Source organism: Zalophus californianus, chromosome 11, assembly GCF_009762305.2.
Source record: "Zalophus californianus isolate mZalCal1 chromosome 11, mZalCal1.pri.v2, whole genome shotgun sequence".
Taxonomy (NCBI): domain Eukaryota; kingdom Metazoa; phylum Chordata; class Mammalia; order Carnivora; family Otariidae; genus Zalophus; species Zalophus californianus.
The window spans coordinates 54,288,873-54,410,768 of record NC_045605.1 but is presented as its reverse complement, the minus strand read 5'-3'; the positions used below and the strand labels follow the sequence as shown (position 1 = coordinate 54,410,768).

At 40.1% G+C, this 121,896-nt stretch overlaps 1 protein-coding gene and 1 non-coding gene across 4 annotated transcripts; both read right to left on the bottom strand.

The window, feature by feature from the left end:
- Positions 1-2,263: 2,263 nt before the first annotated feature.
- On the bottom strand, positions 2,264-119,342 carry INTS4 (integrator complex subunit 4). 3 transcript variants are annotated; one of them, XR_003517489.2, is made up of 23 exons: positions 119,101-119,340; positions 113,754-113,948; positions 91,214-91,331; positions 84,766-84,872; positions 66,393-66,578; positions 65,738-65,788; positions 62,206-62,294; positions 61,069-61,189; positions 53,280-53,351; positions 51,127-51,301; positions 44,424-44,629; positions 38,136-38,278; positions 34,929-35,044; positions 32,021-32,154; positions 30,796-30,953; positions 24,248-24,341; positions 21,700-21,780; positions 19,744-19,874; positions 13,793-13,852; positions 11,697-11,825; positions 11,348-11,491; positions 7,400-7,520; positions 2,264-3,195 (listed from the first exon to the last, which is right to left on the bottom strand). XR_003517489.2 is itself a non-coding variant. In XM_027579979.2 (23 exons), exons 1-23 carry the CDS (start codon positions 119,152-119,154, stop codon positions 3,017-3,019), a joined length of 2,895 nt encoding a protein of 964 aa, XP_027435780.1. In that variant the 5' UTR covers positions 119,155-119,337; the 3' UTR covers positions 2,267-3,016. The 3 variants fall into 3 exon arrangements, 2 of the variants coding, with proteins under 2 accessions (XP_027435780.1, XP_027435781.1); XM_027579979.2 differs by having other exon boundaries at positions 2,267-3,195; positions 11,697-11,856; positions 119,101-119,337; XM_027579980.2 differs by lacking the exons at positions 2,264-3,195; positions 7,400-7,520; positions 11,348-11,491; positions 11,697-11,825; positions 13,793-13,852 and adding an exon at positions 16,200-16,439 and having other exon boundaries at positions 119,101-119,342.
- TRNAK-CUU lies at positions 54,365-54,437 on the bottom strand. The gene has a single exon. It is a non-coding gene; the product is annotated as a tRNA-Lys (tRNA).
- Positions 119,343-121,896: the final 2,554 nt, after the last annotated feature.

The following is a 121,896-nucleotide window of genomic DNA, read 5'->3' as shown; positions in this document are numbered from 1 at the left end:
CTTCTGGAAGAACCAGAAGATCCGATACCACCAGGCCCACACTTAGAAACCACTGAGCAGAGCTGAATAGCAGATACCTTCTGACCCTGACTGAGAATGGAAGTCTCTCTTACCTTCCTGCAGTCCACCTCTTTTTCCTGCCTTTCTTTAAAAAAGGTTTCCATTTGTGAACCTGCAACAAATACTTAAATATGCTTCAAGAACATATAGGAGGCTGTCAGAACACGGAGGCAATGAGCCAAGCCCACCAGAGACACAAGATACGTTCCAGAATGAGGCTCAGTCCTGGAGAATGAAGAGCCATAGGAGACACTCTGAGGAACATATTCCAGGGCTCAGCAGGTCCAAAGGTCTGAGACAAGACAGCATGGTGAGCGTTGGGCACAACTACAGGATTTTCTCTTGCCAGAGAAGTACACAGAACGTGTGGCACACGCAGAACGAGGCTGGAGATGACAGAGGCATGAAGAGCCTTCAAGAATAGTACTTTAGACTATCCTGGAACCAGCAATGGGCCACGTCAAAGGGACTTCAGCAGGGGAATGGCAGGAGGAGATCTGGGTTTTAGAAAGATCACTCTGCTAGCTGTGTGAAGAATGGACTGAAGGTAGCAAGATCTGAGGCAAGATCTTTGGGAGGCTAATGCCACATTTTAGGAGGGATGATGGTAGTCTGCACTGGGATAGAAACCGAGTATGAGAAGAGGATGAGTCAAGAAACATTTAAGGAAGCAGAATCTAAAGGACCTGATGGCTATGTTTATCGGAGGGGTGCAGAAGGAGTCCAGTGTGACACACAGGTTTCTGGCTTTGACTGCTGGGCACATGGGAGACCACTTAGAACAACAGATCCATTATGGAAAACGTGTTGGACTAAGAATCAGGAGGCCTGGGTTCCAGCCTTGGCTTTACCATGAATTCAGTCCCATATTTCCTATAATCTGATCATTCAGGGTCAAAGGAATTTAAAAGGTTGAGTCCAATCTCTTAGAGGATACTTGAATTCCTTTGTAAGAAACTTGCCAGGGAGCTTGTTGAACCTCTGCTTAAACACATCCAACATGGACAATTTATCTCCTAATGCAGCTCAAAAAACTTATCTTGATACTAAGCCAAAATCTGCCCCTTACTGTGTCTCTACCTTTGGTGGAAAAAAATACTCTATTTTGGGTGTTAAGACCTAGGATAAAGTCCTGGCGTTGCCCCTTAGGAGAAAAACATTACCTCAAAACCTGTTTCCCCACCGATGAAATGGGGGATAACCTAGAAGGATTTTTATAGCAGGCGTACCATATCTGAAAAGGATGCAGCATAGCCTTCACCTAGAAGACTCTCGGTAGCTAGTGCACAAGGGGCTTGGCGGGCAGCCATGGGTCTCGATGTCTTCACGCTCCGACCCAGCCATCATCAAATGGTGCTTGGGTAAGAACGGTGGTAGGATTCAGCCTAGCCCCCAGCTTCATTTTATCACCAGGGCAGGCACTTTTGTCAGGGTATTAATTTGTCTTAATTTGTCAGGGTATCTTGTTGATACACAAGAGCCCACTGATGTTACATTCCTGAGATATACAAAACAAGCAAGCACACTAGAAAAGTAAGCTAGCTCCTTGAAGATCTTTCTAGCAGGGATGACGTTCTGGAGCCAGACTGCCTGGGTTGACACCCAAGCTCTGTCGTTTACTAGTTGTGTGACTGAGGCAAAATTATTTAATTCTCTAACTCTAACTGCCTTGCTTGTCACACAAAGATAACAGTACCTACTTCATAGGGTAGCTGTGAGGATTGAATGAGTTAATTTCATGGAAAAGGCTTACATCACTGCCGGGCACAAATCAAGGGCATTAAACCAAAAGCCAAACATGCTTGAATTCAAACTCCAGCACCACCTGAGTAATTCATAATCTTGCTATTATTTTTATAAGCTTTGCAGGTAGCACATAGGATCGAGACTGCCTGCAGATTCAGATTCTACCAAGCATTATTTGATTAAACCCATTCAACAACACTTAAGGTATAATTATCTCTATTTTATAGCTAAGAGGAAACCCAGGCAATAGAGAGCTTTAGATCTGAAGGCTTTTTCCATATACTTCCCCAGAGGTGGTAGAGCCCAGGCCTCAGGAACCATCTTAGATTTGAATGAAGACAGGTTTTACTACTTACTGTACAGGCTTCTTCCCAGACTTCTCACTCTGAAGTCTCTGGAAAGACTCAGTTGGCTGTAGCAAGGATTAAACGGCAGGTAAAGTAGCACGGGCCCTCACACAGTTAACGTCTCTGGAGCATTTACTGTTCCAGCATTGGAGTCATCAAAGATGTAGTGGGAAATGCCTTTATTTCTTACATTGGATCACTCTTTTCCATAATCCCTGTTTCTCCTAAAATATGGCCCTAATGTATTATTTTGGTTCTAAGGGTAATGACAGGCAAGATCAAGAATCTCCCTCAGGGATGAAAATGATTCATTCTCCAGCTATTCATCCAGTCCTTAGCCCAGCTACTGCCTGAGTTAGGGAAAGCACTTCTCGGCACGACAGCGAAGTCTAAGGCCGTTCAGGAACTATCGGTGGTGAGAAAGCACAGCTGTGAAAGGAGTGGGCCCTGGCAAACAGAATGTTGACTTAAAAAACAAGATTACGCTCCAGTAAGCCATTCTTTAGAGGTGGCTACAAAACTGGATCTTTGTTTCACACTGGAGGAATGTAACCATGTGATATAAATGTTGAACCTATAGCCACATAATTTTTTTAAGGACCAGGAACTGGAACAGCTAGGTGTTTTCTCAACTTTATTGGGGGCGGGGGGGGGGGGTTGTCAGGGAAGGAGGAGGTGTAGACTTGAAGGTTTTTGGTTTTTTAATGCAAAATAATTTATTTTGTGCTTGACACCAGATGAGACTATACGGGTCACGGTGCTCATGCCTACACGCCATCTCCAGGTGAGGTGCTCTAGCTTCTGGCTCATTCTGCTACCTAGGAAGGGCCTTCCAGGCCTCGGCTCTCCAGACTGCTGGTGACTCAGCGCCTTGCGGGTTTGGGCATTATGTAAACTTTCACAGACTTGCTGAAGGGGATGGTGCCCTCGATGCTGGTTTCCAACTGGGGTGACACCTCGCCACCCTCGATCCACGGGGATTTTGGAATGCGGGAATTGGAGTTGTAGGCCAGCAGCAGCCTGACTTCTACCTGGCATGGTTCTGGGAAAAAAAAGACAAAAGAAATCCTCTGTGACCGGGCCACTGCAAGGAATTGGAATGAAATGTCAAGTCAAAGCAACATCAAAGATGGAAGCAGGAGGGTTTACAAACTTTCTGCTGCAGAATGGTGTTTGATGAGATGCTCAGCCCGGCTCCTGCCACCCCCAACCCAGCTTTGCCCTGTCCATACACCCCTGCTACCCCAACTTCGCGCCTCACCCCTGGTCCCTTCAGTCCTGCCTGCTCCCACCAGCCTGCATCTTGTCCAGCGTTGACCCTTCTGTTTCAACAACCCCTTGGCTCACTGGCGAGGAGCAGGGCTGCTCTGTCCTGAGTCTGAGCTCGCAGTGGGAGTGGGAGCCCTGTTCCCACCCACGGTTTCAGGCTAAGGCTGCAGGGTGGGGAGCTCTAAAGCACACGACGTACATCTGTCTTCATCCCTTCCCCCTCACCAAACAAAGGCACGGCCCCAGCCTGAATCCTATGAGGTCTGGGCCTGCAGATGTGCTGCTTCCCCACCACCTCCTCCTCCCGTCCCCGTGGGCTCCCTGCAGCTCAGATCCGTGGCTGATCAGAGACGAGCTAAAAACTCTGCCTCAGAGGCCTTCTGGTCTCAAGAGAGGGCCATGGGGGCCTGCACAGGGCTACTGCTAGTGGCCAGATAACCATGCTCTTCCTGTGTGGCTGGGCTTGGGCATCGGGGCTGTGCATACCACAGACACTACCAACTTAGTGGACAAGCAGCCCTGATTAGGAAACAGTTCTAACCAAACATTCTCACCAGTGAACAGGAACCCATTTCAGGGACCTAAAATCATGTCACTAAACCTTTCTTTCTTTCAGCACGTGGCAGGTCCTAGTGAGCAAATTAGCCCTCAGGTTGCTGACCATTTGTTGGGGACAGAGACAGTTACAAATGGGGCACAGTGCTCTAAGAAGCATGAGAGGGAGCCCAGGAAGCCTATAGAATAGAATACCTGCTCTGTGCCAAGCATACAGCCCCGAGTTCTTACCCTGCCACACCATGAAAGACTGTCACAACTGCCCAAAAGTCCCAAGGCTCTGAGAGGTTCTAAGTGACTGTGGAAATCCACACCAGTGACAGAATGTAAACCCACTTTATAAACTGAAGCAATTAATCTTTCTGTTAACCACGTGGCTTCTACAAAGGAGGGGGAGAGAATTTCAGAAGAGCCTAAGGGCAAGTGCAAAGGACCAGGAACACAGTAAGCTTCGGATATCCTCTTAAATTTCATGTGACTGGAGCAAAATGTGCAAGTGTCAAAGATTAGCCCAATGCTAAGAAGTACAGAGGACAAGAATGAGAGCTGGATGGATCTAAATGAACAAGGGCAGAGGTCCCAGGACTTCTCAAGACCTCCCCAGACCTCTTCCTAGTCACTTCCAGACTTCTCTCTAGGGAGCAGGGCAGAGATTGCACTGCTGTCCTCCAGGGAGGGAAAAGCTCCCACGAAGCCAGAGCAACCTAGCCAGCCCAAGAGCAGCCTCAGCTCCACCATTTACCAGCCACGGGGTACGAACACAGCCATGTAATATGGGGTATATTTGTAATGAAATCAGTGCTGCTCTCATCAGACTCCAGTAACAGCTTTCCCACTATGCTCCTTTCTTTTGTCCCAGATGGCTGTTGCCAACCCCAACCACAACCCAGCCTCAACTCTCTCAGCACTTTCAGCCGAATCCTGGCAAGGTCAGAGGACTCAACCCCAACTGTTCATTATGCCCTCTCTGCATGTAGGAAGAATGGCAATTCAAACCACTGCCCTCAGAGGAAAGGAAAGGGAAGAGAAAACGAGGAGAGACAGTGGGAGAAAAAGATAAAAGACTATATGTGAGACAAATCATCATGCCTGGAAGAACAGCTCTCTTAGGAGGTATATATTCTTGCTTGCATCTTACAGATAAAGAAAATGAGACAGAGAGGTAAAATCACTTTCTCAGGATGACACAGCATGGGAGGCAGAATCTGGAATGGGGTCATTGTGACTCAAAGCTTCTGACCTGGCAGTCCCCTGCCTCTCAGAGGAGAGGCCCCTGGTAGGGAGCTGCTGAAGGACTACATGGAGGAAACACCCCTCACCACGAGGCCCCATCTCCTGGATTAGGACAAAGGCAGCACAGGGCATTCAGAATGAGAACACATTTCACTTTAGTGTCCCAGGTCAGAAGGGAACGTGCTATAATGAAAATGCAAGGGATATGGGAGTTAAGAAATCTGAGTGCCAGCCTCAAGGCCCCCATGATCAGCTATGTGGGCCTCCATTTATGTATCTATAAAATGGGGAGCAGAATACTAATTCCTACCTCCAACTTGGTCTGAGGATTAAATGAATTTTAATTGCACATTTAAAATCCTGTATTCAATTTTCATTATTTGTTGAGCGCTTACTACATTTCAGGCTCTAAGGACACATGATACAGAGGCACTGGAGATACAGAGGTAAAGATGATGAACAAGTACCCTGCTCTTGTGGAGCCTCCATTCTAATGGGAAAGTCAGTAAACAATTACATGAGAAAACTTCTGACACTAATAAAGTGCTATGCTGAGAATTAACAGAGAGATTTGTAATAGCAATCTCTCAGAGGAGGTAATCCTGAATGAATTAGAATTCTTCAGGCTCATGACAGCCTAGATAGTAGCCCTGGCCCAGGCAAGGACTTGCTGTATGACCATGGTAAGTCAGTAGGCCCTTCCAAAACTTTTGAGGCTCTTCTGAGATCTAACATGCTATGATGTTCCTCTCTGAGTCTTGGCCTCCCACAACAATGCTGTCCCACGGCATATCTTTCTAGCATATCATATCCATGTCTAGGATCCCTTTTATCAGAACAGATTAGAATAAGAAATTCTAGGGGCACCTGGGTGGCTCAGTCATTAAGCGTCTGCCTTCAGCTCAGGTCATGATCCCAGGGCCCTGGGATCGAGCCCCAGATTGGGCTCCCTGGTCGGCGGGAAGCCTGCTTCTCCCTCTCCCACTCCCCCTGCCTGTGTTCCCTCTCTCACTGTGTCTCTGTCAAATAAATAAAATCTTAAAAAAAAAAAAAAAAAAAAATTCTACCTTCCTGTGGTAGTGCAGAACATTCCGGGCAGCAAGGATATGAAACGAGGGATGCTCAGGGAGGAAGATCCTGGGTAAAAGCATTGCTGGATGCTCCCTCAATTGTGCCAGGCCCAGGGTCACTGATTAGATGCCCAAAGGGGCTGTCCTGATATTTAACAGCCTACTTCCTCTTTGTGAGAACCTTATTATGTCATTAATACCCACCTAACACCCCTGATAGAGGGAAACCATTAATAATGGCATTAGTTACTCATGTATTTAATAATTCAGTGAAAGAAAATTCTAGAAGGCATCCACCTATTTCTAAAATAAACCACATTTTGTGGCAATCATGCTTCTGAATCATCTTTAGTGACTGAGGAAATACCAGTGAGGCCAATTCTCCCCCACATTTTAGGTTCTGTAGACTGAGTCTCTTTTTCAAGTTTCTAAAGCAGCCTTACATGCTTGAAATGTCATGTCTCACGCACTTGTATTGTCCCATTTTATTCTTAAGAATTTTTAAAAATACTTAGGTAACTTCCCTATCTTTTCACAAATTATTAAAGTATCACGTTAAACCAGCCCATGTGGGAAGGCAGGGCAGTAATAGTTGTCATTTTACTTGTTTTAAGGGAATGAACTGAATGGTTCATATACAAAAACAGAACAATTTTAATTTGGGGGGTAAGAAACTAAAACTGCTTAATTTCCAGACAGAGCAAGCCTCAGAACTAACTCCTAGGTGGAGTACTATCATCTTCATTTCGAAGGTGAGGAAACAGTTTCAGAAGGGAGAGTAGCTTGTCCAAGGCTATGCAGGAAGTCAGTGGCAGAGTTAGGACAAGAAAATAGTGTGCTGGCATCCAGCCAAGGGCTCCTTTCATGAGATTCCATTCTGTTATAATCTCCTGTATATCTTCTGACAAAATCTTGTGCCTCAAGCAATCAAAGCAATGCAGCAAATGAGTCTAAATGCAGCCAGTATGGGTTTTTAAACTCCTTAAGAAATCAAGTATAGTCCTCAGCAGGCCTGACAGAACTGTGTATTTTGAAAAGTGCAAAAAATCGAATGCCTACAGGTAAGTGTGATCCCCAGGAACATATTTTCCTGTCCACCGTGGTCCACTGACCCCTTACCTGTCCAGGCAGTGTGGGAGAGGTACACCTGAGTGATAAGCCGGTGGCGGCCTGGGCCAGGATTCCGGAAGTCGGCTGGCTTAGGATGAATCATCTGAGCCTGGCCATCTGGATATGAGACCTAAGAGGTGAGAGAAATGAGAAAAAGGGACAGAAGAGCTATGAGTTTCAACAGAACTGTGCTGTCTTTTTTGAACCTCAAAAGAGGAGGAAAAAAAGACACTAGCCTTCATTAAAAACTGTGTCTGGGTGGGGGGGGGGCAACACTGTTGCCATCTCTGTATTCCCTGCCCCAGCACAAAGCAGTGTTTGGGAAATGTTCCCTGAATTCATGGTGAAGAAGTGATAGGAATAAAGTGCCTCTACTAAGTACAAGAATAGGTAAAAATACTAATCTTGATGTGAAAAGCCTTCCCAGGCACCCCCATCAGGATGACTTTCTCTCTCCTTGGCTCTCAATCATATCATGGGCCAGCATCCAACACCAACCACCAAGTTTTAAGAATAATTTTGTAACTGCATTCTCTCCGCTAGATTATAAGATGCTAAGATGCACATTCTACTGCTCTGTCAATGAAGGGTCTGCTCTGTTAAAAAACAAAACTCAACCAAGTAAATTTGAAGATCTAATTGGCTTTATTAAGAGTCTAGCAAGTAGAGAGATGTTCTGAAGAGCTGTACAAAATGGGAAGGACACATTCCTGGAATAGGTTGAAACAGTAATTAAGTCTTGGTTTCCTGTCGTGGGGGGCAAATGACTCCAATTTGGACTTGTTTTGTTGTTTTTTTTTTTAATAGCTGGCCAGTTCTCAAATGTCACACACGGCCAGAATACCTTCCTCACACCTCAGGAGAGCCTCACCGCTATCTGTGTGGACAGCCTCTTGCACTCCACAGTATACAAAGGAACTAAATCAACAAATGCAGCTTACCAGAGAACCCGAGGGCCCGGGATATGGAAATCTACTGAGAAGGACAAAGTAGGGAACCGCACAGGCCTTTCATCTTTGAAACTCTGGAGAGGCCTGTCTCAGCCCACGTGCCCCATAAGAAGATTTCAACTTCCTCCATGTTGATCTCAAACTTTCTAATTGTTTAAGTTCTTCTTTCCAGTTTATTTCTTAATTCAGGCAAAAGACCCAGAAGGCAAAACATCCTCTGATGGTAACCAAAACTACCCCTCAAGTAATAACAACTGCCCTGAGCCAACAAGATCCCCCGTGGTTAACTCCAAGACAATGAGCGACTTGAACTTCATTGCCCACCTGCAAGTACCCACTGACCTCTGTCCCACATTTTCCTCACAGAAACCTCTCTCAATCTTGTCAGCACTTGGGAGACCGTCTTGGAGACACTAGTCCGCTGTCCTCCCGGGTTGGCCTCACTGAAAGGAATTCTTGTCTTGTTTCACCACCACTCCTTTCTCTGTCTTCGGATTTGGTCAACGACAAGTGGCCAGGCGCCCTTGCACCCTGGTACCATGGCTACACTAATCACCTTCCACCTGCCCAGAACAGAAGTGCTGGTCTGGACAGCACCTTCCTACCATCAGAGCTGCCCCGCAAGGGGCAGTGAGTCCCCCACCTCCCCACCTGTAGAGGCGGCAGAACAGTCTGGCCATGCATGTGGTACAGTGGCCTTGGAGACTTTTCAGTAGAGTCTAGCTTGTGACCCTTAAATAATCTGCCTGCAATTTCATTTATGCTCAGTTGGTCACTGAACTTTTTCTCAGGGATAAATGTGAAACAGTAGTTCTCAACTCTAGCTGCACATTAGAATCACTTAACAGTTCTTAAGGAAAAAAAAAATACTGGTACTCATGGGCCCTACTCTCAGGATTCTGATTTAACTGGTGTAAGCTGAGGCCTGTGCATCATTACTTTTTAATGCTTCCTGACTAATTCTAAAGTGCAGGTAGGGTAGATAACCACTAAGGTGGGGGGAAAAAAAACCTGTAGTACAACTTCACAGCCAACTCAGAATTAGTTCTTTGTAGGTCTTATGATTTATAATAAAGAATTCCTTTAAAAAAGAAAAAAAAAAGGAATTCCTACTGGGAAGCCAGAGGTTTTTTTCCCTCTACTGTCACCATTGGCAAATCTTCAGGGCCCGACTCATTCTTTTTCTCTTCCAGGAAGCCTTCCCTGCCTGTTCCTGGCTATCTGTCTTCAGACTTACTGTCAATGCCTGCATCCCTACTTCTATTCATAGCCCTTCTGCCTAAATACCTCCGCTAGCCTTTAGCCTTTGTTCTTACTGATCCTTTCACACATACCTCCCCATGTACCGGTGTCTCCACAAAGCCCTTCTTTTCCTCAGCCTCCAACCACACTCTCCTAATTCTCTCCATTGTGTGTATGTATATTTTAAGTATATTACAGAATTTTTTATGGTAGCTCAAAACTGGAAATAAACCTGTAGGGGAGGAAAATTAATTTTCCCTCTGGCTAAGATCACTCCTATAATAAGACAGATAAATAGGAAAAAAACAAACACAAGTTTAATAAGTATACATTCTGTATACATGGGAAAGACCCAGGAAAACTGATTAACTCCCTGAAATGGCTCAAGTCATCACCTTAAATACCATCTTCCATTAAAGACAAAAGAAAGGCGTTGCGGTGGGAGGGAACCAGTTTTGGTTCAATGAACAAGCACAATAAAGAAAGGTAAGGTTGTTATAAAAAAAAAAATTTTTTTTTTTTAAAGTAATCTCTACACTCAACATGTTGCACGCTCCACCAACTGAACCGGCCAGAAGCCCCTGTTATGCAAATTTAAGTTGGTGCCTGCCCCACTGTTAAGAGTTTCTAGAGATTTAGTCATCCTTCTCTTCCTGGTACAGAGGGAGATACCTTTACAAATGGTGATCTCACTTATAAATGTAAATTTACCTCATAAAAGGGCAGCTTCTCTGTTTTCCAAGATTCTCCTGTGTCTTCAGCCTCTCAAAAATAATTATCCCCAAATAATCTTTATGCCAAAGAGCCATATCTGGGGTGGCATACTGTGCTCCCCTTCATCCTGCCTTTGAAACTTCCAAGTGGTTTCACACTCTGGAAGCTGAGTCAGTACACAGCTCCATTACTTCACTGAACCAGTCAGTGTCTTGTTCTTGAGAATAAGTCCGCTCCATTTCAAGAGCTGGGTCTTATTTCAGAAGGCAGTGTTGCACATGAGTTCCCAAAATTAGGCCTATAGTACGTGAGCAATCAGGTATTTAGTAAGAAACCACGGTATTCTGATCCTGTGCACATTTGAATGATGACTGAACTTTGGTTTTATAACTGCATGTCCATTTGTCTTTCACTGACACTGTGTGTCCTGAGGGCAGGAATTCTGACACCTCTGCAACCCTAGTGCTTATCATGTGCAACAGGGTAAGCATTGCTAAGTGGATGGATGGATAAGTGGGTGGATGGAGGAGTGAGCAGTAGTCTTTTTGCAGACTGTCTAAATTGATTAGTGTCTCTACTGCATTTGGCATGTGTCTCTAATATATCTAATTTAGGAAAAAATACTCCCTAGCGCTTGCTTTTTTCAACCCTTAAATTTTGTTCACCAAGCTGCCCCACCCACAGCCCGGAAAGGACTCGTTTATTATAGTCTGCTTGTAGCCCTGAAAATACCAAGTCTTCACCTCACGTTACAAAACTAGAAAGGCCCCTGTCATTCAGTAAACACTTACTGGGTATCAGGGGCTTTATATACTTCATCTCCTTTCAACGTCAGTTGTTCCTATTTGTTAGTTGTAGAACCTGAGCTTCAGAGTTTAAAGTACCTTGCTCCAAACCACAATCAGCAGAAGAGATGGAATTCACACTCAGACTCTCTCATAAAGACTCATCTCCCCCTCCTCCCCCCACTCTCTGTCCCTCAAGTAGAAATCACAGGGCTGCTGAAGTTACAGTCAGTGTGGAAGACCCATGGGGACAAACCCTGACAGACCTGGACCTTCACAGTGCTCTGAGGGTCCTGTACGTGTTCCAGGGTTGCATCAACATCCAGGGCCACAACCAACCCAGACGTAAACCGCAAAGGGTTGTCTGACTCGCCTGCTGGCTCAATGATGGTGGCCGAAGCTTTGTGGATCTGTAAGCAAGAAGAAAACACAGTGATTCTAAAGCCAGGTCATCCCTGGGCAACAAAGTATGATCCATGCACCCTTCTGTCTCTGGATTAGCAGGGGGACATAGGGGAGCCAATCAGCAGAAAGGCCCTCGCCCAGATGCTCAACTCGTCAAAGAAGATCCACCAAGGTGAACAATTCTGACTGTCTGAACAGACTTGGCCTGACCTGCTCTGGAAGGGGAAGGTGCAAGAAGGTACTCTGTCGCAGCATGGTCTGTAGAATTTTGACCACTTCTACAGGTTTGGACGTCATGAGTCGGGGCATAAGGTCGAGAAGTTTGTCCACAAAGCTGTCCTGTAGGTGGGGCAAATCAGTGATAAAACACCTGGAGGAACAAACAGAGGCAACTGACTAGGCATTCATTTACACTGGCTGAACCCCAAACATGCCAAATCCTGAGGGAGATGTGATGAACTGAAGGAGCTCACGGTTCCCCAATGAGAAAGCCAGGCACCCAGATAATTATGCCCTGGTGATATGATCATCCTAAGAGCCCTGTTTACTGAATACTCGTATGTGCCAGGCATACTCTGTGTTTTACTTCATCTTATTTAGTCCTCCCAGCAATCCTGTGCATTGTTGGAATTATTATTTTCATATTATAGATTCATTAAGTAATTTAAAAATACGTCTTTAAGACTTAGCAAGTGCCAAGTACTATCACAGGCACCAGGGACATAACAGTGAGCAAAAGAGAAGAAAATGCTTATCTTAATGAGGCTTATATTTGTTGATAGGAACACTGAGATTCAGAAAAAATGATGTTGCACTGAAGCTTTAAAAAGTTAAGTAACTCATCCCCCGGGCTGATTCCATAGTAATTCTGCCTTGTAAAAGGAGACAGTCAAAAAATATTTCACTGAGGAGGTGATAGTGCAGGGATTCAGGGGCTGAATGAAGTCCAACTCTAAACAACAGATGAGGAACTCTAAATGACTAGCTCTAAATGACAGATGAGGAATTTTGGCATACCAGAGTTATCACCTTCCCAAAAGTCTCCTCAACCCAACTGTGCAAAAACACTTTCCACCTTAAAGAACCTAAAACCAAAAGTAAGGCATGAACTTAGTTGAGATTTTTTTTTTTTAAGATTTTATTTATTTATTTGACAGAGAGAGACACAGAGAGAGAGGAAACACAAGCAGGGGGAGTGGGAGAGGGAGAAGCAGGCTTCCCACGGAGCAGGGAGCCCGATGCGGGGCTCGATCCCAGGACCCTGGGATCATGACCTGAGCCAAAGGCAGAGGCTTAACGACTGAGCCACCCAGGCGCCCCTTAGTTGAGATTTGAATCCAGGATCTTAAAGGGCTGAGCAGAGTGTATCATTTGCTAGAGAGCAACGCCTATTGGTGAAGTGTGGTATTGCAACTCAGCCCTACAGGAAGCTCTATCACCCGCCTACATGAAGGTTGACTATATGTATAGAGTCATATAAACTTCAGGTTTGGTGAAGTTCATGGGGGCGAAGATGAGGGGTGGAAGAATGAAATATCAGACTTAATATATGTTAGACTAGGGGGGCCTGAGTGGCTCAGTCCGTTAAGCATCGGCCTTCAGGTCAGGTCATGGTCTCAGGGTCCTGGGATCAAGCCCCGCACTGGGCTCCCTGCTCAGCGGGGAGCCTACTTCTCCCTCTGTCTGCCGCTCCCCCTGCTTGTGCTCTCTCTTTCTGACAAATAAATAAAATCTTAAAAAAAAATAAATGTTAAGACTATAAAATCTTATAAATGCCTTCCTCCTAGTATTATATTGCCAGCACAGCATGTGTCTGGTCACTAACTCAACTACCACTTCTTTGCCAAGGCTTCCACTCATCTACTGCATCTGTTTTAACCAATTTATTCCACACAGAATTCTGAGAAAACAGCTGTACTGAAGAACAAAAATTATTTACAGAATTATGGCACAATTTTTTGTAGATTATAGAAAAATATGGAAATTTAAGAACAGTGGTGAAAAGAAAAGAAAACAAGTTACAATTTTTCAACAAAAAAGTTTGTTTTACCACGTAGTTCTTGTCTTTTTAGTGGCCCAACTGAATGCTGAATCGAAATGATTCCTGATGTTTTCATTATACCACTGTACGTTTAGCTGAGTTTAAAGAAGCTTATATAGCACTAAAAAAAATACACAATTAGGGCACAGTGCCACAGAAAACAGGCTGGCTGCACTGGGTTCTGGCCTGTGACTGCTCTTGTTGCCCTGTATGTGCTGTCTGCACAACCAAGGTTTAACAAGCCAGAAGGTGATGAAACAATTACCTCTGAAAAAAGTCCACTTCCTGTAAAAACTTTTCACACATCCCAAATAAGGGGTCAACTCTGTAGAAAAAGAGAAAAACAAATAATACACATATTATGCTTATGTATTCTTCCAACTGAGGAATGAGGACCAAATTCCCAGAAACCTGAGTCTACATGAAAGGAGAATGAGTATAGTACACTATCAAAATTATCTCTAAGAGAAAGAGCAGACTCCTAATGGACCCAGGGAAAAATATCTGCCAGGATCCCAAGGCCTGATTCAGACCCTGCAGTGACTGTTGGGCTCAACGAAAGCTCAAAGTCAAGGGCTATCCTAGGCCACACCTGGCATCAGACTGACCGAGGATAAAGGACAGAAGCACTGCTTGCGGGCAGTGCAGCCTGATGCTACTCCTCTGCGGGAGTCTTCCCAGCCCTCCACTCAGTAGTCCATAGAGCCATCTGGGAGCTCTGATCTAGCCCAGGATGGACAGCTCGGGGGCAAGGATAGGACATCTACATCAGGTGAGTCTGGAGACTATCCTGGCTTAGAAGCCTCATGCTGCACAGGGGCTAACAACTCTTGAAACAAATCCATAGGGATACCTTCCAGGGTCCCCACAAGGGATATGCCTAGTTATAAGAATCACTGCACTCGATGGAGCCCAAAGCTATGGTGTCTGCATCAGGCAATCACAGTTCACTGATGGTTCCTTCTGGTCTATAGGCAATTTTCTCAGTGATCATTTTTACTATGGCAGTGTTACCTAGTAATACAGCTGATGCTACCAGGTCTCTAGGGAATAGACCTAGAAAGTTAACTGAAGGTCAGATTCTCATGACGAAAGGGAAAAGGTTTTGTTACTACTTTGCCCACAGACACAGACTATGTTCTTTCTTCACTAATTGGCTCTTTTTGTTTCCTGTAATTTCTGAATGAAACTTCCCATTTATTTTCATTAATATATTATTCATTAGAGGAGAAAAGTGCCAGTAAAGAAAAACAGACAAATACTCTTTCCTTCTATAAAAACATGGAAGAAAATGGTGTTAAGTTTCTTTTTTTAAAAAGATTTATTCATTTGAGAGAGAGCGCGTGCACATGAACAGGGAAGCAGGGGGAGGGGCATAGGAAGAGAGAATCCTGACACAGACTCCCCACTGAGTGCAGAGCCAACACAGGGCTCTATCCCATGACCCATGAGATCATAACCTGAGCCAAAACCAAGAGTCGGCTGCTTAACCAACTGAGCCACCCTGGGGCCCCACTGGTGTTAAGGTTCTTAATAACCTAGTTCAGTCTTTCTACTAAAATGTAAGCTCCATGAAAATAGGGATTTTGTATTAATCATTCTGATACATGATATACTTCCTGACACAAGGAGCTATTAAAATAAATATCTGTTGGGGCCCCTGGGTGGCTCAGTTGTTAAGCATCTGCCTTCTGCTCAGGTCATGATCCCAAGATCCCGGGATCAAGCCCCACATTGGGCTCCCGGCTCCACGGGAAGCCTGCTTCTCCCTCTCCCACTCCCCCTGCTTGTGTTCCCTCTCTCGCTGTGTCTCTCAAATAAATAATCTTAAAAAAAAAAAAAATCTGTTGAATGAACAAGTACATGAGAAATGACAAATGGAAACTTACTCTACAAGCAACATGCATTTGAATTATTTTCCTAAAAAGCAAGTAGCACTTGAAACTTCCTTAACTCTGATAAACAACCAGAAATGGAACTGAAATTTGATAGTGAGGTCCACCCGCCGAAGATCTCCAGGAGTGAGAGGGCTGGAGACCTCCAGTGAAGCAGGGGCTGAAAGGAAGGTAATTCAGCCAAGCAGTGTCAATGTAGGGCCTCCTTATCAAGAGTTATCTTGGAGAGCTTCCAGACAGTAAAATACAGATTGGGGAACCCTCCCTAAACCCTAAAACAGAGCAGGAAGCCTCACTCACCTGCATGCTAGGTGAAGTAGGCTTTACCACTAAGAATGCCCACTTTTTTCTTGGTGTGAGGAAAGAAAGCAGGGGAAAACTGAAGTCCACTGGGGAATCAAACACTGACCTATAGTCGACTTTTGTTTATAAGTATGCAAAGACAATGGGAAATTTTTAGATGTTAAAAAGATAATCAGGGCTATAAAGGAAACCAAGCAGACCTCAGTGAGATAAAGTCAAGGCATGAAAGCACAGAAAACTTATTAAAAATTCTAATAACTAATGTTAGTGAGATTAAAGAGGAGATCTGAAAGGACACTACACTGATAAAGCAAGAAACTGTTATTAAAGGGGTACATGGAAGAAAGCACACTCGGAAATAAACAGGAATAATGAAATCAACTCAACAGTAAAGGAATACTACATTGAAAAGTGATGAAAACTGAAGTAGACCTTAAAAGAGCATATTGAGGAATTTACGCAAAATACAGAGTAGAAAAACTAAGAAACTGAAATTATGAGAAAAAAGATGAGAGACAGGGCAAACAGATCCAGAGGACACAATGTCCAGTATGAGAGACTGGAGGGGATGGAAGGAGTGGTGAGGAGAAAAATACCCTAGCCAAAAGCAAAGCGTGTACGTCAGCGTCCCCCTGAAGGTCAATGAGAACACTGGAAAAGACAACAACAAAAACCCCCACATACCTACACATGTCCTGGTAGAGTTTCTGAATTCTAAAAAGAAAAAAAAAATTTACAGCTCTGAACCAAGAAAAATAAGCTCCCTACAAAGGAAAGAGAACCAGACAGACATCAGCCAGCCTAAATATAACACTAAATACTAAGCAGCAACACAGCAATATTGACAGAATTCTGAAAGAATTCCAGTTATGTAGAAGAGTGAAAAAAAGGCAGTTTCAGACATGCAGGGTCTCTTACATACTTATTCAGAAAAACAATCACTAGAATGCTAGAATGTGTTCCAGTTAAATAGTAAATTAGAACAAGGAATGTCAATCGCTTCTCGGCCTTTTGGCTAAGATCAAGTGTAGAACAAGGAATGTCAAAAAGCAACTGCAGTACCAAAAAAAAAAAAAAAAGTGGTGAGCAATTTGGAACTAATTTTGAAAAAATACTTATAAAGATTAATGCATACTTTAAGAACAGATTCTTAAAATAAGAGATACATTAAAAAAAAATAATAAGCTGATGGGCGCCTGGGTGGCTGAGTCGTTAATCGTCTGCCTTCAGCTCAGGTCATGATCCCAGGGTCCTGGGATCGAGCCCCTCATTGTGCTCCCTGCTCAGTGGGAAGCCTGCTTCTCCCTCTCCCACTCCCCTGCTTATGTTCCCTCTCTTGCTGTGTCTCTCTGTCAAATAAATAAAATCTTTAAAAATAATAATAATAATAAGGGGTGCCTGGGTGGCTGTCGTTAAGCGTCTGTCTTCGGCTCAGGTCATGATCCTGAGGTTGTGGGATCGAGCCCCACATCGGGCTCCCTGCTTGGCGGGAGGCCTGCTTCTCCCCCCCCCCCCCACTCCCCCTGCTTGTGTTCCCTCTCTTGCTGTCTCTCTCTCTCTCTCTCTCTGTCAAATAAATTAAAAAAAAAAAAATAATAATAATAATAAGCTGAAACTAAATTCCAAATTATTTAACAGCTATGAGATAATCAAATAAAAACACACTAAAACTTTCATCTTGATTTGAGGTGAACTTGATAGAGGTAATCATAAAGTCTATTTAACTTTTTATGCTGATAAATATAAGTGGAATACGTTTATTAAAAATATAAGTAAAAATACTATTTATACATAAACTAATGTGAGCTAACATTTATCAAGTGTTTACTCTGAATGAGTCAGGCAGTATTTTAAGAGCTTTATGATTAATAATTTGATAAACATTACAATAACCCTGTGAGGGTGAAGCAGATACTATTATTATCCCAGTTTAACTTAGCGGGAACAAACTGAGGCATAGTAAGTCTTAAGTAACTTGTCCAAGGTCACTAAGTTTGCAAATGGTGGGAGTCAAGATCTGAGTCTAAGCAACAAGGAACCAGAGCCCTCTTAACTGCTATGTTCTGCCTCTCACTTGAAAAGGTTAGACGTCGGGTCAGAACTTTCAAACCCTTGGAAAAAACAAAGAATACAACCAATCTAGCAAAAGTCAAGAAAGAAAGGAAAAAAAAAGGCAGGAACGCATACAAATGGGAAGTATAAACTACTACAGCATGAGTAAAGAACAAATATATTAGTCTTTGTATAATGACGTGGAAAAATGGAATATCACTGGATGAAATGAAAAGAGGCAGAACATAAAGTATATTATGATTCCATTTATATTAATACACACATTTATAATCTATATTTATCTGCCTTGGGAAGAGTCTATTGACAGTTGTTTCAGAAGGGGTAGATTGTCAGGGAACCTTCACTTAATCTGCAATATTTAAATTTTTTACAATAATCATACATAAACTGAAGAAGAGATATATATGTGTGTGTGTATATATATATATACATATATATATATTTTTTTTAATAAAAAAGTCAAAAAAAGTATAGATGCAAAAAGGACGCCTGGGTGGCTCAGTCGGTTAAGTGTCTGCTTTCAGCTCGGGTCATGATCCCAGGGTCCTGGGATCGAGCCCCATATCTGGCTCCCTGCTCAGCGGGGAGCCTACTTCTCCCTCTCCCTCTGACCCTCCCCTCCCAGCTTGTGTCCTCTCTCTCTCTCTGTCTCAAATAAATAAAATCTTAAAAAAACAAAACAAAACAAAAAAAACTAGGGGCGCCTGGGTGGCTCAGTTGGTTAAGCGACTGCCTTCGGCTCAGGTCATGATCCCAGGGTCCTGGGATCAAGCCCCACATTGAACTCCCTGCTCAGCGGGAAGCCTGCTTCTCCCTCTCCCACTCCCCCTGCTTGTGTTCCCTCTCTCGCTGTGTCTCTCTCTGTCAAATAAATAAAATCTTTAAAAAAAAAAAAAGCTAGATTCCAACACAAGCACCTTTCTTTGCTCAGCTGTGACTGGCAAACAGAGGGATTAAACATTTGTTAAATGAATGACGAGATGCTATCTCTAAGATTAAATCACCACCTGATTTTATCAGGTCACTATCAAGATAAGTAAAGAAATAAAATAACATTCAGAATGTCCTTTCTGACCTGGTATTTTTCAGCGCATAAACACTCGTATTTCTTTCTCTATGACACTTTTAGACCAACACAACCGCTAGACTGAGCATCAGCTGCGTCTTCCACCTGGGAATGAGCTATTACATTGTATCAAATCTACGATACCATCATTCTTAAGATGCACCTTTATTTTATGAAACACCAAGAAACAAAAAAACCCACTTTCAAAGTATGGCACACCATCAAAATACCTAATTTCAGAGAAGTTAAAATTTTAAATGTGCATTTTAGAATCAATTAAATATGGAAATGCTATTAGAAAGTCTGATAGTGAGCTCTTACTATGTACCATGTTAAGTGCTTCTACATGTATCATCCCATTTATTCTTCATGAAAACCCCATGAGACAGATGCTGTCATCATCCTCTTTTTACAGACAAGGAAACAAGGCACAGAGAGGCTAAAAAAACAGCATCCATAATCAAACAACTAGTAAGTGGAGAGGTCCGGGTTTGAACAAGGTAGGCTCACTGCACAGTACATTCTCTTCTTTTGTCTAACTGCCTGGGAGAGCTTACAAGTCCCTTCAGAAGAGAAAATATGGTTCTTGGCACTAAATTCTTAAAGAAATCTATCAAGGACCATAAAGAATATCCTTGTTGCCTATTGACCTACGTTGTGCTGTAGGTAATGGGAGAGCCACTGGATCTTTCCAGAGATCCAGTCTGACCCAAAGATAGAACCTGGAATATCTGAAAAAATGAAGAGTTTTTATACTGTTTAGCAAATTTTTCCTAAGTATCTTTTCACTTCCCATTAAACTTGGTGAGATCTCTGAATATATCTGGAAGAGTCCTTGAAAGGACTGTGCCACCCCTTTTGGCCAGCCACACATCTTACCCTCGAGTGGTCCGTGCTGTTACTATAAGTTGCAAGGCTTTGGCCTGCAGCCTCATGTGATGTATAATCACCACCTGCTTATTCTCCACACCACTGTACATGAACTCCATTTTGTAGGTCTCTTCCATGATCTATAAGGAAAGGTAATTAACGATCAGTAAAAATATCATAATGGTCTTGATAGCAGCACAAAATTCTAGGTGAAATTCTGACCTGAGTTTTTTTAATGCCCGTGCTTTAACACTGAACTGAGATTATTTAAGTACCTATGGTGAGAGAAATTAGGATAATTTGAGAGAAATTAATATGTGTTGAGAGAAATTAATATAGTATGTCTTACGAAAAGAGAATAAGTTGTTTTGTCAGTTAAAAAAAAAAAAAGACTTTCATCCAGTAATAAAGTCATCTTAGTTGATGATGTGAAGATCTGAATAGTTCAATCACTGATAAAACCTAAAGCACTGCTTACTGCCCTACACCAAAACTACTGTGCTGTGGGAACAAATGAATAAACACTGTGTAGGAGACCCAATCCTAGGAAAAGTCCTCAAAAATTTAGCATCAGGAACCATTAGCCATGTGTTAATCATCCAGACAGACTGTTCCATGGGCTCGGTCTGTTGATGGGAATTTGGAGAGGAGAACAAGTGCAGAAAACAATGTCTATGACCTCAGCTCGAGCCCAGTGCATTAAGCTCTTGCTCTATTCTATCCAAATGAGCTACTCCCATCCAAATGACGCTTCTTTCCCCATTCTGTGTTTCCCTTCCTTTGAGGGCTTTGGGGTCAGAGAAAGGACTCCAGGCTCTCCCACAACTGCCAGAAAGACAAGTTACCTAATTATATAGTGCCTCAGTTTCCCTATCTGGAAATAGGGAAGAAGTAGCCCCAAAGTCATAAAACTTAAAGGCTAAAATGGAGCATGGAAAGCACTTAGCACAGTATCCGGCACCCAGCAATGGTAACTCCTTTCCCCTTTCTCCTCCAGACTACTGCTCCCTGGTCCCATCTCTCCCATTCTGGGGCTCTAGTCATCAGGTTCTACTCCCCTACAAAAAGCCACACAGCAGGTCTGAGAGGAAGTCTAGATCAGAGGAGAGATCAAGCAGAGTAGTGGGAAGAAAACACAGTGTGTACCAGAGGATCTGGGCTCAATTCCCTAACTCTACTACCTATAGCTCTATAAATTTAACTTTGCTGAGCCTCAACTACTTCATCTATAAAGTGGACTTAATGTTTATTCCTACCTAATGGGATTACTGTGAGTGTTAATTAAAAACAGACTTGAAATCATTTAGTGAACTGTAATGTAACAATCATTAGCTTGCTATTGGGTCATAATCACTGGGTCATATATAGACCCACTACCTGGAAGACAGGACCAGAAGAGTTCACCAAATCCCAATACCTAAGAATGAAGGGTAACTGCTCAAAGCTAGAAAGAAACTCAAGGCAAATATAATTAAATGCTACTTAATGAACTGAGGAGTACATAAGGACCTTTCAACATTCAAAAGATGGTACAGGCTAAAAATATACACAACTTCAAAATGAGTTCAGCTACATTTTCAGATGAAGATTCATGACAGTATTTACTGGATTATAATATATCTGAAATACAAACTGTAAGAATTTACAACACTAAAGCACCTTAGAAATCATCCAGTTAAACTGCCGTATTTTAGAGAGAAGGAAAAATCCAGGGAGGTTAAACAACCTTGATATCACCCAACAAATTAGAGGCCGACCCGGGACTAGAACCCAGGTCCTCTGACTCCAAAGCCAGTGCTGTGTCCCCTAATTATGCTGCTTCTCACATCACTAACATCTGTCACAGGTTGGTACTGAGGAGGGCACAACAGAGGCGTGGAGCCATCTGGAAGTCTCTGGCTCCAACTTAGACAAGACAATTCCTGGACAGAGATCCATCTGAGAAGAAGGTCCCAATACGCTTACCTGTTTTGCTGCTGCGGAGGCCAAATCACTCTGCTTCAAATACAAAGGGGCAGCCACATTCCATAGTTTTTCTTGCAAGGCCTACACAGACATATCAGGAGAGAACAGAACACAGAGGTCACCAAGACTGGTATATCATTTGAAGCTTCTGTGTTTGTTTTGCTTTGGAAATCTCCTGGATCAGGACTTCCTCTCAATCTTATTCTTTTAAGCTAATAAGCCCTGCCTATTACAGAGAAAGAGGAAACCAAAGGCTTGAACTCCTCCTTATTCAATCCAATTCCTGGTCCAAAGGACTTATATCCAGATCAGACCAGTGCTTGCAAGCAGAGGGCAGGAGCCACGCAGGTCTCACTATAATGTGCAAGCAAGCCAGCCTCCACCGCTCTCGGCACTTTTTGTTCCCAGCGCCACTACACTACTCTGGCCGCCTAGACCCTTCCTCCGTGACTGTGGTTCTTTTACTCTGTTCACTACCCTTTGAAGAACCCCATCACCTTACTGACATACCCACACTAGAAATCAAGAAGCTTTCCTAGATTCCTCCCTCTCCCTCAATCTCTCTATGTTCAAAAGTATCACGAGGAGCCACAATTTTACCTCCCATCTCTCTCCTCTCAGCCATATGGCCCCATCTCTCATTTCTCTCTAAACCTCTGCCATAGTCCCTTATTTTCACAGTCCTTCTTAATTATAGATATAACCTAACAGTTTTACAGAAAACATAGACTAACAATGTCCAATAGAAATGTAACACACACCATATATATAATTTTACAAATCTAGTAGACACATTTTTAAAAGTAAAAAGAAACAGGTGAAATTAATTTTGACAATATAGTTTACTTAACCCAGTATATTTAAGATACAGTTTCACTATAAAATCAGTATTCTAAAAGTTAATAGTTAACATTGTTTTTTCATACTAAGTCCCAAAAATCACTGTGTATTTTGCATTTATAGCACATCTCAATTTGAACTAACATTTCAAGTACTCAGTAGTCACATATGCCTGGGTGACTATCCAGTTAGATAGTAGCAGATCTAAACTATAAATATAGAAATTTTTAAAGCACACAAATCATTCTACCCTTAACAGAGTTATTGTTTTTGAAAACTCACTTCCAATCATTTCTCATATATATGCTTTTTATATAGTTGTAGTCTAAAAGCAGAATTGTGTATGCTTTTTTTTGTACATAACATTACACTGGGGGCACTTGGGTGGTTCAGTTGGTTAAGCATCTGCCTTCGGCTCAGGTCATGATCCCAGGGTTCTGGGATCGAACCCCACATCAGGCTCCCTGATCAGCAGGGAGCCTTCTTCTCCCTCTCCCTCCCGCTCTCCCCCTGCTTGTGCTCCGCTCCACCACGCACCCCCCGTCAAATAAATAAATAAAATCTGAAAGAAAGAAAGAAAGAAAGAAAGAAAGAAAGAAAGAAAGAAAGAAAGAAAGAAAGAAAGAAAGAAAGAAAGAAAGAAAAGAAAGAAAGAAAGAAAAGAAAGAAATTCAGAAAGACCAACACTGACATGGCACGCACTATGTATCAGACACTAGGCAAAGGGCTCTCACATACCTTGCTTGTTACCAACCCTTACCTACGTAGAATTATTATCAGCCCTGTTTCATAGAAGCTTGGAAAGGCCAAACAACTCTGCAAAGGGGCACGGAGGAGCTTTGTGGGATAATGAAAATGTTCTATACCTTGACTATGGTGTTGGTTACACAGGTGTATACATTTGAAAAAAATCTATCTAGCCAACAAGAGCTGTTTAAATCCCAACCCATTTCAGTGTACACACCCACTTCCACGTATATACACATATCTGCAAAGCCCTAAGCTTACACATCTTACAGTGAGAAATAATTTCTAATGACTCCATTTATTCTGACTTTGGTCAAATATCATAATTACTAACAACACCTGGAACTAAAGCCAGGATAAAGACTTATCAAATGAGAAGGGGTCTCCAAAACCTAAGCCTAAATTTAGAGCAGAACTCTGCTGCAGAAGCTGAAAGCTACTGAACTAATTTAACACGTTTTCAACTCAGCAAACTAAAACAGCTTCTTGGCTACCAATTTTGTGTGTGTATATATACAACCTGACTACCTAATACAAAATGTCAGCAAGGTGGCCATTTTAAGAGCAGTGAAATCAACCTTTGCCTTGTAAGACGTGGGCAAAGTGAAATTGGCATTTTAAGAAAATAATATAAAAGTTGCATATGCTAATCAAATTATTAAAAAAAATGAAAAATCCTTAGGATTCTAATGAAAATGATTATCCAATCTGCTCTAATTATACAAGGATAAAAGAATTCTCCCAAATTAAAAAAATTTAAATTCCCACATGAGTTAACAATTCTTTAATTAGAGACTAATATAATTACACTGCAGAGTACATAATTTCTTCACTGCTAAGCAGCTGTATAAGACTACATTTTTCCACTTCTGGCCTCAAGAACTGCTGAGTCCATTAAAGTGTTTTCATATGCACTTTATGCACATAATCACAATCACAAACATAACGGATCCAAACCAACCTTGATGAGAAGAAGTTGACACCGAAGATAGGTAGCAGAGAAGTCAGCGACTCCTGCTAGTTCAGACTGAAGTTCTCCAAGTCTTTGCAGATCCCTGCAGTAAAGAAAACCCCAAGGCCAACAATGGACAGGGATAGTAACAGCCATATAAAGATCATGTCAAAAGCATTTTACCATTTTAGGGGCACCTGCGTGGCTCAGGTCATGATCCCAGGGTCTTGGGATCAAGCCCCGTGTCCCTCTCCCTGTTTGTGCTATCTCAAATAAATAAATAAAATCTTTTTAAAAAAGCATTTTACCATTTTATAACTAGTAAATTGGTCATAAATTTTTAAATGACAGCACCCAATGCTAGAGTGGTTATAATGAAACTGGTTCACTCATGCTTCGATAGCAGTTAAGCTGATAAAATTAAGTAAAACTGTACTGTTTTAAAAGTCATACATATGGTCAAATATTTTGATAAGTAGCTTTATGCTGAGAAGGAATTCTAAAAGAAATATCCAACAAAAATGAAATGCTTTATGCTCCACAATATTCCTCAATTATAGTGGAATATTCTACAGATGTTAAAATATGAAACAGTAATAAGGTATATGACCTTAACTACAGAAAAACTATATGTAGGAGAAAAATACAGCAAAGTGGTTTTCTGGATAGAGGTATGAGGGTGCTTTTTAGTGCCTTCTCCCAACTGTGCTTTATTTTCCAAGTGTTTTAACATAACAGATGAGTATCTTTTGTATCATCAGGAAAAATTTTTTTTAAGATACTGTAGTAGGCTTTGTTGGCTCCCTACCCAGTTAGCCATTCTTTATGTCTTCCTCACTAACTGAACCCTGATTTTGTTCAAGGGAAGGTATCCTCAAACCCATTCCCAGGTAGAGTCTGACTGAACTAAGCCAATTAGTATATGTCATCTCCTTGGTTATGTGACCTAATAAGTTGGCCTTCTCAGGCCTAATTCAAGGACTTGTATTCCATGCTTGGAGCAGGTCTGATAGTGGTCTGTCTCCATCTCTGTCACGCCCTAGACTGAACAAGAGCACTTACGGTCCTGATTGCCACGGGCAGCCGTACTATAACTCTAAAAGAAAAAAGCCTTGGGATAAAGCAAATGCTGAGGAAAAGAAAAATCCAAAGAGACAGAGAATTGGGTCTTTAATCATATAAATGAACTACTTGACCATACCATACTTAGAACTGCCTCAGATTTCTATTCATATGAGAAAATAAAAAGCCACTGTAAGCTAGTCTGAGATGAGGCTTCCCAGATACCTGAAGCCAAAAGCATCCTAGCTGGATACTGGTATAGACAAAGTGATTGCAAAAACATAAAACCCAGCTGCCTGGAGGCAAGAAAATAGAAAGTGGCACACACAAATCAAACAGTTGTGTGGGGGTTGGAATTACTGATTTAAAATTTTTAATTTTTTGAATAGATAATATATACCTAGGCATAGAATTAAACCAATAAGGTAACAGAATTCAAAAGATACTACAGGATATGCAACTAAATTAGTTCACTTTCCTATCTCAGGGTGCCACAAACCAGTACACCCTTCCCAGAGGCAACCACCATTACCAGTTTCTTGTCTTTCTTTCTTCTGGGGATATACGACACATCTACAAACAAAAAAAACTCCGTTGTTTTTCTTTCTTCTTTTTTGGGGAGAGGTTGTGTGTGTGTGTGTGTGTGTGTGTGTGTGTGTGTGTGTGTGTGTGTGTGTGTGTGTGTGTGTGTGTGTGTGTGTGTGCGCGTGCGTGTGTGTGCGCGCGCGCGCGCGTGCGCGCGCGCATTCATGGAAAGCTATCTTGTTTTTTAATGGCAACATCAAATTTTCATATGGAAATGATAGCTGTGGAAAATCTGATGATTTGGGTCACAAGGGAAGCAGAGCTGCAGGGTTGGCATAACATAAAAAGCTTCAAAATAGTGTAACATAAAGTTTTCACAATAGTTTTGTATACAAAACTGTCCATTTGACTAAGCGCCTCCTTCTAATCTCACGCTCTGTGTCCTCAATGCCTTCATGAAATTTTACTCAGTAGGCTTTCCGTGTTATGAATTGTAAACATAAAGAACTAATTTAATCCAAAAAAAAAATTTCTAATAGCTAACGCTGCGTCCTACAGACCTTAGTGTCAGGAAGGAGATGAAGGGACACAAAATGAATTATTCCCAAAGTGACTGAAGAAATTGGGGCCTGCAGCTTATGTATCATCTCTTGTGAGTTCTGGTGGCTTGAAAGGTTCCTGGAGAGCCTACTCATGTGTTGGAATCCAGCACAATGAAAGGCAAGACCATGTCCTAGTGAACCACACCTGTGAAACACTGCACAGGTAGCCAGCTGGTCTCTCTCTTTCACATCTCTGATGTCTCCCTTGCAAAGATAGCCCGAATCACTCTATTTCTGAACTGTTTCCTCTCTAGGAAGATTCTGCCTTCTGTTTCAATGACAGACAACACTGACCAGCTGACTATACATTAGCTGGCAGCCACCAGGTAGTAATCTATCCTACAGCCCCTGCACTGAAGCAACTGTTCTCAACTGCACAGAACAAGATGTAAGCCAACCAGCCATGGGAAATCTGAACTACTGTATGAGCAAAAAAAGAAACTTGCTAGTCCTGGACAAAATGCTGTTATCCTACTGTTTCCTCTCTGTACCTCTTTATGCCCACAATCCTCAGGAAGCCTAAGTTTAAACATCCCTCCAGAAACCATGAACTCTTAAATGAGAAAGGTACAAAGATCACCTTCTGTGTGCACTATGCTAGGTGTGCTAGGTGTTTCCTTACTTGAGCCCATTTAATCCTGACAATGTGAATTGCAATTAATTCTATTTCACTGAGAATGAAAGGGCAGATCAGAGTTTAAGTGGTTTGCCCAACGTCACAGGATTAATAAGTGGCAAAAACAGGCCTTGAACTCAGGTCTGGCTGAACTCCAAAAGTTTTTAAAAAAAACCAAAAGACTATCATATTATATTTCATTTATTTATTTGGTATTAAACTCTTTTCATTTATTTATGAACTACAGCAAATACAGATGACACCAAAACCGATTTAAAACCAGATGCATATTAAGCCACATTTCTACAAATGCGATTTGGGGGGGCAAAAGTGCCCCTCCCAGGAACACACACTTCAGCAATCCTTCATCCACATGATGGCAATAAGCATTTATAAAGTTTGGAGAGGTTTACTTACAAAATATTGAGAGCATGTGTACCGTGTCAAATGAGCCACAATTTAAATTTTATTACTTTTAATTTTTTTCACAATTTAAATTTAAAACAAAAATTTCATAAATGACTATTATCTACGTAACTGCTATTCTCAAAATACTTTCCACATGTCATGATAATGATCTTCACAATAGTCCTATGACCAGCTTCATAGTACCCTCAAATTACAGATGAGGGAGTTGAGGCCCAAGATCATGTACCTAGGAAATGATAAAAACTAAGGCTTGAACCAATTCCTTTGGATTTTAAATCTCATTATTTAAAGACGCTTTGTGTCATACAAACTGTTAACCAGAAACAGAGCAGTGTGACCAGACGGAAGGGCTAGTTAAACCTATGTTCTAGTCCAGGACCTTGCTATTTTTTGTCCTCGACAGTCTTCTCCCTTCTTCACTTGATGAACTTCTATTCATTCTTCTGGTAACTGCTTAGCCATCTAAGGAGGGGCTAAGGTGCCCCCTTTCTGTTTTCCTAGAGAACCCTGAACTTCCCATACTGCAGCATGAAAAGCACAATATTACATTTCTTGTTTACTTATTAGCTACTTCCCCAACCAGCTTGTATGATCCCTTGCAGCAAAGACTATTTTGTTTACTACCATGCCCCTTCTGCTTAGCATATGATGGATTTTCAAAAACCATATAACAAATGAATGACCCCCAGCTCTCTGACTCATTTTAAAAATGGGGTACTTTTCATAAAATTGTTTCCAAATTCAACTCATAAAGCACTTAGAAGAGTGGGTACGTATAAGCACTTTGAACAGACAGCAGCTCTTATTATGATCAAGGACAGCAGAGCCTTACAAACATCAAATCTACATGCATCTGGAGGTGTGATATGGCCAGAAGAAAATGTTATCTATAAAAAATCTTAAAAGTCTTCATTCCTGGTTAAGCCATCACAACGACAGTTTTCAACAAATATTTAATGAGCTCCTATATGGTACCCAAGGTACAATGGTGAAGACAAAGAGTTATGTCAAATTCTAGAAACAAACAAATCATCTCCTGGAGCCCTAACCAAAGCACACTTTCCTATAGGTGAGATCCCATTAGATTAAATAACTGCTAGGATTACAGCAAAGGGGATGGCTTGCATAGGACGGTGAAGTTTGTTTTAAACTAGTACCAACAAGTAAGTGATCAGAGTCCTAATCTGAGAAACTTCTGAATGAAATTCTAATATTTCACTTTTCCACATGTAGAACCCCAGGGGTCTCCTGATCTAACAGAAATCCCCTTCACCGCAACATGTCACAAAGCCTCAAATTTAGAGTCAAACAAAACCAGATTCAAAGCCTGATTTTGCTACTTTTTTTAGCAAATTGCTTCACCTCCCCAAACTGTCATTTCTTCTCTGTGAAATGGTAACAACTTCTAACTGCAATAATGTTTGTAAAACAGAGTAGGTCATCAATAACTACTCCACCATCTGCTTTCCTTTCTGGCTTTCACCACCCTGGCCACCCTCGTCAGAATGCACTCAAGTTAGAAACAGTACCCAGGACTGACCACAGCACTAGAACCAGTGGTCTCACCAGCCTGAAGCCCAGCAGGACTATCCCCAGAACATGCAGGCAAGTCAGACCAACAGGTGTTTACTGAGCACCCACTAAGAGCCAGCACTGTGGCTAAACCAAACTGGCTTGCTTTTGTGCATTTTGTACTTGCTTTAGTGCCAACAGGATAACAACTGTCAAGAACAAAACCTAAATGTTTATTTAGGTGGGGATGAGTCAGAAAGTGGAGCTTATTTTCCTGGGCTTGGGGCCAACAACTTCAGACACTGGCCTCTAAAACTAATTGCTTTGTTAAGGTAGCGGAAGAAAAAAATGTGATTGAGGCATCACTTCAGGGTCAGCACACTTCTTCTGTAAAGGGTCAGATAGTAAATATTTTAGGCTTTGTAGCCATACAGTGTCCATGGAGCTACTCAACTCTGCCACAAACCTTATTCACAAAAGCAGACAGATACTGCTTTTGTTAAAGGCAAATAGATTTCAATTCATTTCCTATCATTCAGGACATCCTAATAAGGTCTGGAAGAGTCCGCTGGTTGTTCCCCAATATCCCCCCCCTTCTTCCTATCAGAGCCACCAAGTATTAACTAAGCACTGGTCACCCAGAATAAAGACTGCATTCCTACCTCCTAGCAGCTAGATATGGCCATCTGACTTAAGTCCTAGTCAATGGGATGCAAAGAAAATTAGAACATGCAACTTTGGGGAAGTGTCTTTAAAAGAGGGTGAGCCCCCAATGTCCATAGCAGCAATGTCCACAATAGCCAAACTGTGGAAAGAGCCGAGATGCCCTTCAACAGACGAATGGATAAAGAAGATGTGGTTCATATATACAATGGAATATTACTCAGCCATCAGAAAGGATGAATACCCAACTTTTACATCAACATGGATGGGACTGGAGGAGATTATGCTAAGTGAAATAAGTCCAGCAGAGAAAGTCAATTATCATATGGTTTCACTTATTTGTGGAACATAAGGAACAGCATGGAGGACTTTAGGAGAAGGAAGGAAAAATGAAGGGGGGGATTCGGAAGGAGAGATGAACCATGAGAGACTATGGACTCTGAGAAACAAACTGAGGGTTCTAGAGGGGAGGGGGTTGGGGGGATGGGTTAGCCCGGTGATGGGTATTAAAGAGGGCACGTACTGCATGGAGCACTGGGTGTTGTATGAAAACAATGAATCGTGGATCACTGCATCGAGAACTGGTGATGTATGGTGACTAACATAACATAATAAAATAAAATTAATAAAAATAAAAGGGGGTGAGGGTAGAAATGATGCCCTTCCCCTGCTCTTGCTTTTTCCTGCGGTCTGGAAAACAGAGGGGATAGTTAGAGTTTGGATATTTAGGCAGAAACCACTTGATGCAGAAGATGGAGAAAGAATGGGCATAGGGCCTTGATAACCATCTTAGCTCTGCCCTCCCTGCAAGAAAGAATTAACCTTTCCTCCCAGATAAGCCACTGTTCCTTTACATTTTCTATCACCCATCCTAATTATACACAAGGAAAGAAAAATTAAAAATAGCTTTTTTTGTAACTCTTCAGTTTTCCACTCATCATCAAAGCAGTCATGAACACAAAGAGCTTTTTTTTGTAATATGCTCAAACTCCAATCTAATGCAAATATAAACAGGTCATAAAACTGTGTGAGTGCAGGCCAACAGACTCAGAAAAACTAGCCTGTAGCCAACACTACAAATCAAAACAGCTCAGCTGAGCATAACAAGTGTCCATAACTCTGTCAAAGCAAACGGACGGTCACCTTACCTGATGGTGAGTTCCAGCAGCTCCTGGGTTCCCTGAGGGTCCAGGTGCTGAAGACTGTACACTCTTTCAAGGCTCTGCTGCAGGAACTGATGGGAAGGGTCCTCATGAGGCATGATACTGGGGGAAACAGCCGATGACACTAGTTTTCTCCCTGGTAACTAAGCAAACATAGTAGGGTTACAGCACCGTCAACTTCTGTGGCTCGGCTTCTGGTAACACGAAGAAACCAGGAAAAAAAAATGTGAGTCAAACACACAGGAAAGGGAAACACAGGTGAAGTGATTCCATAAATAACCTTCCTCTTGCTCCCCAGCTTCAGTGGGAGAAAGGGAAAGAGAGAGAGAGAGAGAGAGAGAGTCGATATGGTCTACACAACATAACCCCAAGCTGCAAGGAGAAAAAGAAAAGAGAATGGAATAATATTATATTCTATTGCTAACTGAAGTAAATGAGCTAACCACAGAAATGGGACTAAAAATCAATCTGTTGTCACATTTATTTTAAACTTTATTTGATCTTTCACTTCATAGGGAAATGATGGCTTATTCCCAAATTTACATAGCATGCTATAAAAACATTTTATAGGATGATAATTATAATTCTTGTTCTTATTGCTAAAAGTGGTTACCTTTCAAGAAAGGGATGGACGAGAGCAAAGAGGATTGCACTTTTAATTTTGTAGCTTAGACAGTTTAGATTTTCTAACCATGTACATATATTATGTTAAATAAAGTCACTGAGAGTCACCTAAACAGGGATGAGTTAACGCAAATGAAGAGCTTAGAAAAGTGCCTGCACACAGTTAGCTTTCAGTGTTTGCCATTATTCTCGCAGTTCATTAAAAAGTTCTTTCTGTATCGCTAAGGTTTTTAAAAGTAACAAAGTTTTTACTATTAAAAAATGAACTTGTTGAGAATTTTGGCTTTATGTAATTGTTAAAATGTTGCACAATCTAATCCTTGGTCTAGAACATATTGTTCCAGATTCCTTTTTCTTGCCTAACATAACATAATCAATAACTCAGGGACATTTAGAATATGAATCTTCTTAAAAAGTAATGGATACAGAAGCAAAAGTACAAAACAGTGGGAGAGAGCCCAAGAGAGAAAGAGAATGAATGAATGTGTTTTCAGAGAAAATATAGTGTGCTTTCTGCTATTTAACAACCACAAAGAACCCAAAATCAAAACACCAAAAATAATGACAAAAATTGTTTTCAACATACCCTTAAGGCAGGAACAAGATGAGAAAGACTGTCTCGGAGGTAGGCATAGTGCCTGAAGGTATGATCTGAGAACAGTGCTGGCATTGTTGGACAGGTTTTTGCAGCATTAAAAATAAGAACCAAAACTGCAATGTCTGAGGGATGAGTGGGTTAAGTAAACCTGGAGGTTTAAAAGGTTGAGCTTGGCCAGAATCTGATGCCAATTCCCACCCTCAAAAGTCTTATTAAATGACAATCTTCTAACAAATAAATGCAAATTCAAACAAAGAGATACATTACCCCACTCACTGAAGGTTTTTTTAAAATAATGCCCAATCATGCAGAGAACAGTAACACACAGAAACTTCCGGTACATGGCTGACTAAAGTACATTCGGGCACAGGATCTTTGGACAATTTGGCACTAGACAGTAAAAGTCTTTTGAATGGTGAGTAATTCTACATCTCAGATTTTACTCTAGGTAAGTAATCATAGAGTACAGAATCATTTATAATAGCAAATAATCAAAAACAACCTAAATGTCTCAAACCAGGAGACTGACCATACACCTTTTGTTTCATCTACTTGATGGAGTATTATGCAATCATTAAAACTGCTACGTAGGAAGACTTTATAATACTGTATTACAAGCATCGTGTCTTAAGTGAAAACGCAGGCTCTAACATATACAGAGGGTACAATAGCAGCAATCTATTATCACGTATTTGACGATGAGATCAACGATGTTAAAAAAAAAAACAAAACAGCAAAATCCCGACTCCAGGCCTTAAAAAAGGACATACACTGAAATACTAGTGGTCCATTATTCTGACTAGTAGGACTTTGGACATTAAGTACAAAGTTTCTTCTTTCAATTTTTTGGACTTTCTATGTATTCTATAACAGAGGGAAAATCAGAAATTAAAAGATAAACATAGTTTCCAATCTTCTGTATGGATCCCTAAAGAAGAGACTGCTAGTTGCCTACCCAATATCCATTCTTCCTTTTTTCCTTGCTAACAGAATACTGATTTGACTACAAATATCCTCTAACTTTCTGCTGAGAACCTGGGCCTGATGATCAGAGCTCCGGCAGCAATGCTGGAAAAGTGAAAATGGCAGGAACAGGAAGACAGGAGCTTGGATCACCAAGAATAATGTAGAGCTGCTATACCAGCAGCAGACTGTGTACCTCCAGATTTCTTTTACCTTGGAGAAAAGTAAAAAATCTTAATTTGTTTAAGATACGTTTGGGGGCAATCTCTTTTACTTACAGCCAAAAATATTTCCCAAATAACATCACCTTCCAACTGCCCAGAAAAGTATCTTAATATAACAGGCTTCCAAAAGTGTTTAATGTTTTTTTTAAGATTTTATTTATTTGTCAGAGAGAGAGAGAGAGAGAGAGAGCACAAGCAGGGGGAGTGGCAGGCAGAGGGAGAGGGAGAAGCAGGCTCCCCGCTGAGCAGGCAACCCGATGTGGGGCTCGATCCCAGGACCCTGGGATCATGACCTGAGCCGGAGGCAGTCACTTGACCGACTGAGCCACCCAGGTGCCCAGTGTTTAATGTTTTTTTAATGTAAAAAGGGCCCTCAGATTTCTGAGCACTTCAATACATCGTGTGAGGTTTGTAATAACATCTAGCCCCTAAGCCCCTCTCTGATGAACTGAATTTCAAGCAGCTATAAGTACTGAACCTTTAGAGGTAAGGTCTGGGATATACCTTTCTCAAAGGTAAACACGAAGTTAGACATTGATTAGTGCATCAATTAAACAAACTGTTAAAAATTTCTCCAAACACAGTGTGGAAATAAACAGAATGAAGCAAGAATACAATGGTCATCCTATGACAGCCAGTTATTTGGCTGATCTCTGCATCTCAATAAATATCCCTTAAACCTCACCTTCCATTACTGGAAAACAATCCAATTGCAAGGCATGCTGCCTGTGGCTACCACAAACTCACTGAACTTGTATCAGAGGCAAAGTAATCCTGCAGCCAACCTCAACCCATCCCCTCTTCAGGCTGCAGATTAAGAAAGGTCTTAAGTTGGGGCCCCTTGGTGGCTCAGTCAGTTAAGCGTCCACCTCTTGGTTTTGGCTCAGGTCATGATCTCAGGGTCGTGAGATCGAGCCCCACGTCAGGTTCCAGGCTCAGCCCAGAGTTCGTTTGAGATTCTTTCCCTCTACCCCTCCCCCTGCTTGCTCCCATGCATGTGGTCTCTCTCTCTCTCAAATAAATAAATCTTTAAAAAAAGAAAGAGAGAGAGAGGAAGGAAGGAAGGTAGGTCGGTCGTTCATAGGCTTTGAAATCAAGGATGGGGGCGCCTGGGTGGCTCAGTCATTAAGCGTCTGCCTTCGGCTCAGGTCATGATCCCGGGGTCCTGGGATTGAGCCCCGCATTGGGCTCCCTGATCAGCGGGGAGCCTGCTTGTGCTCTCCCTCTCTCTGACAAATAAATAAATAAAATCTTACCAAAAAAAAACAGAAACAAAAACAAAAACAACAAAAAAAAAACAACGATGTCTGGCTTTGAATCCCACACGTACTGCTTGGAGAGTTACTTAGCCTCTCTAAGCCTCAGTCTCCTCATCTGTAAACTAGGAATAATACCTCCTTCCAGGGGTGTTTGGAAGATAGTGGTAAATGTATAAAGCATGAAACAGTGTGGAATATAATAAGTGCTCAAGAAAGGGCAAAAAAAAAACTACTACTAATAACGTTAGTATTAAATAGCAAATGTGAATTACTGTGAAAACAAGAATGAGAGTTAAGAATAATAACTATTAGGCTCCCTCAGGATATACCCTTAAGTAAAAGAAATGAAAAAAATTAAACTCAGGACCTCCCCCTCCAAGTTACACTGCAGAAAAAGATGCCAAAACACCCCACCAAATCAGTCCAGTCTGTCCTAAGCACAGAGGATACAAGCTGGATCATCCATGTCTGGTTCAGCTGTGTCAAAAAACGGATGGGTGCTCAGGAGCTCTGGCACCAAGGGAAGCACCAGGGTTGGATGCCGACTTCCCAGAAACTTCAAGCATCTGAAACAAACAAAATGAGAGCCCACCTTAGTAACTTAATAAACGCTTTAAAAAGTACTGGGGATTGGAATCAGAAAACCTGACTCAGAAATGCAAATTCCCAACCACCCATTTTTGCTACCTCTATGACCTCAAGTAAGTCATTCAACTATTCTGGAACTCAGTTCATCTAAAAAAATTGCTATTATGAAAATTAAAGAGCTGGTATGGCATAAGTTACTGCTGGTTATTTAACCAACAGCCATTTTCTCCAACTTCCTTGCCAAAAGAACCCTGATTTTACTCAGGTATTGGGTAGGTGCTCAAAGAAGGTAAGCTCAGCCCAAGGGTTCAACCACAATTGGTCTAAACCCATTATGGCAATCCCACTCCCATTTTCCCATTTCTCCCAAAGCGACTCCTTTGCAGGTAGTACAGTGACCCATTTCTGGTCAAAGGAGCAAAAAAGAAAGTTTGGTGGGGAGCTACTCAGAAATGTTCTCCTGGCGAAAAAGAGAAATGTGTGAGAGGGAATGCTCTTTCCTTCCTGCCTTAAGATACTGTCTTATGAGGCAGCCATCCTGCAACTATGAGAAAAAAAGCTAAGGGAATTGCAAAGAAACCACAGTGCTAACCCTGTTAAGCTGTTGAATGACCAATCCTAAAACTGACTTTCTGACTTGTTATGCCAAAAAATTAGACCTTATTGTTTAAACCACTTCTAATCAGATTTTCTATTACTTGTAGGCAAAAGCATTATAACTGATATCCTGGGTGAAGTTCTGAAATCAGAAGTGACCTGACCTGAAACATGAAAATCAGTAACTGTGTAGCCTTGGGCGGATATGCTTCTCACCTACAGAATGGGATTAAAAATCATTATCTCATACAGTTGCTATAAGGATTAAATGAGATAATGAATAAAAAGTACTCAGCAAAGAGTCTGTCACATAGTTAAGAACTCAATTAGGTATTATTAAGTAGCTATTATGACGACAAAAAAAAAACCCTTTATAAGCTATAAAGAACTATACATGCACTGGTAACTATGATTTTTATTATCTTTTGTTAAGTTCTGGTTTAGAAGGTGTGCTGAATTGGAAAGAAATATAAATCCTTATTTCTATTCTTCCGGAATTTATAATCCAGCTGGGGCAAAAATGACGAACACTACAAGTTAATGAACTGTCAAATGAATGATACTCTGCTTTCCACCTGTCAAAGGTAGAGGAGATGACCATGATCAGAGGTTTCAAAAAGGAGATGGGACTTCCCCAGGGACTGGAGAACAAACAGACTGGAAAGAGAGCAAAAACAAGCACCATGAACAAACTGATGGCTATACGCAGTATGATAGGTATCCCATTTAAAACACTTGATATTGGGGCGCCTGGGTGGCTCAGTCGTTAAGCGTCTGCCTTCGGCTCAGGTCATGGTCCCAGGGTCCTGGGATCGAGCCCCGCATCGGGCTCCCTGCTCGGCGGGAAGCCTGCTTCTCCCTCTCCCATTCCCCCTGCTCTTTCGCTGTGTCTCTGTCAAATAAACAAATCTTTAAAAAAGAAAAACCAAAAAACACCTGATATTGTTAGGAAAGTATATTCTTCCCCAGTTCTGCTTTTCCTTCTGTGTGAAAGAACTTAATGCACTAATTTTCTGAAGTCTCTCAGACCTTTTATTCACTGTGTTTCAGGGGACATTGTAAATCTTGTTGTTTGGCCTCCAGGTACCATTCCTTTATTTTATCTCCTATTCTATTCGGGTTGCCCGAGCATCTGGGCCTCTCTGAAACTGGACTTCAATTCTGACTTGTAATATCTTTTCTACTCATCTACCTCCCGACCCGTGTATTTCCTACTTCTCTCCCTCCCTGCTATTTGAAGGCTAGGCCTCTGAATTGAATCCATTTTTAACTCTCCACAACACCTAACACAGCGATTGGGTTATACAGCCAAGTGCTCCATAAGCATTTGTTGAATGAAAGCTATGTAAACAGAACAAACTACCTCCTTCAAAGCTTTCATGTATGTATCTTTAAAAATGCCTTAAAAACATGCCACTGTGACTATTCCTTCACTCTTTTATCACATCCTTTTTTGGTATTCCTAAGTAAAGCCACCCTTCATGGAAAGAGATGAAAAATCAAATGATAATTAGAATAGGTAATTTCAAAATCTTTTGGAGCACTATAAGATGAAGGAGCTTTCTGTCTACAATCACCCAGTAAAGACAGTCTTAAATAAATATTCTGGGTGAACCAAATAACCACATATCTTACTTTAAAGCGAGAAGAATGTTCTGTGAAACACAACCCCTTCCATCAAGCAGAATTAATCATTCCTTCTGTGTCACCCCAGAACTACAGATACCAATACAGGTGCTTCTCCCCACTACAGCCCCCACACCCCAAAGGACTGAGTGCTCCTTGAAGACTCCCCTGGTATTTTCAGTTTTTAATAGATCTTGCAAGTACCTGATCTGACCCACAGTTTTTCTACTTTTAGTAACAAATTTTTCCGAAAATCCAATCAACTATACCATTGGAATGATCTCATCACATAAGCTCACTTAAATATGTGGAGCACGATTACAAACATTTTATAATAAAGGTATGCAAGTAGTCCCTCAAATGGGAATTCATGAACAATGTTAAGTTTGACTCTAGTCAGTAAAGGGAGCAGTAAACAGGGAAAAAAATGATAGTGATTTTCCATCTGTAGACAAAGTGCCAGTCCTGCCTCTAATCTGTACAATGATAGCTGTGATCCTGTATACAATGCAAAACAAAGAAGTGATTAACAGTATAAAGGAGCAAAAGAATCTAATCAACTCATCTCCGTACCTGCAGCACTTACCACAGGGCTTGGCACATAGTGAGTGTACAGTAGCAAGCACATACTATCTGCCAGGAGGATGGATGGACAAATAAATAAGTAATCTAAAATGTGGTATTCAATTTAGGAATCAGACTCCTGAGTGTTAAGTTGAATCAGGTTTCTAAATTGAAGGCAAAATTGAGGGCCATACCATCAATCTATGAGGATCCACTGAATAATTCAATATACATTTACCACATTATTGGACTCAGTGAGCAAATGAGCAAAAAAGTCCTTACTTCCATATGGAGTCCCTATCAGTAGGGTACTTGGTTAAATTTTTCAGCAGCTCCACCAGGGCAAGATGAATCCCTTCTTTGGTTGAAACGTTAGTACAGCATAAAAGTTCATGGAGAGCCTCTCGAATATCTCTGGATGAATCCTTTAAAAAAAGGTAATAATAATAATAACAACAACAACAAAAGCAGTCACTGTGAATCAGCTATTACGGGAGAGTATACAAGTTACAATGGGACTATAGGGTAAAGAGCCTCTGAATTTTCTCGGAGGGGAGAGGCTAGGAGTTGAAAAGACCTCACACAAGAGGTAACGCATGAACTCAGATTTGAAGACTTCATTCATTGGCTCATTCATTCATATAAACTCAAAATTTATTGAACACTTATTGAACAGTCAAACATTTACCAAGCACCTACTATGTACCAAATGCTAGGGACATAGCATCAATTAAAATCAAATCTCAGCTTTCAGGAGCTTCATTCTAGTGAAAAGACAAAAGTATGTATTTATAGAGGTCAGATACTGGTGAGTGCGATGCAGACACTATAAAGCAGGTAGAGCTAAGACTACTGGGACACGTAGGATATTTTGCACAGGCTAAGGAAAGGGAGCAGCAAAAATAAAGGCCATGAAGAGGAAGCATGTTTGAAAAACAGCAAGGAAGCCCATATGGCTAGCGCAGAGTAAATAAAAAGACAGTGTTACAAGATGATGTTGGAGAAATGGCCCCTTCCCTTCCTGACACCTGCTCTACTTCACCAAAATGATTGGAAAAGGTCACAACAACTTCTTAATGCTAAAAGACATGGATGCGTATCAGTTCTATTCTTCTTGGCTATCTTTATAGCATTTGTTCTCAGTTCTTCAGAACTTTTTAATACAGACATTTTGAAACATATATAAAAGAAGAGATAATAAATCCCTCAGTTTCAACAATTAACTGATAGCCAATCACGTTTCATCTATACCTCTACCCACCCCTCCCAATTAGATTACCTTGAAGCCAGTCAGAGAAATCACAGCATTTCATTGGTAAATATTTCCATAAACATATTTTTTAAGATGATTCCTTATTTTAAAAAAAACCACAAAACCAGTATCACGCCTAAAAATGTAGTAACTGCTTAATATCAAATATCCAGTCAGTACTCAAACTTCTCCAACTGACTCAGAAAGTTTGTTTGTTCTAGTCAGGATCCAACTAAGGTCCACACATTGCAATTCAGCAGTATGCTCCTTAAGCATCTTTTAATATGTGAAAATCACTGTATATCTCACATTTCTCCCCCTGTAATTTCTTCCCTGTATATCCTGTGATGGTTGTTAGATTTAGAGGCTTGATTAGAGTCACGTTCAATTTTTTTTTTTTTTTGTAAGACCACTCCACAGGTGGTACGGTGTACTTCCCTCGGGAACTATATGATGTCTGTTTCTCTTTTGTGAGGTTAGTAACCACTGGTGATCACTGCCTAGATCTACCAACTCACTAAAGTTGTAAAACAGTGATGTATAAATCCTATCATTCTTCTTTAATTTATTAACTGGAATATTCCTATAAAAAGAAACTTCCCCTTATCAACTAGCTGGTTATCATGAAGTTCAGTTTGTATAGGAAAAAGAAGGTTTAATGCTTGATTCCTTAATTTACCAGTTTCCAAAATAAGAAGCTGATTACTAAGCATCTTCCAAAGATGACTAATGCAGTGTTTTAAGTATCATTATAAAATCATGAATTTAAACATATTTGCAGTTATAGTCCTTAATAATATATCTATAATGATGTGTTATGCCCCTTAATGATGTGTCTCCTGGGTCTTTCTGATTTGATCCTAGAGGTCTTTCAGAGCTAATAATTGCTTTCTGTATGACAAGGTGGTTATAAGCTCATCCTGTTACATTTCCCACACTAGACCTGGAATCAGCCATTTCTCTTAGGAATTTCGGTACCTTTTAGTGGAAATGAGATCTCCAAAGCATTGTTTTAAGTCAAGTTTACTGACACAGTTTTCATTCTGTAAAATTCATCCTTCTCCTTGAACACTTCCCCGACTTTAACAAATCTGTATAGTTACATAACCACCATCTTGATCAAGATATAAAACACCCCCATCACCAAACTCTTCCCTAGGGTCCCCTTGTAGTCTAGCCCTCACCCACAGTCTCTGGCAACCACTGATGTATTTTCTGCTACAGTTTCGTCTTTCCCAAAAGGTCATATAAATGGAATCATAGAGTATGCTCTATGATTGAGGCTGGCTACTTTCACCTAGCCTAATGTGTGTGAGATTCACCCATGTTGTTACATGTATCAGCAACTCGTTCCTTTTTATTACTGAGTACTACTGCATTGTATAGATATACTCAGTTTACTTACACACTCACCAACTCAAGGATTTGTGTTGTTTTAGTTTGGAAATACTGTAAGTAAAGCCACAATAAATATCTGCATATAGACTTTTGTGTGAACAAAAATTTTCAATTCTCTTTAGGAAATACTTCAGAGTGGGAATGCAGTATAAAATGGTAAATTTATGTTTAACTTTATAAAAACGTTCAAAGTGACTGTATCATTTTGCATTCCCATCAGCAGTGGCTGAGTTTGCCAGATGCTCCCTGTCCTCACAGAACTTGATATTGTCAGCATTTCTTTTGGGTTTTGGTTAGCCATTCTAATAGGTGTGGTGTTGTAATACCTTGCTGTAGTTTTAATCGGCATTTCCCTAATGACTAATGATGTTAAGCATGCTTCACATGCTTATTATTTGCCACTTTTATTTTCTTTCCTTAAGTACCGTTTAAATCTTTTGCTGATTGTTATCGGGTGATTTGTTTTCTTATTACTGAATTTTGAGAATTCTTTATATATTCTTTATCATCAGATATATGTTTTGCAAATATTTTCTCCCAGTCTGTGATATGTCCTTTCAAAACATGTTTTTTCCTTTGGCTTAGAAAAACAGAAATTTGGGGCTCCTGGGTGGCTCAGGTGGTTAAGCGTCTGCCTTCAGCTCAGGTCATATCTCAGTGGGATCGAGCCCCAGGTCAGGCTCCCCACTCACTGGGGAGTCTACTTCTCCTTCTCCCTCTGCCCCTCTGCACCATTCATGCTCTCTCTCTCTCAAATAAATAAAATCTAAAGAAGAAAGAAAAACAGAAATTTATTGTCTCCGTTCTGGAGGCCTGAGTCCAGAATCAAGGTATGAGCAGGGCTGGTTCCTTCTGAGGCTGTGGAGAATTGATGCCAGGCCTCTCCCAGCTTCTGGTAGCCCTGGCATTCCTTGGCTTGTAGATGGCATTCTCTCTGTGTCTTCACATCACCTTTCTTCTATGCGTGTTTCTGTATCCAAGTCCATCCCCCCCTTTTTTGTATAGTTTATACATTAAAGGCATTATATATGTTTGATTTGATCCTATTATTTCTCTTTATTGTGGTAAAATACACACAGATAAGATTTACCATCTTCAGTCAATGTACATTTTAAGTGTACAGTTCTATGGCATTAAATACACTTACACTGTTGTGCTGTCTTTATAATTACTTAAAAGTATCTTTTTGAAGAGCTTTTAAATTTTGATAAAGTCCAATTTATCTAGTTATTTCTCTTATGGATTAAGTTTTTGGTGGCGGATCTAAGAAACTTTGGTCTAATCCAAGGTCACAAATACTTTCTCCCAAAAGTTTTATAGTATTTAGTTTTACTTAATACATGAAAGAAATCCAACTAAAAATTTTAAAGGATGCATCTGCATCCACACAGCAAAATCTAAGAATCAGAGCCTCTTCTCCAAAGCTAGATTGGAGACATGCCTTATTTTCTGGGAACCCTCTTTCAGACTGCAGGTCTCTCAATTCTTCACTCTCTATAGTTACCGGCGCCCACGTCTGACCATATTGTTGTTCTGTTTAGGAACTTGTTTGGCTTACCCACACCTCTTGGACAAAGCTCAGGCTCCCCAGCATGGCATGCAAGGTCCTTCACAATCCGTTCTCCACTCATTTCTCCCTCAGAGCCATGCGAACTCAACATCCCTGTGCACACTATGCCACTTCCGCCCTCCCAGGCTTCATCTGTGGCCACACGCCAGCACTCTGGCTAGAATGTCATTCCGTCGCTTACTTACACACTACCTTATAATTCCTGGCTTATACTTCTGCCTTCTCTATGAAACTGTGCACAACTCAGAGGTAACAACTAGTACTGTCTACTTTCACATTCTTAGAACCTAGCACAGAACCTGGCTCTGCAAAAAAAAAAAAAAAAAAAATGGGTAACTGTTTCTTGAATGACTTTATCAATATTATGAACCACTACCATGCTAAGCATTTTACATGAATTCTCTCTCAATTCTTATAAGAAACATATGACTATGTGGAATCATCCTCACTTTATACATGAGAAAACCAATACGGTAAAGGGTACAACATGGTCACTCTCCTTAGGTAGCTCATATTCACATCAGGGAGAGGGAGCTGAGACAAAACCTGCCATTAACAATAAAATGTGAAACTACAGTTAAGAGATACATAAGCATGCTTGTGGCCCTGTGAACAATTCTATACATCAAAACATAGCTTGGAACAGAGTTCAGATATTTAGCAAACATTTCCTGAGCATCTACCTGTTTCAGACACTACAAGGCACTAGAAATAAAAAAAAGAAAGAAGAAAGAAGCCAGGACTCTGCAAAGCTCTCAGTCTTGTGAAATAAAGAATTAAATAATCAAAAAACATCCTGATATATGCTAGACGCAGGGTGACACAGGAAGACAGAGGAGTGCTACGTAATCCACTTGGGGTGGAGTTACTTAGGGAGTATGCTGCCTAATACAGATCTGAGCATAAGCAGAAATCAAGGAGGTGAAAGGTGGCAGTTTTTGGAGGCAGAGGGGAAAAAGAGAGTGAAAGAAAAATGGTGAGGAAAAGCATGATGATTAGGGGAGTGACGCCAGTATCAAGTTCAAGATGAGGAATGGTGGGAAAGAATGTGAAAAAGGAAAGGCAGGGCTAGGGTAGAGAGCCCACCCACGGAGAACAATGCACAGAATGCAAACTTATCTTCTAAGGAAAAAATAAATGAAAAATTATAAATACAGACTTATAATTCAGGAAAAATCTTACCAGAAGTGCTGAGCAGCTGAGAAAATTGATAGGGAACTTCAAAGTCAAAGCACTCAATCTGTTTTCTGAAGTATGGAGCAGAAATCTGTAACAAGTGCTAATGACTGAAACACCCAACAGCTATCCCTTTCACAATATCTGAAAAACCAAAACCAAACCGAAACAAGAAAGAAACCAGAGGCCAAATCTCATTTATTAATATTCTGAAAAACGTCGGGACTCACAAATAAAATCCAGACACTTTAGAAAAATAATTCAAGAACCACATCGAGTTGTACAGCCTGGGAGGCAAATCTGTGTTCACATCCTGGCAGAGCCACTTACCAGCAATGTGACCTCAAACAAATTACTTTCTTCTCTGTAAAACTCCAAGGTTGAATGAGTTGATTCCCTAAGATCTGTTCCGGCTGTAACAGCCTATGATTCACTAGAAGCATTAAATCAAATCAAAAGCTGAAAAGAATTCTTCTTTAGCCCCTGCCTTATCTGTAACCACTTCTCGTCCATCACTTCAGCTCTACACTGCTATTACAGTGAATGCCTTTTAACTCCTTAAATGCATCACACTCACTCTTACCTCTGGATCCATAGACACTGCTCCCTCTGGTGCCCTTCCACCCTACCATCAGCACCGTTCCTTCCTAAGAAAGGGCCTCACCAAGTCCTACTCCTCCTCCAAGTGTCCACTATAGCATTCCTTCCTGCTTCCCCATCTCCCAACCTTACCCCAGGGAACCCCGTCCTTTCCTGATCACAGCAATGCTAAGCTTTTTTTTTTGAGTTTCCTGTTGAACAGCGAGTCTCCTCCACCTCGGTGCAGCTGTATGATAAGGCAGAACTGTGCTGTCCAAACACTCCTGCATCACCAGTGCCTAGCACAGTGCCTGGTTTAAAGACTTATTTATTTAAGAGAGAGACAGAGAGAGAGAGAGCATGCTGGCGGGGAGGGGCAGAGGGAGAGAAAGAGTCTCAAGCAGACTCAGCACTGAGTGCAGAGCCCAACACGAGGCTCAATCCCACAACCCTGAGATCACGGCCTAAGCCGAAACCAAGAGTCAGACATCCAACTGACTGCGCCACTCAGGCGCCCCATAATGCCCGGTTTAAAAATAAAGTGGCTCTCAGTGGGTACTGATGAAGAAATGAGTAACAAACTGTGAAGACTCACCTCTAACACAGCCAGGACAGTGTCAAGCTGATCCTCTCGGAGAGTGATATTGTTAGAGATTTTTCTCATGGTGTGTATGGACTGCAGACGTACTTCCTCAATTTCATCGTTGAACATGTCAACCAGGAAATCAAGGCACTTCTCCGCAAAAGAGGGTGAAGACTGGGCCAGCATGCAGAGAGCCTCCACAGCAGCAATGCGGACCTCTAGACAAAAGGGGACAAATAAAACTGCACATTAGGTTAAGAGCCATGGGACAAATCCAAGGATTCCTTCTCAAAGGTTTGTCTTTTGCTCTCTACTCCTCTCCGTTAACAAACTCTCTCTGGGAGATCTCCTCCCTGCCCACAGATTCAGCTACCACCTTCACACTGACCTCAGAACAAGGACTTTGGCGTCACAAAGACTAATGTTTAGATCCTGACTCGCAGACATGTGATCAAGTCACACGTATGTCTCTATTAACTACACTTCTTGAAAATTAAGTTCTTATTTATCTCAGTACTCAAACCCCAGCTCTCCACTCAGTACTTTTTTTAAAAAGCAGATTTTAAATAATTAAGATTAAAACAGACTAGATATCATTTTCTCATCTTAGAGATAAGATTCAGCAAAGTGAATTAACTTGCCTTGAAGTGAGTAAGAGTGAAGATAAGACTAGTGCCCAGGTCTGCTGATTCTAGACTAGCATCATGTAGGGGTTAAGGACACATGCTTTGGAATGATAAAGGTCTCAGAGTAAATTGTGAAGAGCAATTCCTCCACTGACTTGAAGGGTGGTCCTGAATAAGTAACTCAACTTCCTAGCACCTCAATTTTTTCACCTTAAACAGCGATAATACTCATTTTCTTACGGAGTAGTTAGGAGGACTAAATGACATAATACAGGTACAGCATACGGCACAGTGCGTGGCATGTGCTGAAAGCTCAGGAGATGTTAGCTACATCACAGGTATGGATCTTACAAACACCTTGAAAACAGAGGCATGTCCTCCTCTACCTCCCTGTACGGACTGAACCTATAACAGTAAAGCCACTGATTCCAGGGAGCCCTTCATTCGCTCACTAGCAATGCTTCCTGAATGTGTACTACACACCAGGCCCTGTGCTTGATACAAAGATGAGAGGTGAGTAAGTACACACCACGCTCACAAGACTTCCATACATGCTTGTTTTGTTCCAGTGGTTCCCACATGGTTCTGCAACAAAATGTATAGTTTCAAAAGAGAAAGAAAAAACCCCACTCAAGTTGTGGTTAAAACTCACAAATATAATCTGGTTTTTTTTGTATAAGAAAGCTTTTATAGACACTTTAAAAGCAGAGTTACTACAGTAAAGGGAGATGACTCAGCTTTTTCTTGGTAGCGATGAATGCTTCCTTTCATCAGAAGGGAAGGATTTGCTATACTTCACGATAATGTAATTTAAACATGAAATTGCTAATAATTACAAAGAAAGCCATAGAAGGACCAAAATGTGTTAAATGCTGGCTCTTCTGCCTAGGGCTTTACCCATCACACCACACTAAGTCATGTGTAACTCTTGCAAGTCCACAAAGTGAATCACAGAGATACTTCTGATCAGCATGAGATAATCAATATGGACCTGAGCTGATGCAACTCTAAGCAGAAGCAAAAAAACCTTGGTGTTTCTCTTTGTATGTGTAGTCTGGTAAATTAACAATTTCTACTGGATTCTTGGAAAGTTGAAAATGTATTACAGTCTCTTTAAGGGTCCAGGGCAGAGAAAAGGAATCAGCTATGCCAAAGAAAATAATAAAGATCCTTTGGTGCCTTAACATGTGCAATCAGATCCTGGCTTTGCTACTTATTAGCTTTGTGCTTAGTACTGAAGACACAAAGATGAACAAGAAAGAGATAACCTCCCAGCGCCTACAGACAAGAATAGTTAATTGCATTACAAAGTGATGAGTGGAACAGTAAAAATCACAGGGAGTGTAAGAAAATGCAGAAGAGGTATGTAGCCCACTAAGTAGGATCAGAGGCAGCTTTCTGGAACAAATGACCTCTAAAACAATACCTAAGGGAGCTGCTAAGCCAAAAGAAAGGAAAAAGGCCTTTCTAAGCAGGGGAACCACATATACAAAGGTCCAAAACAGAGGGAGAACATGGAATAACTAGAGGACTAAAAGTATGTGTGATACTAGAGTCCACAGCTAATGAAATAAGGTGCTGTTTCATTCCCAGCAATGTGTCCCTAAATCACCCAGAATTTTAGAAATATGATAAAATTAGAAAGCTGTCATACATGATACTGGTTATGATCTACTTGCTTTCCAAAGTTAAGCTCCTTCAATTAAACCTTAGTGACAAACAGTTAAGTGTCTGACTTGGTTTTGGCTCATGTCATGATCTCAGGGTCGTGAGATCAAGCCCCACATTGGGCTCCATGCTCAGTGCAGTGTCTGCTTGAGATTCTCTTCCTCTCCCTTCTCCTCTGCCCCTCCCCCCATGCATGCACATGCTCTCTTGCTCTCTAAAATAAATAAATAAAATCTTAAAAAAAACCCCTTAGTGACAAACTTATGCAATCACATAAACATTAATTGTGATAAAATTCAATTGTAAAACTAAATAAAGCAAAAATGCTAGTAGAAACTAAATAAAATAGGTTCCAGTTACTTGTCTTAGGATGAAATGGGTAGTAATAACTGGACTTCCTTATTACAAAATACCATTTAAAGTATAATTCATGTATCAAGTTCACAGAGAACAAAAAGGCAGAGGTCGCTTTAACTAATTTCTTTATACAAGTTTCCCCCATTATCCAAAAGTAGAGTTAAACAATGAAACCTTTCATAAGCTGAAACAATGTAAAGCAGAGTATAAACGATGTAAAGCAGAGTATCCCCCACTTTCCAAACGTTCACTTCTGTCACCTCACTTTTAGAAAAGACTGACATGAGTATGCTAATTACTTTTTTCATAAAAATGAAACTCCTCTTTGGATTTCTTTTGGTTAACAAAAATAGGTCTTTCATAAAACTAAAGTGGCATGAAGTGAACTTTAAGAAAATGGGGAAGATACCTAGACACTGAAAGCCTTATAGCAAACTAGATAAGGTAACCCAATTCTTTTATCTTCTAACAGAAAACTGTCTTTCAAAAGTAATTCTTACCCTTCTAAGAAGTTCTATTCTGAGGTAATTTTTTTTTTTTACAGGCATTTAGAAGACCTGAGTTCTAATCCTCTGATATAAATTTACTATAAAATTTGGACAATCAACACTATCTCTCCTGCTCTGTTACAATTACTGAAAATGAGAAAGTTGTAGTCAATCATCTCAAAACAATGACATTCTTTATGTGAGATAGATAGCATCATATTATGGAAATTAAAAGAGCTTTGGAGAACTTCTTTCTGCAAGATTTATCTTTCTATCTGAAACAACTAAAAACAGAAATAAAAAACAGAAACAACAGTATTCAACACACTGGACATCAGACAATAAAGGGTAATGATCCCTGAGAGGCAGGAAATAAATGAGGTAGGCTCTAGAATTATACCAGTTTACTATCTGGAAAGCGTTTTCAAGTTCCAGGTCTCCCTGAGTTGAGAAGAAAGAGCTGGGAGTCTGGAAAGGCCAATATGAATAGAGTTCATAAGGCAAAGTACCAAAAAGGAGAGTACTACACAGAAAGCATTTTGGATAACTGCAGAGGGTCCTCCTCAAGTCATCAGCTGAGTTCTGATCTGTAAAGAAATTAAGGTCTGAGAAAGAACCACTAAGCAGGGCTTGAGGGAACAATCTCCAAATCTCATAAATGGTCTACAACTGTTTCTTCAGAAGAGTTTGAGTTGGGAGTAAAATAAGCCCCAGACTAAATGCTGCTTCAGTTCCCCTTAACAAAGCTTAAAAATAAGACCTAAAATAAAAGCAGCCCAGAACAAAGCTCAAAAATACAGGAATATAACAATGTTCATTACCCAACAAAGTAAAATTCACAATGGCTGGCATCCAACTGAAAATTGCTAGGCATGCAGAGAAGTAGGAAAATACCAATAATGAGAAAAATCAATCAATCAAAACCAACAGTGGGGCGCCTGGGTGGCTCAGTTGGTTAAGCGACTGCCTTCGGCTCAGGTCATGATCCTGGAGTCCCGGGATTGAGTCCCACATCGGGCTCCTTGCTCAGCATGGAGTCTGCTTCTCCCTCTGACCCTCTTCCCTCTTGTGCTCTCTATCTCTCATTCTCTCTCTCTCAAACAAATAAAATCTTAAAAAAAAAAAAATCAAAACCAACACAGAAATCACACAAACAAGAGACTTAATAGACAAAAACATTAGTATAGTTATTGTACATGTATTCTCTGTTGATAAAGTTAAAGATGAAGCAGATTAAGCAGATACATGGGAGATACTAAACAAACCCAAAGTCTAATTGAATTTGTATGAATGAAAACTATTATGTCTGAGACGAAAAATACACTGGATGGGATTAAAATCAGAATACACACGGCAGAGGAAAAGATTAGTGAACTCCAAGACAAAGCAATAAATATTCCAAAATGAAACAAGGAAAAAAACTAGAAAAAAATCAGGATGGAGGGGGAGCTGGATGGCTCAGTCGGTTAAGTATCTGACTCTTGATTTCAGCTCAGGTCATGATCTCAGGGTTGTGGGATCAAGCCCCACACTGGGCTCCACGCTGGGCATGGAGCCTGCTTAAGACTCTCTCTCAGGGCACCTGGGTGGCTCAGTTGTTAAGTTTCTGCCTTCGGCTCAGGTCACGATCCCAGGGTCCTGGGATCGAGCCCCACATCAGGCTCCCTGCTCAGTGGGAAGCCTGCTTCTCCCTCTCTCTCTGCCTGCCATTCCCCCTGCTTGTGCTCTCTGTCAAATAAATAAATAAAATCTTAAAAAAAAAGGAGGGGGGCACCTCGGTGGCGCAGTCGTTAAGCATCTGCCTTCTGCTCAGGTCATGATCCCAGGGTCCTGGGATGGAGCCCAGCATCAGGCTCCCTGCTCGGCGGGAAGCCTGCTTCTCCCTCTCCCACTCCCCCTGCTTGTGTTCCTTCTCTCGCTGTGTCTGTCAAATAAATAAATAAAATCTTGGAAAAAAAAAACAAAAAGATTCTCTTTGCTCCTCCCCCCACTCCTTCTCTTAAAAAAAGGGAGGGGGGGTGGAGCACCAGTGAGCTACAGGACAACGTCAATAGTCTAATATACGTGCGTTTGGAGTCACCAAAGGAACATGGGACCAGAGAGATTATGAAGAAATAACAGCCAAAGATTTTCCAATTTGATGAAAACTATAAACCCACAGATCTAAGAAGCAACAAACTTCAAGCATAAGAAACATGAAGAAATGAAACCAAGACACACTATAATTAAACTGCTTAAAACTGGTGACAAAGAGAAAAATCCTAAAAGCAAACAGAGATGGATAAAGAAGATGTGGTATACGCATACAATGGAATATTAGCCATCCATAAGAATGAAATCCTGCTATTTGCAACATCATGGATGGAACTAGAGGGTATTATGCTAAGCAAAATAAGTCAGTCAGAGAAAGACAAATATCATATGATTTCACTCATATGGGGACTTTAAGAAACAAAACTGATGAACACAGGGGAAAGGAAGGAAAAATAAAGTAAGATAAAAACAGAGAGGGAGGCAAACTATAAGAAACTCTTGACTACAGGGAACACACTGAGGGTTGCTGGAGTGGAGGTGGGGGGATGAGGTAACTGGGTGATGGACATTAAGGAGGGCACATGCTGTGATGAGCACTGGGTGTTACATACAACTGATGAATCACTAAACTGAAACTAATAATATACTATAAGTTAACTAACTTGAATTTAAATAAAAAAAGGCAACTAGAGAAAGACACATCATATAAAGAAGAACAAATATAAAAAACGGCAGACTTCTCAACAGAAACAATACAAACAGAAAAACTGTGGAACACTGAAAAAAAAAATAACAAAAACCCACCCTATTAAACTAGAATTCAATTTCCAGTGAAAATATCTTTCAAAAATGAAGGTGTGGGGCGCCTGGGTGGCTCAGTCAGTTGAGCATCAGACTCTTGACTTATCTCAGGTCATGCTCTCAGGGCTTTGAAACTGAGCCCCGCATTGGACTCCATGCTCAGCACAGAGTCTGCTTGAGATTCTCCCCCTTTCCCTATCCCTCCCTCTCTGTCCCTTTCCCTGCTCGCACACTTTCTCTCTAAAATAAATAAATAAAATTTTTTACAAAAGTGAAGGTGAAAGAAAATCTTCATCAGTCATAATAATAAAGGCTTTGAAGTCAGACATAATCTTGTTTCTGTCTCTTACTAGCTGGGTGACCAATAACAAGTTATTGTTATCGGTATAATATCAATTTTTACTACCAATTATTAAGTGCTTACTATAAATAGGTCATGTATTATGCCAAGTATTTTGTGTACATATAATCTAGTTTAATTCTCACAATTCAGAACACTTATTGTTAACCTTGTTTTATAGAAATGCTGGAACCTAGATTGACTGAAAAATCCATGCTCTTAACCACTGTATTATACCACTTAGGCCTCAATCTTCTGTTTTTAAAAATAAGTAACAGTAGCTACTTCATGGAGTGACTGTGAAGACTAAATGAGACACTACATGTATATTAACCAGTACAATGCCTGATATATCACAGGCATTCAGTAAATGGGCACTGTTATGATGCAGTCATACTTACCATACATCTCATCTTCTAATCCATGAACAAAGGCTCCACAAGCTCCTGACTCAATCAAGTTCACAGCTCCTGTATCTATTTCTTCCTTGGGAGCATCATCTCCCCACCTTCTTCCACTGGAAAACTCCCCTGAGCTGTAAAGTTCCTTGGCACGTTCATGTGCAGTGCGTTTTCTCTATATAAGACAAGGACAATTACCACTTGCAGAAGGTGCATGAGGGAACAGTAAGATGAATTCTGAGAACATGGGAAAGTAGGAAATAAGACTGCTCTCTGACAGTTATGTTTTCAAAAAAAAGTACTCAACTGATCAGAGCAAAGAAATGCAAATTCAACATAAAGAAAGACCAAAGGTTCACAGGTCTGTCACAGTGGATAGTAATCTTATTAAAGATTGCAAAAGAATGTGCTGATCAGACAAGTGGTTATGTTTGCCATTGCAACACAGGAAAGGGAGAACCAGAGGAGTAAATAATAGCTGTGTCCCTCTAGCACCATCCTGGGTAGAGAATAAACTGGCCCTAGAAAAGAATTTTTTTTAGTCCCAACAGAAGTTAAGTCTGAATTTGGTAACACTGTGCTCTATTTGAGCAACACTGCACTCACAATGCAACCTTCTGGTAAATTCACTTTCTTCATAGATTGCCTAAGAGGGAATATACTGGTCAGCTAAAGTAAATATCCAGTCCAACCAACAGTTATGGTTCTCATCATGAATAAATTGCCATTCTGCTTTATGTATCAGCCTCTTATGAACCTTCCTGGTGTGAGTCCACATCCTTATGGCTGATCATCTCAAAGGCACTGATGAAATATAGCACCTAAGCCTATAAGAATGTGGGTCAGATCCAGTAGTAAAGTTTGTACTCTGTATCTTAGTAACCCCTGCATTACCCATCCTTCACCATTCACCATGAGCATGCTATTTTTTACATTTCTACTCCAGTATACACAGAGAACACTTAATCAATCACCAACCTCAAATGAAGGCAACACCTTTCAGGAAATCCATATGGCAATGTTTCATTAAGCATAGAAACTCCTCAACCACTCTTAAGAATTTATCTTATGGAATGACTTAAAAGAAGAGAAGATCTAATATGCATGAAGATGATATTCCTTTATAATGGTGGAAAAATGGGAAAATCTAAATATATAAGATAGGGCTAAAAAATTATGTCACATCTAAAGATATTACACAGTCAGTAAAAATGCTAAGTATAAAGTTGACTATATGAAAAAAAAAGCATATGATGTAGTGATAAACATAAAAAGTAGACTACAAAGTTATCTGAATACAATGATTCAATGTTTAAAATATGCATAAGAGCTGGGGAGAAATATACCAAAATTACAGAAGTCATTGTCTTAGAGTAGCGAGAATATGGGTAAAATTGTTTCCCTTTCCTTCTATTTATCAAAGATTCTGAACTCTTTATTATCACTTTTATAATTTAAAGATTAAGATAACGACGGGTGCCTGGGTGCCTCAGTCAGTAAGCATCTGCCTTCGGCTCAGGTCATGATCCCGGGGTCCTGGGATCGAGCCCCGCATCAGGCTCCCTGCTCTGCGGGAAGCCTGCTTCTCCCTCTCCCACTCCCCCTGCTTGTGTTCCCTCTCTCACTGTGTCTCTCTCTGTCAAATAAATAAAATCTTTTAAAAAAAATAATAAAAATAAAAATAAATAAAGATTAAGATAATGACAATATTAACTCATATTTAGTCCTGACAATTATATCAGAGAACATGGTCAAGGCTTAAAGGCATTCCATAAGGGGCACTTTGTTACTGTTCAGAGGAAGAATTTACTCACTCTTCCATGGAAACTGCGGTAGAAAAGGAGTCCTAAGATGTCAGTCATACAGTCTCACAAAATAAGACCAGATTTTTATAGTTTCTAACAAACAGAAAGTTAATTTTACCTCTTTTTGTAAAACACAACCTGTGCAAAGTATTTCATTAAAATAATTTAAAATTTAATGAAGTAACTTGTAATTTGATTCAAGTTACTAAGATTTTAAACTAAAGTGTAATCTAGTCACCCAACATTTACTTAACAAATACATGGGCTGCAAAATTAAATCAACACAGCTTGGCAGATAGCTGCTTTGGTTACAGAAACCCAGTCTGAACAACAAAGAATTCAAGTTACCCGAAGATCGGACATGAGCTTCTTGTCCAGTGTCTGCTCCAAGAAATGAGAACTAACTTGTTCCATGGAGCCCTGCAAAAACAAAGAATCCGGAGCAAATTAAACAACTCTTAAGGCCTGAATATTATCTTCAAATTCAAAGTTTGCAGCCAACTTAAATGCATAAAGATAACATTTCTTGACAGTAAAGATGCTTATGGGTTCTGAATCATCAGCATAATAATAAAAACATTAGCAGCTAGCAGCTAAACAGAGCTTACTATATGTCATACACTATTTATACATATATTAACTAATTTAGTTCCCCTATGAAGTAAATACTATTATTAGTCCCATTTTATATATAGGGGGGAAAAAAGAAAGCTAAAAAAAAAAAAGAAGGCACAAAAAGGTTAAGTGATTCATTCAAAGTCACAAAGAGTATAATTTATAAACCCAGGTTCCAGAATCCTTTGCCTCAACTGCTACTCTCCATAGTCTCTGCATTTCTTTTCATTCTAGTCTTTCCATTCATTTGTTCATTCAGTCACTCATTCAATAAAACAGATATTTATTTAGCAACCATTCAACTATATGCCTATGGTTACCAGGAACAGCAATACAAAAGTAGACATCAATTCCACACTCAGTGACCTCACAGACTAGTGAGTGAAACTGACAAGTAAATAGATAATCGTATCATGGTATAAAATGTTATAATACACATATAAAGGGTACTATGGGAAACTCAGAGAACAAGCAGTATAAAGTGGAGGCAGGGGAACTAGTAATCACAAGTGCAAATGCATAAAGAGAGAATGCCATGCAGGAAACACCAAGTGGTTCTATGAATAAGACACAGGACAGAGGAGCCAAAAATGAAGCAGGATGGTTAGGGATCAGATCATAAAGGGCTTTTGTCATGACCCTTTGTCATGTTTGTTATGGAAGGAGTTTGCCATAATTCTGAATAACCAGATAATCTTTCCATAATAATGAGCTCAACAGTGTAAAAAGTATTTTACTTACACTTTAAAAATTTATTTCTAATAATCCCACGAAGAATGTAAATTATCCTTATTTATTTACTTTTTAGGTAATCTCTCTGCCCAACGTGGGGCTCAAACTCACAACCCTGAGATCAAGAGTCACATGCTCTACCAACTGAGCCAGCCAGGCACTCCAAATTATCCTCATTTTTTTAGATGAGAAATTGAGGCTGAGAGATTTGGTAACTTGCTCATTTCAAATAAGGGAGAAACATAGATTTACACCTCATAAACATCATCTTAGCAGCAATGTGGCTAATGGACCAGAAGGAATCAAAATGAAGCAGAGAGACAGGTTGGCAGGCTATTAGAGCAGGTCCTAGACATTCTCAAAGAATATACTGGCACCTTTCTCTAATTCCTAAGTTAGTAAATATGGAAATGCTTATAGAGGATCAGACTTCTCCAGTCACATTTTCCATAGAAACTTACATGTTCTATGGGAATATCCTTACCCATGTTTAATACCTTTCCTACAACTCCAGGAGAGCAACTGTTGTACTATTTTCACTTAAGTAGTTTCAAATCTACTTTTTCTTATTTCTACATGGTACAGTTGATGGGCCTTCTTTGTTACATAGATCTGAACCAATATCAAATCTAACATTCATGTTTTTAATTCAAACATCAATTTTATGAATAAGAACTCTAAATTTTTATTTTATTTTATTTTTAAGATTTTATTTATTTATTTGAGAGGGAGAGAATGAGAGACAGAGAGCACAAGAGGGAAGAGGGTCAGAGGGAGAAGCAGACTCCCTGCCGAGCAGGGAGCCCGATGCAGGACTCGATCCCGGGACTCCAGGATCATGACCTGAGCCGAAGGCAGTCGCTCAACCAACTGAGCCACCCAGGCGCCCAAGAACTCTAAATTTTTAAAACCTCCTCAACTTTCTCTTTAGTTTTACCACCAACATTACCAGTTGGCTTTTTAGGTGGCACTTTTTTTCTAATAAAGAATTAAGTTTGTTTTGTTTTATTTAATTAAGCTCTACGCCCCGCCTGGGGCTTGATCCCACGTGCTCTATCAACAGCCAGCCAGGTGCCCCAAGAATGAAGGTTTTTTTTGTTTTGTTTTGTTTTTAAAGATTTTATTTATTTATTTGACAGAGAGAGACACGGCGAGAGAGGGAACACAAGCAGGGAGAGTGGAAGAGGGAGAAGCAGGCTTCCCGTGGAGCAGGGAGCCCGATGTGGGGCTCGATCCCAGGGCCCTGGGATCATGACCTGAGCCGAAGGCAGACGCTTAACGACTGAGCCACCCAGGCGCCCCAAGAATGAAGTTTTAATGACTTCACAGTGAACTACTCTAAATCCCTAGTCTCAATGGCCCCCTCCAGTGCCTTTAGCTGAGCTCTCTCCCAACACAAGTAGCAAAGAGGAGGGGTACTATCCAAATTCAAGCCTCAAAAAACTATGTATCATTATTTGCAACAAATTTCCTGTGTTATCTGAGAATATATGAAGCTTTCCAGTTTAGTCCACAATTACCAAGAGCCCTATAACATAATAATCCACTTGAAAAATGTTGAGACCTAAACTAGTACACACCCAGTGGAAATAGAGAAGGGAGAGATTCAAGAGATGTCAAGAAGTTAGAACTGGTAAGAGCTGAGGATTCACTGGATATGGGACACAAAGAATTCCCAAATGCCTCTGGGTTTACAACTGTGTTATTGATGGCATCATTCATGAAAGTGCTGGAGGAGTAGATGTGGACCAAAAAGACGAATTCATCATAAAGCTCACCAATCAGAAAAACATCTACATTCTTGTCTACTTTAACCAAGACAAATACATTCCAATAAGATCTCTCCCACTACTATTTAACAACCTGTATTTGTACCACTAAGAAAACCAAGATATTTGACAAACAAGTGTGTCAAACCTGCTTTCAGAGCAAAAACTGCTCAATTATAGCTGCTCAATAACTTAAGTCTATGCACTAGCCTCTAGCTTCTAAGCAATTAGGTGATAAAGTAAACCCCATCCCCCCTCAAAAAAAGAACTACCATGTGAGACATAAAACTACCACTCACTAAGACATCTGCATGTGCCCTGGGAAAGACTAGCCCTTATGGCTATGGACATAACAACCTACAATCTATCTGTAAATATTATCGTTTTTAGGGTCAAACACTTCTGGGGTCGTATAAAAAAGGTTTAATCCTTACTGAACAGAAGAATTAAACATCTTAAGAAGAAATCACTGAACTAAGGACTATATTCTACATAGAACACCAATTACCGTGATTAATTTCACAGTAATGCTGTATTCTAAACTGTCCCATGAAACTGCATAGTTGGCCATCAACTTTCTTTGCCTCAGCAGGAAAGTTATGGATAACTGAAAACCAACCTTTCACATGGTTTTGAATTTTCTGAAACAGCCTACATCTGAAATTTTTCATCCTGCTAGAAGCCAAGGAGAATGGAGACTGTTCATTTTTTGAGCAAGATGGACTTAAATCTAAAGCCTTATCATTTCATTTAAGTTCCTGAAGAACCTGGTTCTGCTTTCCTCTTAAGCTTTATCTTGTTGCATATTCCCCACATTTAACATTATCCATCCCCAAACCAAAAAGTATTAACTTCTTGTACTTTAGTAGGATATTGTAGTTTAGTATACTAGCATGCATGATAATTGTACTCCTTCTGTATCTCTGCTTATATTTTCTCCTTCCCTACTTATCTAGCTAGCTAACTTATATTTATCCTTCAAAACTCAGTTCAGAAATCACCTCCTCCATGAAGCCTTCTTTTTTTCTTTAATTTTATTTTATTATGTTATGTTAGTCACCATACATCACCAGTTCTCGATGTAGTTTTCGTACAACACCCAGTGCTCCATGCAGTACATGCCCTCTTTAATACCCATCACCGGGGTAACCCATCTCCCCACCCCTCTCCCCACCCAAAACCCTCAGTTTGTTTCTCAGAGTCCATAGTCTCTTATGGTTCATCTCTCCCTCCGATTCCCCCCCCCTTCATTTTTCCCTTCCTTCTCCTAATGTCCTCCGTGCTATTCCTCATGTTCCACAAATAAGTGAAACCATATGATAATTGACTTTCTCTGCTTGACTTATTTCACTTAGCCTAATCCCCTCCAGTCCCATCCACGCTGATGTAAAAGTTGGGTATTCATCCTTTCTGATGGCTGAGTAATATGCCATTGTATAGGGGCACCTGGGTGGCTCAGTCGGTTAAACAGCTGCCTTTGGCTTGGGTCATAGTCCTGGGGTCCTGGGATTGAGCCCCATGTCCAACTCCCTGCTCAGTGGAGAGCCTGCTTCTCCCTCTCCCTCTGCCTGCCACTCTGCCTACTTGTGCTCTCTCTCTGTCAAATAAATAAATAAAATCTTTAAAAAATATATTCCATTGTATATATGGACCACATCATCTTTATCCATTCATCTGTTGAAGGGCATCTTGGCTCTTTCCACAGTTTGGCTATTGCGGACATTGCTGCTATGATCACTGGGGTGCATATGGCCCTTCTTTTCACTACATCTGTGTCTTTGGGGTAAATACCAAGTAGTGCAATTGCTGGGTCATAGGGTAGTTCTATTTTTAATTTTTTGAGGCACCTCCACACTGTTTTCCAAAGTGGCTGTACCAACTTGCAGTCCCACCAACAGTGTAAGAGGGTTCCCCTTTCTCCACAATCTCTCCAACATTTGTTTCTTGCCTTGTCAATTTTTGCCATTCTAACTGGTGTAAGGTGGTATCTCAATGTGGTTTTGATTTGAATTTCCCTGATGGCTAATGATGATGAACATTTTTTCATGTGTCATTAGCCATTTCTATGTCTTCTTTGGAGAAGTGTCTGTTCATGTCTTCTGCCCATTTTTTGACTTATTTGTTTTTTGGGTGTTGAGTTTGAGAAATTCTTTATAGATCTTGGATACCAGCCCTTTATCTGTAGTGTCATTTGCAAATATCTTCTCCCATTCTGTGGGTTGCCTCTTTGTTTTGTTGACTGTTTCCTTTGCTGTGCAGAAGCTTTTTATCTTGATGAAGACCCAAAAGTTCATTTTTGCTTTTGTTTCACTAGCCTTTGTTGTCCAGCAAGACTGTCATTCAGAATGGATAGAGAGATGCAGAGCTTCCAAGACCGGCAGAAACTGAAAGAATATGTGACCACTAAGCCGGCCCTGCAAGAAATATTAAGGGGGGTTCTATAAAAGGAGAAAGACCCCAAGGTGATATAGAAAAGAAATTTACAGAGACAATCTATAAAAACAAGGTCTTCACAGGCAACATGATGACAATAAATTCATATCTTTCAATAATCACTCCCAACGTGAACAGCCTAAATGCTCCCATAAAACAGCACAGGGTTGTAGACTGACTAAAAAGATAGGACCCATCCATATGCTGTCTACAAGAGACTCATTTTGAACCTAAAGATACAACCAGATTCAAAGCGAAGGGACGGAGATCCATCTTCCATGCCAACGGACCTCAAAAGAGAGCTGGGGTAGCAATTTTTTTTTTAAAGCATTTTTTTTTTTAAGATTTTATTTATTCACTTGAGAAACAGAGATACAGAGAGAGAGAGAGAGAGAGAGAGAGAGAGAGAGAGAGCATGAGGAGGGGGGTGGCAAAGGGAGAGGGAGAAGCAGGCTGCCTGCTGAGCCAGGAGCCCAATGTGGGGCTCGATCCCAGGACCCCGGGATCATGATCTGAGCCGAAGGCAGATGCCCAACCATCTGGGCCACCCAGGCGCCCCTGGGGTAGCAATTCTTCTAACAGACAAATTAGATTTTAAACTAAAGACTGTAGTTAGAGACACAGAAGGACACTATATCATTCTTAAAGGGTCTATCCAACAAGATGATCTAACAATTGTAAATGTCTACGCCCCCAACATGGGAGCAGCCATCTACGTAAGTCAACTATTAACCAAAATAAAGAGTCATATTGATAAAACCTCCTCCACGAAGCCTTCTTTCACTATGTTAGGTGCTCTTTTCTAGGAGTACCAGCCATTGTAATTAACTGATTGCTTATGTCAACTTACCAGACTACCAACTCTTTTGAAGACAGAGACTATGCTCAGTGTTTGTTGACTTGATAAATATGTGTCTGAAAACTATATGCAATTTACCTGATGACAGTTTTGTCTACTCAAGTGTTGGAGTGGGGGGAGTTTACCTCTTTTCTTACAAAGGGGAACTAGTAAATCAGCAGGGCATTAACTGTAAAACCACAGTTCTGAATGTGTAACTGGACCATCACTAGGAAGAGAATCCACATGGGTTTTAGATCATGAAGTGTCATTTACTATCTATGTAGCCTCTGATAAGTTATATCACTTTTCTAAACCTTATTTTGTTATTTATAAAATGAATACTAGAATACATACCTCCAAGAGTTTAAAAGAATTCAAAATTATTTGCAAAAACTGAATGTTTATGAGGGTATATATGTCTAAATATGTGCATATGACTAAAAGTGCCTAGCTTAGTAGGCTAGGGACTCTATCAATAGTAACAATGATTATTATAAGATTAGACTGTTATTATTTTTGAAGTACAAACCTAATTGCTTATATAATTTCGAGCTATTCGGATCTGAAATCACTGAATTTAAAACATAAAGCACCTGACTCAAGTTAGAGTCATTTAAGTGGAAACCCTTTCAATTCACCAGTGTAATTCATTATTCATATAGTTTACATAGATAATTTTTTAGATTTACATAAATTTCAGATCCTGTGAGGTTCAAAAATGAAGTATTTGAATGACCCTGCCTTAAGGATTACTCTTCTAAACTGCCAACTCAGATGAAGATGTATCACTGAATTATCCCTCTAAAACATCCCCCTCACACATACACACACAGCACACTATAGATGCTCAATAAATGTTGAATGAAAGAATTTGAAGAATGATTGAATTGTTCTGAATTTTAAAATATTCACTAACTAAAACAAAGCTTTAAAATGTGAACTCAGGGACGCCTGGGTGGCTCAGTCAGTTAAACATCTGCCTTCAGCTCAGGTCATGATCCCAGGATCCTGGGATCTCGTCCCGCATCAGGCTCGTTGCTCAGCGGGGAGCCTGCTTCTCCCTCTGCCTACTACTCCCCCTGCTTGTGTGTGCATGCACTCTTTCTCTCTGACAAATAAATAAATAAAATCTTTCCAAAAAAAAGTGAATTCAAAACTATAATCAGTAACGACTGGCTTGTTTAACTCTGTATTACAGACGAGCAAAATGATCTATAAGCAGGAAATACTGAAACCATCCAAATTCCTCGTTATTCCATGAAAATATTTTACACAAGTTTCATCAGTTACCCTATAAATACTGGTCTTGGGAGTGGGGCTATCACTGGATTTGTGTTCATACAGTTAGGTTCAAAGTATTTAGCCAACAATCTTACCAAGACGGGCAGAGCTGGGGGCCCTCAAAAGGGAAGCATCCAAAAAGAATCTCAGATTTTTTTTGGACATTTATATACATTTATATACATTTTTATAAACAGGTGCTTAGTAAAGCAACTATTTTTATTATTATTTTCCTTTTTCTTTAGGCCTTGGTTGTCTCATATGCTAACAAGGTTAAATGGCTCATCTTTAAAATTCTTTCTAGTTCTACAAGACTACTTCTCCATAGGAAAGTGGGCCATTTCTTTTTATTTTTAGAAATACTAGGGTTTCTAAAAGTGGATGATACCTGTCCCTATCTGTAGTTGCTCAAAACATTTGTACAAGTGTAACAGGCAACATGTTCATTAAAGAAAGTATAACTTACCAATAGCTTTGCAGCCTGAACTCGAACCACCCAGGAACCATCACTGACCATGTGACAAATTTTTCCAAATGCATCATCAACTAAGCGAATTTCTTCATTAGAAGAAGGAATTGGGACGATGCTAAATTAAAAGAAAAAACCACAAATGACTAAACATGAGCCTAAAGCTGCAAGTTCAATAAACTGAGAATGACCAATGAAAATTGGCACTCACACACACGCAAAATGACAAATGAGGAATTCAAATCCAAGAGTGATGGAATATATTTCAGAGTGAAGAAATCACTCTGGGAGTATGAAACAACACTTTTAGTTACACTGCAAATTGTCAGTGTCTTGAATACAAGTGTTTAGCCCACCAAAGGTTCAAAGATTTACAATGATACCAAAGACTAACTACCACAGAATATTTCCTATCTTTAAGAGTATTCTCTCCTATAATTGCATTGCTGTCAATATAGTAAACCATAGAATAAATCAATATAAAACATACTTGCAAATCTGATCCTAGAAGAGGCAATTTCCAATTAGTCCTTTCTTTTTTCTTTTTCTTTTTGTGGGGAATTTTTAGGTTATTAACTCATTCTGGTTTTCCAATTTTTAGCAGGCAGTTTAATGAAGAGGAAAAAAACTACTTCTTTTTCCTATAGAAGGAGCTCTTCTATAAAATAAAATAATATTTGTCTCTCTACTTCAAAGAATCATTGTGAGAATGATTTAATTACTATGAAAACACTTTTAATAAGGAAAACACTACATAAGGGATCATTATTCTCAAACTCACCTACTATCTTTATCTGGCATTTGTATTTACTGAAATGGGCCTCAAACAATTTTAAAGATTAAAAAAAGAGTGGGAGGGGGTGCTAGATAGCACTTGAGAAAGACAATCCAATCTCTTCATTTATAGATGAGGAGGTTGGGGCTCAGAGAGGAAGTACCTTTCTCAGGGTATATGGAAAGTTCACAGCAGAGCTGAAAAACAAGCATCCTGATTATCAGGATCTGTACTTTCCCCCTGTTCCACAATGCTTTCTAGAAATCTAACCAACATTCCTTTTCTGGAGGAGGGCTTTTTGCATGATGGGAGAAGAATGGCTTAGCAATGAACAAAAGCTGGCTTACACCCACACTGACCTTTCAGGATAGAGCTGACTGACAACCCAGATAAGTTGGACTGCAGCACTACGCACTTGTTCATAGTCATCAGACAGCAATTTACAGGCCTGCAAACAAGAATTCCAAAAGTCTGTTATTTCTGTGTCCTCCCAGGTGATAGTCAAACCGTTTTCAAAATGAAGACAGGGTGGCTGGATAAGGATGCCAATCAAAATACTTGTGGGTAGTTTTAACTTCTTGAACCTTTGCCCAACAAAGAATTCCTGGCCTCTGTCAGCTGCTCTGGCTCTGTTCTGTGTTCTGACTCTTACCCCACGTCTGAAGGCAGAACCACACACTGACAGACAGCACAAAAGCCATCTAGAATAGCATCAATCCTAGCGAAGTCTGCTGGGAGCCCAGAGTGCTACCCTCACAGGCTCAAATACCAAATATGGGTATTTTTCCCTTTCTGCAAAATCAAAGCACAAATTTCTGACAACCTGAAAACTTAAGAACTCTAAATAAATGTGTAATTTTAATGCTAAGTTTCCAAAAGAGACCAGATTTTTTTGCTTTCCTTTGGTCTGAAATGGAGTATCCCTACTGCACCTACATGGCCACACCCTAGACCTCACCAACAGCCAGAACTACTCCATTTCTAGAATCTGAAAATCCTATATTCCATGCTGTCATCAAAACATGTTACTCCATCAGCTCCTCCATTTCCATGAATTAATCCAACACATTTACTCTTTAGTCCCACTTAATCTACCTATCTGTTTAACAAGGGTTTCTCAACCTTGGCTTTACTGACATTTTGGACTGTTCAATTCTTTGTTGTGAGGGGCTGTCCTCTACATGGTTAACATGTTTAGCAGCAACCCTGGTCTCTACCCACTAGATGGTTGTAGCACCACACCCTCTCCTTCTCCTCAGCAGTTGCAAAAGCCCAACATATCTCCACACTGCCAAATGTCCCCTGAAGAGTAAAATCACCCTGGTTGAGAACCAGTGCTTTAATCCCATCCTTTTTCTCCAAATGAGCCACCTTCTCCTTGCTCCATACCCTTCCATTACTTCAGTCCCGACAGCATCGTCAGCATTCACCATTTACAACCCCCTCAAGACTTCTGCTACAGCTGCTCTAAAAACCCAACAACTTCTCTATTGCTCACAAGGGCAGCAGAACACTCGCAAAGACTACACTCTCCAGGGGATTGGTGGCTCATGATCTGGAACTTTATGGGCCCTACTCTGAAATCTTTTACACCCGTGGTTTCCGCTTCCATTATCCAAGGCAGCTTGTCCTAACCTCCCCCACTAGGCCCTTACCCCACTTCCAGCCATAAGGCTACATGTTTATCAGAGAAAAATAAAAATTTTTAGGCACAAATTCTCCCAAGTATTCCACAACAGTTATGAATTCATTTATACCTGTATTCTCCCATACCTTGTTTCCTTGATGTCTGAGAAAAAAGTATCCTAATTCCTAATCCTTCTACTTTTACTATGGATCCCATTATCTCCTCACACAGGTCCTTCCTTACCATCCTCCAAAACAGGTCCTATTTGTGATTCTCTATTATAGCACCGTATTTATTTACTGCACTACTCACGTGCTATAATTATTGTGTTCATTTATTTGTTAATTGCCTGTCTCACCCAAGAGAATGTGAAGGGCATGGATCCTATCCAACAAGCTCAGTGTTGTACAACCAGCATTAGGTACTCATTAATATTTGCTGGATGAATCAGCTCATGAATTTGATTTTCTGCCTCAAGGAACTGACTCCACCATTTATGCCCCTTTGTCTTTTCTATCATCAATTTCTCCCCAAACACTGGCTCTCCCTTCAACACATAAACAAAGGTAGGAGCTGTCTTTAAAATACAATGGAGATAAAACTTAAAAAAAAATAAAGTAAAATAAAATAAAATACAAAATAAAATAACAAAAAGCCCTCCCTTAATTCTATGCCCCTTTCTACCATCTTCCATCCTGCCACCTATTATTACCAAGTTTATTTTTTTTTAAGTTTTTGTTTGTTTATTTAAGTTAGTAAGTAATCTCTACATCCAACGTGGGGCTCAAACTCACGACCCTGAGATCCAGAGTCGCATGCTCCTCCCACTGTGCCAGCCAGGAGTCCCTAGCCAAGTTTCTTTAAAGTATAGTCAATAATCCCTATTGAACTGCCTCACATCAACTGACCCTAATCTGGCTTCGACTCCCAGCACTCTTACTAATATTGCTCTCTTCAAACTCACTAACAGCTGCCTTGTTGCTAGGTCCAATGGGTAGATTTCAGCCCTATTCTAGCAGACCTCTTACCAGCATCTGATACTGTTGACTATGAGAGCTCCCTCCTGCCTTTTCTGGAATATATTTTCCTCTTCCTCCAACTGGCTGCTCCTCAGCATCTTTCTTCTGTCTACCTCTTAAATGTGGGGCCTTACCCATGGCTTCCATGCTTGGTCTCTTTCACTCTTCTTACTCTCCCTAAACATCCACATGCCCCTAGACAGTGATGGCTTCAATTACCTACCTCCAGCTCTGATCTCTCCTGAATTCCAGACCTTCACAACTATCTATAGCCTGGAATTTTCCTCACGGATTTCCCATCAACCCTTCAAACTAACATAAACAAAACCGGTATGTATCTAATGATGGTACCTAATTCAACCTCCTATCTCAAACACTCCAACATTCCATCCTTACTCCCTTGAGGACCTCATCATTGCTTGCCTAGTTAACTGACATGGTCTTATGCCATTAAATATCTAAATCATCTAACTAACTTCTGAGTCCTAAGTTTCCTTTAATTATTTGGCTTCCCACAGAGTTTTCCTATAGGGAGAGAAGGTGATGGTCACATCAACATAATCATTCTGAGCTCATTCTATTTCATTTTGTAAAATAATAAACTTGGTTTACACATCAGTCACAGGGGTTTAACTAATTGCCATCTTCCTTTGAAAGACAAAACCATTCTTGGTGCAAAATCTGGCTTCTGACATGGATTTAGATTGCTTGTCTCTATATTCATTCAATTATTCTACAAGAGAAATACCACCTTGTAAGGCCTTTTCCTTAGGCAGTTGGATCAGCTTCTCCTAGTGATACTACAACTTCATTGTGCCTTTCTTTACCAATACTACAACTACCGTGAATATTTTTTCATAGGGTCCCATGGTCTTGGTCACCCTCCTCCAGAAATGCTCTAGTATGTCAAGTATGGTACCCAGAATTGACTTCATGTTTGGCCCAACCAGAGATCAGTGACACCACCACTTTCCTTATTCTGAATACTATACTTCTCTTTGTGTCCTCTGGTATTCATACTGAGCTACCCAAATCCTCCTAAAAGTCCTTTTTACATGTATTAGTGCTATTCAATTATATATCCTCCATCCTCTTATTAAAATGTATGTTTTGGATACAACTTCACATTCATCCCAATTAATGTTGTCAGTTGCTATTCTATGTTTTCAAATTCTGACAACTAGTCTGCCACTCCCCCAGCTTCATATCCCACCTCCCCTTCTAGACAGTAATCATTTAAGGTACCTGATTATAAATTGTTTGGTGTAATTTCAGTCCTCTTTCATGGAGCTGCAACTAGATAATAAAAATATAGTTTAAGTATTTGGGGGAAAAAAAGATCAATATTCCCAATGTCTCCCCACAATCTCATATATTTTCCCCCATTATATCAGATCAACATAGTTCCCATTAGCCAAAATCAGTGCTACATAAATAAGAAATCTGGTTGAAAACATTTCAGTAGAACACTCAGAGATTTAATAAATCTAATCCATCTAGTGTCCCAAGGGGATATTAGAAAAATATTCAATAATGACAAGAAGGCTGAAGAAGAAATGGTTAACACCACCTCCCCCTACAAAGCACCACCCCCCTCCAGGGACCTGGAGGAGGGATGTGACTCGGTATTGTAACAGGTGTAAGTTGTACCCTCCATGTTTCAGAAATATGGGTGAAAGCAACCCAAATATGGGTGAAAGCAGAAGGGCCCAAAGAAAAGCACACCTGCTATACAAGGAATGTGTGCCTTTGAGTCCTGTGATGCCACCATGACATTCCTCAAAGTGTGCATACAGTATATTCTAGGGTGGTTCAGAAAGCATCCAACAGTAGCCATGAACTTAAAAAAAAAATGAAACAAACAAAATTGTCACCATTTAGGTTGCATGATCATGTTTACCATGGCTTTTATAGCTGCTGTTCTGACACGTGGGTCTTGGTCACTGAAGTAATCCCCTATAATCTTCTGGACATCTCTGACAGCTAGGCCTTCTCCATCTTTTGTGACACTTTTCTCCAAAGACCCAAGATTGCCAAGTAATTGCAGGCACTTATTTCTTACACCATGGGAGGTATCTGTGAGGTGCTATAAAAAGAACAGAACAAAAGGACATGATTAAGATAGCTTAAACTAAACAAAAAACCAGAAGCAAAAGAAGTATCAACTGTAGGAATGACTTCAAACACTACATTCTCACCGCAGTCTCTCTAGGATCATGTTACTTGAGTATGTTCTTCCAAAAGAACCACAAGTCCTTTAAAAATAAGATCACCAATTGTTCATCACTGCATTCCCAACAGCTAGCACTTTGCCTTGTTAAGAGAAAGTACTTTAAAAATGGCCTCTAAGTTGCATTTTATATGCTATCAAATCTAAAATCAAAATAAAAATTTATAAATGTTTAAAACTTTTAATATTCAGGGGCGCCTGGGTGGCTCAGTCGTTAAGCGTCTGCCTTCAGCTCAGGTTGTGATCCCAGGGTCCTGGGATCGAGCCCCACATCGGGCTCCCTGCTCAGCAGGAAGCCTGCTTCTCCCTCTCCCACTCCCCCTGCTTGTGTTCCCTCTCTCGCTCTCTCTGTCAAATAAATAAATAAAGTCTTAAAAAAAAAAACTTTTAATATTCATACAGAAAAATGCAAAAAGCTTAAGCATACAGCTCAATGACTTCACAAAATGAACACACATACAACAAGCACCCAGATAAAAAACGAGAACATGACCAACACCCCAGAAACCCCTCGACGCCCTGCAACTACTCCACTACCATCAAAAATAGCCACTACCTTGACTTGTAACACACAGATTTATTTTGCCTATTTCTATACTTGGTAAAATCAAATAGTGTCTGGCCTCTCTTGTTTAATATTATGTTTTTAATATTCATCCATAGTATGGCATATAGCAGTGGTTCATTCATTTTCATTACCATGTAGTATTCCCTTTGTGAATACACCACAATCCACTGTTGGTAGATATTTGTTTTTTTCTCCAGTTTTTAGCTATTTTTTTTTAAAGGATGATTTATTTATTTCAGAGACAGAGACAGAGAGAGGAGAGAGAGCACACAAGCATAAGCAGCGGGAGGGTAAAGGGCAGGGGAGAAGCAGACTCCCCACTAAGCAGGGAGTCCAACATGAGGCTCAATCCCAGGACCCTGAGATCATAACCCGAGCCGAAGGCAGACGCTTAACTGACTGAGCCACCCAGGTGCCCCAAGTTTTTGGCTATTCTTATTAAAGCTACCATGACTGTGGTAGCTTGAATGTGGCTTCTGTTGGATATAAACTTGACTGGAATTGCTGGGTCACAGGACATGTATATGTTCAGCTTAAAAAGACAATACCAAGTAGCAAACAGTTTTCCAAAGCAGTTGTACTAATTTAACTAATTTACACTTCCACCAGTGATGCACAGTGTTCCAGTTGTGCCACATCCTTGTCAACACTTAAGTACTGTCAATCTATTTCATGTTAGCTCTTCTCACCAGTATTTTTAACAAATTATCAGTTATCTATTGCTATACCTAGTCCAATGCTACTGAAATAAGCTATTTGCATAATGCTGTAACGGGAACTAAAAATACTTTAAAGAAATGAGGTTGTACAGTACATGATAATATGGCATGGAACTCTGACTTTTAAATTTTTTAGACCCACTATAAGAAATATCCATTATACTGCAACAGAGTATTCACATACAAATACATATATAGAGAGTTTAACAAAACATTACTTACCCTTACATCTTGTGATATACTCTGATATTTTAATTCTATTTTGATTTTCAAAAAAATACTAATCGTGATGGAGTGCCTAGCTGGCTCAGTAGAGCAGATGACTCTTCATCTCAGGATTGTTAAGTTCAAGCCCCACATTGTGCATAGATATTATTTAAAAATAAAATGAAAAAAAAATACTCATCATGGCCTATAAAACTGATTGCATTACCTACCAATGGATCACAATGCTCAGTTTCAAAGACACTGGTATAGAGAAAAGTGAATGGGACGTGAAGTTTTAAAATCTGGGTTCACAGATCTCTTTACAGAAATGGTTAGTTTCAGGACTGGAGCAAGGAATATGTAAGAGCCTGGGACACCTTGCACCAGAAAGCAAGAAAGACATCAAGGACTAACAGGAGTCCAGATCAAAAGAACAAAGAAACCAGTAAATAGGGCATTTTCCACGGTCAACATTGACATTACACCAAAAGAAAGCAATCAAACAAATCCAGAATGTATTCTATAAGACCAATGACCCAGTTTCTTCAATAAATTTATGGCATTTAAAGAAAAAATAAAAACAAAATGGGGAACTGTTACTGATTAAAAAAAATTAACAGACTATCCAAATGCAATATATAGGTCTTTTTGGCAGCTAATCCAAAAGAAACCAACTATAAAAAGATATGATTAATGCAATTAAGGAAATTTTAATATGAATTGGTATGAACTGATATAGAGTAACTGTTAATAATTGCATCATGGCTATATTTTAAAAAATTATCAGTTATAGATATATACTGAAGTATTAATGATTTAAATAACATGATGTCAACGATTTCCTTTAAGTACTAGAGCAAAATAAAAATACTGGAGCAGACAACAACAAAAAGTGAGAGGAGAAAAATCTATGAAAAAGACTGCACAGTATAAAAAAATTGTCAAATGTACACTTAAAACTGGAAATAACAGTAAACCTGCAATTTCCATAATATAAAGTGTGTGTGTGTGTGTGTGTGTGTGTGTGTGTGTGTGTATTCAACTTTCAGCTCTGACTCATGATATGTGTAAATCAGTCAAGAGTCAAGTCACCTCTCAGAGCCTCACTTCCTCATCTATAAAGGACAATAATAGCTGCCTCAGCTAACTTACAGGGTTATCATGAGGCTCCAATAGGGATATAAATGTACAAAAAAAAAAACCAAAAAACAACTTGATATACTATAAGCTTAATAAGATTATTAGCTATTGATACCATAATCTAAAATAGTAAGAAAGATAGGTGGTCACAGATAAAATATCATATGGTTTCATTACAAGGTAATTACATATATAAATGTCAATACAAAAAAGTATCTTTAGATAATCCCTTCAAGTTCAAATTTTCCAGGATTTTTTATCTATAAATGAAATTACTGATTTGAAATCACAACAGTCTCTGGAAGTACACTCAATAATCACCCATTTCCCTCCACCGGCCTTTATTATCCAATCCCCTATTTTACAGGACCATAAGGATTAAGTGATATGTCTAAAAACACACAGATAATTTAGTGGAAGAGCTGATACTGAACACTCCTTTTTTTTTTTTTTAAGATTTTACTTATTTATTTGACAGAGAGAGGCACAGAGAGAGAGGAAACACAAGCAGGGGGAGTAGGAGAGGGAGAAGCAGGCTTCCCGATAAGCAGGGAGATCCCAGGACCCTGGGATCATGACCTGAGCCGAAGGCAGATGCTTAATAACTGAGACACCCAGGTGCCCTTGAACACTCTTGATACCCACTCAGTCCAGAGCTTGTTTCCCCACTCAGCTGCATAAATAACTTCATGATTTTGAAAGTTTTGCTCACTATGCACAAAGTTGGGCATTTGCACCTTAAATACTTTAAAAGCTCCACAATACCTGTTTTCCTCAAATTTATTTATACAGTTACTCCCAAATATCACTAGTCTCCAGCATGAAGATCACTCCAGTTTCTAATTACTACATGATAAACATACTGACACTGAATTAATAACCAATTCTTGTGATTAGCTAACCAGGCTACCAATATTTTGTATAAGTAATACACACACACACACACACGCACGCACTGAACAAACGGGAAGATGTATCAGATAAGTAAATATATTATAGCTGATTCTGGAGCTAAAATAGAGAAAGAAAGTACAAGATGAACCTGGAGGGCGCCTGGGTGGCTCAGATGGTTAAGCGACTGCCTTTGGCTCAGGTCACGATCCCAGGGTCCTGGGATCGAGTCCCGCATCGGGCTCCCTGCTCCTTGGGAGCCTGCTTCTCCCTCTGCTTCTCTCTCTCTCTCTCTCTCCCCCTCTCTCTCTCTCCATCTCTCATGAATAAATAAATAAAATCTTTAAAAAAAAAAAAAGATGAACCTGGATTATTTCGTTGTGCCAGAAAAGAAGGAAGTATTCAAAGAAAACAGAAGTCAAAAGAACACAGAAGCCAGCTTAAAGGGGCCCCTATTTGGCCAAATCAGGAAATTTGTTTTTGTTCTTGTTGTTTTTCAAATCAGGAAAATGTGAACATCAGGGTGAATATAGTAACAGACTATGATCCACTGAATAAACAAGGAATCTGTGAGTTTGTAACTGATATAAACAAGCTGAAAGTTTGATAACAGAATATTTACATAGTCTCAAAGTACCACACGACAAAATACTTAGTCATCAAAAGGAATGAGTAACTTTACAGTGAAAAAATGTAACAGACACTATCTTAACCAAGTGATCAAAGTTAACATCATTAGTAATAGGACAAATCAAAATCACCTAACAGGATGCAATAAGAGCATCACATCTGTGATATTCCTGCCAAAGGTGGTAACTTAAACCTAATTATGAGAAAATATCAGACAAATCCAAATTTAGGAAGTTTCTACAAAATACCTATCCTATAATTTTCAAAAATGTCAACGTCATAAAATCAAGTAATGACTGAGGAATTATTCCAGATTGAAGGAGACTAATGAGATGTGACTAAAATGCAACATGTGGTTCTGAACTGGATCTTTTACCAACAAAAGACATGATTGGTACAAATAGTGAAATCTGAGTGAGGTCTGAGGATCAAATGGTAGCATATGTTGATGTTAATGTCCTCTTGATGATCATACTGAAGTTATGTAGGAAAATATCTTTTTTTTAAAGGTTTTTATTTATTTAATTGACAGAGAGAGAGAGAGAGAGAGGGAACACAGAGAGTGGGAGTGGGAAAGAGAGATACAGGCTTCCCGCCGAGCAGGGAGCCCGACGTGGGGCTCGATCGCAGGAGCCTGAGATCATGACCTGAGCTGAAGGCAGTCGCTCAACCAACTGAGCCACCCAGGGGCCCCAGGAAAATATCTTTTTTATAGATAATATACAATGAAGTACTCAGGAGTAATGGGGCATTATGTTAGCTACTTATTCTAAAATAGTTTACAAAAAAACAAAGTTCTCTATAACTGGACTTGCAATTTTTCTGCAACTTTGAGACTTAAAAAAATTAACAGTCTAAATACACACAAGAAAAAATAAAATAGCCATACTGTTTCATAAACATTAGAAAAATAGGGGCGGCTGGCTGGCTCAGTCAGTAGAGTGTGTGACTCTCTTGGGGTCATAAGTTCAAGCCCCATGTTGGGTACAGAGATTACTTAAAAATAAAATCTTGGGGTGCCTGGGTGGCTCAGTTGGTTGAGCATCCAACTCTTGGTTTTGGATCAGGTCATGGTCTCATGGATGGTGGGATCAAGCCCCAAATCGGACTCCACACTCAGCAGGGAGTCTGCTTGAAGATTCTCTCCCTCTGCCCCTCTCGCTGTGTGTGTGCATGCATGCTCTCTCTCTCAAATAAATCTTTTTAATTTTTTTTCAAGATTTTTTTTATTTATTTGACAGAGAGAGACACAGCGAGAGAGGGAACACAAGCAGGGGGAGTGGGAGAGGGAGAAGCAGGCTTCCCGCGGAGCAGGGAGCTCAAAGTGGGGCTTGACCCCAGGACCCTGGGATCATGACCTGAGGTGAAGGCAGACACTTGAGGACTGAGCCACCCAGGCACCCCTCAAATAAATAAATCTTTTTTAAATAAATAAAATCTTAAAAAAAAGAAAAATATTACATTATCCATAAGAAAAGTGTATTTTTAAGAACACAAAAAGAGGCAGCAATAATAGAACCACACCCAAACAGGTTCAGAGAATGCCTCAAGGAAGTGTAGGAAGCTTTGCAGATAAAGTGGATTCCATAAATTGTTTCATCTCTTGTCTGAGAGGCAAAGTAGCATAGCTGAATGAACAGGGACTTAAGTCAGACAGACCTAGGTTTGATTGCTGGCCCTGTTACGTAGTATCTATGTGATCTTCACTAAACCCACAAGTTTGTCTTTTTTTAAGATTTTATTTATTTATTTGAGAGAGAGAGAGCAGGATAGCACAAGCAGTGGGAGCAGCAGAGGGAGAGGGAGAACCAGGCCCCCTGCCTAGCAGGGAGCCCGATGCAGGGCTCGAACCCAGCACGATCATGACCTGAGCCGAAGGCAGTCACTTAACCAACTGAGCCACCCAGGCGCCCCATAAACCCCACAAGCTTTTATAGAAATCCTTACTTTGTAAAAATAGGAATAATATCTCCTACTATGAAGTTTTGTGGTGAGTATACTAAATGAATTCATTTAAGAATTACTGTATGGGAGCGCCTGGGTGGCTCAGTCGGTTAAGCATCCAACTCTTGATTTCAGCTCAGGTCATGATCTCAGGGTTGTGGGATCCAGCCCTGTGATGGGCATGGAGCCTGCTTGGGATTCTCTCTCTCCCTCTCCCTCTGCCTCTCCCCCTGTGCCCTTGCACTCACTCACTCTTGCTTTCTCGCTCTCTCCCCCCACACTCCCACAAAAAGAATTACTGTATGTGCAATTAGCTAATAGTGTCTGGGACATAATAGACATTCAGTAAGTACAAGTGCCTAGCATAGTGCCTAGCACTTAGCATGTACTTAAAAAAAAAAAAAAAACCTACCTAAAAAGAGGAGAGGGGTGCCTGGGTGGCTCAGTCGTTAAGCATCTGCCTTTGGCCCAGGTCATGATCCCAGAGTCCTGGGATCAAGCCCCACATCGGGCTCCCTCCTCCGCGGGAAGCCTGCTTCTCCCTCTCCCACTCCCTCTGCTTGTGTTCCCTCTCTCACTGTGTCTCTCTGTCAAATAAATAAATAAAATCTTTAAAAAAAAAAAAGAAGAGAAGGAGAACAGGCAAGGAAAAGAAGACCAAGTGATGGCCAAAAAAAAAAAAAACCCCAGAAAATAGAGAAGGGTCAGAGGTAAGGGTGGGCACCTGGATGAAATAGGTCTGCTGATCTAGAACACACAAGCATGAACTTTCTAGTGACGGCTATCTGACAACAGGGCAGTCTGTCATGAAAGGTAGAGAGCACCTGTTACTGGCTCACACCAGAATGCTCCCAGAGAAGATTCCTGAATTAAGCAGGGACCTAGACTAGGTGAGAAGCTATGTCTCATGTGGATATGGGATGGGCAGGTAGGCTTACTCGGAGAAGAGAACAAAGGATAGATACCTGGGGAGAAAGCCACTATGCTGAGGGTGTGGTGCTCAGAAACAGAACCTCTCATTATAAAAATGGTTCCCTCTAACATTTTAGATCAGAGTTAATTCTTGCCTCCAAGTTATTCAGGCTGCAAAAATGTGAAACATACACTTCTGTCCTCAGAACGTCTTATATATAAAGCTCAAAATTAACAATCAAATTAAGACAGTGAAACTGAGAAATTATGAGAAACTTTAGATATGAAGCTGACAATGACTCTGTCAGTTAATAAAGCAGGATTTTTTTTAACAAACCATTTTAATATGAAAACATCATTTCTCATAACTAAACTGTTGACTGACCCACCAGCCCCTGAAGGTTGCTTCCACTGTAACAAATACTTTATCTGATTTTCAAACAACAAACTGAAACCTTCCTGCTTCTATTATGGTAACCAGGCAACACTGCTATATAACCAGCCTATTACTGCACACTGAGTTTTAGGCCAAAAGACAGTGAAAGTCCAAATCACACCCTCAGGGCAGCAATTACAGTTCTATGATGTCCATCCCATACAGGTCACTTCTTGCATCACACCATCATCACTAATGGCTGCCTAATGTGTCTGCTCTGCAGATGATGCTATTTTGGTGTTATACCCAGGCTGCTAAAGTGACGTCATTTTCATGTTAATGGAGTGAGTAAGCAAACCACATCCCCAATAATAAGAGCAGTCTGTGTCAAAAATAAGCTCAACCAACCAGTTTAAAACTATTGCTACAGGGGAAAAAAAAAATCAATGGCTAAGTATATCAAGAAAATCTGAGAATGAAGTTCCTTAAGTAAGACAAAAATAACTTAATGACTCATTCAATTTCAATATGGATTGTTTTCAAGCAGACAAAAATTCAGTGTACTTTGTATGCAAATGATTTTGACAGATATACTCTCCTAACAAACCATACATAATATCTGAGTAGAATTTTCTAAATGTTAAAATGCTATATGCCTTTTAAGAGTTTACTATACTTATGCCACAGAATTAAAGGAACAGAAAAGAAACAGAGATTGGATGAAAAGGTGAGATGGAGACAGACAAGAATTAAAAATAGGCTCTAAGAAAGCCTTATACAAAAAAATGACAAGAATATTTGTTCTACTGGAAAAATCTTCATAGGAAGGAAAGCAGATCTCCAACTTCAGTTGTACAGACTCGATGTATGAAAAGAATATTAATTTCCTAGCCAAATCTGTGAACCAAATCTTTTCAAATGAGGATTAGTTGTACAATGTACCTCAAAGGATTACTGACAGGATAAAATGAGATGAACTTTGAAGAGTTAAGAGTACTTGAAGGCATGACTTTCTTCCTACTGTGAAACAAAAAATATGGCAGATTCGTACCCTGTATTTGAAAGACATATAAAGGAACAATCTGAACTTCAAACAATAATAATGATAGAAATGGATTATAATATACTGAATAAAATGAGAGACACAGGAAAGAAGGGAGGGAGGGAAAGATTTATTTACAGTAGTATGTCAACTAATAAGGAATAAGAGTTAGAAAATCATGATTTTGCAATGACCAGAGTATCAACTGACTCAGCAAAATTTATTAGTAGTCTCCAAAATAGTAAAAATTTGATGGGGAAGAGAATATTTACATTAACTCAAAATATCTCCCACAAATCACTTATTAATCATAGGAAGAATTGTAATTCTACAACAAAAAACCTGGTAGTCATCACCTTAACCAATCATCAAAGTTAACAACATCAATAATGAGTCAAACCTCATCTGTGCCTTATAATATGATAAACTGAGAACAAATATTATTTATGTGGTATTCCTGCCAAAATATATAACCTGAATCTAAAGAGAGGAAATACAGATTATACAGATTGAACAGATAAACACAGATTAAAAGATAGTCTGTAATAAATGGTCTATATTCTTCAAAAATGTCAAGGTCATGAAAGACAAAGACAGGCTGAAGGACCTTTCCAAATTATGAAGAGGGATGAAAACTAAATGCATTCTGTGACCCTGAACCGGAAAAGAAAAATTTATATGAAGGATAATATTGGGACAATCAGTAGAATTTGAATAAAGGTTGAGATTAGTGTTAGTATTGTACCAGGTTAAATTTCCTGATTTTCAGAATTGCATTACGTTTATAAAAATTACATCTTTTTTTTAAAGATGTATTTATTTCAGAGACAGAATGCGCGTGCGTGCGGGGGGGGGGGGAGTGGCGGGGACAGGTGCAGAGGAAGAGAATCTTAATCAGGTTCACATCCAGCGTGGACCCCCACACAGGGCCAGATCTCACGACCCTAAGATCATAATCTGAGCCAAAATCAAGAGTTGGATGCTTAACTGAATGAGCCACCCAGGTGCCCCCAAATTATATCCTTCTTAAGAAATACACTTAAGTATTTAAGTACTACTTTAGTGGAAAAGGGGCATTATGACTGCAATTTATTGTTATATGGTTCAGGAAAAAATAATACATATATACACAGTGATAATGATAAAGCAAATGTGGGAAAATGTTAACTATCAGTTAATCAGGAAGAAGGATATATGGAAATTCTTTACATTATTATTATTATCATTATTATTATTATTATTTTAAGTAGGCTCCATGCCCAGCATGGAGCCCAACACAGAGCTTAAACTCACAACCCTGAGATCAAGACCTAAGCTGAAATCAAGAGTCTGTCACCCAAACAACTAAGCCACCCAGGCAGCTGTACATTGTTTTACAACTTGGGGGATAAGTTTGAAATTGCTGAGGTGTCTGGATTTTGTCCCAACCCAATACGCTCCCAGAATTCTCTTTCTCAGCGAAAGGCATCTAGCATCTTGCTAAGGACTGGGGGAGAGGGGAGAATGGGAAGTTACTCTTTAACTCATAAAGTTTCAGTTTTGCAAAATGAAGAGATGGGTGAAGAATGATGGTGATGGTGGCATAAGAGAATATACTTAATGCCACTGAACTGTACACTTTAAAATGATTACAATGGTAAATTTTATGTTATGTGTGCTTTTTTAAATTTTAAAAAATTTATTCACTTTATTTTAACTAAAAAAATTCATGTATTTTACCATAATTAAAAAATTTTTAACAAAAAAGTTAAATATAAGTTTAATGGCCCTGCCATTTCATTCCCAGAATAAACAGACCCAAAACTGAACTGAAAACATTCTTCCGACCAAAACTTGTAAACAAATATTGAGAGCATTATTCACAACAGCCAAAGAAACAATAGAAATGTTGAAAGATTCACCACAATTCAAATTCAAAGGGTGAATTCTTATAGTAACAGCTTTATTGAAATATAACTCACGCACCACACAATTCATCCAGCTAATGTACACAATTCAATGGTCTTTGGTATATTTATGTATGGGTACAATTATCATCACAGTTAATTTTCCAACATTTTCATCATTTCAAAGAGATGCCCTTTTGCTACCAACCCCATATCCCTCTATTTATCCCAGCTCTAAGTACCTACCTACTAATCAACTTTCTGTCTGTTAGATTTACCCATTACGGAAATTTCATATAGACAGAATCATATATGTTAGTTTTTTGTAACTAGCTTCTTTCACTCGACATGTTTTCAAGATTCATCCAGTTGTAGTGTATATTAATATTTCATTCCTTTTTATGGTCAAAGAATATTCCACTGTATTTTGTTGATCCATTCATCAGTTGCTGAGATGGTCATTTGGGTTGTTTCCACCTTTTCAGTATTATGAATATTGCTGCTATAAACATTTATGTACAAATTTTGTGTGAAGATGCTTCAGTTCTCTTGATAGATACCTACAAGTGGAATTGCTGGATCATATAGTAAGCCTGTATCTTCAATTTTTTGAGGAACTGCGGAACTATTTTCCAAAGCAGCTGAGGCATTTTACATTGCCACCAGAAATGGAGGAGAGCTCCAATTACTCCAAATCCTCACCAAAACTTGGTATGGTCAAGTATAGTATAACCATCCAAAGGTGTGAAACAGCATCTCACTGTGGTTTTGATTTGTATTTGCTGAGCATCGTTTTGTGTTTATTGGCTACTTGTATATCTTCTTTGGAGAAATGCCTATTAAGATCCTTTGCCCATTTTTAAATTGTTATTTGTATTTTTATTGTTCGGTTGTAAGAGATCTTTATATAGTCTAGACATTAGACATATAATTTGCAAATATTTTTTCCCATTCTGTGGACTGTCTTCACTTTCTTGATAGTGTCTTTCCAGTCACAATTCTTCAATTTTGATGAAATCCAATTTATCTATTTTTTCTTTTGTTCCTTGTGCTTTTGTCGTATCTAATAATCCACTGCCAAACCCATGGTGATGAAAATCTACAGCTATGTTTTCTTCTAAGAAGTTTATAGTTTTAGCTGACATATTTAGGTCTTTGATACATTTTGAGTTAATTTTTACATATGGTGTTAGTTAAGTTTCCAAATTAATTCTTTTGCAGGTGGATATCAAGTTGTCCCAGCACCACATGTTGAATAGACTGTTCTTTCTCCATTGAATGGTATTGGTATCCTTTCAAAAAATCAGTTGACCAAAGATACATGGGATTAATTTTGGGTTCTCAATTCTATTTCACTGATCTTTACATGTACCTATTGGTGCTTAGTTAAGTTTTTGAAATCTGCTAGTGTACCTGTTACTGTGTTCTTCTTTTCCAAGACTGTTTTGGCTATCTTGGTTCCCTTTGAAAATCCATATAGTTTTCAAATACAAGTTTTGTACTTCTTTTATTAAATGTATTAGTATTTTATTAGTTTTGATGCTACAATAAATGGATTTTCTTAATTTCATTTTCATATTGCTCATTGCAAATATAGAGAAATACAATTGATTTTTTAATACATTCATATTGTATCCTGCAACCTTCCCTAACTTGTTTACTTCTAATAGTTTTTAAATGGATTCCTTAGAATTTTTTTATATATAAGGTCATGTCATGTGAACAGACAGGGATAGTTTTACATCTTCCTTCCCAGGACTGATGCCTTTTATTTCCTTTTCTTGCCTAAGTGCCTTGGCTAGAACCTCCAGTACAATGCAGAATAGACATAAGACACAAGAACATAGCTGTTTTGTTCCTGATCTTAGGTGGGGAAGGCATCCAATCTTTCACTATTAGTATGTTAGCTGTCAGTTTTTCACAGACGGCCTTTATCAGGCTGAAGAAGTTCTATTCTACTCCCAGGCTTTTTTTTTAAGTGTTTTTATAATGAAATTATATTGAATCTTGTCAAATGCTTTTTCTAAATCTATTCTGAGATGATCATGGAATTTTGTCCTTTATTCTTTTTTTAATTTAGTTTCAGATGTTGAACCAATTTGCATTCCTAGAATGAATCCCATTTGGTTGTGGTGTATAATCCTATTTACAAATAGCTGAATTTGGCTTGCTAGTATTTTGTTAAGGATTTTTACATCCATATTCATAAAAAACACTGGTCTAGAGTTTGCTTTTCATGTGAGGTCTTTGGTTTTGGTTTTAGGCTCATACTAACCTCATAGAATGAGCTGGGAAATGTTCACTCCTATTTTGGGGGAAAGTGAAAAACCGGTGTTCCTATTTAAATGTTTGATATAAAGCCATCTGAGGGTGAGCTTTTCTTTGTCAGTAGGTTTCTGTTTTTTTCATTCCTAATTTAATTTCTTTACTTGTTACAGGTCTATTCAGATTGTCTACTTCTTCTTGAGTCAGTTTTGGCAGTCTGTCTCTTTATAGCGATTTGTCCATTTCATCTAAGTTATCTATTTTATTAGCATATGGTTATTCACAATTTTCTTTTATAATCTTTTTTTATTTCTATCACATTGGTATTAATGTGCTCTATTTCTTTTCTGATTCTGGTAATTTTCTCTTTCTTTCCTGGGCAATATAACTAAAGGTTTGTCAATTTTGTAGATCTTTTCAAAGAACAAGCTTTTGGTTTCATTGACTTTATCCTACTGTTTTTCTATTCTCTATTTCATTAATTTCCACTCTAATCTTTCTTTTTTTTTTTTTTTAAGATTTCACTTATTTATTTGACAGAGAGAGAGAGCACAAGTAGGGGAAGCGGCAGAGGGAGAGGGAGAAGCAGGCTTCCCGCCGAGCAGGGAGCCCAATGTGGGGCTCAATTCCAGGACCTGGGATCATGACCCGAGCTGAAGGCAGCTGCTTAACTGACTGAGCCACCCAGGCGCCCCTTCACTCTAATCTTTCTCATTTCCCTCCATCTGCATGCTTTATATTTAGTGCACTCTTCTTTTCCCAGTGTCTTAAGGTGGAAGGTTAGGTTACTGATTGAGATCTTTGACTTTTTTACCATAGGCATTTCGAGCTACAAATTTCCCTCTAAGCATGCTGTAGCTAAATCCCCCAAGTTTTCATTCATCTCCAAGTATTTTCTAATTGCTCTTTTGATTTCTTTTTTGACCCATTGGTGATACAGGAGTATATTGTTTAATTTCCATATTTAGGGGCGCCTGGGTGGCTCAGTTGTTAAGCATCTGCCTTCAGCTCAGGTCATGATCCCAGTGTCCTGGGATCGAGCCCCACATCAGGCTCCCTGCTCAGCAGGAAGCCTGCTTTTCCCTCTCCCACTCCCCCTGCTTGTGTTCCCACTCTCACTGTCAAATAAATAAAATCTAAAAAAAAAAAAAATTTCCATATTTAGGGGTCTCCCAAATTTCTTTGTTACTGATTTCTAATTTCATTCCATTGTGATTAGAGAACATACTTTGTATTATTTCTACCACAAAGGTGAATGCTACTGTATGTGAATCTTATCTCAAAACATATTGTATGACAGGGCACCTGGGTGGCTCAGTCGTTAAGCATCTGCCTTCGGCTCAGGTCATGATCCCAGGGCCCTGGGATGGAGCCCCACATTGGGCTCCCTGCTCAGTGGGAAGCCTGCTTCTCTCTCTCCCACTCCCCCTGTTTGTGTTCCCTCTCTCGTTGTGTCTCTGTTAAATAAATAAATAAAATCTTAAAAAAAAAAAAAACATATTGTATGACAAAATCACAGACAAAATGGCATTAGGCAATATAAATACTAACTGTAGCTATGTATCATGGTCTTTATTTACTTGAGTCTGCAAAAGCTTTTCACAGATCTACCATTTTCAAATGGTTCAAATTTTTACTCCATTATGAGCCTCTACAAACGGTGAAGAAACATACAAAACCCCACATGTGAAACTAGCAAAGAATATGAAAAGTTTATTCTGAAGAAAGGAAACAGAAATGAAACACAAATATGAAGCTTCACTAGTAATCTTTTAAAAAGGAAATTTTAAAAATAATATTAATTAAAAAATAAAAGGAAAATTTTTTTTTTAAGATTTTATTTATTTGTCAGAGAGAGGGAGAGAGAGACAGAAAGCAAGCACAAACAGGGGGAACAGCAGGCAGAGGCAGAAGCAGGCTCCCTGCATCGCAAGAAGCCCAATGTGGGACTCGATCCCAGTACCCTGGAATCATGACCTGAGCCAAAGGCAGCCGCCTAACTGACTGAGTCACTCAGGCATCCCAAAAAGGAAATTTAAAGAAAAAACATTTTCCTCCTACCAGATTAATGGGTTTGTCATCTGTTTTAAAATATTAATACCCATGCCTCCTTTGTCATGTCATAGATTAAATGACCAGATAAGTGTGGGTTTATCTCTGGGCTTTCTATTCTATTCCATTGATCTAGGTATCTATTTTGTGCCAGTACCATACTGTTTTAATTATCATAGCTTTGTAGTATATCTTGAAATCTGAAATTGTGTTACCTCCAGCTTTGTTTTTTCTTTAAGATTCCTTTGGCTATTCAGGCTCTTCTGTGGTTCCATACAAATTTCAGTATTATTTGCTCTGTGAAAAATGCTACTGGTATTGTGACAGGGACTGCATCAAATCTGTAGATGGTTTTGGGTAATATGGACATTCTGTGGAATATATTATGGGGAAATTATCTTCAATGCATGGTGTTGGGAAGACTGGACAGTTACATCTAAGAGATTGAAACTGGACCACTTTCTAACACCATACACAAAAAGAAACTCAAAATGGATTAAAGACCTAAATGAGACCTGAAATGACAAACACGCTAAAACAAAACATAGGCAGTAATTTCTCTGACATGGGCCATAGCAACATTTTTCCAGATATGTCTCCTAAGGCAAGGGAAACAAAAGCAAAAATAAACTACTAGGACTACATTACATCAAAAGAAAAAGCTTTTGCACAGCAAAAGAAACCATCAAACAAAATAGAAACCTATTAAATGGGAGAAGATATTTGTAATTGATATATCTAATAAGGGATTAATATCCAGAATATATAAAGAACTTGTACAACTCAAAATCAAAAAACAATCCAATTAAAAAATGGACAGAGGTGGGGTGCCTAGCTGGCTCAGTTAAGCGTCTGCCTTCAGCTCAGGTCATGATCCCAGGGTCCTGGGATCAAGCCCCATATCAGACTCCCAGCTTAGCAGGGAGTATGCTTCTCCCTCTCCCTCTGCCTCTGCCCCCTGCTCATGTGCTCTCTGTCTCTCAAATAAATAAAATCTTAAAAAAAAAAAACATACTGGACAGAGGACATGAACAGACATTTTTCCAAAGAAGATATATAGATGCCCAAAAGATATATGAAAAGATGCTCAACATCACTAGTCATCAGGGAAATGCACATTAAAACTACAATGAGATATCACCTTACACCTATTGGAATGGTTAAAATTAAAAAGACAAGAAATACCAAGTATTGATAAGGATATGGATCATACATTGTTGGTGGGAATTTAAATTGGTGCAATCACTGTAAAAACAGTATGGAGGTTCCTCAAAAAATTAAAAACAGAAATACCATACAATACCCAAAGAAAATGAAAACATTAATTCAAAAAGACATATGCTTCACTATGTTTACTGTAGCATTGTTTCCAATAGCCAAGATATGGAAGCAACTTAAGTGTCCACGGACAGATGAGTGGATAACGAAGATACACTGTGTCTGAGTATCTGTATGCATGGGCATGTACACACACACACACACACACACACACACACACACACTCACGAATACTATGCAGCCACAAAAAAGGATGAGCCATGCCATTTACCACAATATGGATGGACCTAGAGGGTATTACGGTAAGTGAAATAAGTCAGACCGAGAAAGACAAATACCGTATGATTTCACTTACACATGGAATCTAAAAAAAAACAAAACCATAAACAAACAAGCAAAAAGCAGAATCGGAACTATAAATACAGAGAACAAACAGATGGCTGCCAGAAGGCAAGGGTTGGAGGAATTGGGCAAAATGGATGAAGGGGAATGGAAAAAAAAAAACAAAACAAAATAGTAATACCCAATGCGAGAGAGATACAGTGAAATTAGGCACTCTCATACACTGCTGGTGGTCATACAAACTGCAACACTCTGGGAACCAATTTGGCAAGTATCAAGAGCCTTAAAAAAAACCCCTAAATGCTTTCAACTAGTAATTCTACTATGTTTAGGAAATAAACCTAAATACAGAAAATATTTTAGACAATATTCACTGCAGTATTATTCACAATTTAAAAAGTGGTTTTAATATAAATGTCCAATAATAGGAGAATGATTAGGTAAACTATAGTTTAATTATTGAGCAAAATATCATGTACCCATTGAAACTGTCTACAAAATATTTACAATATAAAATACTTCTGTTATAATGTCAGTGAAAAAGCAAAATGCAAAATCTTAAAAAAAAAAAAAAGGGTGGGGCGCCCGGGTGGCTCAGTCGTTAAGCATCTGCCTTCAGCTCAGGTCATGATCCCAGGGTCCTGGGATCGTGCCCCGCATCGGGCTTCCTGCTCCATGGGAAGTCTGCTTCTCCCTCTCCCACTCCCCCTGCTTGTGTTCCCTCTCTCACTGTCTCTCTCTCTGTCAAATAAAAAATAAAATCTTAAAAAAAAAAAGCAAACTGAAGAAACTGTTACCTCAAGCATTAACAATCCACTTCATAGGACACTTCTCACGAGCACAATCTCACAGACATGTTATTCTCTTACATGGTATATCTATATCTATATATTACTCTCTCAAACATACAATCTCTAGTTTTTTCCACTTAGGCTTTTAATATTGTACTTGTCAAAGTGTTCTGGGTTTGTTTGTTGTTGTTGTTGTTTATTAAGATAAATGATACACTCTTTTTCCTGGGGCTCAGACATAGTTTTCTAATTCCATAAATATAATATTCTTTCACAGTTCAAACACATTTGTCTTATATTCTCAAAATAAATTCGTCAGAAAGATTAAAAGTAAAACCAATTGTACAAGTTTAGAAGCTGTTATGTACAAAAGGCGGCTAATTAAAAGCTGCAAATTAAATCAAAAGGCACAGCTAATATACATGTATTTCTTTTATAGTTAGAAAAAAAACTAAAAAAATCTTCCCCAACACTTGTTTCTTTGTAGTTAGTCTGTTTATTGAGGCAATAAAGCATAACAAAAAAGAATATGGGCTTTAGAATCAGAGAAACTAGAGTTTATACCCTGGTTCTGCAACTTTCTAGATGTGAAATATTGAGCAAGTTAAACTCCCTAAACGGCAACGGCCACCTTTGTAAAACAGGGATAAGAGTACTTACCTAAAGGACTGGAGAGAACACATGAAAAGCTGGATACAAACTACCCTAATAAGCAGAGTGCATGTATTAAGCACAGTATACATGGCAGCTATTATAATAATTTTCATTTCTTTTGGGAGGATGAGGAAGTTCATTTTGTAACAAGTTACTCAGCTTTATACCTAATCCAACATCAAGAAACAAAAGGATGGCAGCTCTTAAAACCATTATGCATCCTTGGCAATTCTTAGTTACAGATTTGGGATGGAGCTAAGCAGATCTTACAGCTCATACTACCTCTTAAGGCAATGCAAACTATTCAAGAAAGATGCAACCCTGTATCTAACCATCATGCTCTTACCTTGCAGGCTACATCAACTAATCGCATCTGGATAGCTTGATTCTCTGGGAGTTTAGTGCCAATTGCAAGCAAAGTGTCCAACAGTTGAGCTAGGACTTGATGAGACTCTAGAAAGGAAGATGAAAAGTTGGGTTGGAGAATTTCAAAAGGAGATCACTAGAGAAACTAAATTTACTTGGGTAAAAAATGTACATTTTTGTTAGCTAGGTTCCTCTATTCGATCCTTGAATTCCCCTCAACCAAAAGCTAAGTTCCTAAAAGGATCATGTCTAAAACTTTGAATCTGGGGCTCCTGGGTGGCTCAGTCAGTTAAGTGTCTTACTTTGGCTCAGGTCATGATCTCAGGGTCCTGGGACTGAGACCCCCGCACTGGGCTGCCTGCTCAGTGGGGAGTCTGCTTCTCCCTCTCTCTTCCCTTCTGCCCCTCTCCCTGCTTGTGCTCTCTCTCACATAAATAAAATCTTTAAAAAAATAAAAGAATAAAACATGAATCCTCCACAAGATTGGGCACAGTACTCCAAAACTGTTTAGTGCTTGATTAATTCAAGGGCTTTTCACAGCTTTCCAGATAAAATCCAAATTCCTTAGCAGGGCATACACACATACATACCAGTCCCTCCATGAGGTCTAGCTCTGCCCACCTTTCTAGCCTCATCTCTTTAAGTCTCCTCTAGCACCCTTTTTTCCAATTACTTATGATTTCATGTCCCCCTATCTTTGCTCAGGCTAACTTCCCTAGAATTCCTCCACCCATACCCAGCTCCATTCTCAATCCCACTCCCCAGGAAGCACCTACTAATCTTGTAGTGTCACCTGCTATACAGAACTTTTCCTTCTTCCCCAACAAGAATTGACTATTTCCTCCTTTGTGCTTCCACTGCACCCTGTACACTCTAACATTTTACTATACTTATTTTCCTATCAAACTAAACCAAGAGACTGAAAGATCCCTGAGGACAATGATTGTGTCTTATTCACCTTTGTATTCTCTCAATCCAGCACCACTCATTATATGCTCAATGAAGGTTTAGTAAGTGGGCAAAGAGCCAAATCCAAATAAATCAATACCAATCAGCCAGATTCTCTTCTTTGTCTAAATTCTCTTTTTTGTTCCAAATGTGGTTCTTTTAATGCTGGCTGTATACAGGAGGATTTTAGATGGCATTCAGATAATCATTTTTATATTAATAATTATGTTTTAAGGTACATAATGAAAATTGCAGTTACTATCTATTGATGTCACATAACACTAATTTCCTTTTACCCATCAAGATAGTCTCTTTAAATTAACTAAAAAAAAATTTTGTCCACTTAAGAAAAATATTAAGTAAACTATAGTACAGATGTAAAACAAATATGTCAAAAATGGTGTACATAACATATAAAGTGACTAAAGCTCAGAAAACACGAGTGGAGCACTTGGCTGGCTCAGTCGGTAGAATATTCTTTTTTTTTTTAATTTTTTTTTATTGTTATATTAGTCACCATACATTACATCATTAGTTTTTGATGTAGTGTTCCACGATTCATTCTTTGTGCATAACACCCAGTGCTCCATGCAGAACGTGCCCTCTTTAATACCCATCACCAGGCTAACCCATCCCCTGACCCCCCTAGAACATGCAACTCTTGATCTCAGGGTTGTGAGTTCAAGCCCACATTGGGTGTAGAGATTACTTAAAAATAAGACCTAAAAAAAGAAAGAAAGAAAAGAAGACACTGGCTACATAATCTCTTAGTAAAACTTCTAGTTAAATATAACAGATTGAACACATCTTTTATTATTCTTTCCTAAAATTTCATTAGTAAAAGAGTAAAGAAATTAAAAAGGTATAAACCTACAAACACCAAAAAAAAACCAAGAAAAACAAAAAACCAAAACAAACCCAGAGGAATAAAGGTAAGTACTTAAGAAAGGTAAATTTTTCAGAGATGAAAAACATCATAGATTAAAAAAAAGCTTTGGCAAAATGGAGAAATCTAATAGTAAATACGTACAGAGGAGGATATCCCTACAAAGCAAATGTATTCTAGCCATAACACCCCAAAAAGATTCAGGAATTGGGAGATTTAAAGCAACAACAAAAAGCAAAAATCGGGGATAAAGCAGGGATTTAGCTGAGGTCTCTGTAAGAAGCAGTTGGACCTCTGCCTCCCTCCCTATACTACACGGCATAGTGGCCACTGAAATAGGAAGTATATTCTATATAGAAATTAGACTAGAAAGTTCCCAATTTGGGGGATACCAGGTGAGGACTGGGAAGAAGAGGAGATTAAGAGATAGTAACGTACTGATAAATGAGACACTTCCCCCCTCTCCCTAGCCCCCTTCAACAGCTTTGACTCCAAAAAACACTGCAGTCAGGCATCCATCTGTCTTCCTCGCAGGAGATTTATGAACTCCAAAATGGAGAAACTGATGGGCCCCACAGAAAAACATGGAAGACACTAACATTTAAAAGTCCTCCAACATGGAGCACCGGGGTGGCTCAGTCGTTGAGCGTCTGCCTTCGGCTCAGGTCATGATCCCGGGGTCCTGGGATCGAGCCCGACAGCGGGCTCCCTGCTCCGCGGGAAGCCTGCTTCTCCCTCTCCTGCTCCCCCTGCTGGTGTTCCCTCTCCTGCTGTGTCTCTCTCCACCAAATAAATAAATAAAATCTTAAAAAAAAAAAAAGTCCTCCAAAGAGGTTCATCCTAGTATAGAGGCTACCAATTGACAAGCCCTGTCCCTTCACACAGAACTACCCATCAGCCTTTTAGTTCCTCGTCCTCATCTTAAATTTAAATGCAAAACCGAAGATCATCAAGAAGTCTCCAGTTCAAAAGAGACCACAAGGAGAAAAGGTACTTCAAGAACACAGAAGAAATATGAAGAAATTTCCAACGCTACCACACCACCCTTTAATTTACTTGTACAAAATGATTCTACATAACAACCATGAAAAGTTAGCTAAACCTTTTTTTTTTAAGATTTTATTTATTTGAAAAAGACAGAGAGAGCAGGGGCAGGGGAGGGGGGTTTGGCAGAGGGAGAAGCAGACTCCCCGCTGAGCAGGGAGCCCAGTGCAGGGCTGGATCTCAGGACCCTGAGATCATGACCCAAGCTGAAGGCAGACGTCCAACCAACTGAGCCCCCCAGGTGCCCCGTTAGCTAAGCTTTTCTAAGCTTAACTCTTGCTTTTTTTTTTTTTTGTGGAACGTCTGTAAAACTTTATTGAGAGAATTACAACAGTGAAGTACCCCACATAAAAGTAGTCTGCATGTTTCAGCTTGTCCTTATTTAAATCTGGAGTAGTCCTTCACCTGCTTCAGGCATTTTAATGAGCTCTAAGAAGGGCAGACTTGGCCCCTTGACATTAGGGTCATCTTCAGTTATACCCCCAGCCTTTGCCTGAGGCAGCTCCTGGAGATCAGCTTCCAGGTCCCGTCCTTGAGCCACAGGTCCTCCTTCAACTTCCTTCCCTTGATCAGGTAGAACATCCTGACTCTCAGGTGGTGCCTCCTTTTGTTTCAGTTGCTCATCACTGGGTTGCTGCTCCTGCTGGTTAGAGCCTGGATCATCTTTTCCTTGTTTGGATCTGGATCTGGATCTGACTCGGCCACTCATAGCTCACCCAGTTGAATTCAGCTAGCGAGAAAGCTCATGGCAGAGAGAACACACCGCCTCAATGGATCTCAGCTCAGCTCACAGAATGCGGGCCAACTCTTGCTTCTAATAAATCACAAATCTATCTAAATCTTAAGCCCTAGTCTCTCTCCTGAGTTCCAGACCTATATTACAACTACAGGTTGGATGGACATCTCCACATGGGTAATAAATAAATTCTCAACATCTCTCCTCTAAATGATGTAGTTCACCAAACCAAATTCCTCGGAGCCACCAACTTATCCTTCTAAAACTAGACTTGATTATTCCATGCCCTTGCTCAAAAAAACTTCACATGGTTCCCAGTGCCTACAAAATAACATTCAAAATTCCTTAGCACTCAAGACTACCTACCCTTTGGCTTCAAAACACTTTACGAGTTTTTCCTCCTAAAGCCCCTCACTCCCTGATGATCTCTCATGAAACAATTCAGTTTTTCAAATCTCTTATACGTGGCCAGTTCTCTAGCTTTTATCATAATGTTCCCACTTCTTGGCACTACTCCCATCTCTGCCTTTCCAAATGTGACTCTTCACTAAGCCTTTCTAGACCCCACCAGTCAGCACTTACCTCACCCTCTCTTCTGTTCCCACAGTATTCTGATTATACCTCCTCTACAACAAGCTGTGTGTTTTCATTGCTGGTGTGATATGTACTAGAGAAGCAGAGATACCTGACACCTAGTCCAGTGCTTGCCAAGGAATTGTGGAACTCATACATCTGATGAACTGAAATGAAGGACTTTTGGTCCACAGGGTGGCCCACACTGCTGGATTTTGAAAGTGAACACTAGACTGATAAATGAAAGACTCCTAATTCTAGTCTGTGCTTTATTCTAAGCCACAAATACAGGGTGACTTTAGCAGTCACTTTTCATCCCTGAAGTTCATGTTCCTTGGCAATGAAATAAAGGGCTTGAACTAGATGATCTTTATGGTCCCTTCCAGTTCTATCTTCTACTCTAAATCTAGGTGGCCAGGAACTGGAAACCAGGAGGAGACCTAGATTAAATCTCTCAAAGACAATTAAGTAATAAACATTAGAATAGTGGTACCTGGATGGTTCAGCCGGTTGAGCATCTGATTCTTGGTTTCGACTCAGGTTATGATCTCTGCGTCATGAGATAGAGGGACTGTCTCTGAGTTCCCTGGCCCTTTATTACTCCACTCAGTGTGGAGTCCGCTCAAGATTCTTTCCCTCTTCCTATGCCCGTCCACTCGTACTCACACACACTTGTGCTCTCTCTCTCTCTCCCTAAAATAAATAAATAGGGGCAACTGGGTAGCTTAGTCAGTTAAGCATCCGACTCTTGGTTTCGGCTCAGGTCGTGATCTCAGGGGTGTGGGACTGAGCCCCGCATCAGGCTCCACACTCAGCATGAAGTCTGCTTAGGATTCTCTCTCTCTCTCTCCCTCTGCCCCTCCCGCTTGTGCTCTCTTTCTCTCTCTGAAATAAATAAATAAATCTTTAAATAAATAATTTTTAAAGAAAAGAAACCTTAGAATATTTAACAAAAAGCAAAACAGCTATTTCCACGTATACTGCATATTTTTTTTTAAAGATTTTATTTATTTATTTGACAGAGAGAGATACAGTGAAAGAGGGAACACAGCAGGGGGAGCGGGAGAGGGAGAAGCAGGCTTCCCACCCAGCAGGGAGCCTGATGAGGGGCTCGATCCCAGGACCCTGGGATCATGACCTGAGCCAAAGGCAGACGCCCAACAACTGAGCCACCCAGGTGCCCTATACTGCATAATTTGAGTCTCTCTTTTTTAAGGTTAGAATGAGGTTTGCATCCAAATTAACTCTTATAATGTTTCTATCTTAGAGATAAAGTGTTTCAGTTAAACCATGGTCTATAAGAAAGAGCACGGCACTAAGTTCTCAGTTCTGCTACTCCTTAGCTAAATGAACTGACTTCCACTCACTTCATCTCTCTGGGACTAAGTTTCTACCATCCACAAAATGAACGAGTTAGACAAGATGATCTCTATAAGGCCAATTATAGATAAATAAGTCTATGGCTCTATGAAATCCCCAATCTTAAAGTGTGAAATTTTTGCAGGTATATAGTTAGCTTCTATAAGAACCGTCCATGGAAAGAAAGGATACTTTTTTACTAAGGCAATGTAATTGTTTTAGTGCTTTTAAAAGAAATGGATTTATTTTTTTGCCACTATCTACAAGAGCAAAAAGTTAGAAACATGCTACTGTATCAGTTGCTATTTAATGTATTATCAACACCTCAAATACTGTGAAGGTGATACAGAAACATGGAAAATATTATGAAGACGATATAGAAACATGGAAAAATGTATGTAATGTTGAGTATAGTAAAACACAAATAGTACATTCACTGTAAGTACAACCATACAAAATGTATATAAGTAAAAGGCAATATGTAAAACCTTGTTTTATGGAAATAGAAAGGGTATTTTTATAAAATTTTTCTTTATTGTCATTAATCTCTTACATTTATAAACTGTTGTCCAATATTCAAAGTCACATTTATTTAGATAAGTATACCCCAAGATGAAATAAAACTATTCTTTGAAACTATGATCAAAATTATATTTTCAGAAAACAGCAACAAAGGGTTTTTATTTAATTTTAAAATAAATATTAAAGCAAGGCACCAACTCTGTATTTTATCTTTAATGTAAATATATGTACATGTTTTATTGAATCATCCTCAAATTCTTTTTCAGTAACAACCAAAACAAGGAAGTTGTGTCCTAAATTCTATATAGATGGAACTAAAGATTTCTGCTCTGATTATATAGTTTTTAAATTACAACTTACTTTCATTCTGCAGGATGTTAATGGCATCATCCATAATGCAGTCTGGTGAAAATCCAGCAGTCTTTGATAATAAACCCAACAATGATGCAATTTTCAGTCTCACAGATGGATCATTCTCCTGGAACAAAAGAAGCTGTTGTTACCTTGATGTGCTAGTCTCAGCTAACCAACAAACAGGAACACGGGAAACTAACATCTCAAAAGTGATTCAATGATCCAAGTTTTCTAAGGTTTTATTTCTGAGAAATTAATCTTATAAACTTCAGGGGAAAGAGATTTTGTCGATCAGTATGTTACACCTAAATACTGCAAAGTGAATGGGAATTTATCTGATACCATTACCTTCTTTTTTTTTTTTTAAGATTTTATTTATTTATTTGAGAGAGAGAGAAAGTAAGCAAGAGAGAGCACAAGCTGGGGAGGGGGTAGAGGGAGAGGGAGAAGCAGACTCCCCACTGAGCAGGGAGCCCGATGCAGGGCTCCATCCCAGGACCCTGAGATCATGACCCAAGCTGAAGGCAGACGCTTAACCGACTGAACCACCCAGGCGCCCTGATACCATTACCTTCTAACCAGAAACATGCTTTTAGGATTAAAAGTGCCCTTCTTCCACTGTGCAGCCACCTCAGACATGAAGTGCGGCAAGCTGCCCCAACACTGCCAGCACGGGGGAACCAACACTGCTGCCAGCACCGCTGCTCCCGGAGCCTCTGGAAACTGGCTGCTACAGCTACCACAGCCATCACCAGACACAATCTCTCACCGAACCTGCTCTTTTGGATCACCACATCCTGATTACAAGTCGGAGGCTGGTGAATCTAATTGGCTGGGTCTAGGGCCTGGGCCTGCGTCTCAGGTGCAAGGGAGACTAAGAAATGAGTAGTCTCGCCCTTTCAGCCACAATACTGGGAGGTGGTCTCCAAGTTGCACCAACATTCCTATAGTGAGAAATTTCTCCCAAGGCAAAAAGGAACACATCCTTTTGTTCATCACCATATCTCAAGTTTGTAGCACAATATGTGGCACTATGTAGATACACATACTGAACATACATATATGTGAAATGAAAAACAAAATGTACTTCGCCAATGCTAAGATTAGGTCAGCACATTTCTATACCAAAGACAAAATTACTTAAATGTATGCTCAAAAGATGAAGTGCCTTCTAGATATGACCAACTCCCCAGTTCCCACCTAGTTTCTAAGGAAGTGACAAAGCACACCAAGGAGGCCTGAAGCGGGAGGAGCAGCAATAGATATGGAGTAGGAAGACCCAGAATCCTGGCAAGCCGCTTACCACGTATATAACCTTGGAAAAGTCGTTTTCTTGGGAATTCAATTGTGGGGAAGAGAAAGGGCTTTGAAATTAGCCAGATCTAGGTGTAAAGCCTGGACTATGTCTTGACATAAGCCCTATGTCTTGAACAGGCTAATTAACCTCTCTAAGCCTCATCTGTGACATGGGACTAGTAACAACCTCAGAGGGCACTGAGAGGAAAATGACTAGCACAGGAATGGCACACAGCACACAGTCAGATGTTACTGCCCTCCTCCCTTCCTCTCCCTGATCATCAATCCTTTCATGCAGAGGGTAATAAAATCTGAACTGTACCACTCTGAATATGGTACTCAGAGAGGTACCCTAAAGAGCGAGTAAAAAAACACATGAACGGTAAGTCTAGAATATTGGAAATTCCACAGGGTACATGCCCTTGTTTTTAAACAAGAAAAAATGGCATGCGAATGAAAAAAAAGGTGGAGGGCAAAAATGCTACAGATTCTTAAAAGAGACTTAAAGAGATAAATTAACCAAATGCAATGTGTGAATTTTGCTTCGAACAAACAAACCATACAAAGTCTTCTTTTAGAAAATCAATGAGGTGCGCCTGGGCAGCTCTGTTGGTTAAGTGTCTGACTCTTGATTCCGGCTCAGGTCATGATCTCAGGGTCCTGGGATGGAGCCCCATGTAGGGCTCTCTGCTCAGTGCAGAGTCTGCTTGAGCATTCTCTCTCTCCCTCTCCCTCGGCCCCTTCCCCATGCTCATGCACACGTGTGCACACACACGCTCTCTCTCTCAATATAAATAAATAAATCTTTAAAAAAAAGACAGTCAGTGAAAACTGAACATGGCGTAGGTATTATATGCTATCAAAAACTGTTGTGGGTTTATTTTAAAGTCCTAAAACAAGTCCTTATTTTTTAAACATAGATAATTAAATATTCACAAGTGAAATGATATGCTGCTTCAGATGTGCCCAACCTCCAAAAAGTGGCGGAAAAGACATCAAAACAAGAATGGCAAAAAGCTGATAACCACTGAAGCTGGATGAAGAAGACCTAAAGGCTTATATTATTTTCTCTCTTTTTGTGTGTTTGTGAAGCTACCAAACAAAAGTTAACTTTTGGGAAAAAAATCACATGAAAGTACTATATTCTATCTAAAATGGTTAATTAATTTATTCCTTCAACATACATACAAGAAGCACCTACTATGTGCCAAGCATTATTCTAGCTACTGGGGATACAATGGTGAATAAAGCAGAAGCAATTTCTTCTCTCATAGATCTTATAGTCAAATGGATAAGACTAGCAAAAGAATACATAATTTCACAAGGTAAACATTCTGAAGAAAAATAAAGTGTGCAATGGATTAAAGAGTAATGTGGGGAGACTATTCTAGATAGGACAGTGAGGAAAGTTCACTCTGAGGACCCAACTTTTGAGAGAACACTTAACTGAGTCAGACAGAGAGCCACAGGAAGATTTAGGGAAGCAGCGTTCCAGGCAGAAGAAAGGTGCAAACTCAGAATATGGGTAATTCTAAAATGCTGTATATAAAACTCCAGAAAAATGCATACAAAACTGTTAGCAGTGATTCTCTCCAGAGTAATCTCTGGAGAACGCATTTTGTTTTTCAACTTTTTTTGTTTAAGATTTATTCACTGGGGCGCCTGTATGGCTCAGTTGGTTAAGCATCTGCCTTCGGCTCAGGTCATGATCCCAGGGTCCTGGGATCAAGTCCCGCATCGGGCTTCCTGCTCAGTGGGGAGTCTGCTTCTCCCTCTGCCTGCTTCTCCCCCTGCTTGTGCTCTCTCTGTCAAATGAATAAATTAAAAAACAACAACAACAAAAAAGGCTTATTCATTTATTTAGAGAGAGAGTGTGAGCGGGGGGGGGGGGCGGGGGGGCAGGCACAGAGGGAGAGAATCTTTCAAGCAGACTCCCTGCTGATCGCAGAGCCCATTATAGCCCAATCCCACAACCCATGAGATCACAACCTGAGTCGAAACCAAGAGTCAGATGCTCAACTGCCTGAGCCACCCAGGCACCCCATTTTTTAAGTTTTTTTATTTGCAAAGGCAAATCTCATTCATTCACACGTTTCTTCAGTGCTTGAATTTGTTACAATAAATATTACTGCTGTAATTTTTTTTAAGATTTTATTTATTTGACAGAGAGAGAGAGCACATGAGAGAGAACGAGTTGGGGGGGTCAGAAGGATAGGGAACAGCAGACTCCCTGCCACGCAGAGTCTGACTCAGGGCTCGATCCCAGGACCCCAGGATCATGACCTCAGCCAAGGGCAGACGCTTAACTGAGCCACCCAGGTGCCCCAAACTGTTGTAATGTTTAAAAGAGTGTAAATTTTTAAATCTACACAAATATATACAACCCTTCAAAAGCTCCCAGTTTTATACAGAAAGAAGTGTGAGCTGCTCAGCGTGCCACAAAGGCCTGCAAAGACTTGCCACTATGTCAGCTCCCACAATTCCCTACCAGTGATGCCATGCTGCTTCAAACTTCTGTACCTCCACTTAAGACAGTTCCTCTACCTAGGCTGCCTTCCCTTTCTCCCACACCCACCCCCTCCTGCCCCTTAGGTGTATAACCCCAGGAAGTCATCTCTGATCCCTGAACTGGACATGGAACAACCTTGCACAACCCTTTATCATGCCATTCACTACAGTGCATTGTATTTGCTTGTGATTGTGTATTTCCCCCAACTGGCCTGTGAGCTACAAGTGACTAGCAAAATGCCAAGAAAGCACTATGTACATTCTGATAAAATAAGAGTACAAGAAAAGGAAGAGCCAAGTGTTCTTAATTCACTCAGTAAATTATCTTATCTGTTCAACACGGATTTCCTGCACACTAGGAGCCCCCCATACCAGGCCATGGGGATACGCTGCCCTCATGGAACTTAGAGGTTGATGGGCAAGGCAGACATTTATTAAGTAATGTCCATTTAATAATTACAGAGTTGGAAAGAAAAAATACAGCGTTCTATGAAAGCATATGACATATCAGACAGGACTTTAAAATAACTACATATTACGGTCAAAGAGATCCTGATCTAATTTGAGGCAGAGGAAAAAGAATGAATCAATGCTCTGAGTCATGAAAGAATCCCACAACTTTCAGAACTGAAAAAAGGGCAATGTGGCTAAAATGTACATTGACATAAGATGAGGTTTTTTTTTTTTAAAGATTTTATTTATTCATTTGAGAGACACGGAGATAGCAACTGAAATAGCGAGTGAGAGCACACACAGGGAAGAGAGGGAGAAGCAGGCTCCCCGCTGAGCAGGGAGCCCGATGCGGGGCTCGATCCCAGGACCCTGAGACCATGACCTGAGCCGAAGGCAGACGCCCAACCAATTGAGCCACCCAGCCGCTCCTAAACGAGGCTTAAGAAACTAACAGGCACCACATCTTTTTGAGAATTATGGCAAGTATCCCTCTGAAAATGCCTACTATGAAGCAGGAATTCAACACATATTTGTTCACTGTTGAATAAACAAAGGAAAAATCTTTGTCCTAAGAGCAGTAAAAATCCTTTGATGAACTATCAACAGGAGAGTGACATTAACAGATTTGAATTTTTGAAATATCAATCCAGCCTCAATATAATGATTGCGTTGGAAGGGGCAAAACTAGACAGAGACAAATTAAGAGTATACTGCAATAGTCCAGCAAAAGACATTAGCAAGACTTCCACTTCTGTTGAGGGCAAGGCTAGATAATTCAGACCAATCTTTCTGCTGAGGAAAACTAGAAAAGTGCTACGAATGTAAAAAAAAAAAAGTGTGCACACCCATACACATACATATATGAAAACATATATAGGTGCGTGTATATACATATGTGTATTTGAAAGTATTAGAAAACTAAGATAAACTAAGAAAGAACTAGGATCATGCAAGGAAGGAACCCAGAAAGGTTCGCCTAGAGTGTGGGGCTGCTTTTTCTTCAGGCTTCTGCTAACTGCGGGAGTGAGGGAATGGAGAGATGAGGGGCAAAGTAAATGGTGCTTCTGACAGCCAAGTGAGGCCAGAGGGGCAATGGCTAGAGTTTAAGTCTAAGGGTACAAGGGTGAGAAGGGGCAGCCTAATAAATCCCATCACTTTGGATTAGAACCCCAAAAAGCTACAACAACACAAGAATGAAATAAAAATACACAGACTTTGGTAGGGACTGCAGGTCAGCTCTGAATCATCTTAATTCCCTAAGTGAGAATTTTTCCTGGATTTCTAGACCGAAACAAATATTCTCTGGCTTAAAATTAGTCATCCTAAGCCTCAAATTATTTTTACAAACAATTTTGGAAATACACTGCCTAATACAATAAGAAATAAAGCATGACAGCAGATCAGATAACATGACTAGACATGATAAGGACACAGCCAGAGGGATTCATTTATTGGAGTTATCAGACAGAGATTTTAAAATAATTCGGCTTATTATGTTGAAAGAGATAAAGACAACATGAGAATTTCACCAGAGAACCAGAATTTTTTTAAAAAAGGAAATTATAGAAATGATAAAAAGCAGGGACGCCTGGGTGGCTCAGTCGGTTAAGCGTCTGCCTTCAGCTCAGGTCATAATCCCAGGGTCCTGGAATCAAGCCCCACATCAGGTTCCCTGCAGAGAGCCTGCTTCTCCCACTCCCTCTGTCTCTCCCCCTGCTTGTGCGCTCTCTCTCTCTCTCAGATAAATAAAATCTTTTTTAAAAAATTTCACTTCAAATTTTTGAAAATTTCAAGTCGTAATATCTAGGCTAACCAGTAAAAAAGTATAAAAGAATGTTTAACTCCCAACCTAAAGATGGAAAGAATTTAAAAAAAAATTCAAAAGATGGCAAGAAACAAGAAAAAGGAACATTAAACAGGTAAGGTAAATATAACGCATTTAATAAGAGCATGGTTTTAAATCCACATATATCAATATTTACATTAAATGTAATGAACTAAATGATCAATTTTCTTTTTTTTTTTAATTTTTATTGTTATGTTAATCACCATACATTACATCATTAGTTCTGCATGTAGTGTTCCATGATTCAATCTTTGTGCATAACACCCAGTGCTCCACGCAGAATGTGCCCTCTTTAATACCCATCACCAGGCTAACCCATCCCCCCACCCTCCTCCCCTCTAGAACCCTCAGTTTGTTTTTCAGAGTCCATCATCTCTCATGGTTCGTCTCCCCCTCCAACTTACTCCCCTTCATTCTTCCACTCCTGCTATCTTCTTCTTCTTTTTTTTAAACATATGTTGCATTATTTGTTTCAGAAGTACAGATCTGTGATTCAACAGTCTTGCACAATTCACAGCGCTCACCATAGCACATACCCTACCCAACATCTATCACCCAGCCACCCCATCCCTCCCACCCCCCCATCACTCCAGCAACATTCAGTTTGCTTCCTGAGATTAAGAATTCCTCATATCAGTGAGGTCATATGAGACATCTCTTTCTCTGATTGACTTATGTCTCTCAGCATAACACCCTCCAGTTCCATCCACGTCGTTGCAAATGGCAAGATCTCATTCCTTGTGATGGCTGCATAATATTCCATTGTGTATATATACCACATCTTCTTTATCCATTCATCTGTCAATGGACATCTTGGCTCTTTCCTCAGTTCCGCTATTGTGGACACTGCTGCTATAAACATTGGGGTGCACGTACCACTTCGGATCCCTACATTTGTATCTTTGGGGTAAATACCCAGTAGTGCAATTGCTGGATCATATGGTAGCTCTATTTTCAACTGTTTGAGGAACCTCCATACTGTTTTCCCGAGTGGATGCACCAGCTTGCATTCCCACCAACAGTGTAGGAGGGTTCCCCTTTCTCCACATCCCCGCCAACATCTGTCGTTTCCTGACTTCTTAATTTTAGCCATTCTGACGGGTGTGAGGTGGTATCTCATTGAGGTTTTGATTTGGATTTCCCTGATGCCGAGCGATGTTGAGCACTTTTTCATGTGTCTGTTGGCCATTTGGATGTCTTCTTTGGAAAAATGTCTGTTCATGTCTGCTGCCCATTTCTTGATTGGATCATTTGTTCTTTGGGTGTTGAGTTTGGTAAGTTCTTTAAAGACTTTGCATACTAGCCTTTTATCTGATATGTCATTTGCAAATATTTTCTCCCATTCTGTCGGTTGTCTTTTGGTTTTGTGGACTGTTTCTTTTGCTGTGCAAAAGCTTTTTATCTTGATGAAATCCCAATAGTTCATTTTTGCCCTTGCTTCCCTTGCCTTTGGCAATGTTTCTAGGAAGAAGTTGCTGCGGCTGAGGTCGAAGAGGTTGCTACCTGTGTTCTCCTTTAGGATTTTGATGGACTCCTGTCTCACGTTTAGGTCTTTCAACCATTTGGAGTCTATTTTTGTGTGTGGTGTAAGGAAATGGTCCAGTTTCATTCTTCTGCATGTGGCTGTCCAATTTTCCCAACACCATTTGTTGAAGAGACTGTCTTTTTGCCATTGGACATTCTTTCCTGCTTTGTCAAAGACTAGTTAACCATAGAGTTGAGGGTCCATTTCTGGGCTCTCGATTCTGTTCCATTGATCTATGTGTCTGTTTTTGTGCCAGTACCATACTGTCTTGATGGTGACAGCTTTGTAATAGAGCTGGAAGTCCGGAATTGTGATGCCGCCAGCTTTGCTTTTCTTTTTCAATATTCCTCTGGCTATTCGGGGTCTCTTCCGGTTCCATACAAATTTTAGGATTATTTGTTCCATTTCTTTGAAAAAAGTGGATGGTATTTTGATGGGGATTGCACTGAATGTATAGATTGCTCTAGGTAGCATTGACATCTTCACAATGTTGGTTCTCCCAATCCATGAGCATGGAACATTTTTCCATTTCTTTGTGTCTTCTTCAATTTCTTTCATGAGTATTTTATAGTTTTCTGAGTACAGATCCCTTGCCTCTTTGGTTAAATTTATTCCTAGGTATCTTATGGTTTTGGGTGCAATTGTAAATGGGATCGACTCCTTGATTTGTCTCTCTTCCGTCTTGTTGTTGGTGTATAGGAATGCCACTGATTTCTGTGCATTGATTTTATATCCTGCTACTTCACTGAATTCCTGTATGAGTTCTAGCAGTTTTGGGGTGGAGTCTTTTGGGTTTTCCACATACAGTATCATATCATCTGCAAAGAGTGAGAGTTTGACTTCCTCTTTGCCGATTTGGATGCCTTTGATTTCTTTTTGTTGTCTGATTGCTGTGGCTAGGACTTCTAGTACCATGTTGAATAGCAGTGGTGATAGTGGACATCCCTGCCGCGTTCCTGACCTTAGGGGAAAAGCTCTCAGCTTTTCCCCATTGAGAATGATATTCACTGTAGGTTTTTCATAGATGGCTTTTATGATATTGAGGTATGTACCCTCTATCCCTATCCTCTGAAGAGTTTTGATCAAGAAAGGATGCTGTACTTTGTCAAATGCTTTTTCTGCATCTACTGAAAGGATCATATGATTCTTGTTCTTTCTTTTGTTAATGTATTGTATCACGTTGATTGATTTGCGGATGTTGAACCAGCCTTGCAGCCCAGGGATAAATCCCACTTGGTCATAGTGAATAATCCTTTTAATGTACTGTTGGATCCTACTGGCTAGTATTTTGGTGAGAATTTTTGCATCCATGTTCATCAAGGATATTGGTCTGTCACTCTCCTTTTTGATGGGGTCTTTGTCTGGTTTTGGGATCAAGGTAATGGTGGCCTCAGAAAATGAGTTCGGAAGTTTTCCTTCCATTTCGATTTTTTGGAACAGTTTCAGGAGAATAGGTATTAATTCTTCTTTAAATGTCTGATAGAATTCCCCTGGGAAGCCATCTGGCCCTGGGCTTTTGTTGGGAGATTTTTGATGACTGCTTCAATTTCCTCAGTGGTTATAGGTCTGTTCAGATTTTCTATTTCTTCCTGGTTCAGTTTTGGTAGTTGATACATCTCTAGGAATACACCCATTTCTTCCAGGTTATCTAATTTGCTGGCATAGAGTTGCTCATAACATGTTCTTATAATTGTTTGTATTTCTTTGGTGTTGGTTGTGATCTCTCCTCTTTCATTCATGATTTTGTGGATTTGGGTCATTTCTCTTTTCTTTTTGATAAGTCTGGCCAGGGGTTTATCAATCTTGTTCATTCTTTCAAAGAATTAGCTCCTAGTTTCGTTGATCTGTTCTACTGTTCTTTTGGTTTCTATTTCATTGATTTCTGCTCTGATCTTTATTATTTCTCTTCTTCTGCTGGGTTTAGGCTTTATTTGCTGTTCTTTCTCAAGGTCCTTTAGGTGTAGGGTTAGGTTGTGTATTTGAGACCTTTCTCGTTTCTTGAGAAAGGCTTGTATTGCTATATACTTTCCTTTCAGGACTGCCTTTGCTGTATCCCAAAGATTTTGAACAGTTGTGTTTTCATTTTCATTGGTTTCCATGAATTTTTTTAATTCTTCTTTAATTTCCTGGTTGACCCATTCATTCTTTAGTAGGATGCTCTTTAGCCTCCATGTATTTGAGTTCTTTCCGACTTTCCTCTTGTGACTGAGTTCTAGTTTCAAAGCATTGTGGTCTGAAAATATGCAGGGAATGATCCCAATCTTTTGGTACCGGTTGAGACCTGATTTGTGACCTAGGATGTGATCAATTCTGGAGAATGTTCCATGGGCACTAGAGAAGAATGTGTATTCCGCTGCTTTGGGATGGAATGTTCTGAATATGTCTGTGAAGTCCATTTGGTCCCGTGTGTCATTTAAAGTCATTATTTCCTTGTTGATCTTTTGCTTAGATGATCTGTGAATTTCAGTCAGGGGGGTGTTAAAGTCCCCCACTATTATTGTATTGTTGTCAATGTGTTTCTTCGCTTTGGTTATTAATTGCCTTATGTAATTGGCTGCTCCCATATTCGGGGCATAGACATTTACAATTGTTAGATCTTCTTGTTGGATAGACCCTTTAAGTAGGATATAGTGTCCTTCCTCATCTCTTATTACAGTCTTTGGTTTAAAATCTAATTTGTCTGATATAAGGATTGCCACCCCAGCTTTTTTTGATGTCCATTAGCACGGTAAATGGTTTTCCACCCCCTCACTTTCAATCTGGGGTTGTCTTTGGGTCTAAAATGAGTCTCTTGCAGCCAGCATATCGATGGGTCTTGTTTTTAAATCCAATCTGATAGCCTGTGTCTTTTGATTGGGGCATTGAACCCATTTACATTCAGGATAACTATGGAAAGGTATGAATTTAGTGCCATTGTATTGCCTGTAAGGTGACTGTTACTGTATATTTTCTCTGTTCCTTTCTGATCTATGCTGCTTTTAGGCTCTCTCTTTGCTTAGAGGACCCCTTTCAATATTTCTTGGAGGGCTGGTTTCGTGTTTGCAAATTCCTTTAGTTTTTGTTTGTCCTGGAAGCTTTTTATCTCTCCTTCTATTTTCAATGACAGCCTAGCTGGATATAGTATTCTTGGCTGCATATTTTGCTCGTTTAGTGCTCTGAAGGTATCACGCCAGTCCTTTCTGGCCTGCCAGGTCTCTGTGGATAGGTCTGTTGCCAATCTAATATTTCTACCATTGTAGGTTACATATCTCTTCTCCCGAGCTGCTTTCAGGATTTTCTCTTTGTCTCTGAGACTCATAAGTTTTACTATTAGATGTCAGGGTGTTGACCTATTTTTATTGATTTTGAGAGGGGTTCTCTGTGCCTCCTGGATTTTGATGCCTGTTTCCTTCCTCACATCAGGGAAGTTCTCTGCTATAATTTGCTCCAATATACCTTCTGCCCCTCTCTCTCTTTCTTCTTCTTCTGGGATCCCAATTATTCTAATGTTGTTTCGTCTTATCGTATTGCTTATCTCTCGAATTCTGCCCTCGTGATCCTGTAGTTGTTTCTCTTTTTCTCAGCCTCTTTATTTTCCATCATCTGGTCTTCTATATCGCTGATCTCTCTTCTGCCTCATTTATCCTAGCAGTTAGTGCCCCCATTTTTGATTGCACCTCATTAATAGCCTTTTTGATTTCGACTTGGTTAGATTTGTTCTTTTATTTCTCCAGAAAGGGTTTCTCTAATAACTTCCACGCTTTTTTCAAGCCCAGCTAGTATCTTTAAAGTCATGATTCTGAACTCTAGGTCCGACATCATACTAATGTCCGTATTGAGTAGGTCCCTGGCTGACGGTACTATCTCTTGTTCTTTTTGCTGAGGTGATTTTTTTCATCTCGTCATTTTGTCCAGAGGAGAATAGATGAATGAGAGAACACAATGCTACCAGGTTAACAACGTCCCCAGCAAATATACTCTAAACAAATCAGAAAAGACCTGAAACCAGGGGAAAAGAAAGGGAAAGAAAGAAAAAGAAAGAGAAAAGAAGGAGAAAAGAAAGAAAAAAAAACAAAAAGAAAAAGATAAAAACAAAAACAGAACAACACAAAAAACAGAGTATGATCAAATATGATCAGGCTAGTGCATAGATCAGTGCCACACACTAGATTTTGGGTGTATTTTGGTCTGTTAGAAAAAAGTGCCTCCTAAAATTTTAAAGGAAGAAAGACATATATGTACAAAATAAGGATTGATACAATGAAGGGATGGAAGATGACTGTAAAGATGAAAATTATAAAAGATTTTATAAAAGGGATTGATAAGAAGTTGTCTGAAAAAAGAAAGATGATGATGTAAAAAAAAAAAAGAAAAAGAAAAACGAAAGAAAAAAAAGGTAGAGAATGTGATCAGGCAGGAGACTAGAACAAAGCCATACACGTGGTTTAGGGTATATTTTGATCTGTTAGAAGAAACTGTATCTCAAAATTTTAAGAGAACAATTTATATATATACATATATATATATATATGCCAAAAATAAGGGTAACTACCATGAAGGGATAAAATATGACTCTAAAAATGAAAAATAAAAAATGTTTTTTTAAAAAAAGGGATTGATAAGATGTTGGTTGAAAAAGGGAAAAAGAAAAAATAAAAAAACAGTTAAAAAAATTAACTTTGAAAAACTAATGAATCATGGTAAAAAAAAAAGCCATGAATTCTATGTGCAGTATTCCCCTAGCGCTGGAGTTCTCCCATTCTCTTTGATCGGTAAACTTGGTCTTGGCTTGCTGGCTGTTCGTGCTGATCTTCTGGGGGAGGAGCCTGTTGCCGTGGTTCCCAAATGTCTTTGCCGACTTGCCCTGCCCTTGACGGTCTGGGCTAAGCAAGCTGCTCGGGTCTGCTCTCAGGAACTTTTGTTCCCTGCAAGCTCTGGTACAGCTTTGGAGGACCAGGGTGAAAATGGTGGCCTCCCAATCTCCACCCGGAGGAGCTGAGAACTCGCGGCCCCGCTCCTCAGTGCGCCCCCAGAGAAAAGCAGTCACTCCCGTCCCCCTGGTCTCCGGCCGCACCGTGCTCACCCAGCCTGTGACCGAGCATTTCTATCTCTGGCACTCGACCCTGTGTGGAGTCTCCAAACCCAGCAGATCCCTGTGGTGCACTTCTGCACCACTCCTCCCTGGGGAGGGAGGGGCGTCTCCCCGGATCTGCCGCTTGTTGGGTCCCTGCTGGAGGAGCAGTGGCCCGACTGGGCCGCGGATCACAGTTTATGGCAACCCCGAGCTGAGAGCCCGCGCCTCGGTTCCGTTTCTGCAGCCGGCTTCCCTGCTCCAATACCTGGGAGCTCTGCTGCACTCAGGCACCCCTGGTCTTTCTGTGACCCCGAGGGTCCTGAGACCACACTGTCCCGCGAGGGTTCCACCCCCCCACTTAGCCACTGGAGCGACGTCCCTCAGCGGAGCGACTTCTAAAAGTTCCGATTTTGTGCTCCGCGGCTCCACCGCTCGCCAGAAGCGGCCGCCGGAGGTCCCCTCCCCCGCATCTATCCTCCCGAATATCGCCTCGGATTCACTTCTCCGCACATCCTACCTTCCAGTAAGTGGTCACTTCTCTGTTCAGAGAGTTGTTGCTACTCTCTTCTTCAGTCTCCTGTTGAGTTCATAGGTGTTCAGAATGGTTTGATCCCTATTCAGCTGAATTCCTGAGACCAGACGAAATCCAAGTCTCCTACTCCTCCGCCATCTTGCTCCACCCAATAAATGATCAATTTTAAAAACAAACTTTTTTTTTTAACTGACTACATGTTGGGGAGCCTGGGTAGCTCAGTTGATTAAGCATCTGACTCTTTTTTTTTTTTTTTGGTTGATCACTGTATATTCTATGTTTTGTTCTATTTTTTTATTAACATATAAGGTATTATTTGTTTCACGGGTACAGGTCTGTGACTCATCATTCTTACACAATTCACAGCACTCACCATAGTAAATGCCCTCTCCAATGTCCATCACCCAGACACCCACACCCCTCCACTCCAGCAACCCTGTTTGTTTCCTGAAATTGAGTCTCTTATGGTTTGTCTCCCTCTCTGGTTTCATCTTGTTTTCATTTTTCCCTCCCTTCCTCTATGATCCTCTGTCTTATTTCTCAAATTCTTCATATCAGTGAGATCATATGACATTTATCCTTCTCTGACTGACTTATTTCACTTAGCATAATACCCTCTAGTTCCATCCACATCGTTGCAAACGGCAAGATTTCATTTCTTTTCGATGGCTGCATAATATTCCATTGTGTGTGTGTATACATATATATATACATGTATATATATGTATGTATGTATACATATACATACATATATATGTATACATACATATATACCACATCTTCTTTGTCCATTCTGTTGATGAACATCTAGGCTCTTTCCATAGTTTGGCTATTGCGGACATTGCTGCTATAAACATAGGGGTGCATGTGCCCTTTCAGATCACTACATTTGTATCTCTGGGGTAAATACCCAGTGTTAAGCATCTGACTCTTGATTTCAGCTCAGGTCATGATCTTGGGGTCCTGGGACTGAGCCCCGCATCAGGCTCCCTGCTAGGTGGGGAGTCTGTCTCCCTCTCTTGCCCCTCCCCCTGCTCACTCTATAATACATAAATCTTTAAAAGTAAATAGATAAAAATTAAAAACTACATGTTGTTTACATAGGTCTTATCTAAAACAAAAAGACATAAAAAAGATGAAAATAAAAGGCAGAAGTAGGTATACCAGGGAAACTATAATCAAAAGATAACTGGTATCATTATATATATATATTAAAGCCATTATATATATATATATATATATATTAAAGCCCCAATATCCATTGGGGCGCCTGGGTGGCTCAGTCGTTAAGCGTCTGCCTTCAGCTCAGGGCATGGTCCCAGGGTCCTGGGATCGAGCCCCACATCAGGCTCCCTGCTCAGTGGGGAGCCTGCTTCTCCCTCTCCCACTCCCCCTACTTGTGCTCTCTCTCTCGCTGTGTCTCTGTCAAATAAATAAATAAAATCTTAAAAAAAAAGCCACTATTTGCTGATTATTTGTAAAAAATTCAAAATAATCTGCATATAATTTATTAAAATCATAAGGTTGTAAGATATATGAGTTAATAAATAGTCAATTGCATTTCTGAATACCAGCTATGGTAGTGTTAGAAAATGAAATTTTAAAAATATTATCATTTACAATAACAAAATATTAAATATCTAGGAATAACTAACAAAAAAGTGTACATAATCTTTATGCAGAAAACTATAAAACAGTATTAAAATAATAGGGATGTACCAAGTTTATGGACTGGAAAACTCAATACCGTAAAATGTCAATCCCCAAATGCCATCAGAACGATAGAAGGAAACCTAATGAAAATCCTAACTGAAATTTTGTTTTGGGGCAGAATTTCACAAGCTGATATCAAAATTCATAAAAAAATGAAAAGATCGGGAATAATTAAGACATTCTTAAAGAAGAGCAAGGTGAGTGAACTTGTCCTACCAAACGTCAAGATTTAATATAATGCTAGGCTAACACAGCATCGTACTGGCATGAGAATAGACAAACTACTGGAATAGAATAGAAAGCCCTGAAATACCCATATGTAGACACTTCATTTACCACAAAGGTGGTACTGCAGGACAATGGAGAAACGACATTCTTTTCAACAAATGGTGCTGGACATTTGGATTTCCATATACCCAAGCAACATACACATATCAATCCCATGTGTGAAAAGCAAATAATAAAGTTTCTAGTAACAATGCAGCAAAATGTCTTAATGAGCTCAGGGTAGGCAAACCCTTCTTACGCCACGTAAGAAAAGCCCAAAAATAAATGAAAAGATTATCAAACTGGACTACATTAAGAACTTCTTTTCATCAAAATACAATACTAAGGGACTAAAAGATGGGGGGGCGGGGGGAAGGTGGGAGGGACTAAAAAGGAAGAAGATATTTGAAAACACATACAACCATTAAAGCCATTAAAGAACTTGTACTGGAATGTAAAGAATTCACATAAAACAATAAGGAAAAAATATGCGAAAAACATCAATAGGCATTACCTAAAAAGATATCCAAATGGCCATTTAAACATATTAAATTTGTTCCACTTCATCAGAAATCCAACAAATGCAAATTAAGGCCACAATGATATACCACACACATCCACTGGAACTGTCAAATGATAAAGATCAACAATTCCAACTGTTGGTAAATATGTGGAATTGGAATTCTCATAGTGCCAACAGTGGGTCTAAATTGGTACTACCACTCTGAAAAAGTTGGCTCAGGGGGCACCTGGGTGGCTCAGTAGGTTAAGCAGCTGCCTTCGGCTCAGGTCATGATCCCAGGGTCCTGGGACTGAGCCCTGCATCGAGCTCTCTGCTCCACAGGGAGCCTGCTTCTTCCTCTCCCTCTGCCCCTCCTCCAGCTTGTACTCTCTCTCTCTTGCTCACTCGCTCACTCTCTGTCTCTCAAATAAATAAATAAAATCTTCTTTTAAAAAAATGCCTATAGGGGGCCTGGGTGGCTCAGCCGGTCAAGCATCTGCCTTCAGCTCAGGTCATGATCCCAGCCCCACATCGGGCTCCCTGCTCAATGGGGAGCCTGCTTCTCCCTCTCCCTCTGTCTGCTGCTTCTCTTGCTTGTGCTCTCTCTGTCAAATAAATAAAATCTGAAAAAAAAAAAAAGCCTATGAAAAAGTTGGCTCAGTAATTTCACTCCGGGGTATACAAAATATAGAAATGTAAGACATGCATACCAAGAGACCTGTACAAAATGTTCATGGCACTATTTTCTGTAATAGCTAAAAAGTGGAGGAAGCCTAAATGTCCATCAATAATGGAATGGATAAATTATTAGAGTATATTCATATAAGAAATCTTATGCTATGGTAAAAATGAATGAACCATAGCTGCCGTCAACAATATGAATGAATATCGATACAGGTAGAATTTTGAGCAAAAGCCACACATAAAAGATACACACTGTATTCCCTACATGAAGTTTAAAAAAAAAAAAAAGGCAAAAATAAATTGTATTTAGGAGTGCAGGCTTAATGGTAAAAAATAAAAGAAAGGTAGTTATTACCCTGAAAGTCAGGACAGTGGTGGTTATCTTTTGGGAAAGATCTAAATCATTAGAGGGGAGTTTGAAGAGGCTTACAGGAGGCTGATAATATTCCATTTCTTGACTGGGATGGTGGTTACACACTGTGTTCACAGTGTGATAGAGCAATAGGCTGTATGACATTTTTCTACCTATTCTTCTTTATGTATTATATTTCACAAAAAAAATTTTAAAAATGTGGGAAGCCTGGGTAGCTCTGTCGGTTAAGCGTCCAACTCTTGATTTCAGCTCAGGTCATGATCTCAGGGTCCTGAGACTGAGCCCTGCTTTGGGCTCCTCACTGTGCATGGAGCCTGCTTAAGATTCTCTCTCTCCCTCTCTTTTTGCTGCACCATCCCCACCCCCACTCACATGCTCTTGCACTCTAAATAAATAAAATGAAATAAAACAAAATATGTCACTTGGATTACTGAGGTACAGTGGAAACGAGAGATTTTGAATGTAAAATCAACAAGACTTAGTGAAGAAGGGAATAGGAGGAGAGGAAAAGGTAAAGGATCTTTCTCAGGTTTCTGATTTAAGGGTCTGTACAGATAATGGGACCATTTCCCAAGATAAGGTAGACTGGAGAATGAAGGGAGATCCTGAATTCAGTTTTGAATATAAAGAAAAACCAATTATTTTATGGACTTCAAATTACTGAAATATCAAAGAAGCAGGTAATTGTCTTTCTGAGACAATGGACTAGTCAAATACTAGTCAAAAATAGTCTGCAATAAGAGAGGACAGGCGAAGAGCTACATAGCTTTTCAATGGTCTGGAACGGAGTCACAGACCTCCAAACACTTCAATGGTCTGGAACAAAGTCACAGACCTCCAAACACTTCAATGGTCTGGAACAAAGTCACAGACCTCCAAACATTTCAATGGTCTGGAACGGAGTCACAGACCTCCAAACACAAGAGAGCTGCAGAGAAAGCAGAAGTACTAGCCCTAGCAGACAAAAGGAGGCAAGAATGGCACAAAAAAGAATAAGAGAGTACCTGACCTAGTAACATTTCTTATCAATCTGAATACTTTACCCAAGTTCTTCTACTTTCTGAAATTATCCCCTGGTACCTCAACACCTAAGCTTAAAACAAACTGCCTCCAGAGAAGCCCTCTCTAATAAGTGCTCTTCTCACCATTAAAACTGTCCTGGTTCAGGCTTTCATCACCTTGCTTCAGCCTTATCAGTCTCCTAGTCGGTCACCCTAACACCCATCTTCCCCTCGTCCAGTTCCTCCATCCTCCATCCTATTTCCAGGGTGACATTTCTAAGACAAAACGCACAAGATAAAATACAGGCCCTCCACGATTTCTAGTCTAATCTCTTAAAAAGCTTTCAAACTAAAATCTATACCAGCTGCTTGGATCTCTTCTAATGTGACAGGCTATTTCACATCTCCATGCCTTTGCTCACAACTGCTTTCTTCCTAAAATGCCTTTCTTTCCTCCTGTTTTCCAAATGGCCCAAATCTGTTTTAGAAGACTCATCTCAAGGATCACTACTACTCTATAATGCCATTCTAGTCCCCTGCTCCCAAGTCAAACTGACTGCCCTCTTCTTGGAGGTCACATCATAACCTGTCCCAGATTTCACAGCACCTATAACACTGTATTGTTATTACCCATTTATTGTGTCTGTATCTACCCAACTAGATTCAGATCAGGGATCACATAATCATCTCTTATTTCCAAAATTAAGCACAAGGCCTGGAACAGAGTTAGTATACAAGATGTTTCGAGAAAACAAAAAACAAAACAAAAAAAAGAACAAATGAATAACCTTAGCCCTATCTATTTACTACATATATTATTTAGTCTACCAACTATACTGCTAGCCCCAAAAGGACAAGGAACATGTCTCACAGTTCTACATCCTCCACAGCAACTAGTACAGTAGCATAAGTGAAGAATCCCTCATGTGAAGGAAGTTCAGATACTGCTGCCTGACCACAGAAAAATCTGGAGGAGAGAAGCAGAAGCCCAAGTAGTTTACCCACTAAAATGTGAGACCACATTTATGGATAACAGATGAAAGGATAAAAAAAGCTATGGTTATCAATCTAGAACTGGATACATTTGGCATCCCTTCTCATTTCCTTTGGGGCTAGAATCTGCTAGACTAATGCAAGCACCATGGCCTGGTTAAAGAGCCTGAGGTATGACATCAGAATACCCGAGTTCAATTTTTCCGTTAGACATGATAATGGTATTGTGATTATATCTTTTAAAAGAGTATTGTTTAAAGATATAAATTGAAATTTATGAACAAAATGATATGATGCCAGGGAGAATCTGGTGGAGAGGGTAAGAGTGGAGGAAGTGGAAGCGGACAGTTGGGTGGGGGGAATGGGAATAAAACAAGTTTGGCCACAAAGTGGTATCTGCTGAAACTGGATAAGGGGCACATGGGAATTAATTAAACCATTCCCTCTACTTGTATATATATTTGAAATGTTTCATGACAAAAGGTTAAAACAACAACAACAACAAAAAAAAAAACCAACCCAGATCAAATCCAGACCCTACATTTACTTAGCTGGGTCACCCTGAAAACTAAACTGCTCCAAGCTTATTCCCTTTTTTTTTTTAACATTTTATTTATTTATTTATTTATTTGACACACACACACACAGAGAGAGAGAGAGAGAGAGAGAGAGAGAGAGAGAGAGAGAGAGAGAGAGAGCGCGCGCACACAAGCAGGGGGAACAGCAGGCAGAGGGAGAAGCAGACCCCCAGCCAAGGAGAGAGCCTGATGTGGGGCTCGATCCCAGGACCTGGGATCATGACCTGAGCCAAAGGCAGACGCTTAACCAAATGAACCACCCAGGTTCCAAGCTTAGTTCTTTACCTGGATTACATAAATAACAATGGTGTTATCACCAGGATTAAAAAATATGACATGTGGAAAGAGCTTTATAAACTCCAACAAGCTATATAAATGTTAACTGTTCTTAAAAGTATTATTACAGATGATTATGGGTAATAGAGTTATATTATCATATAATAGATGGATATTGCTAAGAAAGGAGGTAACTAAAAATAGATCACTAAGTGTCTGAAAACTTGAGAACAGAAACCCTGATTACATTTATGTAAAACATGAGGTAAGCATTTATTAACCCCCTACAGTGTTCCAGGGACTTTGCCAAGAACTAAAACAGAGATAAACAGATTTGTAGTCTCTGAATTTAGGGGCTTAAAGTCTAAAGGAAAGAGACATACAGCAAACACTGGCTATACCAAGAACTAATCAATGTGCTAACAGGTCAGTCCAGTGCCCAGAAAAAAATGCCTAATATGTAATAAGCATTCATTAACCGAGGAAAAAGTCTCACAAAAGCATACGCTCACTCATTCAACAAATAATTTTACCACGCACTGTTCTTGGTACTACAGATTCATCAATTTAAAAAAACAAAAATCCCTGTTCAAGAGGAGCTTACATTCTAGCATGGGGAAATAGATAAAGAACCACAAGCATGAGAAAATTATATAAAATACGAGAAGATGGGGGGTGCCTGGGTAGCTCAGTCGGATTCTTGATTTTGGCTCAGGTCATGATCTCAGGGTTTTGAGATCAAGCCCCATGTCGTGGTCCATGCTTAGCACAGAGTCGACTTGAGGATTTTTCACTCTGTCCCTCTTCCCCTCCTCCCACGCACACATGCACGTGCGCGTTCTCTCTCAAACAAATAAATAAATCTTAAAAAAAAAAGAATATGAGAAGATGGTAAGTGCTATGGAGAAAACAAAATCAAGGAAGGAAGCTAGGAGGTTCTGGGGTGGAACAGGCAGTTTCAATTTTAAATACAGGGATAAAAAAAGGCCTTAATGAAAAAGTGACATTTGAGCTATGACTTCAACAAAGTGTGGGAAGTATACATATGAACATCTGAGGGAAGTGTTCTAAGCAGAAGGAAACATAAGTGGAAAGACAGTGAAGAAGGAATATGCTTGACAGAGAAAATGGCAAACCAGATCACAGGGCAGTGGGAGGAAAACAGAGGGGTTCTAGGCTGGGGGAACAGCATGTGAAAAGACATGGATTTCTGAAAATCCACAAGATCTTTGGAAAACTGTAAGCATTTCTGATTAAGCTACAACATTATAGGGGCACCTGGGTGGCTCAGTTGGTTAAGCGACTGCCTTCGGCTCAGGTCATGATCCTGAAGTCCCAGGATCGAGTCCCGCATCGGGCTCCCTGCTCAGCAGGGAGTCTGCTTCTCCCTCTGACCCTCATGATCTCTCTCTCTATCTCATTCTCTCTCTCAAATAAATAAATAAAATCTTTAAAAAAAAAAGAAAGCTAGAACATTATATGTGTAAAGGAAAAGACCCTTTATGTCATACATAAAAGATTTAAATAAACATAGTTTATAGAAAGAAAAGAGACTGAAGAGAAAAAGAAGCTTTTGCAAGGGAACACTTGAAGATATTACATGCATCCTGACAGATGCAATATGAAATACAAATCGTCATCTATAACATATTCTTAAAAATTTCAAAAATATGCTTAACCTGAATCTAACAAAGCCTGTACTTTATATCTAACTTTCCGTTTCTAGTAAATAAAAAGGATAGAGGAGCAAATTAACCCCCAAGGAAGTAAACAAATTCCAAAAACAAGATGTTTTATCAACAACTGACTGAGTCTATCAGGTCAACGTCACCAAAATAAAAATTGTTCTAGATTAAAAAAAGACCAGGGACTCCTGCTCAGCTGGGAACCTGCTTCTCCCTCTCCTTCTGCCTGCCACTCTCTCTCTCTGACAAATAAACAAAATCTTAAAAAAAAAAAAAATCAGTTAAAAAAATTTTAAAAGATCAAATGCCATGTGTGAATAGTGTTTGCATTCTGATTTGAACAGATCAACTATAAAAAGATATTTTGGAAATGAAAGAAATTTGAATATTGACTAGTTGTTAGAGGACATTAAGGAAATTTAGTTTTATCTGATGTGGTTATTTTTTTTTAAGTCCCCTACTGAACTATTTAGGGAAATATTTTATTATACTTTAAAAAAACTTAAGGAAAACAAACAGAGAGAGCAAATTTGACAAGATATTCATTATGTGTTAAATCCAGAGATGGGTATTTGGCAGATCATTATAGTACTGTCTCAACTTTTCTATAGGCTTAAAAATGTTCATACTTAAGTTTAAAACTGATTCATCTGTGATTCAAGTATTTGGAACTCACGTCTTCCCTTTTACTGCAGATCTTACTTATAAACTGAAAACTAAACACATCTTGTGAATTTCATTTCTGTTTAAACTGTTTCCTGTATTTAATCAAACACAAATTGATGTTTCTTTTAGCCCAGTAAAATACATGGAGAAATGAAATGACACTATGCAAAGGAAAAAAAAAAGTTAAAAAAAGGGGGCTATCGCAATTAGATATGAGGGCCTTGCAATAGGGCCATAACAGCAGGATGACAGAACGACATTTCAGAGACAAATCTGGTTATGACTGAAGTCCTCCTTTGTACTCCCACTGCACGCGACGTAACCCAGGCAACACTACCCCCAGCAGTATGTTCACATCTGTCTCCGTATACACTATATGGATATTCTCTATATCCATCCACACAGAGATGCTCCAGATTTCTGAGGACAGGACTTGGATCTTTTTTCTCTCTGTATCTATAGTGCCTGGCACATGGAAGGCCCTCAATAAAAGACTGCTGAATGAACACCTTATTTATCTTGCAATACCTACCCATTCTGTAGACATGATACAATTCTTACACACACTCCCATCAGGTCCTCAAGACCTTCTTACCTTGTAATAATGTTCCAAGAGAATCCTGACTACTCCCTCCACACTTTCTGCTTCAACAGGCTTCCTGGCAAACTGGAGTAGGTACTGCAAAGCATCTGCTGGGGAGGTAGCTTTACACAGATCTATGTGGAGCGCTGCAGATTTACTTGGTTTTGTCAATCGGAGTTTCTTGGTTGCAATTTCCTCCTGTTGTTGCTGCAAAGGAGTAGGCAAAGAAAACACATGAAAACACAGGGTCTGCAAATTTCACTTTGCCTCACTCCCTTAAACCAAATAATGTATTTAACTAATAGACCTAACTTTAGGGAAAGCAGTGTTATGAACTGGAAAAAGGACACTGGAGTGGAGACCAGGGAGTCCCCATTTTGCTTCCCACTTCTCCAAGTCTCAATTTCTTTCTCTGTAAAGTAGGTCCACTAACATTTTTTTTAAAGATTTTATTTTATTTTTTTAAGATTTTATTTATTTATTTGAGAGAGAGAATGAGAGATAGAGAGAGCACATGAGAGGGGGGAGGGTCAGAGGAAGAAGCAGACTCCCTGCTGAGCAAGGAGCCCGAAGCGGGACTTGATCCCGGGACTCCAGGATCATGACCTGAGCCGAAGGCAGTCGCTTAACCAACTGAGCCACCCAGGCACCCGGTCCACTAACATTTTGTTCTGCCTATCTCTCAGGACCACTGTAGCTTTAGGGCTAAAAGGACACATAAAGGATCTGCTCCATTCTTTACTTAAAAGAAATCTCATATATAATTGAACATATGTAAATATGTTCACATACATATGTTAAACATATATAAATATGTTCAGACTGTGCTGAGGGACCCACCAGGCTCAGCTTCCCTCATGAGAAAACTGAAACTGATGGGAACTATCTGTAGCTTACACTGAGTAAAAAGTCTTCTCCTTACTCCAGATGACTCCCCAAACCATTCTGCCTTTATGAAAAGGATGGATAGTGTAAAAAATAAAATAAAACATACAAATACCTAACAAACTGTAGCCAGTTAACAAATGTTTACTGAATGATTATTCAGCATTAGGACTTGTCTCTGAGTTCCGATTCTGCTGTTCTAAGTTAAGTCATAATTCTTACTTTCATCAGCTGTAAAATGGGAATTATGACACTACTACCAGTCTTTCTCAACTAGGGATCCTCATCTGAACTACAGGACACGCAAAATTATTTGAGTAACTATTTTCTCAATTCTCCCAAGGATGGCGTGTAACTAGAAGCTTTCTAGATGCATTCGTTATGTATAATGGGTGCCAAAAAGTTCATGTAAAAGGGAACCTGTCCCTCCAAGGCTTAAGTCAGGCCCTGTGGGTAGGTACAGAAAGCATCATAAATAAGACAAATGTTGTAACCAATAATTTTCCTTAACATTTGCTGCATCATTTTGATATCCTGAGCAATCACCTCTTTACAAATTTACATTTCTACAGAGAAAAAATTAGGATTATTCTAGTCAGGAACAAGGTACGGCATGATATAAAGAGACCGAGGGTTTTGAAGTCAGAGAATTTGGGTTCAGTAACCACTTACTAGTGAGAGGAGGCCAGTATCTCTTCTACAAAAGAGAATACAATACCTATATCATATGGATATTTGAGAAATCTAAAGTATAACGTCTTTATGTGTACAAAGACATAATAAAACACTAAATACATACCAGTTCTCTCTCCCTCCTCATCTTCAAAGCAGAGGAAAAGATCAGAAGCACTAAGATCTCATTTCATCACTCTAAGGTAATGATTCATGCAGAATGAAGTGAAGAAATGAGCTCTTTTCTTAAAATCCTTACCCATTCCCATCCTACTCTACACAAATTCAGTCTTCTGTGTTACTTGGGCTCCAATCAGGTCAAAACCTGAGAAAGATTTCTTTCTATACAGAGTATGTAAGGGGGAAGACAAACCACTATCTGCTATCAGTCAACCATCAGTAACATTTTAGTGAGCCAGGACCTATGGTCATCCAGGGGTGACAGAGTAAGTAGTGAGACATGAGCTGGGGGCAAGGGTGTGATAAATAGGTGACACGTTGGAAGGCTGAGGACACACTATCCTGACTTTGTGGCTCTTAACATATCCTGGCAAGGCTTCCAACACCCTGGAGCTGACAGACCCAGAGCTACCGATGTAGAACATGCAGCTCTCCTCTTCAACCTCTGCCCCAGGGTAACCTATAGCTTCATTGTAATATACTTACATTGTGGTTTCAAGCCCACCCCACACCCCACCACTCTGCTCCTGTGGGGTAAGACGGCCAGGACAGTTCTGGCAAGAACCTGGTAGGGCCAAAAACTCCCCCTCCCAACTGGTAGGAAGAATCCCTTAGATGACTGCAAACAACCTCAGTAAGAGACCACCCTAGCTATGACCCATAATCTATGCAAACACAAAAAGACACCCCTAGTTCCAAGGCAGTAGCCACCTCTGGGCCTGCACACTCTCCCTTCTTGAGAGTGTACTATCCTTAATAAACTGCTTTGTGCTTGCTACACTCTTTGTCTTTATTTGAGCTTGGATCCTCACATAAATCTTTGTAGGGAATCCAAGAACCAAGACCTCCATTCATACAACTCAGAGTCTCCTACACGTAACAAAGGACATGGAGATGAACCAGGCATTATCTCTGTCCTTAAGGAGTCCAGGCTGGTAGGGAAATATGTATACTGTGTGAAATTAATAAAGAGAAAACTCACTAAAATTGAGTAGGGAGGATACAAGGGGAGGCTGGGGGGAGGGGAACAGTGCCACTCAACAATTAGGGAAAAGACTGTGGATTACAGACTCCAACAGAAAAATCAACAAGAAAGAATCATCAATTACAGGCCCCAACAGGGAAAGACCTACATTGCATCTCCTACAAGAAATCTACCACCCTTGCAACTCAGCCAATGAGAAACTATCACCCTAGGCTTTCCCTTCAAAACTTCCTCCTTCCTCTGCATAAAATAAGACTTTTGTTTGTTGGTCTTGCCTGTGGTTTTGCCATGGCTTGCATGTCCTGAATTGCACATTCTGTTATTCCCAAATAATTACATTTTGGCTGGTAAAATAACTATTTTTAAGATTAACAACTGATAACACTGAGTGGAAAGTACAAATAGACAAGTTCAGAGTACTAGCCATGGAAGCAGGGGAGGAAGAGACGAAACTCTTGCTGAGGTTTTAAATGGGTTTTCAAACAAAAATGTGAGAGCAAAAATAAAGGGGAAAATGACATGCATTCCATGTAAAAAAAGAAAACAGGTACAAGAGTTTGGAGAAGTGTAAACACACATGCTGGAGGAAGGGTGAGTACTCCTGGGAAGTGGGAACAAAAGAACTATGGAAAGAAAGGAAATCACACCGCACAACAATGTGAATGTACTGAAAGCCATTGAACGGTACACTTAAAAACGTTTAAAATGGGGGCACCTTGGTGGCTCAGTCAGTTAAGCATCCGACTCTTGATTTCGGCTCAGGTCTTGGTTTCCACTCAGGTCATGATTTCAGGGTGGTGAGATCAAGCCCTGCATTGGGCTCCATGCAGAGCATGGAGCCTGCTAAAGATTCTCTCTTTCCAGGTGCCTGGGTGGCTCAGTTGGTTGGGCGGCTGCCTTCAGCTCAGGTCATGATCCTGGAGTCCCTGGATTGAGTCCCGCATCGGGCTCCCTGCTCGGCAGGGAGTCTGCTTCTCCCTCTGACCCTCCCCCCTCTCATGTGCTTTCTCTCTCTCATTCTCTCTCAAATAAATAAATAAAATCTAAAAAAAAAAAAAAAAAGATTCTCTCTTCCCCTCTCCCTCACTCTTGAACCAGAAAAAATAAAGTTTAAAATGGTAATACATGTATTTTACCACAATTACAAAAAAAAAAAAAAAAAAAAAAAGTGGGCAGGCAGGGAAAACAGACCCAGAGAGCAAATCCAGAAGCACCAGCTCTGGGAAATTAGAAAAACTTTCATGAGGGGGGCCTGATTGGTTCAGTTGGTGTAATATGCAACTCGATTTCAGGATTGTGAGCTTGAGCCCCATGTTGGGTGTAGAGATTATTCAAAAATTAAAAAAAAAAATCTTAAAAAGAAAAACCTTCCTAAATCTTGACTCATTCCAAAAGTTCAAGAAAACTAATTTCACATAAAATGGAGCAACAAAAGTGTCAAGTTTAAATCTCAAAGTTATTTTAACAAAACAAAAAAAAGCAGACTAACTTCCCTACAGTTGGTGGGAATATGCTACAAAGATGTGTCCTCAAAACAGAAATGATAAGTGAAAAGAGGAAGAAAAACTTGATTTGTCAATACAATCATCTCTGTATTATAATCACAGGTATGCTTTTCTGTCTCTCCCACTAGCTCGTGAGCTCCTAAAGGACAAAGACTCTAATTAGTGTTATTGTACTTTGTAGCTCAACACCTTTCACTATACCTGATACACAGTAACCATTCACTTAACAAACTCTTGTTTAAGGAACGAATGAAATGTTCAAGGAGTTCCCTGCTGGATGGTCTAAATCCTGCTACACTAGAAGTCTAAGAATCTAGGGGTACTCTTCGGATCTAAGGATGCTTTGATCTACTAGCATCAACTGGGGGCTTGTCAGAAATGCAGATTACTGCCTCACCTCCTCCACCCCACAGAGTATAATCTACATTTTAACAAGATCACCAGGTGATTTGCATAAAAAGTCTGAGAAGCAGGACACACGAGATAACTTGGGATCAACCTCTACTTTAGCAACATTTATGAGGAGACACATGGAGAATCACTGTTCTAACAGGGGCTCGGACCACCTGTCCTTAACTTCAAAGGAGGAAAATACTGCCCTACTTCCTAGGTAAGCTGTTCACCAATGGAAACTTCTGCCCCTATGCAGTCTGTGACCCTCACCTGCTTTGGCTGGGTATTGAGGATTTCTACAGACTCCTCTTCCAAACCCTCACAGTTTTGCCTACAACCAACTTGTCCCTGGGCGCTTTTTTTGTAACGGGAGGTGGGAGGGGCTCTACCAGAAATTGGCTCTGAATCCTCGTATCCCTCCAGAAGCTTTCGAGCCACATCTGTAGAACGAAGGTGCTAATGGAACCCGAATAAACTGAGATAACGGATAAGACATCTTCGTAAATTCTAAAGGACTATCTGTTCTAATAATTTTATTAAGTGTCAGACTGCACATATTAATAATGACGACTACAGCAGCTACAAACTAACACGCCCACTTATGTGTAGTTTCGGAGAGCCTATCAAAGTAGTCAGCACTCAACCCAGGTTTGCAGCGCCTGTTTTGGCAAAGTGTCTGGAGCGTGGATAACCTTCCCCGCCCCGGACTGGTCCAGGGACCTTTCCTTCCGTAAATTACCTGAACCACCTTAGTGAATTCCTCGTACACCCTCTTCTTTAGGTGCGCCGCCATGACTGCCCGCGGACCCTCTCAGCTTCCGTACTCAACGAGGGAGGCGGGGCGGAGGAATCCGGAACACTTGTCTAGGCCTGAGAAACTCGCCACAATCCCACAAGGCAGTGGGGTTCCGAGAAAGAGAGGCCTCTTCCTGCTGCTCGACTGCCCTACCACGGTGCAGCCGAATTTGTCCGCCTACGCCTCGTGCGCCGGCGGAACGAAAATGAGGGCGCAGAGCGAGGGGGCGGGGCCTCTGGCGGGAGGAGCCTGGACTGAAGGCGTAGATGAGCCAATGGGAGCCTTCAGGGGTACGCTGGTGGTCTCCGAGTGGTCGAGAGCCTGGCCGCGGAGCCCAGCGGAGGAAGGGAGGAAGTACAGGGCAAAGGGTAGAGGCGGGACGATCCGGAGCTGGAGGCAAAACCTGGCGCTGCGGCAGGCGTTTCGCTCCAGAGATAGGGAGAGAGGCCCAGCTGTCTTTCCCGTCGTCCGTGGCTGTTCACGTTTGCTGCTTGTAGCTCTTTTCAACTGTCTTTTCGGTTTAGCTGTGTGCCACCCCTCTCTTGGCATGGGATTCTTTTTCCTCCTCTCTCATGCCAGTTGTTTGAATCTACCTGTCTTAAAGGAATCAATCCTTCCACTGATAGCTACGGAGAGGGGAAAGAATCCTGAGGTCAAGAGTCAAGCACCAAAATTTCAGAGTGCTACTGGCACTTAATGAACAAAGAGCCTCAGCTGCAAATGTGCTCACACCTAACCTGACCAAAATGCAGTGACAATGGAATGAAATAATGCAGAAACATCGGGCAGACTAAAGTGTATTAGTCGTGTTAGTGAAACCCGAGGCCAAGTTTTACCTCCATTAAACTTTAACTGTTCGTTGTTAACTTCTTTCAAAAGCGTTAATGAGGGATGTCGTGGTACGTACAGAAGACCCCAAAACACATAAAAATGGTCTTCACCTTAATTCCTACCGTGTAACTGGGAAGAGACACCCAAACGTAATCAAGGTCAAGTATCCTTGGATAACAGGAATGTGATTCAAACAGATCTACTAACTTCCTCAGGATAGGGGGTGCAGAATAATGACCACAAAATATGCCATTTTCGTATGTGGATTATTTCTAGCTGAAGACAAGGCGCAATAGACTAAGGAAGAGCTGTTCACCTTCCCCTTAACTTCCTAAAAGAACGCTAATACCAAAGGTAATGTTTTATCAGAAAGACTTAATCTGCATAGTACGGCAAACATTTGTTCACCAAACATTTGCTATTATCTTTCTGTGAATTGTCTTTCTCTGCTTTGGGAAGCATCAGACCTCTTCCTCTTTTCCCGAGCTCAGGATGGCATATAAGCCTTAATTGCCTGTCTTTGGGCCTCATGTCTTTGGGGCTCCTATACATATGAAATTTGTGTTTTTTCCTATTGTCCTGTCTTCTATCAATTTAATTATTAGACCAGTCAAAGAAACTAGAAGGGAAGAAAAGTTTTCCATTCCTGCAATGCCTCATGGAAGTGCACAGGAAATGATTTTTGCTCTGGCTTTAAAAATAGTGATGATGGGGCGCCTGGGTGGCTCAGTTGGCTAAGCGACTTGCCTTCGGCTCAGGTCATGATCCTGGAGTCCCGGGATCGAGTTCCATGTCGGGCTCCCTGCTCAGCGGGGAGTCTGCTTCTCCCTCTGACCCTCTTCCCTCTTGTGCTCTCTGTCTCTCACTCTCTCTCTCTCAAATAAATAAATAAAATCCTAAAAAAACATAGTGATGATTTTTTTTTTTTTTTTTGAGAGAGAGAAAGAGAGCTAGAGTGTGAGCGAGGGAGGACGGGAGGAGGGGCAGAGGGAGAGAATCCCCAGCAGTCTCCATGCCCAGTGCGGAGCCAGACACGTGGCTTGATCTCAAGACCCTGAGATCATGATCTGAACAGAAATTGTGTGGGACACTTAACTGAGCCACCCAGGTGCCCCCAAAATAGTGAATTTTCCAGAAAGAAAGAAAGGCATCCCAGAGCACAGAGACTACAACATATACAAATGTGTCGAGTGAAATGAAAAGCCCTCACAGGGCGCCTGGGTGGTTCATTCATTAAGCCTCTGCCTTCGGCTCAGGTCGTGATCCCAGGGTCCTGAGATGGAGGCCCACATCAGGCTCCCTGCTCAGCAGGGAAGCCTGCTTCTCCCTCTCCCACTCTGCCTGCTTGTGTTCCCTCACTCGCTGTCTCTCTCTGTCAAATAAATAAATCTTTAAAAAAAAAAAAAGCCCTTACAAACAGTGCCTTTGGTAAATGTTAGCAGCTACTACTATCATTGCCACATCCTATCAGATCTAAGCTGCCAGCAATTGTAACACAAACCATTATTTTATGTAACACATAAAAAATTAAGAAAACAGTTAAGAAATAGGAGAATTGAGAAATTAGGAATTAAGAAAAAAACCCTAAAATTAAAACCAGTGGTTTCTTATTGCTTAGATTTGTTATGTATATTTACTGAGAGAGCTGTTTTTAAACTTACTTACAGATTTGTATCCTACATCATACTGCTGCTGTGTTTCCACGTCTTTCTGCACACATTAAAACTTTTCATTTCAATGCAAATTACAGGGTAATCTCTTTGAAGATTCATTAAATGGCCATCAAAGATGACAGAGGCAGAGCTCAAGGGAAGTGATGGTGACATGAACTCCTATGACCCAGTCTACATATGAACAATTGGCCAACTGCAATCTTAAGATGTGTCCTGATTTCAGGGACATTAAATG

Coding starts and splice junctions, on each gene's coding strand:
- INTS4 (XM_027579979.2), bottom strand. CDS start 119,154: ATGGCGGCGCACCTAAAGAAGAGGGTGTACGAGGAATTCACTAAGGTG. Junction 44,630..51,126: donor ATTAGAAGATGAGATGTATG/GTAAGTATGACT, acceptor CCTTTTGTCTAG/AGGTCCGCATTGCTGCTGTG. Junction 11,857..13,792: donor GAAGTGGACTTTTTTCAGAG/GTAATTGTTTCA, acceptor TTGTTCCTCCAG/GTGTTTTATCACTGATTTGC.